Below are 121,499 nucleotides of genomic sequence, written 5' to 3' on the forward strand. Positions count from 1 at the left end.
ACAAAACGATCCGAAATTTGTGTACTTTTCCGCAGAAAATATTCAGGGAACCCGTTTGGACCTGAAGAGTTTGGCGGTTCTCCCTCTTTCCTCCTCAACAGCACAGTACTTCTGTTCTTATATCTTTTCGCTGGCGTCCGGTTAAACTTGCATTTTAAAGTGCTGCTGCAAACACCCTCGAGCCTTAATACATTTCTGATATGCTTAAAGGATATAAAACTCAAACTTGATACTTTTCACTAAATTGCACACCAATTAAATCAGCTTTGTGATAATCTCAAAAGTGCCCAAATGTTTGAAACAATCGGACTGAGATGAAAAACTCTCTCGTTCTCCTGAGCTTTTGAAAAGACCATTTGTGTTCGGTATTACATTTACAGGGCTCCACAGCCGTATTCCCTGTCGTTTCATGTTTAAGTTATTTAACTTTTTTTTATGTTGAGATCATGCACTTTGCCTGAGAGGTAATTTTTTTTTTTTTTTCCCTTGTCCGCAGAGTCCTAAAAATGTGACGAATATATAATATTTCTTGGTTGTTTTAACCATATATTTCCAGTCTTCTGCCTGCCACGCCCACCTCACCAATCTGTTCACCTGCAGCCACTTTGGCCAATCAGCCCACTCAGGAGGCTCAAGTCTGCCTGGTCATAAGTTTTTGTCTTTCTGCATTTAAGCTGTGCGTTTCCTAATATTCAAGTCAGTTTCTAAGCAGGTTTGAACTCTGCTCATGCTTCAGTGTTGGTTTCACCTGCTTGATCTTTGTAATTTCAACTCTTCCGTGCATGTAAAGTTAAGCATATACTTCAGAACCTTTCTCCGTGCTGTGCATTTGGATCCTCCTTTCTTTCGTAGTTTATTTATTTAAGTGGCATTTTTTCTTTCTTTTCTTTTTAAAACGAGTGCTTCACGGGCAGGCGGACACCCAAGACTGGTGTCGCCAATTCACCATATGGTCTCAATCTCCCCTCCTGTTCCTGAGTTGAAACAACGGGACAGACGCGATGTCACGGTGACCGTCTGTGTGAAGCGTCATTGCGGTGCATCCGAACTTTCTTGGGGTATTTTAGTCTTGACTCCCTGACATCATCATGCGAGTGAATAATTTAAAAACTGCAAAAAAAAAAGATGAGAAAATGTTAGAAATACATAATGCCAATGAATGAAGGGTGCAGGATGAAATCATAGCTTCTAACACTGGCCACTCTATCAAAAAAAAAAAAAAGACTTGTGTATGTATGAACGCGTCGGTTTTTACTTTGCATTTCCAGACAGTCTTGTGAGAAAGCTGAAATCTGTTTCACTGCCAAACATCCTCTGCGTGTTTCACTCGGCTGCCTCGCCGCCTCTGGCCTTTGGTCGAGATTACCCTGTGACAGTGAGCGTCTTTGTTGCAGCGAAAACGAGTGACAGCCAGACGGACGGGCGCACTGCTCGTCTGTTGGGCCCTGTTTGTGTCTGTTGCCATAGCGACTGTCAGCCTGTGACGGCAGAGGCACGGCGGAGGCGGAAACTGAGCCCAAAAAGAACCGAAGAGGAAGCATCTGGTGGATCTGCAAATACTCAGGCTGGCCTCAGCTGCTCCAAGGGGCTGAGCTGCTACCCACAATGCATCAGCGGTGCTAATAATACGCATGCCACCGTGAAATGAAACATTACTAAGATTGAAAGCTCATTCCTGACTTTGTAAATGGCAAAAAAAAAAAGGTTCCCCCCATTGCCCATTAAGTGGCTCTTTGGGAGTTTTTAATTGCATCCCATAATCACCCTAATCCATCCCCTATTGGGACAGTGTGTGTTTATATGTAGTGCCTCTGAAACAGGGCGTTGTCGTTTAATAAAGGGAGGGAAGTTATTTATGGACTGCGTTTACAGATTATTAATCAAACTCTTACTTGAGTTGATCATCTTTTTTCTTTTTTTTTACATTTTGATGTATTGTTGTGAATATTTATGTATCCATCAGGCTTTGTTTGCTTTGGTCAAGTTTGGCACATGTTAGAAATATTCACGTTTCTTGGACTAGATCCAGAAACAGACCTTTGTTGCATGTCATCAACCCCTCACCTGTGTTGTGTTTCCTGTCTCTCCAAACTTATGCACATTTTAATATTTATATCCTGTTAAACTGAAATCATTAAAACAGCTGAGAAAAAAAAAATTCGAATTTGTCCGTCTCTTCTATCTGCTGATGTGATGATTGTGTAATAAGATTGAAAGCTCCTGAACACAGATTTTTATGGGCTCATCATGCCAATAATTACTACTGTATGATGTTATCAGGTGGAATGTTATGACTGTTATTGCCTCCTGAAATGTGACAGGCTCTGACAACATTTTCAAAACTTATTATTATATCACTGCAAAAAAATAAAATAAATCATGATAGTCAAGTTTCTCATAATTTTGAAAAGGTTCATTTAGGGCAGAGGTTGTATTGCAGGACAAATGCTGAGTAGATCATTCATTTAAATTATGTAAAAAAAAAAAAAAGATTTGTCTTTGGATTTGTGCAGATTCGATCACACAAAGTCACAAAACACATTCAGCTCAGATCTTCTAATTTTCTCATACAGAGACTTTGCTGGGAAAAAAAATAATAAAAGACAAAAGTTTTACAATGTGTTTAATCGGACTGTCCACTATACAAACAGGACGAGACGAGAGCACAAGCACTTCATTGTATATCATGGCAATACAAAATCAGAATCCAAAACCCACGACATAAAAACACATGCACACAAAATGTTTCCTCTGAATGAGAGCGCAGTTTGTTTGCTGGTTTTTATTGTGACTTCTGAGCATGCTAGTTTCCAGGCAACATTTTTTTTTTTTCTTTTTTTACTGCGGGGCCTGAACCTGTCGAGGAAGCAGAGAAAACCACGTCAGACAATGCAAAGTACGAGAATGGATTTTCTTACAGTCGAGGTCTATGCAAATGAAAATTCTGTGAGAGGAACAAATGTAAGTAAATTAATGACAATACCCGTCTATTTAAATGAGTGGCTTTCGGCTCCGCCGCGTCCAAATCCTGACGGGAAGAAAGACGGACAAAACATTACGGGGATTAGATTGCAAAAGAAAAAAATGTGGATGTGGAATGGAAAAGCATTATGACAGCAATCTGAGACAGAGCTGGTGCTTTCACTTAATCTTAAGAGATTAATGAGATATCTCGATGGTTTACTGAGAGCGTGACCCCATCTAGTGATAGTCTGCTTTGATGGAACCATTTAGAGCCTCAACATGGCTGAGACCAAAGTCGTATCGGAGCAAAAGTAACTGAGCCTCTGACAAGTCTGTCCTCGATGTCTTTTAAAACAGTTAAAAGTTCAGATGTTGTGATTGTGGTGTCAGGATGTCGGTGAGTTCATTCATTGCACAGGATGGATTACTTAAGAGCAATATGCTTACCTTTAGGTCCAAACATTGCAGAGTAGCAGGGGTTGTGACAGTATGGCTTGCCTTCATGCTGCAAGAGACAACATTTTATTATTGAAATGTGAAAATATCTGGGAATATTAAGGTGATATATGCTAAATATTGATAAATATGATCATATATACTATATATCAATATTATTATATTGATATATTGGTAATGTAAAATAAAAATAAAAAAGTGCTATATAAACTTTCTAAAGGCTTTATTTTTGTGGAAAACATCCATAAATTCATATTTAGCCCAAATTACAGATCGTCATGTACATTTACGCTGTATTTAGTTTCGCTGTACATTTAGAGCTGTGTCTCGGCAAAGGGATTTCAACTCGAGATGCAGATACTGGACTCATGCTTATAAAAACCCTGGGTGCATTGTTCAAAATGACAATTATCGTCTTGGCTTTGCAATTCAGACATCTCACCTCTGCATGCGAGCCAGCCGACAGTGTCTTGCTGCACTTCTCACACTTCAGACATGGCCTGTGCCAGTCCTTTCCCAGTGATGTCACCCTCTCGGCTGCCAAACACACCAAAAGACAAAGTTAATAACACAGATCTTGTCGTCTGGAGAGGAGACGGAAGTGTCACGGAGTCACGCAGAGGTCAGGTCAGCTCAACGCGCCGAGAAATCGTATCGCAAAATCCATATTACATCTGCAAGATGTACGCTTTGCAGATAAGTTCGAGAACATTGATGGGTGTGGCGCTTGAGGGCTGAGTGTCCCTGAGGAATGTGTCTTCCTCCTGCCTCATAAACTCTGATAAAGACAGGCTTCATCCGCGAGGGCTGATCTGCACAAACGGCAGTAAAAAAAAAAGTGGGGAGGAACCACAGTCTTCAGTCTTCATTGGAGGAGATGGACACGAATGTAAACGACTTCTGAGGCTCGTCAGATCATTAAGAGGGAAAGCGTGGCCGAAAGAAGAGAAGTAAAAGCTGCTCAGGTTCAGAGAGGCCGAGCGCAGGAAATGCTTAAAAATGGAGAAGTGTTGTCATGAAACATACTGTATGTAGTAACTGAGGAGCGCATAGCCTGATTAACATCTGGTGATTTTATGAAAAGAAAAAAAAAAAAAAGAAACGTCAGGGAGGACGGCAGATGGATGAAAGAATGAAGTGAGTGGCCTCCAATTCTGCCCCAAAATACCAGGAAATGACATTTCCTCCCTAAAAAAAAAAAAAAAAAAAGCCTGATGTTGATTTGAGATCACGCTACGAGCAGAGGAAAGAGAAAAAGTGCCGCGGGGTGGGGTCAAGCCTCTCAGGCCAGCTCCGCGAAAACACTTCGGCTGAACGTGGCGGGCTTTGGAAGAAAAGTCAGACCTGAAATAATTACTGTACTTAACTTTAAATAACAAACCACCGGACTGAGCAAAACAGGGGACTCTGGTCTGGCAGTAATCAAGGAGAGGCCAACCTGATCAGCTGTAATTACGCACACATTTTTCTTTTTCTTTTTTTTTGTATTGTGTATGTGGATCTGATAAAGGTTATTGCGGGAGCTGTTTATTTTACCTGTGGATATGAGAAGGAATGGGGTGGGACGGACGGAAGAAACAATCCAATCTGTTCTCTGCGTTAGCTCTGGCTCACCGCAGTGTTATGGGAGCGGTCCAGTATACACAAACACACAAATCTGAATGGAAAAACACACCGCGAGGGCAGACGGTTCAGCTATGCGCTTCATTCCATCCCGAAAAAAAAAGATTCACAGCGAGGCTGTATAACACTTCGACACGCCAAAAAAATGGAATGGGAACAAAAGCGCCATCAGAACCTTTAAACCTCACCAGCTAGGTGGAATTTGTTCTCTTCGAACTTTTTCCAGCTGTTTCGAGGCTTCGCGCCAAGCGAAGCTGACTGGCAGCTGTCTGAACCTTTCGGTTACAACGGGACGGGCCAAAGCGGATTTGGGAATGAGCTTTGTTCGTTTCTTACATTCTCTGCATCTGGACAAGAAAGCAAACAGTCATATTTCCCAAAGAACATGTCAAAGTAAATTTTTTTTGGGGGGGTGGAGGGTGGTGGTGGTGGTGGGGGGGGGGGGTTATGAACTTGAGGTTTTGAGATTTTAAAGGTATTTTTCAAGGTAAACGCTTCGACTGGGAACGCATGGAAGTGCCCGTTTGTGGCTTCGCTATCGTTTTACAAGCTATTGCTGACGCTTTTATGTACGCATTGAGCCAACACCCTTCTATGCTACCAACTGCAGCATAGTTTCCAGCGGGAGCAAAGTATTCCCCTTTTTGTTTTTTTTGGGACTTGGAGCGCCATCATTCAGGCAGGCAGCGGTAGCCTGATTGTTTCCATCTGAGAGCTCAGTAACATCAAGACAGATGGTCAGCAAAGGAGACGGAGAAAAGATGGGAGGACTTGTGGAGTGAAGCTGTGAGGTGTGATGGAGACGATCGCAGACTGCAGAGTGAAGGTGGAAGTTTATGGAAAGGTTTTGGCGGGAAATTGATGCAGACAGTTCCAGACCGTGCAGCCACAAAAAAGAATGCACAGCTTTGTTTGAGGCTACTTTTTCCCCTCGACTATATTTTGGAAATGAACTTCCTTTTTTTTTCCTGCATGGAAAAAGAAAAATACTGCTTGGCTTGTTCTGGTCCAAACAAATTGGTTTGCTCGTCTTGGCCAGGAAGGGGGAGTTTCTCCATGAAAAGGGAAAATGGAAAAGATGGCTCCCCTGTCTCACAGTCCATTCATCTGACTGACAGTCCAAAAGGCTTGGCTTTATATTTGACTCTGGCCTCGGCCTCTGAGCATATCCCCTGAGAAGATTTATCTGTTGCACAATTGAGCTGAACACAATGTGGTAAATGGATTAAGACACAAATAAAAATGGAGCTGAACCATTTCAGTCCGGATGCTGTAATTGGTCGCTGCTTTCATGGCATGGTCCCGAGGCCAACCTACAAGATCGCAGTGGGATGACGGAGGTGCATTTCAGCAGAGAGGAAACCTACTTCCTCCGCTCTGTCGAGTTATTAGTCATAGAGCTCATCAAGGAGGAAATTTCGACTCCTACTGAGAGCAAAGATTTGAGACTCTACAGTAACCTGATAACAAGAGAGCTAACAGAGTGACCTGCTGAGGCTGCCAGGCTGCAGACGTGCATACATATGTTAGCAAGTCAGCAAATTAAATAATGTCCAAAATAAAGAGTATAACAATCCAGAGATAGAAAAGTAGCTAAGTAGAGTTACTCACTATACTTTAAGTAAGTATTTCCTATTTTACTCCTCTCTCCTTTAATTGCAAAATGTGAGATAGTACATGTTTTTCTCCATTACATTAAATATTAAGATTGTACATGCAAAACCTGAGTGCATTCAATATAGAATATGTATTACAGAAGATACTAGTCCCCAAAGGTACACAAAGTGGACTAAAATGAGCTCCACTTTAACACACTATTGAAACACTGCTCACATGCGTCAATAATAATCAGCAGTAGCAGAAGCTGCCAGATTATTTACTCGAGTAAAAAGTACTACTATGTGAAAAATACTCCATTACAAGTAAATGTGTTGTAATCAGTAAAAGTAGTATCAGCAAAATGTACTCATTGTGCAGAGTGGCTAGTCAGTGTCATATTATTATATTTCTATTTACTCTTTTCAGCGATAGAAGGCAAGTTAACTTCAAGCACTGTATTTAAATACTATTTTGAGGCAACTTTCAATGGAAAATATTTGATGGTTTTTACTCCACGACTCGAATGCACGACTGTAGTGATGAATTTCTTTGCGAACTATGATTTTATATCTAAAATATTATAATATAATACATGATAGATTTAACAACCTAAACGTGCATAAAGCAGCTGAAGCTCCAGTACGACTAACCACAACGTTAAAGTACTGTACTATAAACGCATCAATAATAATGATTCAGTAATGCATCATTCATTATTTTCTAAACTTTAAAAAAAAAAGTTATTTCATATTTTGTACTATATAGCCTCACATAAAGTCATGTGCCCGCCAGTCTATCACGCCGTTGGTTACGTCCAGCTTCCTGTTTCCTCATTTGCACAGAAAAGCGCTCGTTTTTATTAACCAGGAAATGTCCTCATGCAAAAAGCACGACACTCCCCGCGTGTACAAATCCAAAAGAAACTGCAGGAAAGTCAACACGAAGAGAAGAAATCTTACCGAAGTAAACTTCCTTCTGGCACTTCGGGCACTTTGGCATCTTGTTGCAGCTGTATGTAAATACTTCGGAGGAGAGAAAAGGGATGAAGTATCCTGCGGGATGAAATGCTTGCAGCTGTGCTGACTGAATGGTCCACCTGTTCGCTCTGACTAACCACGCCTCACTCTGAAGTGCAGATGTGCGCTGCGTCCTGTATTTATAGCAGCGAAGAAACAGTTCATGCGAAACGTTTCTGTTTTTTTCGAACAGTGGGAGAGGCTTCAGCCACGCCGTGTTGAATCTGTGTGGCCGTGCAGAAAACATTACAATGCACCGAAGTCAAAGAATGAGACGACACGCTTTTCTCCTTCTGTAGCATGTATTGCCCCCCCTCATCACTCCCCCCCACCAAAAAAAAGTGGTAAATAATCTCTATACATTACATAATGTGGGCTAATACAAAAATATTAATATATTGTCGTCATAAAAGTGTCTATTTTGTTTACAATTTTTCTTATTTTCATCATTTTATTTCGTTTGACTCTTTACAGCTTTTTGTATTCGAGCAGGTATGGTACTGTGGTTCCTAAACTCACCATCCAAGCGTGATTACCATTTTAGAAGATTTTCAAAAAATATTTAATCAAGTGTTTTGTCTATTTTCTCATGAAATACCGGCTAAGCTTTAACTCAGGCTTCCTCTCTGCAGGGTCATAAAATGTATCAAAGTAAATAATTACGTCATACTTACAAATACAACCATTGATGAAGGGTCATCATGAGTTATTTTGCTCTGTTTTAAAGGGTCACAAGTGAAAAATTATTGGATCCACACTGCAAGATGACGTGACCATTAAACATCATAAAACCTTGTATATAAAAATTACTGTTTTAAAAACTGGCAAAATATGGCATTTCAAATCATATTTGATCTGTGTGGCTAAAGTGCAGAGTTTGCATGCCAACGCCTGAATCTGATTAGTAATCAGATAATTACCGGGATGTGTTTCATGCTGTGGTTTACTAATTAAAATGCCTTTGTGGAACAAACACTGAATTATTAATTGTCTGTATGGTCTTTGTTTTGGTTTTCCATTCAGGTTTAAATCCCTGTTGCATCTCAATGTCTCACCTCCTCAGAGTTCATTGCTGCTGCAGAGCTGTGTGAGTGATGACTGTGATTTCTTATAAGCAGCACTGATATAAGGAATGAATACCGATAAAATAAAATTTACATATAATCAAATTGTGATTATCATCCTGCAGATGAGTTCTGACTTTTTATTATTTACCTCTAGGTGTGGCGTGTATGATGAGAGGGGCCTCCCCTGGTGATATGTCATAATCTACTCGATATATGACTCCACCAATCTATTCATTGCTGAATGTCAAGATAACCCACCTGATGAATAATACAAGTCAAGGTGAAACAACAGAGCAGTTGTAACTACGATGTAAAGAAAAACTTAACTTTGCGTAACGTGATCTGATCTTCATCTCCGTCAGAAGTAAAGAGAAACACAATGTTCTTAAGCTGGTAACACACAAACAATCTGAATATGTTAATAGTGCTGGTAGGAAAAGGAAGTAAATACTTGGATTCACGATGAATGACTTGTCAAACCTCTTTTGACAGCAATAACAAAACAAGCATTTCCAGTACCTGCAGATCAAGACATGCTCAATGTTCAGGAGGAATTGTGAACTGTTACAGCCAGCTGGTGTGAGTGACTCGCTTGAGGTCAATCCACAGCATCTCTATACGGCTAAAGTCTGGGCTCTGCTGTGGTGTTTCGGGTCATTGTTCTGCCACATCACTCAACTTTTAAGGAGTTTAAGCCACCTTGAAATTATCCTGTAAAATACCTCAATAAAACCTCTTCGTGTTCCCCTCAATAATAGTAAATCATGAACTCCACCGTACCTCACCATTGGGATGACGTTTTCATGATGTGTTTTCAACTCACATTACTGCGTGTTCAACCCAAACAAGTCAACTTTAATGTCTTCAGTCTACGAAACAGTTCACAGCAGCATTTGCAAACCTCAAACCTGCAGTGATGCAGAGCTCAAATGTGGAACAGAAAGTTAAGGATCAATTGCGAAAAGCCAAACGGTTGAAAAAGACAGTAACAAGTAACAAATTAATCGTGCAAATTTACCTCAAAGTATCGTTAATTTGAATAGTTAGCTATCTTAAAAGGTTAAAGCTAAGCTAAGTGGTTGAAATAGAAAAGTTAGCTAAATGTATTGGATAAATGGTTGAAATTTGAAATGATTGCCCAAACAGCGACAGTTCGATTGCATGAACAAAATTATGCAACAATATTCACTTTTAAAGTGAATAGTTAAATTCATGGGTTGCAAACAAAAAGTTGTGTGGACTAAATCAGCAGACTAATAGCTGCAGAGCTGCTGGTTTGTTGTTTTTTCGGTTGCAGGTTGTGATTGCATCATCATGGTGAAGATCTCTGGCTTGAACTCTGTTTTGACGACATGAAGGTCCCTTGTGTAATCATTACCGCATGAGCGGATCACACCCAAACCCAAACCCAGGGCGACTTTTGACCTGAAGTTTGAAAAGCCGTTACTCACTAATCTGCGTGTGTATGTGCATGTAGGTGTGTGAATGGGTGTTTTTAATGTTCACTTTCACGAGGTGTCTTTGCACACACAGACACACCTGCAGAGTGAAGCGTTTTTTTTTTCCCATACGCTTCCCACCACAGTTGAGTAACTTCTAAGAAATAGCGAACACCGAGGATCCGAGCAATGAAATCGCCATGGCAACCAAACATAAATCTGTTGTTGTCAGATCGACTGTACTCGATAGAAATTTGGTAGGCTCCTTTTTTTTTTTTTTGCTTTGTTTTGCACCCTGAGGATCCCCGATCTATTTGAGAGGACACTTTCAGAGAGATTGTTTTAAATCACAATAAACCGCACGATTTGAGCTGTATCGTGGAACACCAGCTGTCGGACAGGAAACATGGAGGGATTAAATATTGACTTTGCAGAACTCCGCCAATAGTGTCGTATCGGGAGGAAGAAATGTTGGTTAACGTTAAAAAAAAAAAAAAAAAAAAAAAAGTAGCAGCCAACAGAAAAAAAGAAGAGAGAAACAAATTTCAAGCCTGCACATTGAAGAAGAATGTCACGACAATGACCGACTAAAATAATAAAGATTTAACATTGAGATGTAAACCAAAATACGTTTTAAATTCTAGTTCCCAGTGACAGATTTACCTGCAGGTTTTTTGCTGACTCTCCAAAGTCCTTGAGATGAAAAGATCACCATGTAATTTTCTTCATGGGATGGTTTCCATTAAACCTCAGATCCCAGGCAAGAAGCTCTGAACCTCCGCAGATTAATCAGTGAACTAATCTCTCCCAGCCACCCAGGTAGCCGGCGGTCAGGTCTCAGCGGCCCGCACTGGGCTTCGGTCCAGTCAGTGAGGTTGACGTGTCGTTGCCTTGTAATTACGTCTCGCAGTGATCAGATCCTTTAAATTAGACAGGATTAACAACGTAGAGTGAATACACACAAACGGCTACCACATGAAGGCATCGTGGTACACAGAGTACATAGTCTACACTCACTTGTTGAAACATCAAGGCTGATGTAGCTTCCATTTCAAGTTTAGCACGCCTAGAGCTGCTTATGGTGGCGGAATTTATTCGCCAAAATATTGTTTTAGCTCCACTGAGGTCGTAGCCTTGGTATTATTCTGTGGATATGGGGTTTTCCATGCGGAGTGATGAGGGGTTTAAAACAGCATTTACTCCTTTACAGGAAATATAATTAAATCAAAGTGGGTACAAACATGTAAGAAACATGTGACACCTTGGCTCGAACTCTCCAAAAATGGAGAAGCTACTTTAAGAGCAGCTGCAAGGTAGAGATGCAGTAAATTTGGGCATTTAAACTTAATTTGCATTAATCAGAAAGTCAAGACACAGTTGGGCTCATGGAAAGAGTCATTACATGCAAAGCAGCAAAAATAACGGCAACAGATTACCTGTCATGGGTCTAAAAATAACCACTGCTCTGCTTGTGTGATTATTTTCCTGGGTTTTGTTGATACTATATGAGCAGCGCTGTAATTACACACAGCGACGGATAAACATGATCTGTTTTTTAGGTGGAACAGGGAGTGAAGGAAAACAGCCGTGGAAGGGTGTCAGCCATCAAGGCTGTCAGATGGACACCCAGAGGAGGTGAGACGGAGCTGGGAAAGAGATGAAGCTCAGGAGGCGAAGTCGCCTGTTGGAGGAGGACACTGCGTTCATTTAGAGAAGCACGTGGATTATGAGCAGCTGACTCATGGAGGGGGAAGTGCTGCAGTTTCACACACTTTGAAAAATTTCTGGCATGCTCGGAGAAACTGAGAAAATACAGCATATAACCAGTTGCATTTGAAGTCGCCATAGTCTGTATTTTCATACCTCACATGTGCTTGTGAGACTAATCACCCAACACTGCCGTTCCCTCAACTTTATGGAGTGTTTTAGCATCTTTCTTTCATTGTTTTGGTTTTATGGACCCCAACTTTGTTGTTTTAATTCTCTCTCGTTGATTCATCAACGTCATTTCCAATATGTAGAAACTAACTAGACAGAGTAGCAAGTGAGCTCGGTGGAGCCAAGTAGCAACCCGTCATGACCTCACCCGCTGGGTCGAGAACTGCCGTTTTGAAGCCTTCAGGCAGGAATGTTGGCCGTCGCCATCTTGTTCTTTTTTTTTTTTATGAGCCAGAAGTGATCATATTTGGAGGAGCTGACTTAGAACCTGGGAAAGGTACGCCCGCCCGTCAACCGGCAACCTGACTGCACCCTAGTCATGTCAGTCAAACCAGACATGCCCCCAAACACAGCTCTCTTTGAGGCCTAATATCTAATTTATTATGGAAGTATTTTTAGAGGGACCACCAGAACACCATAATGACCTCAATAAGTTATTGAGTTTGTATTTTTTTTTTTTGAGCCAGCCCCTGGTGGACCTCGGTGGTACTGCACTTTTGCATTGGTTTCACTTTTCAGACCAGGAGACAGCATCCATTTTTATATGCAATCTATGGGTGGAGCATTTAGCGGCAACAGTTGGCGGAGAGTTACAGAAACAGTGAATGGACTTCAGGTAACCAGAAACAAGACTCCAAATGAATGTTGATATTGTGTCATATCTGTTGTTGGAGTGTTTCCACTGTATACTACACTTTATTGCAGACATGTGTGGAGGCTTAAGTGCACATTTGAGCGACTGTTTTACTTGAGTTTTCCATTGTCTGGAGAATTTCCCTCTTTTTTCATTAATGTTCATATTAATAATACATTTTTACTGTGCTGTATTTCTACTTCTACAGACATGAAGTCGTGTTAAGAATGTGAAGTCACGCCAACCTCGACGAGAAGCTCATCCTCTTTTCTGTCCTCTCTTCTTTCCTCTCCTTTTTAATCTCTTTCCTCTTAACCTCTTTCTTCAACATACTGGAAAACATGAAAGACTCCTAAACTCTACTTTTCTTTACAATAATTCGTTTTTTTCTCACAGACAGATTTGCAGGTTTTTCCAAGGCCGATGTCTCTGCTCTTTATCTCTGCTCTGCCTTTGATGCTCCCATTACCTCACTCTCTGCATCAATTTCCTGTAATCTAACCTGAGTTGGGAACCACTTGGACCATCTGCACTTTGTTGTGACTGCTGGGCTGATTAAAGGTCTCTGGTTTTATGCCCACAACAGAGGTATAGCCCTTGATTGGTTCTATACTTTAGGCAAACTGTGTTGTCAATCCCGACTGCAACGATACCGTGGTGATCCGTGCCAGGACGATGACTGCATTTAGTGTTTTGACCAAAAATGAGATTCTGCACATTTACCATAATTAAGTGTAATAAGGGGGATGACATATGCATCACCTCGATGATTTCATACCCCAACATAATACGCCTTCATAAAGATTTTCCTCAAATGCCCCGAAGCTCGGCATCACTCAGCTCACTGACATGTTTGTGGAGTCATTTATCTTCTATCGCATTGTCATTGAGGCATTCTTTCTCTTTCATCAGACTGAGTTGTTTGAACATGCAGACCTACCGCTAAGGTGATGTGCAAACCGATCGCTTCTTGTAGAGCAGAGAGCAGACAGACTGAGCGAAGGCTGGCGTAAACAGGAGTGAATCCAGGTGCCACGATGACAGCAGAAGTACTGATGTGCAGCTACTATCTCCAGTTGATCAGCCCTCTACGAGTATAAGTTGTGCTAGTTAAACTACTGGGATGGTCTTTTCAAAGCTCTGAACCAAAAGTCAATAAAAGAGTTGTAGCTTATTCAGAATGCTGTTTAATGATAGATAACCACATCACTCAGTCGTCAAAATTTTTGCACTTAATTTAATAATATCAGTGATTTTTTAAACCACTGCAGGATTAAAACTAGGAGAACAGACTTTAGCTTTTTCCACCTTATATCACTCCCAGAAAATGTTAGATCTGCTCCAGCTATGAGTTCTTCAAAACAATCTTGTGTTTGTCACTTCCCTTATTCAAACAAAATTCGGGACTTTTAATTTCTTGCACTTCATGGGAACAAGCATTATTCATTAATTGTATTTATTTCCTCCCGTAGATCAATTCAATTTGTTAATTTATATTCCCTTCCATGTCTATTTTTGTACTTTCAGATGTTGTTAAAAGGCGTTATACAAATAAAGTTCCAGACTTGAACCACCCATCCTTCACACATTGAGTTTTGTGTACTTTGACTGTGAAAGACAGCAGACAAGTTCAAACCATATTTGTCTTGGGTATCTTTCAGTTGTGGCCTCTCAATCAAAACACATATTCTTATTCACATGCATGCACACAGTTACACGGATGCATGTACAAACATTGTTGGTCCGGGAAAGTCCAGGTCGGGCATTTGAGTCTTCATGGGAACTGTCAAGAGTGGAAGGATCAAACTGGGCATCATCAAGATGCAAATAAAGCTGCAGACGTTTTTGGTAAAAACAATCCAATGCAAACCAGAAAGAAAACAGCCATTAAAACCTGCTGTGCTATGGTAAGCCAGTGCCATTAGGGCTCATTTAACACTGGGACCTGGCACGAGCTCAACTATTTAGTAGGAAAAGAAATGTCAAACAAATAAACAGTGGTAAGCTGCAATTTCCTTGGCAACCGGTAATTGTTTGTCAGTTTGGTGGTGTTTGCTGCCTGGCAACCACGGGTTCCTCAATAACAGGAAATGAAGAGGCTGCATATTTCTGTGCATGTGATCATTTCCTTTTAAAGACGTGAAAGAAAATTCACTCTCAAATCACTTTAAGTCAAATGTACTGGTCGATTGTAAAGACACAGATAGAGATAAAAATCCAAAAAGCCCAAATCAATCATAATTTTTAAAAAGTTTTTAACATATCCATCTATCCATTTATTTTTTTTATTAGTGGGAGAAAAATGAGAAATTAATGTTCTAAATTTCAAGAATGACGACTGTTACAATATTTAATATATGTAGCCCCAATGGGAAAAGAAAGGAATTAAATTAATTCAGTCTCTAATGAAGATGGGCAAAACACACAAGACACAAAAATTTTACTTTATTTTTATCATTTCAAAACAAAAACGATTAACTTATTAAAGTTGTTATTGAGGAAAAATAGTTGAACGCTACTAGAGTACGCGGCATGTTCCTTTAGATTTATCTCTGCGGTTTGATTGGTCGGTAGGCTACAGACGATCTTTGTTCACCTGTTGTAATTGGCTAAGAAGCGGAAGTGAAGGCGGAAGTCAAAGGAAGCTGCCGCGGAGTGTTTTTTAAAAAAAAATTTTTTAGCTAACCACAAACAAAGTAGTTACAAACTTCAATGAATGTTGTTTTTTTTTACTTAAACTTTTATACATAATAATGAAGAATGTGTGCATGCGTGCGGTGAAGTGAACTTTCACGTCAAAGGAATTTGTGTGTTTTCTAGCAAGAGTTGACTGCTGCTGCTGCACTGTTTACTAATTGAGACGTCCGCCAAGATTTTTGTACATTTATTTATTTATTTTTCCTCGGTTTGTTTTAAATATGGACGCTGAACTATGAATTGGATTTTCCGAGTTTTTGTTTTGTTTTGTTCTGGAGTTCACCCGGGATGTCTTCGGTGCCGACGCCGGACCGCGCTGTTGGGACTTTTCCGTGGGGGGGGGGGGGGGGGGTTTCTTCAGGACAGGTGCTGAACTGTAAGTAAAACTTTCTGTGTCTGCGGGGAGACGGTTTTCTTCAGCTGCACTGCTTCCGAGCAATTTACAGGCCTGCGACTATTATTATTTTTTTTAATTCAGTGTGCTGTCTGAGTGAGCTTGTGTAAAAGCGGGTGTAGAAAGTGAAGCCAATGCTGAATGAAATGCATTAATGTAAAAAACAAAACAAAACTGGAGGCTGCCTCCAAAAAGCTTCTCCCGCCATAGACTCTCATTCAGCTTCTCTCATAAAATACAAAGTCAATATAATGTTTTTTTTCCGCAAGTCATAACGGTGTCATTCGCTAATGTTTTTCCTTATTAGTTTTCTGTTTGAAAATAATCCCATATTTACTTAGATATTAGGCGTTTAGAGAGAGGTATGACTGTGTGTGTGTGTGTGGGGGGGGTCTGTTTGATTGACAGGTCTGTGGTGCAGTCAGGTGTCAGTCATACTGCGTAGATGGCAACAGTGAACCGAAGGAAGTTGAAACTTTTTTCCAAACTTCTTCTTGAAACCAGCTGGTTTGAATAATAACGTAGTTATAAACACCAAAATCAAGCCGTTAGACTTCAGAAATATTATCTATCATGAATCTGTGAAGTCTAAAACGGGACGTGCAAGTAGCCTGCTGCTTAGACGCGTCAGATCAAATATTTTGGCCACAGGTGCCCGTGCATCATCAACATCTGGCTCTGAAACGACAGTTATGTCACTTCCTGTTTCCCCCTGAGCCTGAAGATTTGTTGAACATACTTGCCCGGTTCGTTGCACTGTAACCCGCTTCACATAATTTGTTTCCTGACTGAGAGAGAAACGTCATATTTCAATGTGGAATATGCCTTCTGGTATGTACAGGCAGCTCACGCGCACACACACACACACACGCACGCACGCACACACACGCACACACACGCACATGGCCTGATAATTTGCTGGTTTCCAGAAAGGACCTTGTCAACCCCCCCCCTCCCACAGGAAGAGTTTGTGATGCCATGGTTGTGATGACATCAGTATCTTAGAAATGACTCCAAACCAGTTTCTGTTCCCTCCTTAAAACCTCAGTTGAACTTCACCTTAAACTTGCTGTTGAAAGTCACTTTGCTGGAACTCATTAGCTGAACGTTAACCAGCAGAATCGAATTAAGGGTGGTTTTGTTCTAAAAAAAAAAAAAAAAGAAAAAAGTATGACTCCAATTTTCCACAATTGCTTAAAATGAAATAGCTGATGGTGGGATATTACATTGAATGAAAGCACAGCGGAATACGAGTGCGGAACAGCACACACGGGTTTGTTAATGGCCTTTCGTGGTGCTCTCGTCTCTGCAGCGCTGATTTGAAATGCTTCCTGCTGAAGTCTGAAAGCGGCCTTTTTATCAGGCGCCTCCCTGTTCTTGGGCCATGTTGTTTTTTTTTTGTTATTTTTTCATTGATTGTGCATTTCATCCTCGTGAGGTATTTGGTTGAGTAATGGGAAGAAACAACAAAACCGTTTTTGACTGCCTGATCAAATTACATGGATTATATAAGGTGTTGTCAGAAGATCAAATGCAGCAATTTGGAAAGCGCTCCTGCCTGATGTTGGATTGAGGAATGTTTGTTTCTGTAACTTTTCCAAACCGACACTCGGACATTTACACTGAGCAGCACGGCAATCCATCCAATAGTTGCTGAGATATTAAGTGATGGATGATCAACCGACCGAAATCGCCACCCACGTGGTTCAAGTGAAATAATATCACGAAGAAAAGAAAGTCTTTATTTACATCTTCCACCACTTGAACACCAGTTTCTTACTCTTTATGATTTTAAATTCAGTGCCGTGGTTTTCCCACTTACATCAGCTGATTAGAAATTAGACAGTAGAAACATGTTAGTTGAATATTTACACTCTGTTTGGCTCGGAATGGGCTTCCTCCTTCATCTCAATAGGCGATTAAAAAAAACAAAAAAACAAAAACCAACACAATATCCTCTCTTTGTTTAACGGCCTCCACAACTTTTACCGCCCACAGTCAGTAAATCAAGTCTCCCCTCTTCTGCGGTCCCGGAGGCGTCTCCCATTCACTGGAAGCAGCAGAGCAGCATCCATCGTCACTGTACATCAAACCACTTTTCACTGAAAGGTGTCAAATAACCCTTGACCACGGCCCTACAATTTACCACCTTTTGACGAGCCCCCTCGCTCGTTCACGGCTGCGACTGGGAGAAAAGACGGCTCCTGCATCTGTCTCGTGTGCAAACACTTTGGCAGCAACGGCCGAGATCTGTCTTGGTGCCAAATTGGCCCCTCCGGGTCAGAGAACACGCCAATATTTGTCAGGCCTCTTGCCACGGTGACCGAAGCCTCTGAATAGTAAGACGACGTCAGGCTTACGATCGAATACCTGCCGCCTTTTTGATTTATTTTTTTTTTTTGTAGGTTTGAGCAAAAAAAAACCAACACATTGTTTTTGGTCAACTTTGAAACAGCTGGCTCGCTGCTTTAATAGGAAATTATTTGCAAAGTTAATTGCTGTCATCATGAGAAAAATAACACCGTCGTGTCCGTGATCAGCCGCCGTTTGCCAAAAAGTAGATGACTGATTCTGTTCATGCGCAGGTGTAGGAATGGCATCAATCTCTACATTATAACTGCTGTGTCAATTATTTATACTATATTTATATATATATATATATATATATATATATATATATATATATATATAAATATAGTATAAAGGGTTTGTGCATGACTGCTGAGCAGATCAAATTGGACTTCAATTTACTTCAGTTGATGTTGTCAGTCTGCAGATAAAACCTTGACAAGTTTGATACGTTAAAGATTCTAATCCTAAATCTTCAAATACAGTTGCTGCGGTAAAGATTTAAAAAAAAAAAAAAAAAAAAAAACCTGTTGAATAGTTTTGATTGACAAGGTTCCTGAAATTAGCTCGCTCACCCCTAACTCCCCCGGTGGCCGTATACCGCCCACGCTGTTCAAGATCTCACCAGGTTCCGCTCTACTGTTGCTTCACCTAAACACGGCGGGCCTGCCCGTCGGTTGTGGCGGTTCTGGTACGAGAAGTGTCCTTCACTAGATCTGCAGCGGCCATTTACCACCAGAAATCCAGCCGTCGACCATTGTGAGGTTCGCGGCCCTCTCCGACTGTCAAAGCTTCCAGAAACCTGCGCTCAGTTCGAGGAAACGTTGCTCAACTTGTGATTTATCCAGGTTGGATTTAGCCCTTACTCTTAAGAACCCAAACCTCAATTCCAAAAAAAAAAAAAAAAAAAAGCAATTAATGTGTTTTTTTTCTTCAAAATGTCTATAAACTACTTGAGTTATTCAGGAGCAAGTGGCTTCCGGGGAAAGTAATCAAAAAGAATCAAAGTCGCCTCATGACTGTTTAACCGTCACGAGGAATTAACCCCCCCCGACTCGCTTCACGCTCGATCGATAACCGAGGCCGGTTTGGACTATAAAACTGTCGGCGTTTTGCTCTTTTATTAAGCTCGCAGCGGATCCGAAATGTCGACCTGAGTTGGATGGAAGTATTTCTAACCGTCTAGAGCTCATTCATCTTTTTAGTTTTGATTCCGGTAAATCAAAATTGCAGCGGCGTGAATGTACTCGCAACCGGCTGTGTACGCCCATCGTGGTGCTTCAAAATTTGACCCCGAGATGTTGTTCAATGTCTACTGAATGTTCCTCTAAATTCGCTTGTTCAACGTGTCTGACGGGCCCTCGGACTTTCCCGCGTGCCGTTTTTAGAACGTCAGTTTAGGCCGACATGACTGAATGCCGGTCTTAACAAACACCCCCGCACGGTAACGCTCTGTGCAACTGGAGAAGTTTATCAATGAGTCAATGGAAAACTGAAAAAGAGAAACAAAACCGTACGATGTTTATGCCTCGGCGCTGCCGGGGAACCAATCAGCCTTTCCGTCGGACAGAATCTACGAGCGCCGGCTGAACCGTCGGATCGCGGTCGGGGAGCCATTAATCAGCCGGTGTCCGTGTCTTGCTTGCCCGCATTTCCACAGACTCTCCAAAAAAAAAAAAAGCCGGTTCGACAGCGGCGAAATACAATACGGTGGAGAGCCGGCGAGAGCTGATGTGCGACTTGAGTGCGAGGCGGAAGGTTGGGTTACATAAGGAAAACAGATGGCCTGGCAATAAACGAAAACACCGTTATAATTTTATTTTGACAGTTTGCCCCCCCCCCCCCCCCCCTCTCCCTCGCGCGCCGTCTAATTTTCTGATCCATAAACAACGATGGCGGATTTTTGGGGGGAACGGACCGTCGCGACCCGATGCTGTAATCCTCATACACTGTGCATAAGGACCGTTAGTTTTGCGTTCAAAGCTCCCGTCCCGGAGAGCGTTTACTCTTGTCGCCGAGGCTCAGATTTGCAGCTTCTTTTGTTTTGTTTTGTTTTGTTTAGCCAGACCTGTAACACGGACCCGTTTCCAGTTCGCTGCTGTAGATTTCTGTATTTGCCCCTTGTGTGATGTGGTCCGGTTCAGGCAGCTCGGCGACGTCCCTCCGCCGCGAGCCGCGTCTCGGCGAGGGATCTGGACGCCGCATCGAACGGGACCGCCAGATCCCGAGCTGTGTTTTTTTTATTTTTTTTTTTTGAAGTGGGTGTAGATGTAAATGGATTCTGACGTGAGCTTTACATGCAAATGGGTCCGTCGTTGTCCAGGAAAGTTTGACTGTGTGCTCATTTTCATTGATGACAGTCATACACGTTTACATCTGGGAACGCTTTTGAACCACTGCTTTCTATTTCAGCTGCTGCGCCTGAGGAACTGGGGGTACAGTGAGTTGTTTGAGGTCACGTTGCACGCTGCATGTGTAGAGAAATCTCAAAGCTAGCTTTTATACGTTTTTTTTTTGTTTTTTTTGTTTGCCACGTTCTACGACATAGTAAAACAGCTCATAAACACACAACAGGACAATTATAGGGGAACTGATCAAGCCACGCTCGTCGCACGCCCTCTAAAAAAGCATTTTCCTATAACGCTGCGGAGTTCAATCTTTAAGGCAAACCACTTTCTTTCCTGTTGGAGGGAAAACCTAAAAGATCGTGTGGTTTTCCTTGATCAATTTCCTCTTTGGCCAAATCAAATAAAGGTTCTTGCGGTGGGGGATTTCTGAGCCACATTTCTGGCGGAGCGGCCGAGGCAGTCCAGCCACAGACCAGTGGACAATCAAGCACTAATAACATGTTATTCCCATGAAGTATGAATATTCAGACGTGTTTGCATCTGGAGCGTGATAGATCTGTGTCCGATCTCTCGGTCCCCCCCCCCCCTCCCCCTCTCCCCGCCCCGAACGTCCTCCGCCGCCGAGGACGAAAAAGAGGTTGTCCAAGTCATACAAAAGTGCGAGATGTTCAAAATAACTTGGAATGTCGCTCGTCTGAGAAACGCGGGTCTCCTTGGCAACCGCCTCTCGATAACACAAACAGGCCTCGATTCCCTCACCAGGCAAATAAAAGGCGCAAGCGGAGAGAATGTTTTCCCAAGCGATGGCCTCGAGAGGGTCCCTGCGGTGGGCTTTCGTTATGTGGGAACACTTTGTGACCACTGAATTAGTCTGTGAAATATTATCACAGCAACAGCTGAGGTCTTTGCAGGCTAAGTGTGCAGAATTGAGATCCGGTCAGTGCTCTGGCTTTTGTTTCATCTGGCAAAAAAGTGCAGATGTAAATCTTCTACAATTGAAATTCAGAACCACCGTACACTGTACAGTGATTTCTTTCGGTCTTTGATTTATGTTTGGCTTCAAGAAGATTTTGTGTTAAGAGGCATGAGTCTGGTTCCAGAGCCGGTCGCTGTTTTTTTTGTGTTTTTTTTTTTCCCTTGTCCTCTCGGCCACTTGTCTTTCTGCCTCTCATCTCCACTCATTGACATTCCAGTCATCTCTCCTGCACAAAAACGACTACAAACCGCTTGCGGGGCTTCAGCTCAGCGCCCCTCCTCGCTTGTTTTCCATCTCGGCCTGGCAGCGTGCACACTGGGTCCATTGTACACAGAGAGGCTTTACCCATTTAACCAGATACTCGACAATGAGGGAAGCTGCGGTGACGTCAGCGGGCGTGGTCGTCACGGACACCCTCGCTGTGTGACATGTACTGTGTTTAAGAAGGGCATGTGGGTTGAAAATGTAAAGACGGACTAAGGGCTAATCCAGAAAATAATGCAGTATGTTTGTAACGGCTATACGTTTGCTTTCTGTCTCATTCCCCTGGTGCAATTGATTCTCTCGGCATGCTTGTGTGCACAGTGGCTCCGGGCTCGGCATTACGTCATTGTTTTTATGTCTGACCTCAATTGAAGATTAGATTTCGGTGGAGTTACTTGTGACTGCTCCTGCATTCACACGCTCAATCAGGCATATTTCAGGAACTACTAATGGACCGCTGTCTCGCTCAGTGGGCCGATTTCATCCGTATTTGATGATTCATAAAACGTCTCGCAGGAGGTATCTTGTTGATCGAGGCTCACACAGTTTATTGCAAACGCATCGTGGTCATACCAAGTCAGAGTTAGGAGTGGCTCCCTGTCTCCTGGATACGGCCTTATAAATTAGGCAGCATTGTTTTGTATTATATTTACATACATTTTAAGTTGCAAACTAGCAGCAGACATTAGCATTCATTTAAATTGTTTTTTGCACCAGAAATGTCAGATTTCAGTGTTTAGTTTCGGCAACCGAAGACCAAACAAAACAAAAATTAAAGCTGCACCAATGAAACCAAAACAATGGGCTAAAGGACGCTAAAATCTCAATAGACAACTGAGGGAAACTAAATCGGAGATCATTTTGATTGATCACGAAACCGCAAAGTCATTTTTCAATATTAAAGTGTTGATTAGCACAGCTTTAATGGTTATTCACCCCAGATGAGAAATTAGCACCTTATTTGTTATTAATTAATGAATGCATTTTTTATATATAGAATCTGGTTTGATTGTACTTTCAAAGTTTATCTGATAAAATGCTTGTCTGCTAAAATGTCACTAGATTAAGACCCAGACAAATTAGACAAAATTTGCTCTACTCATTTCTTTTCAATGAACATATCATGTAAGCTCCTGAGTGCCGCAGCCCACTCACAATGGTTCAATCCCACCAGAACCTTCTGTCCTGTGTCTCCTGTGCTTCCACGCCCGCTCATTTTTCTAACGGGCGACGCGGATTCGAAAAAAAAAGTAATGAAAGCTGAATGGGCTGCCAACTTTCCTTTTAAAATACATAGTAACCGAGGCTATTAGACTTTCCGCATTAATTCTGAGATCTCTTTTCTTCTTGCCATCATTCAGCCGGCCCTGTGAATAACCCTCCTGCAGATCATGTAGGTATGCAAAATGAATTAAATATGCACGGTGGAAACGTGCAATAAAGAGCAGAAAAACAGGAAAAGGTGACAAAAGAGGGAAAAGACTCGGAACAGACGTGATGATGAGGAGTCGGACCGTTCCATTGGATCGGTTTAACAGCTGCTTCCCGCCCATCTGAAGGGTGTGGCTGAAACATTATGTAACCGATCTGACATCGGCAAACACACAAAAGCGCGTTTTGACTCGGCTTCTATTTGCCTCAGATATTGCTGAGACGACAGACGGAAAGGTCGAAAGGTTCGTGGCCTTCAGACAAAGGCATGGGAGTTGAGCCGGAGCTTCCAAAGCAGCCCTCCAAAATCAGCATCAACTCCTCCAAGCTCACTTTCACGTTTATCTGTTTTTGGATTTGCAACCGAAGAGACCGTCTTTGTATTCCGGTCGAACTCATCTGTGTTATGTTTTGGCAGCCTCAACAAAGGGTTAGCCAAAATAAAGCTCATCCCTATTCGCTTTTGCCACCAGCCCCCAATCCCTCCCCCCCCTCCCCCACCCCCCACCCCCTCCTCCACCCACCGCCACGTACAGTAAGTGTGCGATAACCTGGACCGGGCACCTGGCCTCTTTCGGGTGACCGATATCTGGTGTAAAGTCGAGCTCCTTTTACCGAAAGCATGTTAAAAACAATCCCTTCATCGCGGGCTGGGCGGGCCCCGAGGGACCAGTGGGAGAGAGGGATGCAGAGGATTCGGAGCGTAGGAGACGAGAGGGGAGGGAAGGTCTTGGCTTCGGGCCCGGACGGTGGCAGCTTGCCATTGGTTTCATGTCTCCCCCGCCGCCGCTGCTGCCGCCGCCGCCGCCGCCGCCGCACTCATCAATAAGAAACAGCCGACAGCCCACCTGCACCGTGTGATTGTTCATGTGTGGTAGCCGGGAGGTGCAGTAACGGAGAGACGGCGTCTCGGTTTTGGGCCGTCGGGGTAGCAAGGAGGTTCTGGGGTTTATTTTCTTTTTTTCTTTTTTCTGCTACACTATCGTTATCACACTCTAAATGCGGGTCCATCTGGCTGTGTTCAGGCGAGCCAGAGCTGTGGCAGCCACAGGGAGGATGTTATGAGCAGAAGGAGGGCGAGGCCGACTAGATCTGCTGTGATTAAACTCTCACATCTGTTTCTCTACAATACGAGCACAGACTCTCGATGCAGATAACCGCCACAAAGGATAAGTAAAAAAAAAGAAAGAAGAAGAAGAAGAAGAAGAAGAAAAAAAAAAAAGAACACGCTGGAATTTCTTTCTCGGTGAGACGGCATCTGTAGTATTTGGAAAACCATCAGGGACAGTGGAAGGATGTGGATGCAGATGGCACTGTCACTGTGATGAGGAGGACAATGCTTATAAAGCCTCTGACGCCTTTTATTAATCCACAGGGTCTGATGTAACTGTACTGTTAAACCACATCGAGTCATTGAAAACCCCGGCTTGCGGCGGCACACGTGCGATTTATGTCATCAGGCGTTCGCCATCCTTCAGATGCTTTTGCTGAATTAGATTCTTGGCCAGAGCGCGGGCTGTTGGTAAAGTCATAACCATAACTGCAATATAAATTTCTTATCATTAGCTAGTCCCTATAATCACAGCAGATCAGCAGGCGTTTTGAAATGCGGAATGTAATTACCAAAAGGCGCCTCAATAATTAAATTCGGCCGGCCTAACTGATCTGTGTCACCCACCTGACTGGGACTGAAGTTAATCTAACTTGCGGGAGGTTCCAGAGTCCTGAAAGATCTGGCCAGCTGTTTCACAGCATCAGAGTCAGACTGACACATGACTTTGAGGGTAAGTCCTGTATAAGTTTACCTTACTTACTGAACTCAAGTTTAGCTTATTTCAATCAAATGTATCTTACTTACTCAACTCAGGTTTACTTCAAACTCAAAGTTTCCCTTACTCAGTTAATTCAAGTGTACTTTACTTCTAAAACTCAAATTTCCCTTCATTACTTAACTCAAGATTTCCTTACTTTTTTTTTTTTTTTTAAACTCAAAGTTTCAAACTGCAGTTCCTCTGTTGTTGAAAATGAATCTCAGAATTGCATGTCTTTGGATCAAAAATTGCTCATTTAAATGCAAACTTGTGGTCACGGGAAGTGACTGCTTTATGTCAGAGAGATCGGCCTGCTGGGAAAAAGCGACTGAAGAGATCCCCAGAGATTCGTCTCGGTTCCATTAAAATGACCTCTACTCCTCTGCAGTACGGCTGCTTTGGTCACTTTACCGAAGCTTCGCAACATCTGGTAGATGGGTTGAAGTCTATGGAAGTATGCAGGCTCTATTTAGGGAATAACTGTAGATGGTGGAAATATTGTTTTATGATGTGATACAAAGTCTAGCTCCCTCCAATGAAGAGGAAACGATCTCTCGTGATAAAATGACTAGGTGATCAAATTGTCTATGCATTACATGATGCAGCCAGAAACTGGCTGAGTTTAAGCTAAAGGTTAGCAAGGAGTCGTTTTTTTTTTTTTTTTGGGCAAATATCTTAGTCCGTCTCGGTTCATGATTTATAGAGTAATATACTGGAAAGACACAGGGCTTTCGGTTATTAAACAAAGAGGTCTTTCATCGTACGTTCTGGAGAATCAAACTGAACCCGACAAAAGACTCGTTATTTCTGAGGCCAACACATCTCGAAGGTGTCGACAACTGTATTCTCTCTTAAGTCCTGCGCGTCTAATTTTGCCTGCAACAGATGGTTCCATTTGGCCGCCTTCATCTTAAAGCCAGCGCCCGTCAAAGGTGCGTGTGAGTCTGTCGTCGCTGATGCAAAAACAAGGAAAGAGTTCACATGCAGGCGGGCTCGGTGACTCCGTATATCCCGATATCTGTTTGGTATCCAGGCAACCATACAGTTTTTACAGGGTGCGGTCCGGCTCGGCTCACAAAGATGTTTCCACGCTGGAAAATGGAAGTGACTGAATGTGTGGGAAAAATGGCAGTTTATTTTGATTTGTGTGACTAAAGTGATGACATGAGCTGCAACCGTGCTGCAGTGTGTGTGTGCGTGTGCGTGTGTGTGTGTGTGTGTGTGTGTGCGCGCATACAGAAGCAATGCAACCACACCTGTAGTACATTGAAACTTTTTTTAAAGTGATGTCAGACTGAAACCAAACTGCAGAGTGAAGCCATTCTTGCTGCTGTCAGTCATTATGTTTTGTGTGTGTGTGTGTGTGTGTGTGTGTGTGCGTACGCGTGCATGCGTGTGCGTGTGTGTGTGTGTGTGTGAAACAGTGAGCTAAGTGTTGCCTCGCTAACAATCTTGCAGACACCTTCCAGTCATTTCAGAAATGCAGTTATTCTTCTGTTAGATTTGTAGATGCTGACAGAGTATTGCTTTCAGCCTCCAGCAGGGCCAGTTAACCTCATTCTTCTCAGCGGGATGTTTCTGTGGTTTTACCCTCTCTCGTGTCTGGAGCTGTGGACAAAAAGAAGAACATCCATACAGAGGTCATTTGTTCTCTGACAGACAAACAAAGGCTGTATTTTAAACTAAACATGACGGGAATAGGGCCGAGCTTTGTTTTAGAATATGTGCCCCTGTAGTTTGCTAATTGGTCTCCGTATATCTTTAAATTCACAGGAATGTTTCTGGAGTACTATGTAAGCTGGACAAGCTAAATGTTTAATGCTTCTTTTTTTGAGTAGATGGCTATGGGCGTGCACGCAATCAACTGATATGAATTTAAATGTTGTAAATCCATATTTGTAAAGGAGCAGTGTGTAGGATGTAGTTGCAGAGATCGACCAGCTGAACACCTTTTTCCAAGTATGTGCGACTGTAACAGGCCGTGTCTGGAGCTAGTGTTTGGTTTGGCCCTTCTGGGCTACCGTAGAAACGTGGTGGCGCAACATAGCGGTGAAAAGATACACAATCCTTACCCTGCCTTCCAAATCGCATACTATTTATTTTCATTTTTAGTACGGACTGCAGCTACTCTTAAAAAGTATGTACTGTTGCATGTAGTATGTCTATAACTGGGACATACTACTTCATCATTAAAATGAGTCTTGAACTTCTTCTTCCTCTGGACACTGGAACGCAGTTAGATCTGTTAGCGCTCATCATCGAGAACAAATTAGACAAAATACATACCACAAACTGACCACGTGCCGTGTTTTATTCCAATTCACGACCAGATAAAAGGAGTTGAGAATCCATCAAACAATAATAGCCGTAACACGGATGAGGAGTTTCTGAAATATTTATTGAAGGGATTAAAAAGACAAACGCAGCAGGACCGAAGTGCAGCTCTTCAACTCTGCAAACGACGAGCCCCGCAGTGTCTATCAAACCCTACGATGTACAACAGTAATAAACAAACACAGTAACAGTCGTACAATACTAGAATGCACATTCTTACAGAATGACTTGTCTTTATCTCTACAAACTAAACTACTGTATCGGCTAATGGCAAAAAAAAAAAAATGCTTCAAATAGCGCGTCATCTCTCGGAAAATAACAGCAGGGTTACTTCTTTGAAAATAATAATAATTAAAAAAAAAAAAATCTTGATTGTAGAGATTTATACAGCTTCCATTGCCTCAATTTACCTCCTTCATAATCTGGGGTAGTAGTAGTAGTAGTAGTAGTACAATGGCAGATGACATTTAAAAGGACTTGAATTAAAGCAATAAATACAAGTTTGTCCACAGCCCGGTGACCCCAAAACTTCCCCCACATTCGGCCTTTTAGAAAGACTTTAAAAATAGTATAACAATCGGGACAAAATGTTTGTTATTTACTAGCACATCATATCTTATTAGTCAGATTCGGATACGAAACTGGTTATTTGCATTATTCTCAAAAGAACAAATGTTTGAATACAGCCTCATGATGTGTTGGAAATCCTGTAACCCTCCCACCTTTTTGCAATATGTTTGAATACAAATTTCTTTTTTTTCTTCTTTCTTTTTTTCTTTCTTTTTTTTTTACCTTTTAAGGAATGTTATCAGGCAGCCAAACTGTAAATATGGCATTCGTGAGATACAGATTTATTGGCAACTTGCTCCTGAGCACCACCTGTGCGTGCAGCAGCCTTCGAGGGGAAATTCCTCAGGCTATCACGGTCAACTAACTGCCCCTCTCACGACCCACAATGCATCTTTCCACACCCTAAGAATCACTATAATCATGATCGAAAAACCGTCCAGACATCCGCCATTTCGTGGGTGAAAGATTTTGAATTTTAAGATGCTTTTATTTATCACTTGGAGTGACATTTGTGTTCACATACATTTATAAATGTGTAAACATGGCAAAAAAAAAAATGTTGTCGGTGTGTAAGAAAGAACAGCACTAATGTGGGAATGCTGGATGTGTTTGTGCTATATATATATAAAACACACGTCTAGGCAACAATCGATGAATCATTCCCCGCGGTGCTAAATCTGATCCGGGGCAGAGTGAAGGAGAAAGAGCGCAGACTTTTAGGAGAGGATCTGGAGCAGAAAGGCTGGTTGTCTCGGGTGTGACGGTGGGAAGAGAAAAAAAAAAAAGCCACAGAGGCGACGAATAATAACAATAATACTGCGGTTGATGGTCAGTGTTGTGTCGAGAAGAGGGGGGTGAGGCTGAGGGGACACAGGTTCAAGGCTGGGTCACTGCACTGGGTTCCTTCTCATAGATGTAGCTGCCCACACCACCAGTGTTCACGCCTGGAAAAACCACAGGGACAGCGGTGGGTGTCAGGGGGATTAGAACAGAGGGAGGGGGGGGGGGCAAGAGAAGAAGGTACAACATGAAGCCGGACGAGGCTGCCGAACATCCGCTCGTACGGTTAAACTTTCGGGCTTGAAGGAGCTGCTGTGATGCACGCGCGGTTTAATGATGAAATGCCTCTCGTAAAAAAAGAAAAACAAACAAAACAAAAAAAAGGACAACAGAAAACACATATTGTATTGTGTATTGTGCAGTCTTGTGTCAAGTGCTCAGACATTCAGTTTCAAGTGTAGCGGATAATTGGTGGGTTGACAGCACCCCCTAGCGGTTACCTTTGGGCCCGAAGAGGACGGCGTAGCACGGTTTGTGGCAGTAGGGCCGGCCGTCATGCTGCAGTGAGGAAATACCACCATTAGCCAAGCAGGGAGGATGGAAGTTTCAGGTCAAACACACAGACAGGCTTTTTAGACTCGTTATTTTACCCCTTTTGAAATGATTGCCATCAAACCGACTTGTTTGTTTAAATCCTTGCACTAGTGTTTAGTTAGTTTTAATTGAATTAGCGAAATAAGCGAAAAAAATGTCCACTTGTGGGATTAATAAAGTAACTTTCTTTCTTTCTTTCTTTCTTTCTTGAGGCGTCTCGCAACCAGGTTATACCGAAAACAACCTTCTGTAGCAGGCAAGAGAAAATGTTATGGAAATTCAAATTTAAGACTTTGAAGTACAAGGTGTTTTTTGGGGCGAGGGAGTCGGGGGGGGCGGGGGGGGATTCAATTCGAGACCTGTGGACACTCTTTGGTTGCTGATGTAATGAGGAACATGCCAGATATGGCTGAGGGAATGTGTAGAGTTGAAGTTTGAGAAATAACTGGATGTGTTCGCCCGCGCGCTGGTCTTCGTTCTGGACATTGTTCCTTGACAGATTTGCTTGAGCTCGCGGCATCGCGCACGTCTAAACGTGGTCAGGTTGTCAGCGCAGCCGTATCTCAACCTTTCGTGCTGTCCGGCCACTGGACTGTGTGTGTCGGGCCGGTGCTGCTGTGGTCTAGCTTCATGTCACAATAGAGGCCGTGTGGTTTTTGATGACGCTCCGTTTGCTCTCCCGTCGTCTCGGCAGACCAGCTGATCGAAGTGCTTCGTTCAACTTTCGGTAACTTTAAGGAAGCCTTGTTATTTTCACCCACTTTTTAATTTTTTTTAATTTTTTTTTATGTCAGACCATTTTCAAAGTCCACATGTTCACAGCTGTTCTATATATAACATATAATTGTTGTGGGTCCAATAATACGAGTGCATACGCAGTTATACCGCAGCTACTGTTTTTCTGCTGACTTGAACTTCCGCATTTTCGTGGATGAAACTTGCTTGTGAGCCGAACTAATAACCTCGTGTGACAGTTTTAGGGGAGATTATCAGGCAGGAACGGGCAGTCGATGACAATGTTCGCGTAGGTGTAACAATTTAGTGAATCCGGTTTGAAACGCGTGTATGAACAAAACTCTGCAAAATACAAGTTTTAGGATTTGGAAGACCAGATTGGCGTTAGATCCAAGAAGTAAAATCTCATTTGTTTTTTTTACTCCAACGTTAGTTGTCTGTCTGCACTCTTTCCTTTCATTCCTACCTAATTATTTTTCCCTGCACATTTTTTTTTTTTTTTTTTTTTTTTTTTTTGTGTGTATTTCCTCCCGGATTTTCCACCTCATTTCTTTCACCTCCTCTGTCCTTTATTCCTTCCCTCTTTTTCTCACCTCTGCATGGCTGCCGGCAGACAGAGTCTTGCTGCACCTCTCGCAGCGCAGACAGGGTCGATGCCAGTCCTTGCCCAGTGATGTCACCTTCTCGGCTGGTGTCGTAAACGTGCACCAACACACACACACACACACACACACACACACACACACACACACACACACACACGTGAGACACCTTGGAAACCACTTTGCAGGTTCACGCCTTTCTCCTTGCCCCTTATGGGTGTGGAAGTACTTACCAAAATACACCTTCTTGTTGCACCGAGGACACAGGTTGGCCTCCCCGGAAAAGGTGGTGATGCTGCCAGCTGCCGACACGCAACAGAGACGTTACAACGGTGGCGGAGGAAGCGGCTCGATAAATGACCGCTAGTCTTTCCAGTGAGGTGTAAAACCGAATGTAGGGGTGCAAAAAGAAAACTGAGCCAAGTACTGAAAACGGCTTTTATATAATTCAAAAGGGAATTATTAAGCAAAAAAAAAGGGGCTAATCTTGCCAATTTAGATACTCTGGTTGCCAAGTTAAAACACTTCTCTCACTTCCTCCCACAGGAGGTGGTGTCAAAAGACAAAGACATTAGTTTGGTTTTGTCAAACTACACATTACACATTTTTCCATTATGTTAACACAAGCCAGCTGTGACATGCAGATTTAATTAGATCGGACATTACACAATATTTGCATAGTGCTCAAATAAATTCACCAATCTCTCCGTTACATTTCAATAAAAAGCTTCGTATCGTTCAGCCTTCGGCTGATCTGCAGTTTACACACAGAAAGAAAAGAAAACACTGAATCGTTGTTGGCCACCAACTAAAAAGTGAACCGTGGGAATCTAAATGATTTCGTTGCTGCTGTTTATGGTCTTTCAGTCAGGACACACAGTTTCTAACGCGTCAGAGAAAATCCCCTCTCAAGTCTCAGGAGACTTTGTGTACCAATTTGTCTCATCACTGAGTCACCAGCTTTCATTCTGACCAACAGCTCCATGAAATCACCTAAATCTCCAGAGAACAGCTCATTCAGATTAATAAAAGCTATTAGAGACATCATTTATAGTACATACAGCATGAATACAGTTCTTTACCTTTTGATGGTACCTTGGGAGCGAAGACTCGCTTCTCTTCAGCTTTGGGGGCTGAATCCACACTAGTGGCAGAAGGGTTGTTGTTGGCCGGAGTATCATACACATAAGAACCTGCTCCGCCAATGTTCACACCTTAAAATACACAAGAGAGGATGATCATTATAATCATAGAGGGGAAAAACATTCATCTGATATATGACATTAAAATCTGGACTGAGATATGCCATTATCCTCAATAGTCAAATTTCACCAAGGACTACAAATACATGAATCATTTTTCATAATTAATGACAACAACATATCCATGTAAGATGCAATAACACAGTATAAACAGAACGTATTCTAAGGTGCATAAACAGGTATTGATACTGCAGGAGTAAAATGACCTGCACTTCACCTTTTGGCCCGAAGAGGGCAGCATAGCACGGCTTGTGGCAGTAGGGCCTTCCATCGTGCTGTGGAGGAGGCAGAAAAACATCATGACGCACAGATACAACAAACTGAGTCAACAGGCCTATAAGGACAAAAAATAAATACCGACGCAGAGGAGAAAATTAAGCGTTACCTGAATGAGAGGTCATATTTTTTTTTTTGCACATTTTTGTGACATCATATATTTTGGTTTTGGTCGGGGGTTTTTTGCAGGGAAAAAGAAGAGATGGAGTGACTGTGTCCAAAATTAGAGACAAGTCTCTCTTTCTTCTTTTTTTTTTTTTCCATTTCATGGCTGCTTAATGATGATGTCACTGTCACAGGTTGCTTCAACACACAATAAGGACGGCGGCTGTATCCAGGAAACGGGTCTCTGTTGGTGAATTCAACGCCACACTTCAATGCGAGCTATGTGTCTCGCACACGCGTGAACGCCTTCGTTTCCACTCGAAGAGGAGGAAAAAAAAAAAAAAGGAAAAGTGTTAAGACATAGATGGGCTCGTTGCTGATGCACGCCGAGAACGCGGTGGTCACTGCAGGACCATGTGATCGGCTCGGAGAGGGGATCAGGGCCGGGAGCCAGCGTGGCCACTGGTCCACAGCCCAATGCCCATAGATGAGAAGAATGAAGCCAATGCAGTGGGCGAGGTGCCAGGCCCTGGGTGGTAAGGGGGAGAAAAGAAAAAAAAAGTAGCATCGACCTAGGCACATACTACTACCCACAATCCTCTCTGCTTTGGCCACTTGAGCTCCTCTTCCCCAGAAGACGATGTGGCAAAAAAAAAAGAAAAAAAAAAAAAAAGGGATTGTTCTCTCGCTTTAAATAATGCATTAACCGGGACAGGATCAGCTACTGTTAAAGCAGCCACGCGCTCCAATTCACGCTTCCTGTTTGACATTTATGAGACGCGTGAAGGTTTGGCCGCCGATGCCGGGCTGTGACTAAGCACTGATGACTTTCTCAGGGCAGGACACACGAGGCTTCACTGTAAAAGAGTTTTATTATGTTTTTTTCTGTTAACAGTCTGCAGCACAGCAATTGTCGAGAGGCAACGGGACCCTAAAAATGGATTATCCATCGCGGTGCAGCCCACTCTCTTCCCAGCAGTTAGCCTCCCACATCCTGAAACTTAAATCTGTCCTCTTCTTTTTCTTTTCATTCCTCATCCGTCTCTTTAAGCCGGATTTTACAGGTGCTGGCTCTAGCAACAGAATGAAAGAGGATCATCTCCGTTTCTGCGCTGCATTTTTCTCTTCACTATATGTTGTCAGCCACTTCCAGGACACACTATTAAGAGATGTCCTCATTTAGGATGTGTGTGGTGTTGTAAATATTTTAGTTGCTTCAGTGGTTCCCTTTCTTTTTGGCTTGTGTACCCTTAAACTTCTAGTGACCTCTCCACACAGGCAAGGAAACAAGACCGTTTTTCTTAGTGAAAGTGTTTAATATTTCACAAGACAGAAACACGATTTCTTAAATGACACTGGTTTTACACATCTAAAACTGTTTTCGAGGTGTCGAGTCGTGCCACTGCGTCGGGGAGAAAGCTCTACGAAGCCGGGTAAATGGCTTCAAACGATGTCGTTTTGAGCCGGTGTCGGTCTGAGCTAAACGCCACAAGTTTTGGAAATGAAAAAAAAAAAAGTCTGGAGGTGTGGAGCGAGAAAGAAGCAATTTTCCAGCCCTTTCGCTGCTCCTCATCCCAACATTAGATGCTACAATTAGGTGCATTGTGGGTATCGTAAGCAGCAGGCGGAGGCGGGGTGGGGTGGGTTAGGAAAGAGAATAAAGGGATAAGCGTGGAATACAGAAAGATGACATGTCTCACCCTGCTGCATCTATTTAAATCTTTTTTTTTTTTTTAAACTGTCCAACAGACTTTATTCATCATTTGTGACCCCTCAGACTTGACTGGCTGAAAACTGCAGTTCTTAGACACAACAAACAATAACAACACGTGGATGGACATGTATGGTTCCATGTACCCTTTTGTGTTTTATTTTTGTCTTATATTTATGTCTTGCTGCAAAACCTAACAGCCCCCTGGGGTCAAACAGATTTGAAGTTGACTGCGTGGTGTTGTTTTAGTTGTTTTTAGTTTTATTAGTAAGTTACCATTTGGTGTGTGGTGTTGCTATGGAGACAGGGTCCTGAGTCCTGTTTTTTTATGTTTTTTTTTTGTTTACTTTCTGATAAGTCTGCCCCAGTAGAAGTCACTCTGCATTACCCACTGGCAGTTTCTGTTTCCATTATAAATCATTGAAGCACTGCACATGAACGGGTTTATTTCTGACACTAAGAAATAGTGAAAATTAGATTCTTCGGAGGCAAGAAGGAGCCCGACTTATGTGACTTCTTATCGGATTTAAAGATCGAACTTCTTGGAGTTGAACAACCTGAAGTTCATTCTTGACCTTTGGAAGCTGCAGATGGAGAGTGACCAGTTATTAAGAACAATTTAAATTTGAACATTTACGGGTTCACGGCCTTTAGTATTTACAGGATGTTTGTGCTGCGAGATGACTCTCGAGTGTTGTGAGGATAAGCGTGCTTTGATAAATCTAACCGTGATCTTTTTGGGGTCAACAATGAAGACTTGTCACCTTGTCTCCTCCGGTCTGGCTCTCTGCCACCAGCCTCAGGGAACTGCTGCCCTCCTTCAGCCCCGCTGACATCGAGCCATGCTGGGCTTCAACCCCCCCCCCCCCCCCGACTCCTTTTAAAGAAGCAGACAGTGTTGCTCTGAGGTTTCGTGACCTTCTGCATACCGGGCCTGAGACGACATCAAACGCCCTCCCCGACGATCCCACAGTCCCTTTTCAATCCGCCCTGTATAAAATGTCTCTCAGCCTCATTCGGTTTCCATGACGATGATCAAGCATTGAGTTTTTTTTTTTTTTCCGCCTACTAAAGTCAGGCTCGTGGCGCGGCGCGGCGCTGTAGCCCGGGGCGGGATTTGGATGCATTCCATGGAGAGAGAGAGAGAGAGAGAGAGAGAGGACGGTGGGCCTCGGAGAGATTGTGCGACTACAATGTTGTAATCATGCAGAGATTAAACAGCACAGCAGCATCATTTGGGGTCTGCAGGGAAATTGTTTTTTGTGTACAAAGAGGCTGAGATCACATCCTCCTCGAACAGAGAAAAGAGCGGGAGTCTCAGCGAAGTGTGTGTGTGTGTGTGTGTGTGTGTGTGTGTGTGTGTGTGTGTGTGTGTGTGTGTGTGAATCCTTCACCCATGTACAGAGATGGAAATTTAATTGTCGGCCCGGGTCATGAAAGGCAAAATAAAAAGGGCAAGATAAGAAAATCCCCAGGGCGACGGTGCCAGATAGCGAGCAGTGCACAGTCGGGGGAACCTGTGCTGAGACGTGATACAGCAGTCTGATGATGTAAGACGGAGAGGAAGGATCTGAAGGCGTCTCTTCCTGCAGGGGCAAAAGGGGTTAAAAGTCCCGGGAGGATGAAACTCACCGACAGACACAAAAAAATTAAGTGCACTGAGCAATTTCCTGAACAAAACACACGAGGTCTGTGAAACGAAACGACCCCCCCAGGAAAAAAAAAACAAAAACAAAAAAAAAAGCTCCGATCTAAAAAGATCCTGATCCACATACGATTTTTACAGACTATTTCCCGTATGTTACAACCTTGAAACTGGAGTCAAAGCTCCAGAGGCCAAAACATCTGCCTGTATGTAAAAATCTGCTGATAAGTCAATACGTAAACCGAGCAGCGCTGGCGTTCCTCTTGTTGGATTTCGCAATAACAATCGATGAGCTGCAGAGATACTACAGCAACGGAGGCCTTTAACCTTTGTGGGAGCGACACTGCTTGTGCATTAACAGAGAAACACCCCTTCAAGTCAGTTCAGAAGAGCAACAGAAGCCATCAGGTGGATGTTTTCAGCTGCAGTGCGTCTCGGGAACACTGAGTGCATTTAACGGCCTCCATCTCGCTGCGCTGCCTGCAGGAAGAACACGCACATTCTATCGTTGCAGCTAATACTGAACAAAAGAGTGGACTCGTTACGCGTTTTTGTTTTTTTTTTGCTCGGCAGACTAAGACTCAACTTTGTCATTCCTTCCAAAACTAGTAGTTTTGTTAACTTTATGCAATCTGGCCATTCAGTCAAACGTTTAAATTGTTGAATCTTGATACCGCGCAGGGCCCCCGAAGATGTATAATGACATAGTAAAAGCAAACATTACAAAAAGTTGGAAAGTTATACATAATTATGTGGAGCAGGAATGTGTTTTTCATTTTAATTTTCAGTTCAAGTTTCCAGATTTATCTCGTAACCCCTTTGGGTTTTGTTTTTCAGAGCAAAAAAAAACAAAACGATTTCGGATTTCAACTTCTCTGATGCAAAAAAAAAAAAAAAAAAAAAAAAAAATGGACCATTTTACTGCGTTATATCACAAAATTCTTTGTTTTTTTTTTAACAAAACACTAAATCGGTAAACCGAAAACAAACCGGACGGCTTGCAGAACCCCCGAGTGGATAAGAATTGTAATCGCCGTTTCACCGCGCTGTTCCCCGTGTCGCGTCCCACTGACCTCAGCGTGGCCTCCGGCGTTCAGCAGCTTGTTGCAGCGGTCACACTTCAGACACAGTTTGTGCCAGTCCTTCCCCAGCGATGACACCTTCTCAGCTGCGACGTGAAAAGACAAAAAGACAGAAAGAAGAACGGTTGGATGAATGCAAAACGACTCCGAACAACAGCCTTTATTTCCTGCATCGGTTGCGTGCGTCACGGTGTGCCGTTCGACCGGTCGCCGATGGAGAGCGGAGCGACGTCGCCTCGTTGCCTCGCTCGCCGCGATAATGTTCAACTTGTGCCGTGTCTTTGCGCCCTGATGGAAACCCTGTCGCCGTGCAAAGCAGGGCGATTGTTTTCTGGGGAGGGGAGGGGAGGGGGGAGGGCAGCGGGGATGCCTGCGTAACCACACAGGATGCAGTGATGATGTCATCGCGGGACAGGCAAACAGTGGCGTTGAGTTCCCGGTCCAGCTGGAGCAGCGGGGGGTGCCCACATCTAACCCAGATCCTTTGTGTTAGCCCTCCAGACACACACACACACACACACACACACACACACACACGCACGCACGCACGCACACACCCACACCCATCCCCCAGTTTACAGCGTACCCACCCCGCTACAGACGGCCCCCCTCGACCCCATTTCCGTCCCCTATTTTCTCCGGTCGCCCAGAACCGCCGGCCCCTCCAGACAAGCGAGGGGACCCTTATTATACACTTTCCAATAATAAATTCACCACCGCTTGCACACAATGGGCCCCAAGGAGGCGTGCAGGCACCAGAGGAAACACCTTCTCTTATCAAGGCAGGGCACAAATGGCCGGATACGGGAGTCTGCTTCCTACATACCTTCACTCCTCGCAAAAAAACACACGCAAACGTGCGCGTACCCACGCGTGCACGTACGCAGACATAAAGGCGATTTGTTTCCTCTCGTTCTCCCGCTCCTCAAACGCGTTCCCGCACGTACCATAAGCGGTAAAAGTGCGGTCACATTCCTGTGCGGGGAAAGCTAAATTCCAGAGATTTTAGATTTTGAGAAAAAAAAAAAAATACCAAAAATCAAATCAAAATTTCGATAAAAGATATTAAATATGGATGTCACGAAAATGAGAACGTAAATGACGTGATCCTATAGGAAAGTGACGTTTCTGTTTCTGCAGTACATGAACGCGTCGGACGAGAAGACTTTTTTTTAAAATGCACGAGTTCCCGGCGCATTATAACACTACTCGATAAAAAAAACAAAAACAAAAAAAAGCCCTTTCTCTGTTGTTTCTTTCTTCTTTCTGCACATCTGATCAAATAAATCGTCTTCTTTGAATAATCGAGTTACATCTGATTCGATGCGAATGACGAGAATCATGCCGCGAGCAGTCGGGGCGGATAATTCTTCCCAGGATTGCTCTGGGAGATCCGACTGCTCCCTGCTGAGGTCTCCGTTTACTCTCCAATCACTTTTATTGTCAATTTCTTCCTGTCAATTAACACTTAGACAAATGGGCAACAACAAGGCCCTGGAGAATAGCAGAGGACGGGGTGGAGGGGAGGGGATGGGAGGGGGGGGGGGGGGGGGGGGAGCGCTGACTGGGACGAAGCGGGCCGCCGGAAACGTTAAATCATTCTTAAAGATACTGTCGTTCGGAGTAAAAAGCCGACGACGAACCGGCGCGAATCGACACGCCGCTGCCGAGACAGCGCTGCGGTTAAATGAAGACGGAGTCGGTGGGTTGCGTTTGTCTGTGAGTGACACATCTGAAGCGACAACTTTCCGTTTCATGTAACCTGCCGTCCGTGCACGCAGCTGGACAGTCTCCGGCACTTCAGTTACTTTCACTCAACAGTTGAAGTGCTTTCGCGGCGTGGACATCTGCTGCTCTTCCCCCCCCCGATTTCACCTTCAACTGACATCTCAAGTGTTTTCGCCTCTTACTGTCTCGAAAGGGCAGTTCAGCTGCTTTCAGTTGTCGCCTTTACGTGCGGTTCAAATGCTTTCAGTGCGGTCACATCTGACATTTCGCTCTCAAGCTTGACAGTTCACCTGAACTACTGCAACTATAATGCCCACGGGACGAAAAAAAAAACAAAACAAGACACTTCAAACCCTTTCAGTGCCTCAATTTCAACAGACACTTCGGTGTACGCAGTTTAACCGTCTCTTGCTCTCAGTTTTTACTCTTTATAATGACAGGCGAACGTCTTCCACCCTCGTCTTCCACCTCCGGGTGACAGTTCAGCTGCTTTCGTGGGTTGGAGGTTTACCTCCACTTTATCTGCTTTTAGTTCGGACTCTTTGAGTTTTAGAGTAAACTGGCTTGGTGAAGCAGCCGGCAGAGCTCGAGACTTGAACAGCATTGTTTGTAACAATTCACCCGACTTCAAATGCTTTCAGCTCCCACGTTTGAACTGACAGTTCAGTTGCTTTCAGCGCTTCAGCTTCAACAACTCCGACGATATTTCACCGGCAAAACATTTTAAAGGTCTGTTAACGTGTTTTGCAATGCCGGCACGTGCATTTTTCTGAGTACGGGTGCAGATTTAAAGCACATTTTCTTCTTCTTCTTCTTCTTCTTCAAAAAAAATAAAGCCTTTTCAAGTTTCTTAAAATTTTGAGAATTGCCACGATTCTTTCCAACAACCTGTAACGATTACGTTGAAATAGAGAACAAGTAGAAGCAGTAGAGGAAACTAAACCTGAGGGTTCACGTATACCGCTTTGACACCTATACAGTGTTAAAAATAGACTGCATACTAGAGGAACCCTGCCAGTCAATGCTGTGCACTTTGCGCGTGTGTGTGTGTGTGTGTGTGTGTGTGTGTGCGCGCGCGCATGTGCGCCGTTGTTATTGTAAGAGGGGTGAGTCTGTCTGTCTGTCTGTATTATGTGTTGGGGGAGGAAGAGGGGATCTGCATCTGGCCCAGATGTTTCTACCCCCAGCCAACAGCCAGCATCTATCTTTATTATCTTTCACGTCGTTCCAACCACAGAAATGACGCCAGAAAAGAATGCAAAATTCGCAATAATGAAAAAAAAAACAAAAAACTAAAATGGCGTGATGACTGCACCACTGGGCCGACAAGACGGTCCCCGTATCCCAAAATAGCAAACGTGGCGGGCACACGTGAAGCGAATGAAGCGCCACCGCATCTTCCCCCATACCTGATCAGGACAACGACGCGAGGGCAAACGCAGCCACGCAGCGTAAACAAACAAGCGGGTGGGGGGGCGGGGAGGGGGGGGGCGCTTGTTTGTTTTGCCTCTCCGGAGGCTTCGCGTTTACATTGTCAACATCGATGAGGATGTGCCAAATCCTTTGAGCCAATCCCTTTATCTCGCCCGTTAACATGCGATTTGCCCCGCTCAAAACAAATAATATGGAGGAAAAAAAAAAAATACAAAAAAATAAAAGGGATTTCCCTGAGATTTGATGTAAACAGTGGAACCGCTTAACAAAAGAATCGCAGCTGGACAGGAGAAGTACATCTAACCTGACATTCCTGATTTATCATGATGGAATTTCATTAATTCTGGGTTTCTTGTTTTGTTAAAAAAAAAAAAAAAAAAAAAAAAAAAAAAAAAAAAAAAAAAAAAAGCTGTTTTTACCCAGTAAATTACATAACTTACCTGTGACATGAAATATGTCAGAATCTGTGTGGCTTACCCCCCCCCCCCCCCACGTACACTATTATTACCTTCAGCGTGCACCTTGTAATCGCAGTCTGGTTCTAGTCGATTATAAAACGACTACCAATACAGTAAACGGAGCGGTTAAAGACAGCAGGACGGCAGGAAGAGGCGGACTCCGGCGGGACGTTTCCATTTCGCGGGACGGATCGCGTGTCAACGGCGAACCGTTTGAAAGCGGTAGACTTCTGCGACCTGGACGGAAGGGCGGCGGACGTGGACCTTCGGGAATAGATTTAAGCAGTCCCAAGCGTTCGGAGGATGTTTGCACAAAGGCTGGAGACGCGACAGCTTCATGCAGCCGTGTTGGTTTAATTTGTGGTGGCTTCCGCTCGGGAAGGTTTCCCCCGAGCGTTTCATGTTCAAATATTCCCGCCCGCGAGGGACGATTCGGGTTTGCTCGTTGCTGCCGTGCCCGGAGAGCCGTCGAAGTGAAACGACATAACGCACGTCACGATTCGCGCGAAATCCTGAGTGACGGGACGATTCTGCCGCGGGGGCGCGAAGCTTAAAAGCGAGTAAGAGAGTGGACAGAGGTCATCACAATAACCATACGATACCTGCGCTTCGCTAAGCTGCTTAACTTCATTTGTAAATTCCTGTTTTAAGCTCTTCGGTGTGCGGTCGGACGCTCCGATTGCATTGTGGTTTTAAATCACCGAGACAGTCTGCTGCTGGTTCCTCCGCTCACTGATTTAGTCATTAAGCAAAGAAGGCAAAACTCGACGTAGTTGGGGAAAAACAACAACAACAACAAAAAAACTAGAAAATGGCCGCGCCGGCTCAACCTCGGCTGTGCCGCTCCGCCCAGTTCGGCACATTCAGGTCGATTTGAGTGTCAGGAAATTGCCAGACCAGAGAATTGACTTGATGCTGACACACTTAGGACTGAGGGTGGTGTTGCACTAGTGTGAAACTAAAGGCCAAAAGTGTCTAAACACAGTAAGAATAATAAAAAACAAAAAACAAAGCGTTAATGAGATGAATGGCTCCTCCAAAAGGAATGCAGCCCTTACAGTAATTACTCGGTCACGTTTTATTTAGAAAAACGTTTCCAACGATATCGGCGCATGGGATTTACCGGGGAGCTCAAGCGTCGTCATTCTTTAATCGGGTCTAACCCTTTTCCTGAGGAAATTGGAGTCATGCGACGACCTAATGCGAAGAGTAGAACCATCAATTCGGCATCCGATAGATTTAGCATTTTTCAAAAACGAATCACCCGTGGGAGATTTGAGTTTCGACGGGCGAAGTTCTGCTCGCAACACCGGAGAACTTGGAGCTGGTTGTAATTTGATTTATCTGTTTGTTCGGCAGCGAGATTGCCCTTGTGCTTCAGATTGTGTTAGGAGGGAAAGGAGTCATTACTCAGCCTTTATAAAAGGGAGCGGCGTGGGAGCACGGCCTGCAGCAAACGGTCCACAAACGCACTGTAATTGGACAGAGCAATAAGCAGCAGAACTTTAACCGGGGGGGGGGTCCCCGAGAGAGAAAACATTAAGGGCCCCCCCCCCCCCATTTCTCCAAATGACTTAATTACTGGCTTTAGCTCGAGCGGGAACGGTGGCGGAGCAGCCGCCGACGGACCGACGTCCACCCCGGAGTCAGGTGGAGACCAAACACGACAAACAAGCACGACCGCATTTACGCGGCCGATTCGCCCGGGCGTGCGACGCGGCAGGAATGTCTCTGAAATCTCACATGGGTGCTCTCTTTTATCACTCCCAATAATTCGATCAGGGTGCAACTGGAGGGCGTTTTTGGTGGAGGGGGAGGAGGGGGAGGAGGGGAATCTAATGCGCTTGACAAACAGGAGGGCGACACGGCCGCCGGAGCTCGCCCCAACCGCCGAATGTTTTTACGAGAAACACATAAACGTGTCACGTGTTTTCCGTCTCAATTAGTCGGTCTACAGATGAGGCCGGGCTATTTTAAAACGGACGTCGAGTCTCCGTCCCCTTTCCATTTTTGCACCGAAATTGAGCTGGAGTCTGTCGTGATGTTCATGACGCAACCGCTGTTATTGTAAATATATGTGAATCACGGCTGGCTGGCTGGCTGGCTGGCTGACTTCGGTTCTGTTGCGCCCTGTGGTAATGTGGACCCATCTGTTCAGCTTTTCCTACAATAAACCCGCCCAAAACACACTCATAAACCAAAACGCGCGCGCACACACACACACACACACACACACACACACACACACAACATAGACACCGCCCTCTCTCCATCCTCTTTCTCGTTCCCCTTCATCCGTCAGTGACAGCTGAGTCCATGCGGGTGTTTTTTTTTTTCCTCCTCTCTGGCCTTTGTCACAGCAGTGTGATAACTGCATGTCCTAATAAACAACACACACCTGAAGGACGGACGGACTGACTGACTGACTGACTGACTGACTGACTGACTGCAGGACCCAAACATGGAAATTAGACCAAAAAAAAACAACTCAACGTGAGAGAGGAAAAACTAAGCAGCCTGCGTTTCCTTCTCTGCATCCTCTTGCTATTCTGTTCTCAGGAGTACAAACACCCTCAAGGACTACGTGACCTTTTAGTTGACTTAAAGACAATGGCCATTCATTCGGACACACGGGGCCACTCGACCTCACCGAGGGAAGTGACTGCGAAGGAGTTTTAATCAAAGGCTGTGCATTCGATATAGTCGTTCGTCTGGTTTTAAAAAAAAAAAAAAAATTCATTATTATTGTCTAGTGAGGTAGAGTTCAATCGTACTAAATTCAATGCAAACTCCAGATTCAAATCACAGGGATTGTTCCAGTTTTAATTCACCATCTCGATGTTTTCTTGCCTTGTCTGAAATTTGCCTCGTCAGGAATGCATGAAAGGGAGCAAATTGTCACATCGGAGAAACCTACAGTCCGAATTTGACCAGTTTTACTTGACAAACAACCTTAAATTTTCATCTGCTGCTTATTTTCCCGATTCATGAGGTAGTTTGTCAGAATATTGTAACACTGTGAAGAATGTCCATTATAATTTCCACAAGTCCAAGCAGTCCGATTCAGACGTCTTCTTTTGTCTGACCAACAGTCCAAAACCCAGATACTCACTTTACCAACAAACAAAACCAAACAAAAGACCGACCAGTGATTTCAGCTCTATCGTCTATAAATTGCAAACCCCCCCCCCCCTCCTCCCCTCCCAAAAAAAGACACTCGATCAATAATCCATTCATACTTGATGGATTGCAGAAAGATTTCATAATGGCAACGAAGAAGGAGTCAGAAAAAGAGATCTGCTCTCTCTGCTGAATGTGTGTAAACTAAAAGTAATCTGACCCCGACCGGCGGCGGTGCGCTGAATGTTGGAATCGATTCGTCCGCGGTCGGTATGTGCGTGTGCAGCTCACAGCGACCGAGCAGGGAAGGGTAGCCACGAGGAAACTCATCTGGATCTCTCTCTCTCTCTCTCCCCGTGGCTGACGCAACCCCGTAGCAAAAACTCAGCTCTGGAGGTCGTCCGTCGCCCGAGTCGAGGCGAGGCGAGGCGAGGATTCCCTCCCCGGGCGTCCTCTCCTTTTAAACCGTGTCCCAGGCCGGGCTACAGAGGCTTCAAAAACAGTCCGGTCTGCGTGACTAGGTCACAGAGTGGTGGACCATCTCTTCAAAAGAGGAAGCGGGCCCGGATCACCACGACTGTACCTGCACATCCAGCCCCCCCCCCCCCCCCCTGCGGTAACTGGATAACGAGCCCCGGAGGGAAAGACATCGCATGACGGAGGCATAAATGAAGCGCTACTTAAGTCTCCTTTGAGTGAAATCATCGGAGTCTTGTAAAACGGCGTGACAGGATCGAGTGTCTCTGCATGGGAGCGAGATGCTCTCTTTGAGAAAAAGAAACTTCAAAGTCAAAGAGTTAAAAGTAGAGCTCTTCGGATTTCAGTCGCGTTGACTTGTCTGCACCTGGTGGGGTTGACAAGTGCTATTTAACAACACAGGAGCCAGAGTCACGTTCAGAATAACACCCGTGTTTGACCTCTTCTTCTTCTTCTTCTTCTTCTGTTTAATGGCAGATTTAACGCCACCTGCTACGCTGGAGTTTGGACCGGAGGTCTTTTTGTTTCCCCGAGGACTGAAAAATGAAGCCCAGTACATTTTTTTTTTTTTAAACTCTCACAAGGCTATATATATATATATATATATATATTTCTTATCCTCAAGTCTCAATCCAGACTTCCTCGGTTCCTTCAGTAGCTTTTCTCGCCGTGCTCTGCGCGTTTGAACACAAACGCGGCGGCCTTCAGCAGCCGCTCGGTCCGAAACGCAGCAGAAGAAGAGAAACTTGTGCGTCTGTATTTAGGGGTTTCTAAATTGGTCTGTGTCTGACCTGTTGTATACTCTGTTTTCGTATCAGTAAAACTAGGCTGCAGTTCCTCTTTTCACTAACGGGGAAACGGAGACTCTCCAGCCGCCGACAAAACGCACCGCTGGCCACGTGACGCGCAAATGAAGCCTCCGCATTAAGCCTGGAGTGAGTATCTTTCTGCCTGAAGTCTAAGCCTTCTAGAAATTATGGAGAGGATGGACCGTCACATAAAATGCACGAACGCAGTGCTTTTAGAAACATCGGCCTGAGTTGCCGGCTATTTCCGCCTCTAATTCTCCTCCCGGGTGCCATTAAAACTCCTGCAACGTAGAAAAGGGCGGATAGAAGAGGTCTGAACTCGAGACTGCGGAGAACAACGTGGGAAATGTGATGGAGGCGCGACAGTTCCGTTCCACTTACGCTTCAGCGACGAGGTCACGAGCTTCGGACGTCACGGCGACTCGTCCGCTGAACTTGTTTCTTTTGCACTTTGTCACATTTTGCTTCTATAGATGCGTAAATTTGTACACGAAAGCAAAATGTTTCTAAACATTTCCAATCCATCTATCCGGTACGCTTAGGGTAAAAACTCCACTGCTCTCACAGCGAGGTCGGAGGACTACAAAATGAAAATACACTGCAAAATCTAACTCGTATCAAAAAAAAAAAAAAAAATGACGTTTAAATAATGCAAACACCTAAAAAAAAAAAAAAACTGGTAGCTTGTAACATCAATTATTTGGATGAACAGCCTATTTTTGTTCCTCTGTTATGTAACAGGTCGTACCGCCGGGGAGGTTTCACCTGTGATGGGGAGGTAGGTGGGAGGGAGGGGGTGACGGGGGGGGGTGGGGGGGGGGGCAGCTTGACTTTCAGCACCTCGCTTAATGCCATCTCCATTAAGGGGATCATATTTGTGGCTCGAAAAAAGGCAGAGGAAAAAATAAATAAATTTAAAAAAAAAGGAGCCTCATCGACTGGCACAGGGGAGCGTCCGGGTTACGCAACGGAAGCGAGCAGGAGGCAACAACTCAAGAAATGATGTTGCGTAACCGACGAGGCACATTCACACAGCACCACACGGGCAGCCAAGTGGAAAACAGGGTACTCTGGCATTGACAGAGGGGAGGCGGAGGGGGGAGGGGGAGGGGAGGGATTGGGGAGGGGGAGGGGAAGAGAGAGGGGTGTTATTATGCGGATGTTCGGGGTAAAATGCGGGATTTAAAAAAAAAAAAAAAAAAAAAAAAAGCGAGAAAGAGGGTGTGTGGGAATCAGTGCGCCGGTCCGTACCGCCGGGACGAAGGGACGAAGGGACGAAGGTATTCTGTCACGCCAGGAGAAGAAACGTGTGCGGAGACAGAGAGAGCCTTGTGTTGAATAGAGATGTCTTTTCTCATTATAATGCGCGAGGCGGTTCGAGAGTCTCCGTTCAAATAAAGGCGAGCCATCTCACCCCATTCCCCCCCCCAAAAAAAAAAAAGAGAGAGAGAAGTAAGAGGAATTCAGGGCCCGGGGCATCACCAAGTGATTGAAGAGCAGGACACAGACAAAGAGAGCCGAAGTGAGAAAGAATTGGTGAATGAAAGAGAGAGAGAGAGAGAGAGAGAGAGAGAATTTAAAAAAAAAAAAAAACAACAACGGCAGAGCACCATTAGTTCCCATTAAGTTCTCGTTTATTCAGCTAGCCGCACAAAGATGCTCCGCTCCCGTCCGTCGTGCACTCCGGAGCTGAATCACCGGGCTGAATTTGGGTCCGGAGCCGGGAGATTTACTGAGCCGTGCTGTGCCGCGTTCTGCATGGACTCCCTCGCGCGCTTAACAATGTAGTCCCCGCCGGGCCCGGTCACATGTCAGCCAACAGTCCGCGGTGCATCACAAGCGTCTCTGTGACACAGATGCGAGGCCGCAGCGCGCACAGCGGGAGTTTTGAATTCAGCTCCACCCCACAATTAAAAAGTATCCACGCTTGAGATGTTTCACATTCTTCTAATACCAACATCGAGCAAAGATCTCCTTCTTTTCTTTTTTTTTTACTTCCGTTTATTTGGGTTTCTGAAAAGAAAGTTGCATTTTTAGGTTGCCGCGACTTCAAAAAGCAACAGTTGACGTTCACCTTCAGTGGCGATGGAACTGAGCTGTCACCGCTTTGAGACATCTGTCCTTTTTAAAGTCGCGAACGGAAAAATAATAAAACATTTCCCCAAAACCAAAAGAATTTCCATCCCAGACTGTGGCTCACCACCGCCACTTGCAGTAACGGGATTTATTTTGCACGAGTAAAGAGGAGAGTCAAGTGCCCCGCCCCGCTACACTGTAACTCCGGTGCTGGGCGACCAGCTGGAGGACCAGGTGGGTGACTGCAGGGTGGGCCGCTCTATATAACACACCGAACCAACACCGCAGGGGGGGAAATGGGGAGCGAAACGGGACGGGAAATGGACTATTTTCTCCATTAATCCCACATGTCCTGGTGAAGATCTGAAGCAGGGGAGGTTTCTTTCTCTCTCCCCCCCCCCCCCCCCCACATCCCCTCTTTCAGGCCTGTTTTAATACTTTTAAAAAAGGTGCAATATGCAAGATTCAAGTCCCGTCTTGTAATACCGCTTTGTACCCTCGAGAGGCGATAGTGAGTCACGGTAGCATCCGGTCTTTCCTCAATCTAGCTTATAACTGCTGTTTCAGCAGTTTGCTGTCAGTTCGAGGTGACGATTGATGACTATATAGAGCCAGTAGCGGAGTTTACGTTGTAGCGTAGGGTTATTTCGGGATTTTTAGCAAAACAACGTTGGCGACCGGAAAAAAAAAACAACAACATTTGGGAGTTTTGTTCGGCATTAGTTTGTTTAGCTCCACTAAAGAGCCGTAGTGAAAACACCTGGTTTGTCTGACACCTGAAATTGTCTCAGTTTGTCAGATCGCTGGATGACGAGCTAATCCAGCCGGTTTCACGTTGCTATTCTAACTGGTCTGAACCTACACGTCAACACGAAGCCACGTTATATTAACACGGCCTGCGACGTCACGCAGCCAGCCCCCTTCATGAGCCGTCGCTGCGCACCGACCGAACTGAGCACTAACAGCTGTTCATTCACCAGCCTTCCTTTTTAAAAACTCCCTTTACTGTCTCCTGCAGTAGAAACCGGCGCCAACGTTCAACTCTTGTTTTGATTTGATTTTTTTTTTTTCAAAAAGTTTCAGCCATTTCTGCGTTCACCGTTTAATTCAATTTCTATCCGGAGGTTCGAGTATTCTTCTTCCTCTCATGTTGGATTGAGGGCCCCGACTGGACGCCGCAGCGACCTCTTCAGGTGCCGGGTGGCGTTACAAGCCGGGCCTCGTAGACGCCTTCGACATCAAAACTGTCATTTCTTCACGTCCGGTTGACGATTTTCGTTATTTCTTTTGAAAGTTTTAAACTACAACCCTCCCAAGTGGCCGAGAGGAGAGGAGGATGTATGTAGGTGGGACCGCTGAGCTCATTCTACAGTATCTGAAAATCATCGCTGACATCCTGTTGACGCTTCGGGGCTGCGGGCGGGCCGAACTCTCCCCTCCCTGACCTCTCCCGTGCCTCGTCGTAGCTTTCACAGCCTCCCCGTCAGGCAATTACTGCAACTTAAATATTGCCATTGCCGCCTCTCCCTCGCATTCTCCCATCCTCCTGTTCGACACATGTAGGCTTCCAGTCTTTCAACGTCCTCGTCATCCACCGTACAAGACGCACCCCGACCAAAAATAACCCCACTGGGCTGGATCTCGGCACGCTGCATGAAATAATAACGCACGTCGCCGAGGAGCCGTGACTCGGTCGCCGCAGCGAATGAATGCAAAAATAAATACCCGGACGTGCATCAAATCTGTATTTGGAGGCAAATAATTCTTCTTTGAACCGATCGTTTTGAATGCCAGAGGCTCTCGGGAGCCGTAGGATGAGCAAGCAGCTGCGATGATCGCCGCCACTCCTGTTACGCAAGAGGACTTCCATCCACTTCTCATAATTGGTTTTGACCCCCGTGACGGCTCTGACGTGCGCCGCGAAGTGGAGAAAAAGATCAGAAACCGAAGACTGACATTTTCTTTTTCTGTTCCCGGCGCGCGGCGAAAACACGAACACAGGATTACTGTGGGGTTCGACAGGACAGCAGCAGAAAAAGAAGAAGAAGCAGCAGCAGCAGCAGCATGTACCTTAAAAACCAAACCGTGCATATCCAACAAGTGCAGCCCTCAGATTAAAATTTGTGTTTATCTTCCTGATCTGTGCTCCTTTAATCCTCCTCTTTGCACTTCGCCGTGTACGTTTCTGCGTAAACATCTGTTAGGGCAATCTTCCTGGCTGTGACTGACTTTGAGTCGAAGCTCTCTGCCCAAGTGGGTGCCTTTGTTTTTCCCATCTTTGTTTACAAGAATGAAAAAAGAAAAAGGGAAAAAAATAAAAATAAAAAAAGTGCGTGTTTACAGGTTCCTCATCCCACCGACTGCAGCATGATGGTTGCTGTGCTCCTCTTGTGAGTGGGCAACTCAGCATATGGCATTTCTAGCTCTCTTGGCAAGGGTCCTCCACCAACCAGCAACCCTCCACAGCCAACTGCCACGCTTGGATGTTTACCAAACACAACAAATTAAAAATGGCACAGATCAGTCACAAAACAAGATAAAACACTCATCCAGTCTTGTGAAGACGGCGCAAACAGGTCGTGTTTTTTTCTCTCTCGTAAAAGTTAGAAGCATTTCATTTTATAAAAAGCACAAATTCTCTGAAATATTTGCCCTCGGATCTTTTGTTTACATGAACCTCTTTGCCTCTCCAGCTTTTGGGTTTCCCAAAGACTTGTCTGTGTGAATCATTGACCTGACAGCAACACTTAGCTGAAATAAAGGGCTGATCTAAAGAATGCTGGGAGCTTTTTTTTTTTTTTACTTATGTGAGAGAGTCCTCTGGGAAATGTAGGAAGGCTTTACATTTTTTTCCCACCAATGGGCAAAAATCCTGAAGGAAAATTTAGATGTAGGCTACAAACAGATTAAATCAAAAATATTATAGATATTTACCTGTCTGTGCCGAAATATTTACTCCAAACGTATTTAGTTTTGACTGAATGGGCATCTCCTTTATAAATCAAGAGTGTTGCATTAAAAAAAAAATGTAGCCTTAAACCAGCTGAAAAATAATCGATCCCCTGTCAGGACAATGTTTTGGAAAACGAGCGGGATCACACCACCACAAAGTAATTTCATCAGCCAGGACCCCATAAAAACGGGGCATCACTTACCGAAATACACCGTCTTGTCACACTTGGGGCACTTTGAAGCCATGTTGGGAAGATTGCGGGTCGAGTGAAAGTGGTCTGCTGTTGTCGGTCCGGAGCTGCTTCCACTTCTCTCTTCGTCTCTCTTGTCTCTCTTTCTCTCCACAGCAAGTGTCCCGCTCCGCTCACACGAGCTGGAGCATCTATTCAGCACAAACGCTCCCTCATTTGCATAGCCCCGCCCCCTCCCCCTTTCGCCATGGTGCCCGTCCTGGTGCCGCCTTCAAGTGTCGTGGGAAATATGGCGACTTGTCAACAAAAGGCTGATAATAGTCTGTGAAATACTGGGATGGGGACAACGCAGAGGCCCTGTAAAAATGTTATTCTTCAGACACTGTCTGACCTCAGATGATTTAAATATAACCGTTTTATCTACTGAGGATTGAAACTTCAGTTCAATTCCTGTTTCCTCCTCATTATGCCTCTAAAGCACATATTCACTGTAACATTATGCCTCAAGCACCTGGCAACTAGTCAAGATACATCCTCTTAGCAAAGTAAATGTTCAGCAGCTTTCTCCTTTTTATCTGTGAGAAAAAGGCCATAACTTACAAACTGAATTTATTTTTTCTGAATCTTTGGATCAGCTTTTTTCAGGAAAAATTGTCTTCATGCCCAACAAACTTTCGATGTACAACTTGTTGTGATTGAACAGCATCTGAAACTTTGCCCCTTCACATTTTACTGACATCAGGAGTGGGACCGGTGTTTCTGTTCATTTGTTGTTATTTTCTGGAACTGAAAATCTTACTGTACTTGAAAGCCCCGTTCACCTGAGCCAAATAAATACAAGAGGTGGCTGTGCTTTTGCTGTTAGGACGCCGAAGCTCTGGAACAACCTGCCTGAGGAAATCAGGCTCACTGAGTGGCTTTCCTCTTTCTCCATAAAGCACCATTTTGTGGGTTTTAGCTAGAACCTCGACCATGAAGACCACAATATAAACACTCTATCTTTAGATATTGTCTGAAATGACATGTCGAACGGTGTAATCTAATTTGTTTCATGCGCGGCCCGGCCTTCAGTCTACAGATGAATCTAGAGGTGCAAGTCTTACGAGCAGCACTTGAAGGCAGCGCGTCTTTCTCTATGGGCCAGTCTGTGGTCTGTCACAGACGGGCAAAGCCAGGCGGGAAAAGCCTTTCGGCAAGTGGCGAGGCAGTCCACTGGGGCGAGGCAGTCCACTGGGGCGAGTGCACTCCCACTTCCTTTTTTTTTACCCTTTTTTTTTTTTTCCAAAAGGAGAAGCAGGCAGTGTTTGGTTGAATCACAAAGCTCCCTTTCAGACTGAGTGAATCGTAGGAATTTTGTTAGGCAAAGGAAGACGCTGAAACGTGGCTCGGGTGGATCAGCTTCCCCTCGAGAAGGCCGCCTGGCTTCATGACAAGAGTAGGCCTACTGAGAGGGACAGGCAGAGCTGGTAAAAACAAACAAGAAAAAAAAAAAACAGCTTCTGAATTTCTCACAGTCCAGGATGACATTCACTTGTGATGACTAATTAAAACCCTCATTGACAAGAGTTTATCAGTGTCTGGCTCTTTCCACCGGGCTTCTTGAGAGTGACTGAGATCATCTCTTTCACACATTCGTGCCGTCTGGACTGTGTTCCCGGTGACACAGATCCCGGTCCAGGAACAGACACTTCTGATATTTCCCACATCTGTGTCGCAGCTGATTAGCAGCCGTCAGCGTGCCTGCAACCGGTCCGCTCTTATCTCTCGAGTTTAAAAAAAAAGAAAAGAAAAAGAAAGATCTCAGACTAACGGTTTGCGCTGGGCAGTTGGAGTTGGAGTAGATAGTGCTGTGTGTTTCACAGAGGACACGCGAGTTCATTAGCGTTCACCTCCACTTGCCTGCTGTGTTTGCAGGTTTGTTGCCGGTTCAGCTGCAGTGCACAAATCAGACTCAAACCTGCTGAGAGGAGAGGAGGTCATATATACTACGGAGTGAACTGGAGCGGAGAGGAGGAAGAGATTGAAGCTTGAAGGTCCTCAGAGCACGCTGAGCCCATGTGATAAAGATAAAGGAAGGCCAGGAATTATTCCCCATATCTGCAGTCAGATAAAACAGGCTCCCTTGAAAAATACAAGTTTAAAAACTTGATTTCAAGGTTGAAAATACGCAGAGTAAATATGAATGAAATTGGAGGGAATACTGTAGAGGCCAGGTCTGACAGGCTTCCAGTGCGATTTGATGCTTTTGAGGAGTGCGGGAAAAGCCAGGGAGACTTAAGTGGACGTATCCAGGCCACCAGTTTTTACTTTTTTGATCTGGTGTTTGGTTCTCAGTTCCTCCAGAGCAGATCGAGCATCCAGCCCCACAGGGGACGGACAGGAATAGACAGAAAACATCTGGGAGGGAAGGGGGAGGTGGTCCTCGGGCCTTTAAAGCATGTTAGCACTTTACTGTGAAATGATTAAAAAAAAAAAAAAAAAAAAAAAAATTTAAAACACTCAACAATGTGACACATCCTAATTTTTTTCTTTATCAAAAAGCATCTCCAAGAGGAATAGCTTCAATTTTCATACATGGGGTTCAGTGTACTGAACATGACCAGTACTACTTGGCTCATGAAAACAGTTGAGTGATGTCTGCTGCGGCTCTGGGAAATCTCAAGTTTGAGAATTTGTCTTGCATGTGGCTTCAAATTTGTAACTGAAAGCCTGCGTAACGAACTCCTGGGGATGGAGCTTGAAAGCTGACGGCAGACAGATCTAATAACGGATGCTGTCTGAGATGCATTGTGGGAATTGTGGGAGTTTGTGTTTCTTATAAGGCACATGCACACTAAAGATTAAAACTCAGGATATAAATACAAAGTCAGGCATCAAGTCAAACCATATTTTATAAATCTGTCTGGGGGAGGAAAAAAAGAGAATCAATCAAAGATATAGCGAAAGAAAAAAATGACTCAAAATCCCAACCAGTCGGCTTCATGAACACAGTGTGGGTGCGTGTTCATCAGATGAGACGGACAGCACCGACAACGTAAGCAAAAAAAAACACTCCACCGATGTCATCACGTTTTGGATTGAAATACTTTATATGTGCGACAAAGGACAACGTCAATGTCAATTCAGTGACAAAGGAAGGGCAGAAATCGCGTAAAATCACCAAAGCAGTATTGAATTTGGTGGGAAATAGTGCGTCATCATCTGTGACCCATTAGCAGGCGTGGTTTCAGTGGGAAATAAACTCTCCGAGCCGTGTTTGGCCTTTTACCCTGCACAGAACTCCCAGGCCCGGAGCGTCTGTGACCCGGGCCCCCGCAGCAGAAGGGTGTTTATGAATTCCAGCAGAACACCTGTCCTCAATACGGCTCACGCCGAGACACATTATACAAGCCCTTCCCCACCCCCACCCTCCAATCCCCCTCCCCCCCTCAAGGCCAAACAGGTGCCGCCTTTGGCCCGCAGACAGTAAAAATCCAGTCTTTCGACCGGCGGTTCCTTCTTTTTTTCCTTCCTGTGTATCCCCCCCCCCCTCCTCACACACACACACACACGCACACACACACACTCACTCACACTCACTCACACATTCAGGCTCCGCAGATGAAAATGCACGCTTAATCCACACCAGCCACGTGACAAGTCGTTTTTTTTTTTTTTGCACATAACTGCCAGCCCGAGCAGCAGCACAATCGAAGACCACAGCGAGACGCAACCAGATGATTTAGGCTGGATTGAGGCGTTCTCAGGCCTCTATTTAAAATGTACACGCACATTATTTAAAAGACCTCATGAGAGAGCTGTGGAATTTTTGGTAAATTTTTTTTTTATTTATTTTTTTTTTATAAATGTGAGCACATACCGATTGTATGTACAACACGTGACGTGCCGGGTGAGCATGTGCATGTCTTTGAGTAAGAGACAGAGAGAGAGAGAGAGAGAGTCTGAATTAATTATTGAAATGTTCCCACAGCACACACTCTGGAGGAGCGATTATTTTAGAAACAGTAGCCCGTGTTTAGCTCTGCCAGGAGACGGGGTTGAGACTAAACTTTCTCAGCACATGATAAGATATACGTCGGGGCGAGGAGACGGAGTGGTCAGTGGGATTTTAACACCGAGATACTTTATCTTCTGGATAAGACCGAGAGGACGAGTGGGACGGTTTTATCTGCCCTCTTTGTCTGGGCCTGAAAATGTGATGAGCGATGTCTCTGTGGGGGGGGGGGGTGGGGGGAGGGGGGGGGGGGGGGAGGAGTGTGTGTTAAGGGACACCGGTATACTTTCTGTATGTAAACTTAAAAATAATACACTTTCCTAGTTGTCAACAAAGTGGTTTTGGTTAGAAAATAACATAGAAAGATGTCACAATAAATCTCATTCATTTATGTTGTGTTGCTAAAGAAACAAAACCAATCGTGTGTGAATTGACAACATTTTTAAAATTAGGAAAAAATATACTCACCATGAAAACGGCACAATATTTCCACAATGGGAGGCTTTTTCTTTTTGAAACAAGAAGTCCATTATAAAAGATTTTAAGGCCCCACATCTGCCATGAAGACACTGGTCGTTTAAGAGACTCAGACTGTAGATAATGCTTCCGCTGTAGATGCTGCTGCAAAGACTACAAATTCTAAAATGTGGATGCTTCACACACATCTTCAAAATGTGAAATTATCTCTGCTGCTGAGTTATAGTGTTGAATACTGACAGGAGATTATAATGTCACAATGAAGTTGACCCTTTGATCTTTTGGATGTAAAATGTCATCCCTTCACCATTTTACCTTAATAGACATGTGGGCAAAGTGATGTTGTAATTAGCGTATGATTTGTCGAGTTTGTGGCCAAAATCTAATCAGTTCGTCGTTGGGGGTGAGTGAATATGTGTACCCAGTTGGAAGAGATCCCCTCAAGGTGTTCATGAAATGTCGTGTTTAAAAGAAGGGAATGAACATATGCACAAACAACCCAATAACATGTTGTCGCCACGGAGGCAAACAAAGCGATCTAAAAGTAGACTTTGATGATCAGATATTAAGGAATGACTCATCTTCTTGATATTGCGTGTTAGTGGTGTGGATTTCCAACTTATTGGCAATTATTTCAATTTACGTTGAGCCTTTTGGATCCTCTTTTGATAAAAGGGACTGGTCATCCGGCCTTAAATAAGAATTTGTGATGTGCTCGATCAACTCCAAAAATAATTACATGAAATAAAATATTTAAAGTTGTCTTTCAGCCACACCATTTGGAAACCATTAATAAACTATTTCCCAATGGTTTACACTCATTTTCATTAGCCGTCTGACTAATTGGGTGCTTCTTAATTCCCCCTCAGGTCTAAACATCACGTCCAGTCGAATCTTACTCACATTCTCAGTGACCTCTTTACCTCTGACCCGTCACATGTACGCTCACTGAGACTTATGACCCAGCCCTGGGGGGGGGGGGGGGGCTTTCACGGACAAAACAACAGTTTGTTTGTGGCTCCATCACAGTGTTTTTAAGTGCAGAAAAAAAGAGAGTGCTCCGTGGACGGTCAATTTTTCCGTATTTCACTCCCACTGGGACTGTGACGGGTTTACACTCCACTGAATGCCATTTTTAGCAATGTGGGCGTATTGTTTTATCTGGCAAACATCTTTACTGTCCACTGTTGGTCAAGGCTCCGCTGCACTTTCACTACTCCCCTGTCTGATCTAAAAGTCTATCTTTAGCCCTGTATATATATATATATATATATATATATATATATATATATTTGATAAATCTGTCATTGCATTTGCTGCCCTGTGTGTTTGTTTACAGTGTAAATAAAAGGTTTGAGAGAGGGGAACATGGGCCGTCTCAGAGGTCGTAATAGAGGCGTGGCTCCCTCGCTGGATCCCAGCGCGGGCCCCCGCGGAGGGAGGGTGTGGTGGTGGCAGCTGGCAGAAGTTTTCAGAGGTTTTGATCTCTCTATTTCCACCTTCTCTGATCCTCCCTCTCACAGAGCTCCCTATCATTTCCAAGGAAATCACTCAAGTGACGTACACGGGAGTGAAAATACTGCGCCCGCTGATGTTATCAGAAGCAGATTAATTAACAGATAAGATACCCTCTTTTAAAAGCATTACATGCTTTGCCTTCTGTCCCTTCCACACTCTTTGATCACTCTGAAGTCCCCGTATGTCTGACTAATCAAGGCTTTTCTGCCTGCTGTTGAAGTGGAACAGACGAGTGATCAATACAGTCTGATCTGTGATTCATGTGTCCTGAAGACTCCTCCTCCACTCAGCAGATATATCCGCTGTGATTGTGCTGCGTGAGCTTCGTTCATCAAGCATCAGTCAGCAGAGGAGTCATTTAGATCAGCCGCAGACCGACATCTTCAACCGGCGTATTCATCATGTTCATCATTGCATGTGTAAACATATCGATGCAGACATTACAGCAATCGTTTTGACATTTGGGTGAGTTTAAGTGCTTTCTTGCAGACGGTTGAATGAGAAGATCAATAGCACTCTGACGAGATGAGATTAATCTAAAGATGGGAAGCAATGGGGAGGTTAAAAAAACAAAAAAAAAAACATGCATTTTGTTTAAAAAAAAAAAAAAAGATATAATATGTAACCAAACTTTGGTCGAGGTTGTATGCAGAGTTTATAGCTTTGGGCTTCATATTTAGCGCGCTGATTTATTTCATCCACAACATATTCATGTACATTTCCCAAAACTTCAAACTGTTATTTTAATATTACTCTGTGTTTCGTAAGTTTCTACCAGAGAACAGCATTTAGCGCACAACATGCTATGGTACTTAGATTTAGATTCTTGGTAATAACGACAGTTTAGGGGTCATTATGTTTCCAACATCAGCTCTTCAAATTTACTATGAACACAAAGTCAGAAGTCTTTTAAAATGATGCCTGTTTGAAATCCCTTTGAGAAAGTGTCTATTCCACGTCTTTCATCCGACAGCCGCTCTAATGCCAGGTCTGCCCACAAACAATGTCAGTCACTGTGTCAAGGTCTCTCCTGAGCTTCATAATAAAAAATGTCAGCAACTGGAACATTTTCTTTACCTCAGCGTTTAACAAAGCCTGTGTGTTTCTCCGTTTCAGATGTTGCTGCCATGCGCAGCTTTCGTCCAAAACCAACTTGACTGGTCACATTCAGTACATGTGAAGTTTTGTTCCACTCGATGTAAAGAAACCTGTTGTGTTCTCTTGAGTTGAGGTTTTGCGATGTATAATTAGACCCCTTTCAACACGGGTGGTGTTGCAATGGAAAACAAAGCAGGCTCTACGAGGTTCCACCCTGGTTTAGGTGCTTGTTTGGGGCCTTTAAGAGGCAAGCATTTATATTTTTCTCACCAGGTGTAATTATTACATGCAATTTATATTACATGTAATTTATATTTAATAGATTACCACACCAATCAATCATACTCCATTACAGGATGTGCTGATCTAGTAGGCATTTGCGCTCACATCATAAAGGCTGGATGCGTTTTAGGGTTATGGATTTCTCTGAAGAGGCTTTCCAGGTGTTTCACAAATCTTGTCAGTGCTTAAGAAATGTCCGTATACAGAAATACCATCAAGCGACCCCTTAAATACTCAGGTATTGTGATAAGAGTTTGTTTTTAGTGAAATTATTATGATAAATCTAATTTAGTAAAGCATTAGTACCAATTAGATACGTTGTATATTACTAGTCCATTTTAAGGAAAATAGATGTCTCAAAAAACAATTATTATAGAATAAACAAGCCAAAAACTATGGGTGAAGTACCAAGTTATTACCTTGAATGTATCAAGCACTGCTCAAACGGACAAGATCAATGTGTCTTCAATATAAGTGTCTTAAAAGGTTTCATAGATTCCAAAAAGTGCCGCGGAAACTCAAGCAAGTTTCCGTTCAACCGAACAAGCTGAAGTATCTCACTACAGAGGCACACTAGCAAGTGAAACCAGCAATTTTTGTGCTCAGGTGGACAACAAATTATTCTCATGGAAGGCTTTATAACTTTTAAATCATTTAAAACCCCAGTGAGAGATCACTTGAGAGCCTTCTTCACTGTTTTTCAGGTTAATGTGTCCACCTGTGTTTGTCTGTAGCTTCACTTGGCTTTTCCTGTCAGTTTGTCTGAGGCTTTATGTGAAATGTTTTTTGGTTTATTTGAACAACACATTTTAAATCAAGAGAATGTTTCACCAAGTTGTGGCTCGAGTTGTCCATTACACACAAAGTTGCACAATATCCAGCGATTAAACTGGTGTAGAAATGTGCATGTGTGTATTTTCTGTATCACAAGTTGCTGAACAAGTGTCTCGACATCAGCTGGTGCTGCTCCAGCTTGATGGTGTTGGCCAATAAAATGACAAGCATTTTTGCTGGAAACAGATTGAAGTCCAGCCCGTGACATTTGGATGCCATTTGCCATTCCAGTAATTCCTTTTTTTTCATGTCCAACTGTTGTGGGTTTTCCCCAAATAGCACCGTCCTCTCATCAACTGCCAGTGCTTCTGCAGACGGAGACACATTTGGCGGCTCACCAGCTGTTTTTGCTAAATATGTGTCCCTCTTGTCCGGCGGCTTCCGGCATTTTGGGATGTGGTCTTGTGGTCGAGGGTGGACACTCAGGGACAGGATTCCCATGCAAGGTGGGGCCTGGGACTCCTGAAGGGCATCTTGGCGGGTGCCACATACTCCACTGTCTGCATCCATGTCTGACACACTGTTTCTTCTCGGCCTCATTCTCACTCCTCTAATTCTGTGAAGGTCACGGTATCAATAACCCACAAGTGCAATAATCCCTTTGGAATCGGGCCAAGGTTTCTTCTGAGGCTGGATGTTTCAATCAAAGCCATGCTACAGAAGACAGACCGGGACCCAGTTTGCACTAGCAACACACAGTAAACCAGAGGAGATAATGACAAAGCTTGATTTATGTTACCCCTTAAGATCTTCATCACTGTGGGACAGTCTTGATGCTAAAGGATGACATCATCCCAGAATTCATAACAACTCATTGAAGTGTCATTTCCGCCTAGAGAGATGGCCCTTTTCATTTTCTTTTCCCACTGCGTGACTCTTTTTCAGGGAGCAACTGAGGACAATAGAAAGAGCCGTGTGGATGATGACCCCTGGTGGTAGACTAAAGTCAGTGCAACTTGGAGCATTTGTTTTTCATCAAAATGTTACCAACACCAATGGGTTCATCAAAGATTTGGGAGTTCAGATTTGGTTTTTCTTTTTGCATGAGGTTAAGATTATGGATTGCAGCATATCAAAGTGTGCATGATGTAAAATCAGCTGTTCCTTTGTCTGACCTGCTAATTTTGGCAAAAGTAAGACAATAGCTCCCCCTGTTGTTGTATATTTATAGTTACAAACTGATATTTTTTGCTGTGAAAATTGTCTGTCAGAGGCCTGACACCAGAGATTCCCAATTAAAAGAGTCACTGCTGCTCTCAGAGGACTTGAAAACATGGCCAATCATCCCTGAAGTCTGCAACAGAGAAGTGTCATGTGTAGGATGTGTAAACCATCAAATGCAACAAAACTTAAATGCATGTGGCCTCACAGACGACACTATTTATGAGCATTTTCTTCAGCTGCAAAAGGAGTGATTTGAAGTAGGCATTAGTTGTTTTATGTATGGGCTCAAAAATGTAGGCATTTGTAATGGTTACATATACATGGTATTAACTAATATTATTTGAACAAGTAATGTTTATTTCAGCCAATGTGCTTCATGTAGATAGTATGACCTGGAGCAGAAGGTGTGTCGCTTGTTGTTACTGTGGTGAAGCCTTAAAATCACTGTCACTAATTTGCCTATGTTATTAGACACCTACGTGGGTTTAGGCATCACCCCTTTACAATGTTCAGGCATCATCTAGAGACCAGTGTCATTGGTTGTTCCTTTATAAAAGTACGTGAGTTTTTTCACTGTTAATAGTAATGTGTGGAGGAAAGATAACAATAGTCCCTTTATTGCTTTACCTCCCATAGTGTCTGGATGCATGCACAGACCCTAATGAGAGAACCAACAGAAGCACAATTAAAGATATGGAATGCTTTCTGCCTGGAAACAGGCCTAATTGATTTCCTCTGTGTCTTTGTCTCTCCTGTGCATTTATCTGCAACATGGAGGGGAAAAAAAGAAGACAAGAGAGGAGGAGAAAGTGAAGGAGAAAGAAGAAAAAAAAAAAAGGGGCCATCAGAGGTCATCCTGCAGGACTGCAAACCAAACCGAGGGGAGTTTCTGCAGACGCTCCGTGTCTCGAGCCAATCCATCTCCACAGACGGAGATTCATCTGGGAGAACACCTGCACCGCTCTGCTCCGTATGGAGTTCTTGCCTGCATGCTCACCCGCTTGTCTTCCTGACTACAGCAACATCTGGCAGAGGAGCGAGTTGATTCAAAAAGAACATCTGCACAGCAGCACGCAGCCAAGTAAACAAACAGTCCTAATGAACGCAGTAACGGTTCCCAAAATACAAGGCTACATTGTTGACCACCCATTTTCCTTTAATTGAGACCATATTAAGCGTTGGCACTGTTTTCCTCCCAGATTATTGGGGAACATTACAGCAGCTTAAACGACAGCTCAGTGTATGCATGACGAATAACACAAATCGCTCAAGGATTTCCTGCAATACTGCACACCTTCATTCTTTCACAGTGCATTCAATTAGCAAAGGAAGCTATATATATATATATATATATATATATATATATATATACATATGTATAGTATACTACAGTGATAAATGTTTTAAACAATTAGCAGCAATATTCAGTTGGATAATGGCTGTTTTTTTATGCTGTGATGCACTGTATGTTGCACATAGCATTGTGTGCAATAAAAAGGCATTATGTAAAGATAATCATTGGATAATAAAGCTCTCACGTTGTTTAACACATCCAAATACTGTGTAGTTTCGACGATGCAGTGACACTAAAAACACATTCTCAAATTCAACATAATTGAATCTGAATGACACCGTGTGCATGTAAATGGTTGTACACACACATCTTACATAAACACATTGTATGCCTCTCGTTCTTTTTCATAAAAGAGCCCCGGCATACAATACAGGATCCCTTCATTGCAGCTCAGTTCCAACACTGAGACTGCACACTTGAGTAGGAGTGCGTACTGTAAGTACACGCGATTGGCCTGTAGCAGTCATGTGACTGCAGGCTGTAGTCCCCTGTGTTAGGCCACAGTAATTGAGGCTTCCATATGGTATAGATCAGACGAAGCCTTCACCACAGCATTCCTCCTGCAGAGAACCTCTGCGCTTGTATCCACAATGAAAACTGAGCTAATCAAACAACTATCTGTGGAAGACTGCGCTATATATTCTGCCAGTATCCCACGTATTATACACCTTTCACAAAAGACTGATTTCCATGAGAACAAAAGCTCTTAAGGGTTTTATGTTTTGATTATGGTAAACTGCCAATATGCAGTGAGAACAACAGTGTTTGTGGCTGGTTTTAAAGAATGAAACAAGTGCTGTCAGTCTATGTTACGGAACCAATGTGCAATTTTTAACCAAGTAGGTGGTGTTAATAAGCTCAATAGTCCCGGATCTTGTTGCAGAAGGCGTAACATGAATAACATGAATTTATTGGAGGAAAATAGGCAACTAAAGTTTGATAAATGTTTAACATTCATACACCAATAAAAAAAAAAAAAAAAAGATTGTACTTAAAGAACACTATACAAAATATTATGTCTTACATACCCTAAAAGCAAATACCATGAAGTATCCCACACATGCCAGCATTGTAATTCGTGCCAACCAACGATTGAACTGGAGAGATGAACCTCTGCCATTCTTACATACATTAATTAAATTTAACGGAAGAGCCTCTTCATCTTTGCAACAATCCCCATGGGGTCCTCCCCTGCTGCTCCACGGGCCTCCCTTTACATCACTGAGCTGAGGGATTTGGGATTGCAGCACAGGCTTATTTTAGGGATGATGAATTTTCAGGTACACTTCAGTTCCGAGCAAATGGCTTATTTTAATACCAACTCTGTCCCCTTTGTACGACTCTGCCTCATCCAACCAACCGATTCTGGACGTTTCAAACACTGATGAGTACTTACCTCACAAGTGTTCCCAGGAGTTTCCCTGTAAAATATTATGATAGTTTATTGTTGAAACCACAATTGATTGAAGACAGGAGGATAGTTGCCGGCGCTTAAGAGAAAATGGGGGTATTTGCTCTTGAAAACTGGGATTTTTCCAACGTTTATCATCTAAACTGGCAGTTGCGTCAGAAAATAAATACTGAAATAGCATTAACTAATAAAATAAAGAGCACAATGGTTGGTTTTGAACAGCAGTGGAATGTAACTAAGAATAGGCCTATTTACTCCAGTACTGTACTGAAGTAGCTACAGTTTACTCAAGTATTTCCATATTTTGCTGTTTAATAACCTACTTTTACTCTACTACATTTCAGAGGGAAATATTGTACTTTCTGCTCCTCTGTATTTATTTCACAGCAACAGTTACTAGTTACTTTTCAGATCAATATTTTATATGTAAAATCAGATTGTTATATAGGTTGTGCAGACTGCTCGCATGAAGCTACATGTGAACGAGGCAAAAGTGCAATAATTCATAGGCTGTATGATAAATAACTGAAAATAGGGCCCTTTTGTATCATGAGTAGTTTTACTTTTGATACTTTATTGCCTTTTAGCTTGGAGTACTAAGCCTATTATGTACTTTTACTTTTGAATGCAAGACTTCTACTTGTAATTGACATTTTTTTTTTTTTTTTCCCATCTTAGTAAGTAGGCCTCTGCCATTGGTTTTGGACGAGCCAGTGACGTCACTTCCACGTTTCTTTTAAGGGACGTTTACAAATAATGGTTACGTTTTTTTTGACGGTTAAATGCACGTAATTAGCAGAATTATAGCGATACCGCGTCACACCAGCCCACTCGTCAACATCTACTGCCGCCAAAGTTGGGTTTGAAAAAAAAAAAAAGAAGTGCACTGTCTCTTTAAGGTCTCGCGGCCACTCTGCTTCGTATTGATCAATCCACCATTTTCCAACACACAGCGGCGGCAGTGCTAACACAGCTCCGGCAGCGCGAGAGAGAGAAGAGAGCCACCCCTCTACCTGGAGAGGAAGCCAGGGACCGGGGGCAGTCATGGCAGCGAACATGTACCGGGTTGGAGGTAAGGTCGAGCGGGGAGAACATTTAAAAAAAAAAAAAAAACCTTCCCGTGAATGTTTTACGGCGGTCTCGCCACGATTCACCGCCGCTCTTTTACGTATTTACAGAGCGCGGTCCGTCTTTCCTTCCCTTCTTTTTTTTATTTCCCTAAAGCTAAAGAGCCTTGTGCTTCACAGATGATGATGATGGTGACTGTGTGAAGAGGAGGATGGTGATGAAGAGTAGTGGTTCTCTCACAAAACTGCTCCCCGGGTTTTCCTCGCTTCTTTTGTGTTTTTTGTTTTTTCTCGGAACTTAGCACGAACCCGACGCAACTACTCCAGTGTAAAGATGCACCTAAACTAGCGTTGCATTGTGTTTATGTATATTTTAAGGTGGCGTGGCGAACGAATTGTAAAAGTTTGGCGTGCCATTCAACTATTGCCCGGGTCTGCTCGTTCATAACAATAAGTAAGCACCGGAGATACTTCGGTGACCTGCAGAAACCGCTTAAGACTCACGGTAAAGCAAAGCAAGCAGTTCATGCTTTTTTTTTTTTTTTTTTTTTTTTAAAGTGCAGGGAAAGGAGCTGAGACCAAAAGTTAAAGGCTCCACTTATTTACAAAAAAATAAAATGTGAAAATTTGCATAAAAAAAATAATCTCATAATGTAGCTAAAAAAAAAAAAGAAAAGTAGTCTATTTTACACATTTATAGCCGGAGTATGTTTTGCTTCTTTCTTTTTTTTTTTTTCTTCTTTTTGTACAGGCAACTTAAGTTAACACCGAAATAAGATTCCTGATTTCCCCTCCCACTCCTTTTGTGCTTGTGTTCCTCTTGTTTCCCATTCTGTAGGTGCTATGTGCATGAAAGTTACTGTAATTGTAGTGTAAACACAGTAGTGGCTGCATTTTGATGGGGAGGGGGTTGTCTTCCTGCATCACCGGCTGTGAGGAAGGATTGGAGCAGTTGGATGTGATGCAAATGCAATTCGGGGAAAGAAAGAAAAACAAACAAACAAACAAACAAAAAAAGTCACTTCAAATTAGCACCACATAAAAGTGTGTGTAATGCAGGACGCAGGTGAAAGAATTCACAGATTCGCAGGACATTTCCTTTGATCCTTTTAGAGCTGGAGACTTGTTTGGATGTGATTGTGATGTGTTGTTGTTCTGTTGTTCTGGTTGAGTAGTCGTCTCTCTGTACTTCTGTTTACAAGTGTGTGTGATAGTATTTACATGCAACGACGGACGGTTTAGTGAAACGAGAATGCGGGATTGTTTTCTCTCCTCGGCTCGCTACGCGCATCTAAAATAGCCTGTAGTGAACGTCATGGCCTTCGTGTTTAGTCAAATGAAACGAGGCCTACCTGAGTGAGGACAGGATTATGTCCAGGGCACAGACCCAGTTAAGTTCACCAGCCATAATGTTGCTTAATTTGTCTCTTCACTCTTGTCAGCCACTTGGATGGAGATATTGCCCAGTTATCCTTGCATGCGTTGTCCCCCAGCAAAATAATTTGCAGTAAAATGGATTGGTTTAGGCTATTTAGTTCCTTACCTTGTAGTTGTTAGATGGTATATTTTGCCCCCCCCCCCCTCCCCTCCCCCTCCCCTCATGTTGGAGCACTCGAACGAAATTCGATGAATCAAAATGGATTAAACTATTCACACTAAAAACATAAAAGTTGTTCTTCGTGACGACCGCAATTTCGATGATTGCTTGCCCTTCTGTAGGAAAACAATACGCACTACAAGTAGGTCTAATTGGCCGATTTGACCCAAATTGAGCTGAAATCACAAAGCGTAAAAATCACATTGATGAACAAACATTATTATAACCATTCTTTCCCAGTTACAGTACCGATTTAAATCAAAAACGATCACAATTTCGGCCAAAAATGGGCCTCGTAATTGACTGAAGCTTCTCCTGAGACCAATTCAGCCCCACAAACAAAGCAGAACCCTTGAAAAGATGGCTGCCACTTTGCAAGACAATGCAGGATCATCTTGGAAAAGCAATGACTTCCCTTGAATGAACAGTGGACAAAAGCTGCCTCTGTGGGCCTTGATGTCTTTGTTTTTTTTGTTGTGTTTTTTTTTTTTTTACCGTGCAGGCCACAAGCCCCGCTTCCGCCGCCTGCAGCGCTTCTTCCTAGTACCCCCCCCACCCCCCACACACACACCTCCACCACGCAGCAAAAATGCTGATGACAAAGTATAGCCCGTACCATAAGTTCTATCATCCTGATGGTGGGACGGGAGGAGACGCGAGTCCAGAGTTGGGGTGGAGAAAGAAAAAAAACCCCGACGCGCTGCAGATTTGTCGCTCGGATGAAAACGTCTCTCGGTCTCGGAAGCGGTCGCGACGTGTTCGTTTGGGTATTGAAATGGGTTTTTGCTTGGTTACTCCTCGTGGCTTGCATCGGTCCGAGCGGGTATTCAGATTTAAGCTCAGCCCGGCGTGAAAACAGAAATACGGGATTTTTTTTTTTTTTTTTTTTTTTTTTTACAGACATTGAACTGTGATTGTGAGGTAAAGTGCTACAATGGTGTTCACAGTATTGTAAGTAATTCAACAGGAATGTGTGCTTGCTTGAATGTGATTGGCAGCTCCTCGCTAGATAATCTTGTGTTGCAGCAGAAGTTGAGCCAAGTGCAGCGTTTTTTTTTTGGACGACCCTGTGTGCATGTGTGTTTTTTGTGTGTGTGTGTGTGTGTGTGTGTGTGTGTGTGTTGAGCCACCGCACTGCCTTCATTCAAATAAATGAGGAGGCTGCTTTTATATATATATATATATATATATATATATATATATATATATGTATATTTGTTATATCCTAAAGTCGATCTGAACGTGGTCTTAGTTTGACATATCTTCCAAAGTTTCACACTTTTTTTTTTTTTTTGTGTGTGTGTGTGTGTGTAAATCACCCCTTTTGGTGTTTCCACTAAGAGTGTCTGGAGGGGACGGTAACACAAAGAGATACTCGCTTGATGTGAGACTAAGCCTGCTAAAGCCCGATATTGGCTCCAGATAAGCTTTCTCATGTACTTTTGCACAGAATGACGGCTGTGGGGTTGTTTGTTTTTTTTTTTTTTGCACTCCCATCGTCCGCATCGGAGATGCACTAGTACGGACATAAGGAACGATTACAGCACGCAAAAGCTGTTACAATCTTCATGCGGGAAGTGGAGTGCTATTTTAAGACGATCTTGAACCTATTCCTTCGAATAAGTGCTCGTACTGAATGCGCCAGATGCGCTGTCGTGTTTACTAACTTTAAAAAGTGACAAACTCGGGTGTCGGTGCCCACCTCTTTCTTTTTTGGCCGGCGAGGACGTGCTCTCCGTCCTGCCAGCGATGATTCAGACCCGCGCTCCGAGGTGTCGTACTGTTTACTAATCTCCAAACTTACCAACTCGCAAACTTCGAGAGCGGCCCACACTTTGTTTGGCCGACGGCTGGCGTTTAATTTCCCACGCTGGCAGTTGTCTCTCTCGCGGGCGGACTCGCCGGGGCGAAGATCTGAGGCTTCTTTCGTCGCACCCGTCCTGCCAAGTTCAGGACAGCCAGTTGGACAGATGCGCGACGGCTATTACATCCGTTCAAAACAAAGTGCCCCCATTTTTTTATTTATTTATTTTTTTTATTTTTTTTTTTCTTTCTCCCCCGTAAGAGGCCCGAGCGGCGCGTACGTCCGTCGTAATAAACGGTGTCGGAGCGGCGTGATTGGAGTTGCTATTACTTTTTATAAGATCATATTACATCGAAACACCGCCGCTGACATTTATGGGAAATTAAATGTTTTCATATTTTGGTCTTGAATGCAGAATATTCTCAGCTCAGATGAGACATATTTCGATGCTCTTTTTTTTTTTTTTTTTCCTGCTTGAGCCAGGAACCCTGCGAGTTATTGGTAGATGCCGTAGACGGATGCAGATGTGTGCAGCTGTTGATCGGTGCTGCCCGGAGGGAACGTGGGTGTTCTCGAAGTGTGAAAAAATAAGGTGTTAGTTTGATTTTGGAATATTAAAATTACCTGCCCATTACCATAGAAACGTCCGTCCATAGTGTGACAGCCCGAGCGGTGATATCTTTCATGGCTGCTGCTGCTGAACGACGACGACGTCGACGCGTGCGTGTGTGTGTGTGTGTGTGTGTGTGTGTGTGTGTGTGTGAGCGCTGGATGGGGTGTAGGCTGTGGTGGTGGTGGTGTGTGTGTGTGTGTGGGGGGGGGGGGGGTCTGTGTGCATGGGCAAGCGTGGGCAGATGTTTCACGCTCTTCGTTTCCTGCTTCTCTCGTCTCCCTTCCCAGCTCGAGCCCAGCCCTGTTCATCATGGTCACAGCGTACTGTACATCTATACAGACTCCGCTTCCTCGTGAGGTGTGTGTGTGTGTGTGTGTGTGTGTGTGTGTGTGTGTGTGTGGAGCTCGAGTCGTTTCTTTTGAATCCCAAATGACTAGAAATTCATTTGAATAAAAATCCCTTCATCAAACTGGAAATTTTCAAACCCTCCCCACTGTTGTTGAATATTTACCCGGTTTGTCTGACTGCGCTGAGGTTCAGCGGCACACAAAATGAACGGTTCGGTATGTTTTCGGTACCACAGAGAAAACAACAACAACAAATGCATAACTTCTTTCATTTTCAATAAAAAATGAAGTCTTTAATTGGCCATAATTATTACTGTTTTTAACAGGCACTCAAAGACTGCATCCTGCTCAATAAGAGAGTTGTATGCTCTTGTGTATAAAAAATTTTTTTTTAAAAATGCTGCAATATCATGTTTACAAATTGCACAAAATAGTGCTGCTTTTCTCTCTTTCTGACAACCTTGAGAACATCTTGTTTAAAAATAAAAACAACAACAACATTAATGGAGTTGCTGCTGGACAAAAATGACCCAAACCATGAGGGCTGGAAAGTCACAGGTTCCGCCCACAGGAAGTTGCGCTGTTGAATAACGCTGCAACACCGTCGCCGCCAGACTCACAAAGAGTTCACCGAGAACCCCGAGAGAGAGAGAGTGTGTGTGTGTGTGTGTGTGTGTGTGTGTGTGTGTGTGTGTGTGTGCGTGTGTGACGACCGATCAGTTAAGTTCGTTATCTTCTCGGTCCATCATTCGGTCTGAAGAAGGTAAAAAAAAAGAAGAAGCAGAGCCCAATAATAATCCCCCGCACACGTCCGGAGAGGCCGCGATCAGATTTGTAGCATGTCCTTCGAACCCTAAAGACAAATCGACTCCTCGTGTGATTTCCCGACCGCTTGGCTGCCGGACGGCTGCGTTATTAAGCTGTAGCAGAAAAATGGAAATATCAGCGTCGGATATGACCGAATACCGTTAACACACCGAGTACGTCTGGACAACTTCGCCCAGATGTGTGCGAGCGTGTCTCAGCGGCCTCCGCCGTCGCTCTCACTTCAGGTATTTTGGCGCAGGTGTCGCGAGCCGTGTTGCGCGTTGAACAGAAACACCGTGGAAACGGCCGTGTTTGGGTTGTTAATTGTTCGGTGGGCTGTTTGGCGTCTGGGATTATCCTGGTCAACACAGATAACGCGCGGACGCTGTTTGGATGAGCTTGGCGTGTACCACGTCGGTGGGATTTTTTTTTTTTTTCCTAAGTAGCCCTCCGCTCTCGTGTTCATCACCGGGCCTTTTTCCTCCTTCGTTTCCCATTTTGCCTTTTATTTTAATTGTCCGACCGACTCGTTCACCCGTCAGAATCCCTTTTCTGGCCGAGTACTTATCCATTATCTCATGTTTTTCCCTCTCTCATCATCGCGTCTCTCTGCCTGTCTGTCTCTCGCTGGCCTGGTTTGAATCAGCCCAGCAGACTCTCTCTTTTGGGGCTCGGTAACGTGCCTTCATTGGCTGGCGCAAAATTTGACTGCACTGTGACATCACGGCCGGCGGAAGCCTGCCGATTGGCTGGCGCTGGGAGTGGGGGATGGAGAGTGGGGCGGCTGTACGCGGGCTGAGGTGGCGGGAGGGCTGATGGGAAAACGGAGAGACTGAGTGACGCTGCTCGGTGCCTACAGGCCCTCTCTCTCTCTCTCTCTCTCACTCACTCTCCCCCTGTTGCTCTCTCTCTCTCTCTCTCTCTCTCTCTCTCTCTCTCTCTCGCTCTCATTTTGAGTTCCTCTCCAGCTCTCTCTCGACCAGCCTTCAGCTCCTCACATGGTGGAAACTCCAACACTCCCACCAGCCCACCCTTGACAGTCCCTTCACCATTTTTCTTCCCGTTTTTGTTTTTTTTTCCTCGCTGGAAGGCGGCAGGAAGGGACACGGGGTTGAACTTAAAAAGCGATTCCATTCTCTGTAACTTTTAAGTTCCCGAGCCAGGAAAAAAAAAAAAAAAAAAAAAAAAAAGGAAGGCGGCGAGCCGTGCCCAACGTCCCACCTTCTCTAAATGCAGCGGGAGACGTGCTGTCACCGACCAAGAGAACGTGGTAGTGTGGGGCGGCGGTTCACACCCTCCACCACATCAAAACTCAATGTCGGACATGCGGTTGTGCTTCATTTTGAAATGGTCGTGACGTATTTTGGCTCCCGATTAATGGGTCCCTCAGAGCCGGTGAACATTTTGAAGGCCCGAGTTGAATGTCACCGTTTGTCACGGGACCCATCCCCGGTTTTGAAACTTTTTAATGAGAGTGCTCTTTGAACAAGGGCATTTTTTGTTTGAACTTCGGGGCAAATTTGGGCATTTTCGCTTGAAATTCGACACGAGATTGGTAGTCTGTTAAAACGGTTCTAGAAGGATGTAATCAGTTCCTTGTTTGTGTTGGCGCTAAACAAGTTCGTTGCTCAAAGACCGATCACTTTCCCGCAGCTTCGTGGGCCAGCTTCTCCCGTCCCGGACCTCCAGGCGTTTCTCTCCCCCCCCCCCCTCGCCTGTCTGAAAACGAGCCCGTCAGGATGTGTCGTCTTCATTTTCTGTCTCAATTTTGAAACCAGGCCCGTTTGATATTCAGCCGCGGGACGAAGTTGTCACCGTGGCAGCGGAGTCGAGCAGCAAGCTGCTACGGGTCGGAGGGAAGCCGGGCGCGATGTGACGATCTCCCCTCCGTCTCGTTCGCGATGTTCGGCGGCGAAGGGGCGCCCGCAGTTCGCTCGGCGGAAACCGTCACGGAAATTACCCTCGTCGTGTCTCCTGCTGCCTTTGGTTCGCCCCCCCACCCCCCACCCCACCCACCCGCGAGGAGGTGTTAGATTCTTTATGTCTTCAAGCAGATGAGGATCATTCACCGGTTTAATGCAGAGGAACATATTTAGGATTTATTTTGGTTCGGGTTCATACCGCACGTTTACCCGCTGTCGGCGCCGAGAGATCTTCCACTCCCGATTTCTGTTGGAAAGCTCCCGAGATTGGGCGTGAGCCTCTTTTATTCCGTTTGTGTATGTGTGGGTGGAGAGAGGAATACCAATTGGGATAGCGGAGCGAAAGGTTTTCCAGTCGGAGAAGTGGAGGTGTGCCCCTTGCTGGGATGCAGTGGCTGCTTCGCGGTTTAGTCTGCTAAAGATCGGCGTGGGCGGAGAGATTGTATCTGCCGCCTCCGTCTCCGAGATAGCAGATTTCTCACACTTCCACCGTTGACTGTTGAAAATGCTGAGGTCAGCAGACATAATATTTGCAGGTCGAATGTGAAGATAATATTGCTTTAAAACTTTTTTTTTTTTTTTTTTTTTTTTTTTTTTAACTTTCGATATCGTCTGTATTTGAAGTTTTTTATTTATTTATTTTTTTAAATCAGTTGTCGAATCTACATTTTCAGGAAGTAGTTGACATGTTGAAACGGCACATACATGTTCTCGGGGCCAACGACGGGGTCCTCAAATACTTGTTGTCTCTGAACACAGTCCAAAACCGGAGGAACGACTAAGCCGAGTCAGAGCAGGGCTGCACTCGAGTCATGACAGAGTTAAAACCGAGACCACAAAAAAAAAAAAAAATGCCATTTAACTTTCTCCATATGATAATACTGCTATTTGTCATCATGAGAATCACTCAGCATGTTCCTCTGGTAACCCACAGAAATCTAATTCTGCCCAATTTTTTTTTTAATTCGCTCAAATCCAGAGTTTTTTTGTTTTGTATCTTTTAAATAAAAATATCTCTAAATAGTTGCCTTGGGCTGTGAATATAATGAGTATTTTATTTTTCTTTTTTTCACTGTTTTATGACCCGTGACATTCAAAAGGATTTGTTATTATTGTTATTAACCATGAATTTGCTATAGCTCTGTCCAAAACCCAAATACACTTGATTTACGAGGATATAAAATGATGAAATCAGCATATTTTTTTTTTTTTTTTGACATTTTAGGGAGGGAGAGGGGTGAGGAGGGGGGAGGGGGCAGATCCAGGGTAAGGGGAGGATAGCGCCAACTCCAGGCAACCTACCAAGTGTGGGGTATAATCTGACAGCACTCAGCCAAGACACATGCAGGGCTAAGACCAGGCACCCTACCAAGACTGAGGCCTGCGGGGACATCCTGGTGAGAGCTAAGCCTCCAATGGGCCTGGAGTGGCGCCAGGAGGCGCACGCACACACACACACACAAACGCGCACACACACAAAATAATGCATAGTAAAGTCACACGCATTGGTAAAGCTTGTGCGGTGTCTCATACACACCCACACAAACACACACACACACACGCACACGGAGAATGAATGGAGCAATAAGACAAGGAAGGGGGGGGGGGAAAGAAAAAGCGATGGCCGAGGAAATACGAGGTTTCCCGTCTGAATGGAGGGTTTGGAGAGCCCAATTTGTCGTGAGTGTGCATCGGCGCGTCAACATCTCATTCAAGTCAGACCTCCCAACTACAAGAGGATCTGTGTATGAAATCAGCCTAATCGAGTTAAATCAACATTTTGTGGACGTCTCCGCTGCACTTTCCTGGTGACTAATTGAGCTGTCATGGTGCGGTCCAACTGGAAATCACCTTGAATATTTGAATGACCTCGAGTTGCTGACTGACATGTCTTTTTTTTTTTTTTTTTTTTTTTCTTTCGTTTTCTCTCTCTCTCTGTCTCTCTCTCTCTCTCTCTCTCTCTCTCTCTCTCTCTCTCTTTCTTTCTTTCTTTCTTTCTTTCTTTCTTTCTTTCTTTCTTTCTTTCTTTCTTTCTTTCCATTCTCCACTCTCTCTTTCTCCTTCTGTTCCTCCTCCTTCTCGCTGTTCCTCTGCAGATTATGTTTATTTTGAGAACTCGTCCAGTAACCCACTGCTGATCAGGAGGATAGAGGAGTTGAACAAGGTGAGTGAGTGGGTGTCCGACGTTGCATTGGTACCCTTGAACGCAGCACATATCTCACCGCTGTACATCAGCTGCTCACGCTGACGTCTCAACCCTACTAATGCACTCTTATTAAGGCGAGGCTGTTCTGCCTTTGTGTCTTTCATGCACCTCTAATGCAAAAAAAAAAAAATCTAAAATGTAGAATAGCTCCCTCCGTTATGTGTTTGATAAATGTTTTTTTGGGGCTTTATTTGTGATAAATGGAAGCTACTTTATATTCTTACACCCTGGGGTGTTCAGTAAAAATACTCACATCCTATTAGGTGAGAGAGGAAAATACTAAAACTGTAACACTCTTATTTTTGTCCAATTTATGGCTTTATAATACACTAAAACAAACATTTTGTCAAGTGCAAATTCTAGTTTCTGACTGTTTAAAAGATTCCAGATGTAATCCAGTTTAAACAGAAAATGATTAGCTGATTTGTTTATTGTCAGAAACAACATCTTCAACTATTTTCATTAATTTATTTACAAAAATTCAATATTCCACTGTTTCTGCTTCTGACATGAGTGCATTGGCAGATTTTAATATCATACGTGACCATAAATGAGATATCATCAAGCTGGTCTGACAAAAATAAACACTTTGAAGATGTGACTTTGGTCTATATGAAGTTTTAACGGTTATTTTTGGACCATTTTCTGACATTTTATAAAAACCAAATGAATATTGATTAATGGAAGAAAATCATCAACACAAGTAAAAAATAATTAGTTAGTTGCTGCTCCAATCCGGGAACAGATTTTTTTTTATATATGGTTAAAATGAAAACTCTAGTTATCAATAGATGCCGGCATCATATTTTATAACTTAGAGATTTTGTTTATTTGCCTGAGATACAAATGTCTTTTTTGTATCTTGTACCTCATGATTGATGCCCAGTCAGAGCTGAAAGTAATTACTATGCAATAACTTATTAATAACAATCGTTATTCCAGACTACCCTTTTTGAAATGTAGATAATATGCGTTTCCAATACTGTTCCTGTTTATTGCACCAGAAGCCGTAAAAACAATGGAATAGATATGTCACGAGGATGATGATGATGATGATGATGATGTCGCCGCGGAAGGTGACGGGTGAATCCCGGCCCGCTAGCTCTCACACGTTTCAGTCAGAAGAAGAGCGGTGTCCCTGCAGACTAGTTACAGGTGCCCCGCCGTCCGTCCCCCTGTTCCCGGCCCGGCCCGGATAATATAGAGGCTGTTTAATGTGACTGACACAGAGCTCCGACTCGGCCCTCCATTCTGCCCGTCACTGTCAGTCTCTCTGCTCCTCGGGGATCTGCGGGCTTTCTCCTCCAACAGGGTCTGCGATGCAGGTTTAGAAAATAAAGCCGTGAGGGAGAGGGAAAAAAAAGAAGAAGAAATGAAGAAAACCTTCCCAGCTCTAAAAACCAAAAACGGAAAAATTCACAATCCAGTCTGAAAGCCTTGATGTGAGGCTTCAGCTCAAAGTTACATCGCGGTGAAAATGTTAATCTAAACAAAAAGGTTTTATTTAAAGGGAGCAAATAATAGTTGCGCATCACAGTGTCACAAAAGGACGATACGACATAGCTGGTTTTGTCCGACCAATCAAAACCAGATGTTAAGTTGAATTTATGGAATATTGGGCATTATATACTAAAACCAAACCAAACTGAATAAATAATGTATAATATTACAATCTATATGAGAAACTGTGACAGTAACTTACTCAAAGTGGGGAAAAAAAAATGGCTTAGAAATAATTCTGCCGTATGCTGAAACTATACATTAATGTTGTCTTTGTTTCCCACGAGCACATCCTCTTTCTATTTGGTCTCGCCACTTCCTCTCGTCGTCATCTCCACGTATTATTTTATTTATAGATTTCTAAAGGGAATACCACGGGGAATCACCCTCCTAATGTTGCTGTGTTTTGTTCGATTTCTTTATAATTTTACTGACGTGTAAAAGAATGACTTCAGCTCGCTTAAATAGGTTCTGCTGCTGAGCTGCCAAATGTTTCCATTAAGATTATAGCCAGGCCTGATGTTTGTTTTTCTTACACACACACACACACGTGCTCATCATTCAAATGTGATAGTGGAAAATTGGATTTGAATTCTTTGCTAATTGCCAAAGTCACTGCAGAATGTAAAGATATAAAATGTGTTCGCTCCGGCTGAATATTATTTGTCATCATTCAGATTTGACCTCACTGGTCAGACTCAAGAGTTCATATCCAATAAGCATGGCTTGTAACGGCGCACAAATGTGATTGTCAATTATAAGTAACCCTTAAAACAACTTTATCCAAATTTCTGTTTATATTTATTATATGTTTAAGGAGTTTAAAAAGAGGCAAAAGCTACAAACCAAAAATTCAAAATGATGCTAATTGCTAATCGATTTTAGTGGTCATTTTTCTTTTTCAGGTGCTATCCAAAAAAAACAAAAAACATTATCATGCTGCATGTAATTTTAAAACTGTGTTGCATCAACATATCACTGCAGTGTTACGAGGTTGAAACAGATCTTCGGACTTCACTAAAAAGCCCCCAGCACACCTCACCATCCTGCTGCACATCATCCTGGAGGGTTTCTGCAGCCTCACACTTTGTTTTCAGGCAAAGTTAAAAAACTAACCTCAGCTATGTTTTTGTTTTTGTTTTTTTTTAATATATATATATGTGTGTGTGTGTGTGTGTGTGTGTCCGTCCGTCTGTCTGTGTGCGTGTGCGCATGTGTCGGTGCTCTGTGCGCACACCACCTGTTGCCGTGGTAACGCCGATTGTCTCTGGTTCGCAGACAGCCAATGGGAACGTGGAGGCCAAAGTGGTGTGTTTTTACCGGCGCAGGGACATCTCCAGCACACTCATCGCTCTGGCAGACAAACATGCAAGTGAGTGACCGACCGTAACCCACCCAGCAAACATCAGGCATCCAAAAACATGCCAGCCAGGCCATAAAACTGTTCTTGTTGGCAACCCTCTGCAGTTATTTTCCACAACAAAGTTGTAGAGCCTTCGCATCCAATAAAACGAGATTTGCCTGAACTGAAAAAAAAACAAACCCACATCTCTGCCAGTTATGTGGCTCGATCGTGAGGCTCGTTTGCATCTGGGAGTTTTTATCGAGGGCTGATGCAAAACTGCAGTTTGTGTGCTTTTACTGAGCCTGTCCAGATTGCAGCAGCTCCTCCGACTGACTTGATTGCAGACAGCATTTAATCTGCTGTGTATATCAATATTGTGACACCTGTGTGCGCGCGCGCATGTGCGCTCTTCCTATGAAAGTGTGTGTGTAGCGGTGTACTTCAATGTGATGCTGTCCTCCTTAATATGTGGAACCTTTTGTGGCAGTCGTTGAAGGAGCTCAATCTCGATCAGACTCGTGGGGCCCTTTCAATATTCGCTTTTCAGAGAGCAGGGCTGTCAAACAGTGATTTTAAAAAAGAAACGGCGAAGGAGGTGAATACAGAAGCGCCGACGGGCCGATATGGCGAGTCTAAGATGGTTAGTAGTAAAAGAAAGATCTGTGGGGAAAAAAAAAAAAAAAAAAAACTTGAGTCACGGGTAACAGCCGGTGCCATTCAAAACGTTGAGTCATCTCCTTACTGGTCAGTTAGAAATGGTGCCTTCAGGGACACTTTTCCAGAGTGTCTGAATTCAAAGAGTAAAGAAGCAGGAGAAGGACACGGGATTTGTTCGTTCCTCAGGATATTGCTTTTTCACGGCGCGGCCCACCTGTCTCGTATCGCCTCCATTCACCGTGTGAAAATGGTCAATTTTGCCACACTGCCGCCGACTACCGGGGTCTCGTCATGTCATATTTGTATGCTCGCATAAAACCACAGTTTGGTTTGTTAGGTTTGTAAATTTAGTCTGCGTCCTGGAAGATGACATTTATTTGAAATGAGTTGGTACGGACCTCTCGTTTGATTTTTTTTAAAAAGACCCGACTGTGCAGCAGTCGTTTTCATTGTCATTGTTGGTTATCTCTATCTATCCTGGTGGGAAAATACCAACACCCACTACACACATGCCGGAGGATTTTTATTCTTTTTTTGCAGTAGTTGTTAAATTCGTCATCCTCACCACCAGTCACATTTTTTTTTAAATTTTATTTTATTTTTTTTAACATTTTTGTTTGAATCTTCTTTTTTTTAAAATTATTTATTTATTTTTTACATTTTTGTTTGAATCTTCTTTTTTTTTTTAATCTAAATTGTGCATGTAGAGCTGATAATCATGAGTGACGGTTGTCTCCGTGTCCCACCAGTATTTGGCCGTATTGGTGCGTTGATTTCCCTGCTTTACAAAGACATATAACGGCTACATTTTGAATATTTCAGCAGGTCGAGATATCTTTCAGCCATCGCAACTTCTGTGAGCTGCGTTTAGCTCCTCCACAGTCGTTCCAGGTACTTCCTGGTGAAGTTCCCCCGGTTGGGAATCACAAGATTTTTTTTTTTACCATGCACGAGCCACGGAGGTGTTCGAATGCAACATACTCTGCTAATTTCTGCTATGTCTGTTTAAAAAAAAAAAAACAGTATGGTTGAGTAGAAACACATTAATATGGAGACATGATCAAAGGCCCCGGTGGACTGCGAGGTGGCCCGCTTGGCTCCGTCTCTGCGTGGCGTGGCGCTGCTTGAGAAATATCAACCCCGCTGACAGACGCAGGTTGTGGTTTTGAGGATGTAGGCTTTACACACTGTTTGGTGTCCGGTGCCGTCTGGCCATCTGCTTGTTTACACGCTCGCGTCGAGAAAACACCCACTCTGGCTTAAGATTTACATTAAACATGCCGATCGGGCCAATCAAATCATTTTAAAGTAGTCTTAATTTAATCTACCGTGCAGAGCTGCAGGGCTGCAGGAGAAACGCTGCCATCCTGTAGTCGAGGCGAGCAGAACCAACCACTAGTCTTTGACTGGGTGTGGCAGGCTAAGTGTTGGCTCTTGGGGTGTGAAAGTCCATGTGTGTCTTTGTGTGTCTTTGTCTTTGTCTTTGTGTGTGTGTCTCCTAACCGCAGGGTCCACACAGGAGGCCTGGGGGGGTTGTCTCCATGGCAGAACAGGATTGTTTGTTCTGCTGGACCACACAGCATCAACTCGTCTGTGTGTGTGTGTGTGTGTGTGTGTGTGTGCGTGCGCATGCGTGTGTGTGTGCGCGGGTGCATGTGTGTGTGTGTGTCTGTCTGTGTGTGTGTTTCTTTAAGACAGTCTGTGATTATTTTTGAGCTGCGTTTGTGTGCACGCATTCAAACGTGCTACTTTATCAGCATGGTAGTTTCTTGCAGGATTTCTGGTTTACTTTGCTTTCGACCGAGGAAGAAGTGTGGGTATTCTGGTGTGTCTGAGAGAGAGAGATGAAGCATTATGACTCTGTGGAACCAAGACATTTGGATATTTTATTGATTTGGTGTCTCCTCTTTCTTGTTGCTTGGTAAGGAAACATGAATGTCATTTATAATCAAGGTTGCATTATTGGTGAAACAAAAAGCAGGTACAACAAATCTGATGATGGCATCATCTGATAGATGTTGCCGGGTGCTGTATCTCAGAGTGGACTGACGGCTGCTCCCATACAGGCCTCCCGGTTTCTGCTGAGCTCTGCCAGCTGCAGTTCAGGGAGGGGGGGCTTCCAGACATTTGCAGTATGTAAAAAAAAAAAAAAAAAAAAAAAAAATGCATGGCAGGAATGGCTGTGCACCGCATGGGTGTGGGCTGCATCCTGTCTGCATTTCTGTAGCTGCAGCCTCACTTTCTCTGAGTGTGTGTGTGTGTGTGTGTGTGTGTGTGACGACCGATCAGTTAAGTTCGTTATCTTCTGCATGTTTGTGTGTGTTTATGCATCATGGATTTGAGTTCTTAGCTCTGGGCCCTCTCAGAGGAATTGCTGGAGGGGTACTTTTAATTCAGCTTCACTATGGATCAGCGGAGAATGGTGTGTGTGTGTGTGTGTGTGCATGCGTGTGTGCGCGCGTGCGCGCATATGAGCCTGTGTGTCTGCTGTGAGTCACTGATCAAATATTTTGCTTGCAAAGATTCTGAGCACTCCCTCAATGGGGCCTCCAACCCCCGAGCATTAAGCCCCTCCCCTGTGAGCGAAGCAGGCTCCTGAGTGGTCAGCTTCTGCGGCGGACTTGGCATCTTACCTCCCCGGCCCTTCCTTGTCAGACATTTGAATTTGCCATGACTCAAACTTGTTTTTTTGTTTTTTTTTCTACATTTTGAGATTGTGGCTCTTCGCTCCCATAAAACAATAGACAACAACGTTGCCAGTGAATCGACGCGTTAAAGTCGACCCAGTTTGGCTGAAGTTGGAGCCGGTTGTGTGTTTTAGCTACCGGTGTCTTTGAGGCTTACAGGGAGGGTCGTAAACGTCTCGTCACATCTCTCTTGTGCTCCGTTGGATGCTGTTCTACTATAAAGTGAATACGTTCGCAGCAGCGTCCCCACGTGGAAACGACCCACTCAACCTGCCGGTACCGGCTCGCCGTTTTGACAAAGGCATGATGTGTTTTTTATGTGCTACGTTTTATGTGCCACAGCGACAGGATACATTTGTCTCTTTGCATCCCAGACTGTGGAGCATCAGGAAACCTTATCGGCTGCGATGGAGGGAGTGAAGGCAGCGTCCTCGCCTTGTTTTGACACATCGTCGTCCCCCGTTATGAAGCATAAATTTTCACGTTGTAGTAGACAAGAACATGACACAAGAATTGTATTCATTCTTGTTTTATAAATATATGATTAGGTGTACTGTTTGTCAGGGGGAGGAAGGGTAAATTGATGCCAACAGTATCTCTGCGAGCTGTAAGAGAAAATTATGCTAAGTGCTGCAGTTTTTTTATATATTTTTTTTTTAATATATATATAATATTTATTTTTGTAAATGTAACTTGAATTGTTTTTGAATGACCTTGTCTGTGTTTAAACACACTGAAGAAACTAGATCAGTAGGAGAAATCAGATGATGTCAAGTTCACAACTTCACATGCGTATGTAAACATGTGAACATGCACTGTTGTAATGTGTGCACATGACCTGGACGTGTCTTTGTTTCTTGTTAACGTGACATAGAAGACACATGACTTACAAACATCAGGTGCTTCCCTGACGGTTTCGAGTGAAGGATCTGAATTGAATCATATAAAAGGCCTATAACTTTTATGTGACTCCAATAATTCACCTGTGTGGAGCAAAGCTCACTCGGATGTCACATCCTCTGCTCACACGAACGTGTAGCTTGTATATTATGGGATGGAAGTGTACTCATTTCAGTCACGGAATCTTTTAGTCAACCGTGATGATTTATTTTGAGACTATAGAGGCTTTTCTGATTAATTGCACAAACTTAAAGAGCAAAATAAAAGCTACGAACTCAGTCAAACCACACAGCGCGATTCTGCTAACACAGAAATACACGAGGCGGCTGCTTCTCCCACCTCTCATTAGTTCCATGGACTTGAATTCCCAGATATGTCCGCTCGATACAGGGGACTTATTTTACCGTGGGACTACTTGTTGCACTTCCCGTCGTACACTTTCCTCACGGAGCTGTGCATCCAGGCATGAAACGTTGTCTTCTCCAACAACTGAGCACCCTGCAGGGTGACTCTGTGGCTGCACAACCAAAAAAAAAAAAAAAGAAAAAGAAAGAAAGAAAAGAAACTCCAGCGACTGCAGACCGGAGCTGGAGTCCCATTGTACCCATAATGCAACTGACACAAAAAAAAAAAAAGATCAGCACTCCGGCACCACGGTGTCTTGTTTTGTTTTCTACTGACTGCTTTTCTTGTTCTTACTCCTGTTTGGAATGTGTTGCGAATGAAACAAACAAAAACCCCAAAATATGTTGACAATCGAATGAGGTGGAAAGACTTTTCAAATGGATTTTTTTTGTTTTTGTTTTTTTGTTGTTGAACTCTTTCACGACTGGCTGCCAGATCTGAAGATTTATTTCGCATTTTAGTTAAAAAGCGGGTTGCGCTTATAAAGTCGCCGAGCGGTGGGGGCGAGTTCAGAAAATCCCCTCGCTTCACTGTAATGTAGAGTTTCACTTCGCAGTATTGATTTTCCATCGACAGGTTTAGTAGTCGTGAGTAAACTGTCCTTTATCCTTCAGACGGCTGATATTTGAGAAGAAGCGCGACGCTCTCTGTCTGCTTCCGTCTACGCCTCCCGCCACCGCGGAAACACGCGCCGCATCACAGAGGTGTAGTCAGTTTGTTAAGGTAACAACAGTCTGCTGCGCTCTCCTCACCTCCTCCCCTCGCCCTCGGGCCTGCTCCCTCCTCTCTCCCTTACCCTCCCCCACCCCACCCACCCGCTCGCCGTCTCTCAACCCAGTAAGGCGACCCATTCATCAATAATTGATAATTGGCCGGGACAGGTGAGATGGAGAGGCAATTTGTCGAGAGTATGGTGCGGGTGCGCTGCCAGGAGATTGGCTCGGAGGAGGAGAGGAGAAGGACTGAGGTGGAGGAGGAGGGGGCAGGAGGAGGAGGAGGGAGGGGGGTTAAGTTGCTGCTCAAGGACTCACAGCCAGGGGGCAGCTGGAAGGGCCAGCCCGCTGATGGACCACTACATAATCCTGCCAAGGTGCATGTGTGCGGACTCTCTGTGTGTGTGTGTGTGTGTGTGTGTGTGTGTGTGTGTGTGTGTGTGTGTGTGTGTGTGTGTGTGTGTGTGTGAGAGAGAGTTGTTCAAGCGCTCACAACCAGCATACTGAGACTCGGCTCTGAAGTCAAGTCGATATTATTTATAATGTAGAATAATAAATAATGATGCCACATTATGGCACAAAATCCCGAATCATTCTCGGGCCTCAGAGAGTTTTGCAATCTGTGCAACATGAGGAAAAAAAAATTTCTCCAAAAAAAACCCCTTTTGAGGGGCCAAAAAGCGTCATCAAAAAAACAAAACATAAAGCAGTGAATCCTGTTTTCACAATATACAGTTGCGCAATAGATACGAACATTGTTCACAAAAAAAAAAAAACGTGTGTAACTCAGGAACTGATCGTGATCAAGTTACTCTCTGTGCACCGGCAGCGGTCCCGGAACGTATTGATCCACCCTGATGTGTTAAAAAAAACAACTCATTTAGGTTTTTTAGCTTCTAACGGAACCGTTCTTCTTTCTTTTTCTTTTTTTGTGAGTTGACAAAAGAGCGACTGAATCTTATCTACATCTTGATTGCATCTTTTCGTCTCCTTGATGATGGCGTTAAAATAACACCCTGTTAACTTCCATTTATGCTTCAATTGAAGAACACCTCCCTTATATGGTCATTCAGAGGTCCAAGTTATATATATATATATATATATATATATATATATTTAGCTTATTGAGTCTTTTGTGTGGATCTCGGTTCATATTTTGCTCCTTTCACATGGAAGAAGATGGAGTGAGGTCCATGGTGTGTGTGTGTGTGTGTGTGTGTGTGTGTCTTTGTGCTGGTCGGCCCGGGCATCGATAGTGTGTCTGCTGGGGTGCTGAGCGTTGGGCAGAGTGAGCGAGTGAAGGAGTACTTATTGATTTTGGCCACACATCTCTTCTCCTGAAAATCCCTTGATTGCTTTTGTTCTGCTCCCCGTCTCCCTCGTTCTCTCTCGCTTCCTCTAATGAAACTCCAAATGAATTGGAGCACGTACTGACTGTGCTCTCTCTCTCGCTCTCGCTCTGCGTTTTCACTTCTGCTCTCTTGCCGGCCTCCTTCCTCTCTCTCGCTCTCGCTCTGCGTTTTCACGTCTGCTCTCTCGCCGGCCTCCTTCCTCATTCTCTTTCTCTTGCCCTCTCTCTCTCTCTCTCTCTCTCTCTCTCTCTCGCCCTCTCCTCCTGTCTTTGTCTCTCTCTCTCTCTCTCTCTCTCCCCCGCTCTCCCTGCTGATTTCTCCATCACTCCCCTTCTCCCTCACCTTCTCGTCGTCTTCACGTCTCTCTTGTCTCTCTTGTCTCACTTCTTGTCACGCTGTCCTTGTTCCTTCTTCTTCCCGGCCGTTTCATCTTTTCTCTTTTCCCCCGTCCGTCTCGCCTTCTCCTCCTTCCTCGTCGTCCCCCGACTCTCCGACGTTCGGCTTCCTCCGCTCATCCGCGGATGAGGAGAGGACTTTGCGGTGGAGACGTTGCAGCTAAATCTATTCTTAAACAATGACTCAGTCACATGACCCGCTACAGACAGACAGACAGACATCCCCTTCAACAGTCGCTCTGTCCGCTTCATCCTCGGACCTTTTTCTCCTGCGCCGTTTTCCACCTGATGCCTTTTTCTAGACGTAAACTCTGTGTGTGTGTGTGTGTGTGTGTGTGTGTGTGTCCGGTGCAGTGATTCTTCATATCTAAAGTAGCAGGCAGAATCTCAGCCTCCGACTGGAGAGAAATTAGCTCAATCCCAACACGCGACTAAATCCAAACTCCCCAAGTTTTGCACACAAAGGTCAGTTTACCAGCCGATCGATGTCCGACTCAGCCCGGGAAGACGGTTGTATAACGTCCGCTGCGGTGCCGGAGGAGTTTTGTCAAGTCTGAGAAAATAAGACTGGTGGTGTGTTATCGTTACAGCACGAGTAGTATTCAGCCTGACAAATGAAACGATCTCGCTGGTTGTGTAATTGGAAACGGAGACTCGAGCACCTTATCCATACTAGGACTTAAAAATGAGGACATAAGCTGACTGCTTATTTTTGACCTTTTTCTTTTCAAACGTGACTTTCTTGAATCCCCCATCTCTATGAACATGCAGTCCCAAATCACAGCAACCCACATATTCTTTTTTTATTTTTTTTATTTTTTTTATGACATGTCCTCTGCATTTTTCCCTGTTTTCCATCCCCAATCTTTTAATCCTAAACACGAGGTTCATCACCTTTTTAATGTGATCTTTGTACACTTTTCACAAGTATTTAGGAGACCGTCTCTGAGATTTCTGCCACCAACGCGTGTCGATGAAGGTGAATATAGTTTTGTTGTCCTCAGTTTAAAAAAAAAAAAACGTGTAAAGAAAATTAAAAAAAAAAAGCCCAACCTGTCTTTCTAAAAGCTGCGTCACTCCTGCTTTTTTGATAATACGCTGAACAGTTAGAAGAAAGTAGCTCAAACTTTTGACAGCCAGGTTTGTTATTTAGAAGTTCTCCGCATGACGACGGTTGTCGAGACTTCGCAAGGAATAAACTCTGCTGTGAGAAGTTGTTACATTTTTGTATATTTTTCATTTACGAATGAAATTTGAAACCAGTGAGTTTTCCAAAACCTTTATCGTGGAGTCGCCTACTGGGTGTTTTTCTTTTTATGTGTGTGTGTGTGTGTAATAACATCAAATAATAAACTCTCCGCTGATGTTTTTTTTTATTTTTTTACCTCCCATTAAGCTTCTTATTGTTGTTTTTATGCTTAAGATACGACAGATAACGCAGAAATGAAAACACAGTGGGAGGACTTTAAAAGGATGGAAAATCCTAATTAAACAAAGAGGAATGTGAAACAGGGTTTGTCTGGGTAGAAGTGAAAACCTTTTACATCTCTCGGGTAGAGAAAATCGGTGAGATTTGTTTTTTTATTTTCTTTCATTTTCGAATATACAATACTCTTGTATGCATGTACACAACTCGCTCTCTCCCTCGGGACTTCATTGTTCCGCCTCATCAAGTGTGCATCCTTGTGTTGTATGTCCCGCTTAGTGTGTGTGTGTGTGTGTGTGTGCGTGCGTGTGTGTGTGTGCGCGCGCACGCGAGGCTGCAGCACATACATTTACGGTGTCTCCCCCCCCCCCCCTCCCCCCCTGTGGACGCCATTGTTCCGCCTCATCTGATGAGCATGTGGTTGACCTTTGACCCCCGGCCCCCTCTCTCTACCTAGGAGAGCTGGAGGAAGAGATGGAGAATCCGGAGATGGCGGATCTCCCCGAGAAACAGAAACACCAGCTGCGGCACAGAGAGCTGTTCCTGTCCCGCCAGCTGGAGTCCTTACCAGCCACACACATCAGGTACACCGCAGCGCCACGTCATCTCTTTCCACTCCGTCAAGTCTCACTTTTGATTTGAAGCTTTCTCTTTCTTTTTTGCGGGACTTTCCCTTTTGTAACTTTTTAAGGAACCGTTTGGATTTCAAACACCCGTATCGAGCTGGGAATGAAGCCGCCTTCGCCGACTGTTTTCACCTTAACGAGTCTTTTGGGGTCTCAGTTGGGTCCCCCCCCCAAAAAAAAAAAATCCCAATTTTCTCAAAACAAAAAGAATATTTCTGATGGAGTTTTCGAGGGAAGTCAAAAGAAGACCGATTGTATTGTAGCGGCGCTCGTTTTAAAAAGAAGTTCGAATTTCTGTCTTTTAAGATGAAATATAAACTTATGATTTCAGATCTGCTGATTAACAAAAATTAATAAATAAATAAAATGGCAAAAATTTACTGCACGTCATGTTTAGTCGACTTGTTTTGGGTTCATATTTGCAGCCAACCAAAGGGACAAATCCATTGTGTTTCCTGCGAAGACTTTCAGAATAAAACGCTTTCCCCAAGTTTTGCTTTGAATAGGATTTGGTGATGGCTGGAAATGTTGGGTTTGGATCATCAGTCAGTAAATAATATGACCTTCTGTGTACGTGGCCGTAAAAAAAAAAAAAAAGAAAAGAATCATTTGGTGAGCGACGACGACGTGACCGTTTTATTGATTGCCGCGATGACTGCGAGATGTTAAGACGGTTGAATCTAAATAACGCAGGCACAAAATAATCCACTCGTATGCAGCGTGCACGCTGAGCACTAAATGTCACCTGAAAGCCGTCTCTACGTATAGACCTGCCCTTCGCTCATCAGTAAGCTCCAGGCAAACCCACCTAATCATTACCACATTATTACTTGACATTTCTGAAGAGTCGCGGGAAGAGCGAAGCGACATCTGCTTCGATTAAAGAAAGAAAAAAAACAACAACAACAACAACAACAAAAAAAAGCACTCTGATGAGCGGTTTGTTTAGAGCGACTTCGAGCTTGATTAAGTTTTCCAACTTTAACACCGGCGTGCGGGCGAGGTTACGGGGGGCGTCCGCGTTTATCGCCCGCGCCAAAACCGCGTTCGCTTCAAGCAGGAGAGGTATGACTAATTAGCCGGTAAATAATCTGAATTTCAGACAGCGGAGACGAGCTGCGTCCGTGTCGATACACCGGACGGGGATTCGTCGAAGTAACAAGCAACTGGAACTAAATCAATATCATCACCGGAGATTCTGAGCTGCATCGCGCAGAAAATATCTCCTTGTTTCTCCTGCAGAGGAGTTCGGGCCAGGCGAGCTGCTTTCATCTCACACTTATGTAACCAGTTATCCCCTGGACTTTTAAGTCCCGTCTGCCTTTTCTGTGTTTCACATGTTAAACATCCGCTCTTTCTCGCCTCTCCGTCTTCTCCCTCTTTACCCGTCTTCGGTCCTCCCTTCCTTCGGCCCTCTCCTTCCTCGCCTCCTCTCCTTCCTCGCCTCCTCCTCTCGCATCCTGTGATCCCGGCTCCAGAGGAAAATGCTGCGTGACGCTGCTGAATGAGACAGAAGCCCTGAAGTCCTACTTGGAGAGAGAGGTACGTGTACAAACCAGGTACTTGGGGCCCAGTCGCATGATGGGGTCTCTTAAACTGTGTGTGTTTGTGTGTGTGAGAGGAGTCTTATGAGTTTAAAGATTCCTGTTTCCAGATGAATTATTCAACGTGTTGACCCAGAATGTTCTTTTCACGTACAGTAATGAGGAGACAAGAGACTTGTAGAGGGGAAACGCACACACACACGTACAGATACACTCGCCTCTCCGCTTGCCCATCTCGCTTCCTGTTCCTTTCATTTCCATCCTCACACCTTCCTGCCATTTATATTTCCCAGGATGCCTTCTTCTACTCGCTGGTGTACGACCCTCAGCAAAAGACCCTGCTGGCCGATAAGGGGGAGATCCGCGTTGGGAACAAGTACCAGGCCGACATCACCGACCTCCTGAACGAAGGTACGTTGTACTTAAATCTCGGCCGGTTTTAATTGACACCGTTTTTCTCGAAGAACTTATTCGCAGAGAGACACATTACTGTTTTCCTGCAGGGGACTTTTCTTCTTCTTCTTTTTTTTTTTACACTGCTGTGTGCTGATTATTTCTGAGCAATATTTCTGCATTCGCGAGGCAGCGTGAACCATACTGTTCAATATTTCATGTTTTCGTAACTGCTCAAATCTCAGAGACATTTCATGAACTTTCCAGACTTTCCTGCCCCAAAGCAACCATTTAACCCATTTTTATTTTTTTGTATTTTTTTTGTATTTTTTAACAAATTAAAAGACAACAACTAAGGTTTCCATAGCAACCTCAGTGGGGCAGCATGATTATACATAATCAGAGCATTTAAGATAACAGATTATTCTTTGCGTGCTGCAGAAGTGATGATATTCCAGTCACCTGCAGAGAAGATGACTGCTTTACAGTCATGTTCATAACACATTTCACTTTCATTTCCTATCTATTTCCTAACAGAAATGTCATTTTATTTCACACCGTGTCAACATTTTTTGACTTTTGCAATTGTTTATAATATTGAAATCCATACATTTTTGTTTTTTTTAACAGTCTGAAGTATATTTTCTAGACATTTTGTGCCAGAAGTTTGTGCAGACAATTGTTTTCAAATGCGACTTCTTTTCTGCCAGATTGAGGTTTCTGTGTTTTGCCATAGTTTTATTCTTAACAGGTGGGAAAACCTCTGGAATTGCAATTAACGCACCATGGGACACTAAGCTCTCTAATTAAACCCATGTTAATGAAATTCTTCTACATGTGTTCGAAGCTCAGGCGGGTTGGCTGGTTGGTAACCGGGCTGGCAGCGTCTCCGACTCTGGGATTCATTAAAGCTTCACACAAAGCACTAATTTTAAAAAAGGAAAATCGGGACAAGAATCCTCATTCGATTGTGGTTTTTAGAAACTCTCGTTGTACGCGAGGGAGCCGTGGCGGTCCCGGACAGCATCGGAGAGTTATCTGTATCTGTGTGTCTTCAGGAGAGGAAGACGGCAGAGACCTGGAGAAACTAGAGGAGAAGATCTGGGACCCCAACAGCTCGTTGACGGAGAAACAGATCGACCAGTTTTTAGTTGTAGCTCGGTAAGTTAACATGGACCAGCAAAAAAAATAATTCAAAAGTAAAACAAAAAAAAAATCTGCATCGAATGAATCATTCCACCTTTTGGGAAATGCACTTTTAAAGAGTTAGTTGGGAAGATTGAACCTTTTAGCTAAAACGCAGTTAGCTTAGCTGAGCAATAAGATTGAAAACAGGGAAACCACAAGCTTGGCTTGGTTCGTGGTTAACAAATAAATCCCAGATGAACAAAGTGCATCATTTAAGTTTGATCTAATCAGAGACTTCCTCGAGTTATGATCTCATGTTTAACCTCACGGTGAAGGACGAGACTTGGTTTAGTTTGTTTGAACACAGTCAATTGTGGCAAAAGATGCATGCACTTAAAAGGAGTACAGATATAGTCAGATGTACATGAAGGCACAGTGAGCAGGAGTTTGTACAGTCGCAACAGGAAGTATAAAGTTTCTGAAAACTCATTTAGAGGCAATATGAACACAATTACACCCATTATGCTAAGCTAGGTTAAATGGCTTCATATTTAATAAAGATTAATTACAGCGGTATCGATCTTCTCAGCGGGAGAGCGAATATGTGGCTTCAGCGGAAGTCTTCCTGTTAAAGTGCATCAAACTTCTTGTAACGCCTGCTGTTTTTGGAGCCAGATGTGGTTGCTTAGCAGTTTTAGCCTGTTCAGTGCTAATTTGCCTGAGGTTTATTATTTGCTTGGCCTCTCAACCTAATTGAATATTCAATCAGGAAACACCGAAGTGACGACTTTTGCTGATTTAGCTTTCAGTTTTTATTCGGCATAAAATAACCTCCGGTGGAACGACCGCGTGTCAAACACCAAACTCCCCGAGTTTGTTTTCTGTCTCTTTGTGTGTGTATTTTTTTTTTTTTTTTTTTTTTTTTTTCACACATCCCTCACGTCGTGTCCTTGTCCCGTAGGTCCGTAGGGACGTTCGCCAGAGCTTTGGACTGCAGCAGTTCTGTCCGGCAGCCCAGCCTCCATATGAGCGCCGCCGCAGCCTCCAGAGACATCACCTTGGTGAGATATTATGTGTGTGTGTGTGTGGGGGGGGGTTTATGTGTGTATGTTTGTGAGTCTGTTAATGATTGTTCGGGCCTCCGTCTGGTTATCCTCAACAAGCACTTGGCCCCCAGAAGCCTGGAGCGGGTCTATTCTGCCCTAGATCTTATCCTCATATATAAAACATAGATGAGAAAGGCCTTCTAGCAGCACACACACACACACACACACACACACACACACACAAACACAGCTTAAAGCCTCGCGCAAAAGGCTGCGTCTAAACACCAAAAAAAAAAAAAAAAAAAGAAAGAAAATAATCTTCATTCTCGTCCGAACTCGTCCGCTGAATATCGCTTAAATTAACAGCATAATTGGTTCCAACTAATACGGTTTTCTTTCTGGTGCTCAGTTTCACGCGATGGACACCCTCCACGCTACAGGCTACGACATGACTCGAGCCATCGCAGCGCTGGTGCCTCAGGGCGGGCCCGTCCTCTGCAGGGACGAGATGGAGGAGTGGAGCGCCTCCGAGGCCAACCTGTTCGAGGAGGCGCTGGAGAAATACGGCAAAGACTTCACCGACATCCAGCAGGATTTTGTGAGTGGCGGAACAATGAGGAGGTTCAACGTTTTCAGAAAGATGCCTGTTTTGCTTTCTTGCCAGAAGAATAGATGAGAAGTAAATGACGCTCTCCGTATCTGTTTGTTCGGTTCGGTTGCCTGGTAACCTCGTGATGAGGATTTTACAAAGTTGCAAGGAATGGGTGTTTTTTTTTGTTGTTTTTTTTTTACACATTAGAGGTGCTGATAGGTGTGTTTCTAAAAGAGTACACATTACACCGGGGGGGCTAATTCAAGGAATTTGCTTCATAATATCTTAGAAGCCATTAAAAAAAAAATCTAATTTGAGAACTGGCTATTAATTATTTAGTTGTGACTTAAGGTGATCATGATCATCAGGCCAGATGAGTTGAGAAAAATATGGAGAAACAGAACTCTGGGTTTCTTCGCACCAGGGGTCATCGATGTCATTACGAAGGTGAATATTTCCTGACGTTGAACTGTTCCTTTAACTTGATAGATGTTGGCGCTCTATTTTGCGCACCATATCCCTGTTTCCGGTGGGTCTCACAAAATATATTTTCAAAGGCGTTTTGGCTTAATCCAACAGTGTCCTGTTATGAAAGGAAGACACAATGAGAACGTCGGATGCACAAAATGGAATTTAGAGATGTGTTCGGTCTGTTTTCGCTCCTTCTGAGCGCGGAAACCGAAGAAACGGAGCCGAACGTCTGCGCCGGACATTTGGATTTCACTCCACCGATTGAGCTTTTCACACGACTTCGGAAGCGCGGTCTCGTAAAAACCGGAAGCCGGCTTCATTTCATGGTGAAGAGGGAAACCGTCGTCTGCAACGCTCCGTGGCCGTTCGGCCCTCCGAGCGGTTCAGAGAAGTACCGAGTGTTGGTTAAAAGCCGGGAGAACGCCGCCTCTCTCTCTCTTTCTCTCTCACTCACTCACTCTCTCTCTCTCTCACTCACCCACTCTCTCTCCCCCTGTTGCTCTCTCTCTTTCTCTCTCACTCCCCCCACCCCTCCCTGTGTGCTTTCAGCCTGAGAAGAATGGACTTCACATCATGAGCTCTCGCCGTGAGCATCACTCCACCACCTGGTGGCCGGTTGCCGTCAGTGCCGCTCGGTCTCGTTTCCACTCAGGCCTTCTCTCTTTTTTTTTTTTTTTTCCCTTCCCTCAAACAAACGACTCCACCACCATTATGGGTGGGGCCTCTGCTTGACAGCTCATTTTCCTTTCTGACTTCTCACAGGGAGCTTAAGTCAATATATTTACGTTTTCTGTTCGGAGTGATGCGTCCTGCTCGGGTCGTGGAAAAAGTCCTCCGTAGCTGCTGCGCTGAAAGTGTTCCTGCTGAAACGCAACGCTACAAGGCGGGAAGAATGTGTGAAAACATTTCATGTAGAGCCGCGACTCAACAATTATTTTCACTATCGATTACTCTGTGTAAATTATGTCCCGCACAACAGAGAGAAGCAGCAAATCGCTCCGTGTGAGATCGTGGAACCTTTTTTTTTTTTCACCACTGATTAAAACCATCAATCAAATATTAAAATTGGCTGCAAATACTTGTTCTTTTGAATCTAAATTTATCTCCTCTTTCTTCATCAAGATTTTCTTCGCCAGTCTGGTGATCGAGACCGACAGTCTGTCAGTCAAAAACCTTTTAATAACCCTTATACTAAAATGATAATGATTCTATTTTTTCTCTTCCTCTGCAGCTGCCCTGGAAGTCCCTGACGAGTATTATTGAGTATTACTACATGTGGAAGACCACAGATAGATATGTACAGCAGGTAACAACTTCCTGTTTTATCCTCATTAATTTACTTCTTTTGTCGCCCAATTACAGTCACAAATTGATTTATTTGTTATTTGCATGTGATTTTTTTTTTTTTAAATCTAATAAATAAGGAGTATTATTTATCTTCATTGATTTACAATTTACTGTCGAGTGTCTCGAGCTTTTCTGCTCCGTGATGACCCCATTTCAGGCCTCTCGTTTGGCTTTCTTCCCCTTTTCATAGAATTTTGTTGATGTCAGTTTGAAGAACTTTTTTGTCAAAACATTCGAAATAATTAATCTTAAAAAAACCATATTTAACTACGATCCTGAACCGAGATCCGTGTGGGCTTCTGAACTGAAACCCGTTGAACTTCGCATTCGTACCGTTTCACACTGAGCTCGTTTGAGGGTCGGGAAGGAACCGAGTCCAATCACATCCCCGTCTCTCTGTCTCTGCTCCAGAAACGATTAAAAGCAGCCGAGGCAGAAAGCAAGTTGAAGCAGGTCTACATCCCAAACTAGTGAGTACAGACGTGTTTTTTTTTTTTTTTTTTAATGTGAAGTAATTGTGTTAAATTCATTGGCTTTTATGTACTTCTTCTGAAATATCAAACGATTGCATGTTGCTGAGAAGGTCGCGGCCACGTCGCCGATATCGTAAATTGAGACATTTACTGCTGTTTATGAAGAAAAAGCTCTCGCGTCACTGTTTTAGTATTCGTGATAGCTCTCCCAGTATCAGTATAACTGCTGTCTCTGGCAGCCTGATGAATGTTATCTATTCTCTTAGCGAGCGCACACTGAGTGAGCCTGTCTTATCTTTCCTGGTCTGACCCCGTCTCTGTTCGTGTGCCCTTCCAGTAACAAACCAAACCCCAACCAGCTGAGTAACAATGTAAAGCCAGCTCTGGTGAATGGAGCAGCGGGCCCAGTGGGAGCTGTGGGATCAGTGGGAGCAGCAGGAGCAGGGGTCCAAGGGGTCCCAGGGGTCCCAGGGGTTCCAGGGGTCCCAGGAGTTCCAGGAGTTCCAGGGGTCGCAGGGATCCCAGGGATCCCAGGGGTCCCAGGGCCAGGGGTCCCAGGGGTTCCTGGGGTTCCTGGGGTCCCAGGGATTCCAGGGGTCCCAGGGGTCCCAGGGGTGCCCGGTGTCCCCGGGGCTCCAGGCTCGGTGCCGACCCCCGGCCTGGGCAGAGCCTGTGAAAGCTGCTACAGTAAGTCATTCACTCGTGTAACACTGCTCTGTGACTTTGTTTTCCTGAAAGTAGAATTCATAAGTGAAGATTTCACTAAATCCTGTTAAACTGCTCGTGATGGATTTAGAATAATGAAAGCTGAACCTTAAGAGAACCGATTTACACGTCCGTCTGTTAATATACGAGCCTCGTCTTGCTGACGGGTGCAACGTAAGATCCTATAGATTCACTAGACGGAACAACTAACATAGATACGGCCTAATGAGTCAGGCTGGGTTTTAAAATTTAAAAAAAAAAAAAAATTCTGATTCAAATTGATCTTCACTCGAGTAATTCATAAATCCAGAGACCGATCTTTTAGCCACATAACGTACCAGAGTCAGAAGTCACGTGGGCTATGATTGACGCCCTTTTATAGCCAATAATAGGAGTACGTGTGTTATATCAGTGGGCGGGGTTTATACCAGAAAGGAAGAGTTGTTGCTGTTGAAAAAAAAAAAAAAAGGTGCATGAATGTAACTGCTTTGAGGTCCATTCTTAATGTTGATATGTTTTTTTTATTATGCGCCATGTTCGAGAGTTCCCTGAGATTCTGTTTCACGTCAAAACTAAAGTGGTATCGTAACTTGAATGTCCCGACACACTATCCCGAACTGATATCGAATTGAGAGCTCGCGAATCGGAATTGAATCGATTTGGGAAATCGGCGGCAATACCGGCCGCGATTAATGACAACAGTCGTGCTGTATTATGGGCTGTAATAACATTTAACATGTCAGAGAAAAGTACAGACGACGAGGCGTTCCTTTGATTTTGGAAACTTTTGGTGGATTTTGAGAAGAAAATCGAAGGTTTCGAGTGTTTATTTACTTTCGCCAGCTCAATGTGGACGACTAACAGCTGGTTTACATCATCAGTTACAAACACAAGAATAAAACCATCGCAGTAGATCGATACAGCTTGTGATTCAGTGTGCATGATTACAGCATCATTTTGCACCAGTTTCACTGATCTAATATCAAGCTAACATTCAACTGAATTTTCCAACTGCCGAACAAAATCTTCGGAGCGGCATCTTCCTTATCTGTTTGCACATTTTCGTTCGAACACAGATTATTTAAGGGGCACAGATGCCCTCCATACTCTCTTTATTTGGCACGCATTTGATTTTGTATTTACCTAATGGGGAGAAGAGAAGACGGCTTCACGTGCCAGAGGATTGTTTGAATCATTTTAGTGGCTCCACTGAATTCACTGATGGAGGATTTTCTCGGATGCATTCATGTCCTTAATATTATGCGTGTTTATTACTCTGCCACACGACACTCACTTTCTCTCCCTCTCTCTCCCTCACCCCCCGTGTGTATGTGTGTGTGTGTGTGTGTGTGTATGTAGCCAGCAGCTCCTACCAGTGGTACTCGTGGGGACCTCCCAACATGCAGTGTCGCCTGTGCGCTTCGTGCTGGACCTACTGGAAGAAGTACGGAGGGCTGAAGATGCCCACAAGACTGGACGGCGAGAGGCCTGGACCCAACCGCAACAACATGGTGGGAGCTCTCACACACACACACACACTTCACTGAACATTGAGTTTACTTATTCTGGAATCCCCAAACAACAGCCTTCCTGTCCGCCTATAGCTTGACCCTAGCCTTAAAGGAATAGCTCATGTTTTTACTCGTCGTCCATCCCCCCCCTTCTCCCCCCCCCCTCTCCCCCCAGAGCCCCCACGGTCTGCCCATGCGGCACAGCGGCAGCCCCAAGTTCGCCGTGAAGACCCGACAGGCTTTCTACCTGCAGACCACCGGCCTGACGCGGATGGCCCGCCGCATCTGCCAGGACATCATCCGGCCTCGGTATCTGGCCCGGCACCCCTACCTCCCCGTCAACACAGCAGCCATCAAAGCAGAATGTAAGGACTACATTGAACTTGTACATATATTGGATTTTTGACATTTTGTGTTTAAAAGAAAAACAAAAACAAAAAACTTTTTTTTTTTTTTTCTTTCCCCACCCATTACATCATTCGTGACTGTATTCGGTCACCGAATTTCTTCAGGCGCCCTGCGGTTACCAGATGGGCCAAACAAGCCTTCGCCATTGAAGCCTGTGGAACGTAAACCTCTGGAGTCTGTGGTTCGGTATTTAGGTAAGAAGAAGACCGTCCCCCAGCGTCAGGAACCGAGCTCACGTCTGCAGTCACTCGGTCGCTTCTGCCGTGACTCTCGTTGCTTAAAATGGACACGCGTTAGTTTTGAGGGGAAATAGTCTACTTTTTGTTTTGCAGAGAGGGTGAAACCTTACTGAAATATGTACGGTAGTGTAAAAAGACCTGCGGACAGTTTTCCAAAAACAGCTTGAAGAGGGAATCTTTTTCCAGTTTTGTTTATTGCTTGTAATTTGCAGACACATTTGTGGGTCCAGACCATCCAAGAGAATCTTGAAAAAAATGGCGTTCGTTTTCATAAAGTAAAATCATTGTGAAAGGAAATTATCTCGAAGTCACACATTTGGTCAATGTGCTACGGCGGTGGCATTAATCTGACCTCTTGTTCCATCTCGGTAGTTTTAAGTAACGCGTCGCTTATGAAGACTTAATAAAGACGCCTTTTTTTTTTTGTCTCTCTCTCTACTTTGCCTCTCTCTCTCGCTTTTTTTCCGTCCGTCTCCGTTCACGTTTCAGAAGCACATCCCCGTCCATCCAAGCCCGACCCCCCGATTCGCGGAGCGTCCATCTCGACGGGCAGCCTGACGCCCATAAAGTCCTCTCCCATCCTCAACAATGGCTCCCCCACCATCCTGGGCAAACGCACCTATGAACAGCACAACGGACTGGATGGTGAGCGAGACCGACTTGGACACGTTTCCAGTCCCCGTGTCTTCCTTTCTGAGCTTCTACTCCACTTTCACTGAACTTCTTCTCCGGAGCTTTTTTTGCATCATTATTATTCAGCTTTCTGGGAGTCAATATCTTATATCGTTATTCTAATTAATGTGAAAATGAACATAACAGATGTAAAAAATTTTATTTATTTATTTATTTATTTATTTTTAAATACACTGAACAATGCAAATGATGATCACCTCGTCGATTTACTGATTATTTTTTTAACGAGAGATGTGATTTCCCCTCGTGGTAGTTTGTTTGTGTGCACCTTGGACCAATAAGATCCTCCTTCTCGTGTTTTTGAAATATTCAAGTTGAACAGTACTTATTTCATGAGCTATTTTCTATTACCTTTTTGAAATGGTTGCCGCACGACTTTAACGATTTTTGAAATGTATGAACCCACACTGAGGTGCGCTACATTATGCATAGATGTTGAAACTTTAATATCTCTGCTAAACATTATTTAGCAGAGATTTCTTGAATATTTAAGGGGAATATAAAGGCACATCTGAGCTCCACTCGATGGCTACGGCGCGCGGTTAAGATCCACTGCCGACGGGGTTAGGAGTTGGTGCGGGGCTCTTATTTTTTTGGGTTATGTCCCACTTTCCCTCTCCCCTGTGAAACGAGAGAGGGGTAGAGACAGACTGGGAGATCAAGAGAGCGCGAGTATGCCAGAGAGAGAAGAGAGAGAGATTGCGAGGGGGATCGGATCGGCCTTGCTGCTCTAGCTGGAGGCTACGGTCTATGTTGTCATGGTAACAGCAGAGAGGAGGAGGAGGAGGAGGAGGAGGAGGAATAGGAGGGCTCGGTAAGTGTATCCTGAGGGAGAGCATCTCCACTGGTCTGTGAGCCCACCTCAGGCCCCGGCTGGGATAACACCACCAGGAGGAGATTTGGGTTGGAAATCGGCCAGGCTCAAGGATTAGGGATTAGTTTCTTATTTTTTTATTTAAAAAAAAAAAAATTTATTTATTATTTTCACCACCAATTTACTGACTTAGTAACTTGTCTCCTGGTAATTATCGGATAGGAAAAGGGTTCCTGTGGGCATCATTATTTCGTTCTGACATCATCTTTATCAATACCAGCCTCCTCCATATTTTATACCAACTCTGCAGACGGGCGCTGAAAGTAAAAGCAGCTTTAATGAATTTTTTTTTTTTTTTTTCCAACATGAAAAGGGTTTGTATCGCTCACAGCTTCGTAGCGAGTTTCCGCGAATTGTGCAGGTGTCCCGCTCGTGTTGGTTCACTCTCTCACTCTCGGAGCGACACGTCTGGCTGCGAACAGACGGTCAGCGACGAGCTGGTGAACACAGTTGGAGCACGTAGCCGTTGAAGAGGCAGATATTTGCCTCACATGTTGTTTAGAGACCCAAAAAAAAAAAAAAAAAAGCTGAGATGTTGGACTGAATATTGGACTCGCATGAAACAAATGAAGGATGAATAATCCCGCTCTGTATCTGCTGGCTGTTTACGCGTTAACAAGTCCGCCATATCGCCGGCGATAATGATATGTCGGTGGTGTGTTTGTTGCCCCCCCCCGGTGGTGAAAGAAAGTTCTCGACTCGTTGCGAACTGCACGTTTGAGTTTCTCTCAAAATGTGCTGCGTTTTGTCGTGTTTGTTTAAATTCACAAAAACTACTACTCGTAAATATAAAAAGAGTGATTTGAGGTTTTTAAGGTGCATTTTTGTGCTGCGACTGTTGTTTTAATAACAAACAAACAAAAAATAAATCACTTTTTGGCTGTGGATGGGTTTGTAGTGTGTCTGTGGAGCATTTGAATTTCATTTTGCACCCCGTGTTTGGATCGATGTCAGTTTTTTTTCTGAATTAGTGTTTTTTTTGTTATTTGTCAAGGTCACAGGTGAAGCAAAGCACGCTGGGGTTGTTACCAACAGACCTCATCGAACTTCCTCTGTGTATTCGAAAAATATGTCTTTGAATCAGGTCGCGTTTCGACTGAGAAAATTGAGTGAAAGATTCAAAACTAAATTCTGCATTCATTTCTGTTCGTCGCATATCGCTTGAATAATGAGATCTCACGGGCTCGGATGAAATAAAAAAAAAAATGAAGGAAAGTCTGATGGCATTTGTTTTGTGGAAAAAGTGTGGGAAGATCAAAGTAATCAAAGAATGAGACGAAACACATGAATGAATGAGGTTTGTACATGCGTGTCTTTGTTTTCTGTAGATTTATTAAAGAAATGAGTACTTTATGAAGCCACCAGGGGGCAGAAGAAAGTTATCCTTTAGTTTGGTGGCAGTGAACTGACTGCAGACTAGAGTGTCTGTGTGATTTCTGCTTCAGTATCTCTCATGCTTTTTTTTCTTTTTCTTTTTTGATCTGTAGGTACCAAATCAAAAATCCTGGCTCCTCAGTGGGACATCATGGCCAAGCGGATGAGTGACACCGGGCGGCCCTCGGTCTCCATGCAGGATGAGGTACACGAACTGGACTGAACGCTCTGCGGGAACGACCTCTACTGCGAACCCCAGTGAGGTGAGACATGCAGCACGGCGGGCTTTCTCTCAAGATGATCTTTGTTTTTTTTGTTTTTTTTTAATTTATTTGTCTCTTCCGTCACTTAGTGGTCATTTATCCAAACATCGAACCTCTTATCAAAACGTCAAATGGCCACTGATGCATCATGGGAATGTGGTGTATCCATTACACCCATGTAACCGGATGGACCCGTGGCGTCATCCAATTTTCTCAAAGTCTAAATAAAATAGAGTAAATAGTTAATAAATGAAATCTCGGCAAACCTCAAATTGTTGAGATAAAACACGCAAACTAATAAAGAGCTCATCTATTAGCTGTTATTTAAGTGTTATCGACAGTGATGTCACCCGTTGGTCTGTGAACGGCCGTCATGAAGATCGAGTTCGGATTTTGGCCGGCGCCATCGGAGCGGTTTGGAGCCGGAAGTGACCATATTTGGACGAGCAGCGGATCTGACTCGATCTGAGTGGAACCCCGGCGATATTTACGTCCCGCCCCGCCGATAGCTGAAACCAGACTGCACCACAGGCCTGTCAATCAAACGGACACCCCCCCCCCCCCGCTTTTTGAAGCTTATTTTCTAATAAATGATGGATTATAACTCGTGGAAAAAGTGTATTGACTTTAAATTTCACGAGAGACGTTGAATGGGAGTCTACGGAGCTGGAGGGCTTTTTGAAGCCAGCCCCTAGTGGCGCTCGGTGGTATCGCAGCTCAAGGCACTTCCGCATCGGCCTCATTTTTCAGACCCCGAAGCTCCGTCCACTTTTATATACAGTCAATGTCTCGTTGATGATAGCTTTTTTTTCTTGTGTTTTTTTTTTTAACAGCAGAGGGGGACATGAAATGGAAAAGGCTTTTTCCACTAAACCATAGCTGAGGGCAGCTGAGGGGAAGTTGAAGCTGAAAGGAGACGACAGCATTGGCCACCTTTCTTCAGTCAGCGCGGGACTGTCAGGCTGCTGAAGACCGATCCATAATCCATGAGTTTGGCTGTGGTCAATCAAAAAGATGAGCCTGACTGTACAGGACTGTGTTTATTACTTACATTTCTCGTTATTACTGTCTTTGTAATTATTGTTATTGTTATTATAATTTTTTTTTTTTTTTTTTTTTTTTTTTTTTGTACCAACTATAACTCGGCTTATTGTTTGTCGATCAAACGATGGAACTTGAGAAGTTTCACGAAAAATGCTTGCAGAGCCCTGTGGAAAAGGGTGGAAGGAACATAAACGTAAGCCACTTTGCATCTTCTGTGTTTTGCGTTTTGTTTTTCTTTTATAAACAAGTTAAAAGTCGTAAAAGGAGGCGCACTTTTATTTTCAGCGACACGAGTTCAGCTTGTCTTTCGTTTCATTTGAATCCGATTGCTTTGCAGGAAACTTTCTGTTGTGTGAGCCGGCCCGCGCTCTTCGGCCAGAGAGGTTTAACTTATTGAGAAAGACTTGGTGTTTTTTCTACCTTTTTCACAAGTAATGCATCTATGCTTCGAAGATGTAATTAAAAAAAGATAATTGATTCCCCCCCCCCCCCCCCTCTTCTTTTGGTGTCTGTGCACGGAGGTGAAGGGCGTCAACACTTCCACTGAATGTCCCGGTTTCTACGCTGGTGTTTACCTGTTGTTGTTGTTGTTGTTTTTTTTTGTTTTTTTTTGTTTTTTTTAAACTTTCACAGGTATGCAAACAGGGTATATGCAAAAACAACGGAAACTTTTCATTCCCACTTGCTTTACATGTTGTGTTATCGGTATTTGAAAAGAATTTAACGCGCGAACGGAAACGCGTTTTGTAAGCGAACACCTGAAACCAACTAAAAAGCAGGAATGCGCTCTGCTTTCATGTGCAGTCGTTTGTCAGTGTGTTTCTTTTACGTTCATTCGTGGCTTTGTCTTCGCAGGAGAAAAAAAACAAAAAACGTCTCTACGGCCGCGCGACGGATATAAACGCCGGTCACGGCGGTTAGATCGGCTGACAAAGAACATTCTGTGTAACACGGGCGTCGGCAGACGTCATGTCCATTCACGCGTGGGTCCGTCATACCTGTACCGACGAAGCGTAAACGTTGTTTTGGGGGTTTTTTTTTTTTAGGTTGCAAAATGAATGTGCTTTTCTTTAGATAAAGGACTGCGGGGGTATCTTCCACCTCCGTGCGGCCTGGAGTCGGTTTTTCAATCCTCGACTTTTTTTTTTTTTTTTTTTTTTTTTGGGGGGGGGGGGGGGTTTGAAAGTAGCCGTTTCCACGAGATGAACAGCCTTTGCATGTCTTGTAAAAAAAAAAAAAAAAAAAAGCAGAAAGTTAATGTCAGCGCGTTGAATCGGATGTCGTCGCGCAGCTTCGGCGGAAGGCTGATTTGAACTGAAATCCCTGCGAGGCGCCGCTGACCTCGGGGAGGCGGGGAGGGGGGGGGGGGGGGGAAGCCGGTCGGCAACGCGTTCTCAGTCCCCCCCCCCCCCCCCCCCCCCCCCCCCCCTCCGAGCGGTCAGCTTTCTCGACGCGTTGCAACCATTTCTGCCGTTTTCCGTGCCTCTTAAAACGTAACGCCACGTTTGGTTGCGGCTTTAACTCGACGAGACCGTTATGGAGACCGAAAACGTGCGCAACCCCTATTGTTCACCGGAGTGGTACCGACAACCGACGCGGACTTAATTAAGCGCAGCGATCGGTTTCTTTTGTCGTCGTGTCGGCATTCGGTGGTTCCGCGATCAAACGCACGGCCGCAGAAATCTCCGAATCCCAAACTGGACAATAATCCCAGCGAAGTTGTATGCGGCGAGATATATTTTTTTGGGGGGGAAAATTTGAGAAACAGAAATCCCCGGTATCAATTTAATTCTTGGTATCAAAAGTTACCCTGAGCTGATGTATTTGACATGTTTCAAAACTGAAATGATGGGGCGGGGGGGGGGGTTGGTTGTTTTATTTTTTATTTTTTTTTTGCAGAAAACAGAAATAAAAGCTGAGAAGAACATGTTATTTGCTAGAACATCAAGTCCTGACACATTTTATTTAGCGCTTTGCAGATGTATCACTGGCAGCTGTGCAGCTTCATATCGTGTCGGATTTGCCGACTTCACGTGTGTATTTTGGGCAGTTTCTTCCAGTTTTCCTCGCAGGATCCCTTCAAGCTGTCGAGCGAGGAACGTGGACCGCTTGCGAACTTCGATCCACAACCCCCTCCGCAGGTTTCCGCGGAGGTCCCGGGGCCACTTCTGTCTGCTAGGAGCTCTTGTTTTGGAGCCTTTCAGCTCGTCTCGATGGGTCACCGCGCTCCCTCGCGTCTCTTGAGGTAGCCCGTGCGTTAGAGAAACTCGATATTTACTTGTACCTGCAGGTATAACTCCTGCTTATCACAGAGGAACGGTCAGTCGCGGTCATCCGGAGGACGAGGTCCATGCCGAGAAAGCTTTCCTCCAGTCTTTACGAGGCCTCCTGGGAAAATTTGCCATTAATGTCCAGTTGAAATCGTATTTGTTTGCTGATGTACCCGAGCGTGCAGATAACATTTCTAGAATATGTTTTCCAAATCACTGATTGACCCATTGGGAGTCTTGTTATAAGGGACTTTAAAAAGACCATTTAGAGTGGGATGTCAGTTTGGATTTCAGTGAAATCCCAGATTACATTACAGGGTATCATCTGGTGTAATGATTTTACACGGTGCGCCTCGTGTTCTTGCGTCAATCAGGCTGGACGGGGTGCAACTGAAACCGTAAACCCTCCACGGAGTCGACCGTGCCGTAGTGCCCACGGCAGGTTTGCAGACTTCGCCCCCCCCCCCCGGTGCACCACGTCGCTACCAGTCCGGCTAACGACACCTGCAGTCTGGAAGGTTTTCTGCTCTGCCGCACTGAGCTGCGGCCAACAAATGGTTAACCAAAGATGCAAGAACTGCGTGAGTCTGTCTGAGCATGTGCTGCCGGTGCCGCCGCCGCCGCTGCTGCAGTGAAGTAAAATGTGTCAATTTCCACCGGACAGCAGAGACGGCCGTGGAAGGGGGGAAGCCGCGGGGACAGCAGACGAGCTCCAGACGAAGCGCCGACACCTCCAGCACACCCTGACCGGGGATGCGCTTGATCCGCCGTCCTGTGTGCTGAGGGAGACACCGCAGTCTGGAGGTACAAAAAAAAAAACAAAAAAAAAACATGATGATATAATCACTGCACTGAGGATGATTCATGTCGGTCTGTTGTAGCCTGCGGACAGCGAGACGTAGCCAACATGTTGGGACTTGAGAGGATGTTTTGGGAAGAACGCGTGTGCGTGACGCTTTTTAGTAATGCATGCTGCGGGGTTTTCTTTATTTAACCTTATCGGGGAATTTCATCACGTTATCCGAGTGCTTTGTTGCAAGTTGGCAGTTGTGCAAAGTGTGTTTCTTTTTCTTTAAACTGTGTCCCAAAATCCAGTAAACTGTAATTAACGCAGAGGAAACGGAAGAAGAAAAAAGATTTAGTTTGAAAAGAAGCTGCACGTCCTCTTCATTCGGCGTGTTTTGCGCACAGTTGAGCTCTTACACCTGTTAAAATATGGATAACTGGCGACGGAAGGTGAGATGAGGTCATTATAGCAGCAGCTTCTTGGTCTAAATGTGTCTTGTTGGCTACATTGACTCCTCGGTTGTATTTATATATATATATATATAAGTATATATATATATATAATTAAAAAAAGTGCTTTCAAGCCTCCCCGTGTTGTATTTTGAGGTGAGATTTAGGACTGTTACTCGTGAAGGATAAGCGTACCGCACTGCTCTGCTCGGTAGGAAGGAGGCGTGATGCTGCAGCGGAGTCCCAGCAAGCAGCAGCCGGTCTGGGCCTGCGCACTGGCGCCGTAGTTTCCGAGGGACAAAATACGATGACTTTGGCCACTCTAGCGTAATTACAACCCGGGAAGTTTGTCTACAGAGACGATTCAAACCCCGTCGTGATTTCACTTCCGCAGCATGGCCACATTTATTGGAAGCGTTTTGCAGGAGGGGGGAAAAAAAAAATATGGTGAGCTGGAGGTTTCCAAAAAAAAAAAAAAAAAAAAAAATCCCTCGTCGATTTGATCCCATATAAGGCCTGCAGTTCACTATCATTCGAGGTGAGATAATCCCTGCTGCTGCTGCCTCTGTAGCCTGTAACCCCCCCCACCCCCACCCTCCCCCCAAAAGCCTTTGACTGACTGTATTGACATTTTGGACCTATTTATAACCCACTTCAGCTGCCCCTGACTGCAGGAATCCCAAAATGAACCCAGAATAGGAAAACACTGCTAAAAAAAAAAGGATAATATTCCTCAGCTGTGTGGACAGTAGCTCAGAGTTTTTGTAATCTTACAAATGAACCTGTTACCTGTTCTTCTTCTTATCATTTCGCCCCAACGGACATCGAAAACCTGACGTTTTCTGGCCTCACAGCACTGAGTCAGTGTAGATTTAACCTTCAGAGGGACACGTCTTCGACCTCGGCTGACGTGCACTTCCAGAGGCTGCCGTGGTTCGTTTTACACCTTCGAGTGGAAATACTGGTATCGTATGGAAACTAGAGGCATCCATTGGTACCAACCGGGTCATGCCGGCTCGTTGGAGGAGCCAAATAACTTGTTACATACTGTAGGGCTGAGCTGCGTCTCAAAATAATCTTTCAAGATCCCAGCTTTCAAGGTTGATATACACTTCTGTTTTGGTATATACTGTAAACATCTCCCCTTTAAAGATCCTCGGTCACCCCTGAAATAGTAAGATGGAAAAAAAAGAAAGCCTCGAAGAAATTTGTATTAGTCTTTGGAGGTTTTTTTTTTAGTTTTTTTTTTTTTTAGTTAATGTGGCCTTTTTTTTTTTTCTTTTTTTTTTTTTGGACAATTAGTTCAAGTTAAAAACTCGTCTCTAAATGAGAAAAGATGTTATTTTTTTTCCAGATTAAAAGATTTGCGATATCAATCTTGGTCACAACAATGATAAAACTTTATTCCTGAACTGTTTTTCCAACTGTTAAATGTTCTGATAGTACATGTCTCGGGGGGGGGGGGGGGTCACGTTTCTTTCAAAATCAAACATGTCGGACATTTATTCTTGCAAGAAGGAGCAAATGCATGCACCCTCAAAGAGAGGTGTCCAGCGGTGCTCCCAAGATCCTCCAGCAGCTTTTATACAGTGTGACAAATAGTTGACAAGTCCCCCCCCCCCCCCCCCATTCCTTTGTATCTGCTTTGGTACGGTAATACTGAGTTGGTTGTAGGTCACAAGATAAGGACACAAGGGGAGTCGTCAATTAGATGCGGAAAGTAAAACAAAAAGGAATCACTTGCAAATAAGACAGACAACAGAATAGACTTTCCGGAGCCCCAGTGCAAACAAGAGGAAGAGACGAATCTTTTTTTTTTTTCCCATCAGTAACCAGATATAAGGCATTCTTCTTGGAACTCATTTGAATTTATGTTAATTGTATTATAATTGTAATTATAGTTGATTGTTGTTGATATTTCATTATGTTCAAAAGAATCTTTTGCTCTCCAACCTTCCGCCCCGCCACCCGCATCAATTATGCATTGACAAGGATTGGTTATAAAGCTTCTTTGTCTTTGGCAGATTAAACATGCATGCATTTCCCCCCCCCCCTTCCCCCCCTCCCCCCCCCATTAGAGGCATTACTCTCCGCTGCACCCTGATGACCATGTCGGTAAATCTCCTGCTTTCTCTGTGGCCGATCCCAAGATTTCTAATCTAGCGGGGGGGGGCCGGAGGGAGGGAGGGGAGGGCATGACCCACATGCTATTCAGGACAGAGGGTTTAGCTCCCCCCCATGTCCGAGGGTCATATTAAAACACAGAAGATCATCCTTCCCCCCCCTCCCCCGTGCAGCTTATACAGAAAAGATTAAAAGTCAAGAGTATGCTGCAGCGCAGCGTGATAACTGACCACGCTCCTCATTTGTAACATCGGCCTGTGCAATCTTAAGAAGTTGAAGGGGACCGAGGAGATGTTTCGTTTTTGGTGGAAAAGCTTTGGAAATCCCACGTCACGCCCCGATTGGTCCGAGGTGAGAAAGGGAGCTCGGGGTTTTGAACCCGAGCTCTCCGATTTCATTCTTGACCGCTCCTCAGCTATTTCTGTCACTTTTCCTGAGCACCGGGAGGGTTTTTCCAGGAGAGAGGCTGTGCACCGTTTCCCCGCTTTTTGTGTTTTGCGTTTGTCTTTTCGGAGTAACTGACACTCGCTTTGATGTTCTCCTAAAGGAACACATTTGCCAAGAACGTGTACTGCAGCAATAATGGCCAGACAAGTAGAACGAGTCGGCGTCCATTTAATTGAGTTGGAAAGTTCAGAAAATGATTTGATTTAAATGCGACGGAGCCTCGGGTAGGAGACGGGAAGAAACGAGATTTGAGACGCTTCAAACGCAACAGCGACCGGATTTCAGGTGAGTTTAAAAAAAGAAAAAAAGAAAATTCAAATTTTGAACAACGGTGAATAGTGAATAAAGAAGGCAGATCTCAATCTGTTTCATAAAGTCAAATCCAAATCCAACCCACTGCTTGGGACGGCGTGTTATCAGGTGATATATATAAAGGTTTTCTAAATCGCATTCAAAGCAAGAGTTTGGAAACCTCCTCTGACCTCCGACTTAAATGCAGTCGGTCTTTTGGATGCGAACCCTTCAGAGTGCAGCGCCCACCACCGTGTTACACTGAGCCCTTCCTCCCTCACCACTCTGCTTGTTTTGTTCAGGCTTTCACCTCGCCGATATAGAAAGGATGCCTATCCTGTAAAGTTATATGAGCCTCCGCTGTGTCCGGGCTTTTAGCCTCAGCCCTCATGGCGTCTCTCCAGCTCTATCAGGAGCTCCACTTGTTTATGAATACTTTACATGCCTCTGGGGCGATTGAGGGGGGGGGGAGTGTTGCTGCTGTGGAGGGAGGAGGGAAGAGTGTGCTGAGAAGGCAGTCAGGGAATTGTCTTCTCCAGCGTCAATGTGTCAGTAGATGCAGCCTTTATTGCATCCTCCTTCGTCTATTAAACAAATGTTAAATTACTGTCGACTCTACAAGTTTTTTTTTTGTTGTTGTTTTTTTTTGTCCAACCAGAAACCAGAGGCCGGAAGATAACTGGCTGGTCACAGCCCTCCGGCGAAGGTGCTTTTTCCTCGCAACTGTAGCTGAAATGATTAGTCGCTTAATTGATTTGTCAATCAACACAAAAATTATCTAAAAAAAAAAAATTAATGTTCAAACATGTTTTTTAATTATTATTATTATAGCTTCTATGTTTTGAGAATTTTCAGGTTTTTTTTTATTTTTTTTTAAGTCAAGACATTTTATAGACCAAACAAAAAAAAACAACAACACGTGTAAGTAATCGCTGGTCGAAGCCCTGAAGGGGCAAAACAACAACCGCAATGTCGACATTTTAGAGTAACACTTTTCTGCGACACGGTTTTCCCACCCGAAGTTTGGACGTTCTTCCGGCGCCGAACATGATGCCGTGCGTCGTCGTGGCTCGACTGCTGCGGATGCGCGATGGAAACAAATACGGCGACGCGTTCCCCGCCCCGCACGCCACGCAGCTGCCGTACCGGGCCGGTGGACTGGACGGCACGCTCCGTGATCGTCTTTTGTGCGCGTAGCGCGGTGGGGACTGCGTTGTGTCTCGCGCTACAGACGTGTTTAAGGACCGGTAACAATCTGCCCGACTGGAAAGTGACGAAAGGTTAAAGTGTTGTTTAACGCGAGATCGACCTCCTTAAAAAAAAAAAAAAAGAAGTAACAATTCAAACTGCGAGCGGTGGTGAGGAGATGAATCGGGGGATACAGGATGAAAACTTGGGGGAGGGGGGGGGGGGGATAGAATATAACACCCCTTTCGAGTTCACACTGCTTTTAAGACTGTGAAGCAAAGTCTCACATTTAAAATGTTTTATCACCTCTTTCCCTGCCTCCCAAGTGCAGCTCCTGAATAGTTATGTCCACCCAGATGTGTCCTGATCGTTCACTTCGAGCACATTCTGGCGTTTTAGCTCCTTTTATTTATTTATTTATTTATTTATTTATTTATTTATTACCCTCCAAAGACTCGCTCTAAGTGGAAAAAGTGATGACCTTAAAGGCCGATTCCCAGCCTGCCGTTTCATGGGGTAGTCGACCGTTCTTTGCAATTGATCAGGATCAGTTTATTTTGTGCCGCCTCGGAAGGTTTTCTCGCTCCTCCCTCCATCGCCCCCTCCCCCCACCACCCTCACCCCTTGTCCGTCTTTCTTCCACACCTCTCATCGCAAACTCAATCATTCGCTCGTCACGCGCGGCGAGAAGCAAATGTGATCGATCGGCGACGACTTACGAAGGCCTCGGCAACCCGAGAGCTTTCAGGCCGGCGGAGCCGGCGCCGGCCTGAATTGTTGCAAAGTGTCCGTCTCGTCAGTGCGCCGTTCGGTTGCTTTTGTCCCGCCAGTAAGTGAAATCTAAAGACACGCAATTTACTAGGATGTAAAACGGAGACATTTTTTTTTGCTTTCTAACTTTATAAATGATTTTTTTTTTTTTTTTTGGGGGGGGTAATATTTGATAGAATATAATCTTGTGTATTTCTGGACATCAACAGAAATAACAAACCGTAAATCCAAAAGCGCTTTCACTACGAGGGGCATCTTTGTTGCTGACGCTGCGACGGCGAGGTCACCTTGGTCACCGGCACTTTAGCTGCGTCGGATGCTGCTGGTTTCTGTTCGCTGCGCCGCCGCCTCCCAAAGTGACCTTCTGAAAAGTCTGCGCGGCCCTCTGGATCGGAGCCGCGTCACCTACGTCGTGCCGAGGTGGGTTCCCCCCCCCCCCCCCCTGATATCATGTCGGTGTCGGAGTTCACAGCTGTCGGCAGCACGGTGTGAAGTCACCTTCTTTTTGTCTTTTTTTTTTTTTTTTTATTCGACCTTCTCCTTTCCTGTTTCTTTAAAAGCAAACAGAGAGCTGGTGTCTCCCCGCTGTGTCCTCAGACAACCCCCCCCCCCCCCCCCCCCCCCATTTCCCCTCCACCGCGTCTCCCCGTGGTCATCCCGTTTTAACAAAGCAGGGACGGCTCTATCGCAATCAGCCGGTCCGGGGGGGCGGAGAGAGAGAGGGGGGGGGGGTGGGTGTTTCCAATAGACTGCGCCGGCGAAGCGGGTCGCCGCAGGAGAACCTCGCCGATCGATCCGCCGGGCCGATGAGCGACCTGGCGCGATATCCCACAGCAGCGGGATCACGTAACCGCCCGGTGTGCGAACTGTGTCACGCTGAGGCAATAAGCCAATAGATATGCCCTAATAATAATAATAATAATAATAAAAATAATAATAATAATAATAAGCGCGTCCAAAGGTTAAGCAGAGGTGTCCTGTCAGCGAAGGGCTTTTCAGATGCTGACTGTGTAAACACGGCGAAACCCGTCCGAGTCCAAAGCCGGGGGACCTTTGCACGCGTCATCACCAATATCGCAAATCTGACTTCCTGTCGGCTCCCCGCGGGCGGACAAAAAGGGACAAATGTGCAACAACAACAAAAAAAAGGACACGAAGCAGCAAATAAAGGTCGGATAGGAGTTTCCAACGTTAATGTACAACTTAATAACACAGCGGCCTCCTTGTTGCAAGTCAGAGATTTTAGGAATTTGTGACTTGATCTCTCCCACGTGGTGAAAACAGAAATGTCAACAAAAGCAGGCGAGTTGGAAAAAAAAAAAAAAAATGGCTGCAAAATGATCACCGCTGACAGTTTTGCAATAGAAGTCTGATTCAGCCGATTTGACTCGTCGAGGAGCTTTCGAGATGTCACACTTTGAGGTTTTAGGAAATCGGGACGCGAATCGTTCACTATTTTGCCGTTTTAAAAGTCCGAAGGACAAACTTATTAATCAAGAAATGAATTGGCAGACTAGTGGAAAATGAAAATAATTGTTGGTGACTGTCACAATGGGTCGGTAACTACGGCGTAGCAACCGCTGTGATGAGCAATGAGCAGCTTCAGCCTGCCACAGCAGAGCAGCATAAAAGCTGTTAATGTTTAATGTTGGCTTCGTGTCGTCAAGTTTTACATTGACCGAAGTAAATCTTCAGTCACATAAACGTTGGACAAAAGTGTGTTCATTCCCAGAACAATTTCTAAATACCCATTTTCAGTGTTTGTTCCTGTGCTTTGATGGCAAATTTCAAAACCTCACTTATTTCCGTAGAAAAGAGGGTGTCACCTTTTGGTTTTAAATCCTCCCCTGTGTTCACTTTATCGAACGATAATTATTATATTACATTACATTTAGCTGACGCTTTCATCCAAAGCGACTTACAACACTGACGGTTCACCATCGGGAGCATTTTTATTTATTTTTTTTAGGGTTGAGCGTCTTGCTCGGGGACGCGGACGGGAGGCGCTGGGGATCGAACCGCCAACCTTCCGATTGGCGCGCAACCCGCTCTGCCGTCTGAGCCACAGCCTCCCCTACTTCCCTCTTTCCGTCTGTTTTTGATAGAATCTCATTTATCACTTTTCTCTCTCGCGACGGCTCTGGAAACACGCCTGACACTTTACGCGCCAAGTCACTTAGATTAAAGTCAATAAAAAGGGATTTTCTAAGTGTGCGTCGACAATGTAAAACACATTGTAAAGATCAGGCTGTCAAACTTCTCAGGGAGGGGGGGGGGGGGGTGATGTGGTTTCTGATGTACGCTCCGAAAATACCACAAAAAAAAAAAAAAAACGGAAGATGCATATTGAGCGTAGTAAAAACGGAAATCTATACAATATGGAAATAGTGAAAGAAAAAAAAAAGAAAAAAGAGGTGTGGGGAGAGAAGGGAAGGCATGTGACCCTCGGGCGAGAGGGGAAAAAAAAATACAAACCAAAATATTCTTTTGCGGTCCATTTAAAGGAACAGTTCGATGTTTTGGGAGAACCGTTTCATCGTGCGGAGAGTCAGATGAGAAGATCGCCCGCACTCTCACGTTGGTACGCAGGCTGTTAAGCTTCAGCCGCGAGGAGGAACCCAAGATTTTCCACGTTCTTTCATTTTCTCATGAATGTTATTACTTTTTTTTTTTTTTTACAATCATAAATGTCACCGGGGAGAGTCGGTTGAGCTCGCTCTCTCGTAACGGCCATCTTTTTCTTAACGGGCCCGGTTCTGTCGAAGGTTTCTTCCCGTTAAAGGGGAGGTTTTTTTTGTTTGTTTTGTTTTGTTTCCCCTTCCAGCTGTCGCTCACGCGGGGATCGTCGGGTTCTCCTGCACGATGTTGTAAAGCTCCGCTGTCGGGACCGCGTCGAGGGCCCTGAACTAACCCGTCGTGTTGCGATTCGGCCCCACAGAAATCGTCCGATGTTCCGACTGAACGTTGAAGCATTTCCTCTCGCAGTATTCAAAGAAAAAAAAAAAGCGTTTGACCCAGTCCTGCTTGGATACGCGAGAAGGAGAGTTTCCCCGAGGCGACGGTGAAGAGTTGGTATAAGGGGGTTTGAGGGAGGTCAGCTGGTCCATCGCTGTGGCCCAGTTCCTCGCATGAAACCCTTGTTCCTTGTTTTGGGAGAAATGCGCTAATCCCCGTGGACCCACTCTGGGCCCCCAGCCAGCCTTTTGAAGACAAAAAAGAGCCCCCCCTCACCCCCTCCCCCCCCCCAAAAAAATCGGCTTTTGTTCTTCGAACGAGCTTTTGTACTCCTAACCTCTCTCCGCGCTGGTGTTTTTACACGGCGGTTACGATCCATTGTGTAAATCGTTGCCGGTCCGACACGGTTTCCTCCCGGGGCGTCGTACAGCAGAAGATATGTACGCACCGGCCTTATCGGCTACGCGGTCTTTGAACTCGGCGGCGCGGCGCTGTTTGCCGTCAGTGTTTTTCGTTGGACGCGCGGCGCGTGACGAATAGAGCAAGGGGGGGGTGGGGGGTGGGGGGTAGGATCCGACCCCGCTTGGGCCTTCTGAAACCCGACACCGCCAGCCTGTGTGTGTGTGTGTGTGTGTGTGTGTGTTTTGTCAAGCTGCAGGATTTGGAAAAAAGAAAGCACACGATGTAGGCAGTCGGATGATAAAGCTATACCTTACATAAGAAACCCCCCCCCCCCCCCCCCCGGTCGGTCGGTAAACGGCACCGACCGGAGGAGGGAAGGCCTTCGAGCCTGAAGCGCTCCGCGTTCCCAATTTAATCTTTCCGATGCCATTCGAGCGGTTCGCCGCCCCGTCCTCAATCCAACTACGGCTCCGGCGCCGTATTTGCAATTAAAGTTGGTAATGCTTCCGAGATTTTCGGTCCCGGTGGATTTTGGCCGAACGAACGTGCCGGTCGTCTTCTTTTTTTTTTTTTTCTTCTTCTTTTTTTAACCTCGTTGCGTGCTCGGGAGGATGCGCGAGCGTGTTGACGTTGCACCTCTTCAACTGCCATCTCGCTCTGGGTCTAAATGATTTCGCTTGAAGCCGGCGCGCCGCCGAGGTTCGGGGGGGAAAAAAAAAAAAACGACCCTCGCGCGTTCTCCCCGTGCCGGCTTCCTCCCGCCATCCAAAACAAAAACAACAACAACAACAACAACAACAACAAAAAACACGCGCGTTAGGTTGATTGGCGATTCTAAATCGCCCGAAGTCAGCTGGGACGGGCTCCAACCCTCCCCCCCCCTCTCACCCCACCCGCTTCGACCCCGTTCGGGATAAAGCCGGTATAGATAATGGATGAATGGACGGCTGTTTGAAAACGGATCTGCTGACAAAGACGCAGAGACCGACTGACCGGCGGCTGCGGTTAGCGCTAACGGTGACAAAACACGCTTCCCACTGGCTTCTTCTTCTTCTTCTTCTTCTTCTGCAATGAAAGCGCCACCAGGCGCTTCGTTCAGCCCCGGACGCTTTAAAGGTGAAGCGGGGTTGGGGGGGTGGAGAGGGGGTGGGGGGGGGGGACGTTCAGCTCGCATTAGCTGTTAAGTTAGAGGTCCGTTTGGGGGGGGGAGGCCGGTGTCAACGCAGCCGAGTTGTCGGGGGGTCTCGTAACAAAAATTGCCGACACTTCACGAAACGGCGTTCGATCGATCCTTCAGTAGCCGACGAGCTGCTAAACGTGTCCCTGTCCCGTCCCCCCCCGCCCCCCCCCCCCCGCACGTTCCTTTCTCTGTGTCTCACCGCAGATCCGCATCTTGCTCCTTCGGACGTCAAATCGGCGAGCGGGATGGTCAGCTCGGGATCCCCGGAGGAGGGGCCCCCCTCCCCCCCTCCTCCCCCTCCGCCTCCCCCCGCCCCCGCCCCTCCCGCTGACGGCGCTGTCGCGCTGGTACCTCTACGCCATCCACGGCTACTTCTGCGAGGTGATGTTCACCGCCGCCTGGGAGTTCGCGGTCCACCGCAACTGGAAGTTCCCCGGCGTGACCAGCGTGTGGGCGCTCTTCATCTACGGCACCTGCATCCTCACCGTGGAGCGCATGTACCTGGCGCTGCGCGGCCGCTGCCCCGTGCTGCTGCGCTGCACCATCTACACGCTGTGGACGTACCTGTGGGAGCTGGGCACGGGGCTGCTGCTGCGGCAGTTCGACGCCTGCCCCTGGGACTACTCCGAGTTCCGCTACAACTTCATGGGGCTGATCACGGCCGAGTACGCCGTGCCCTGGTTCTGCGCCTCCTTCATCGTGGAGCGCCTGGTCATCCGCAAGACGCTGCGGCTGCGCTTCCACGAGGGGGCCCGAGGACGGCCGGACCAGCCGTCGGTCGGGCGCCGGCGGCGGCGGCGGCGGCGGCGGTGGCGGCGCCTCCTCCTCCTCCTCTTCCTCTTCCGCCGGGGGGACTTTGGGTGGCGCGAGGAGGCGGGAGAGGAGCACGGGGGCGGGAAACGACGCCAACGGCTACCTTTGAAGGAAGGAGCGGGTCCGGGCGCGGGCGGCGGGGGCCGCGATCTGGAACCGGCCCGATCGCGCCCCCGCTTCGCGCCCTCTCCGACCCTCCCCCGAGCCGACTCGTCACACCGCGCCGGTCCCTCCCGTTGTCGACCGGGTCGGCGCGCGGAGGTTGTAACGGGTGTCAGAACGGCCGGAAAAAAAAAAGCAAAACGCCCGACTTTTGGGCTTCAAATCGCTCGCCGTGCCCTCCGCCGTTAACACCGGGGGGAGGGGTCGGGGGGGGGGGGCGCGGTAACTCCACGCCGCTGCTGTTTTACCGCACCTCATAACGCACTCACCCATTTCCTCGTGGGACAGGACCTTAAAGGAGGTCTCGAATGACCAGGATTAGACTTTCCGTCTCTCCTGTCCCACAGACTTCAAACAACTGGGGATTTAAAAAAAAAAAATAAAAAAAATAAATAAATAATTGCAACGACCAGTGTTATTGTCTTATGATTGAACATTCAGAGCAGCGTCTCTGTTCAAGGGCACATCAGTCAATAGGAAAGCAGAACGCTTGCTGCATAGAAGTCATAATAAAAAAAATAAAAATTTAAAAAAAAAAGTAGCTGCGGTTATGAAATTTTAAACTGTACATAGTGTCCTTTAATATTATTCCAAGTACTGTAGTAAGGTAGCTACAAAAGGCTCTTTCAGATCAAACCGTCCACCCAGAAGCGAAGCGCCGCGTGTCCGCTCGCGTCACGAAGAATGTTTCTTCTCTGCGGTTAGTGAATACCCACAATGCCTGAAAAAAAAAAAAAAATAATAATAATAATAATGCATGATTAAAATAAAATCGTCTTCCAGTATACTGTAGATTGTTACCAAGCTCGTCCGGCGGCCACGCCGTGGGGCGTCTCCTGAATCGGTCGGCTGGATTTCAGGGTCGATGGCCGGTTTTTTTTTTTTTTTTTTTTTTTTTTTTTGTCTCCTCCTTGAAAAAGCACGTCGAAGTGTCCTTTTGAGCAAAGACGTGGGAACCCGAGCTGCTCCCGGTGAGCAGGTCGTGGCCTTGCATGGTTAAGCTTCTCCGCCATCGGTGTGGTGAGCGCGTGTGTGTGTGCGTGTGTGTGTGTGTTTATGGGGCGCTAAATAAATGCAGTCCATTTACCATGATAGCAGGGACACCTTTGTGTTGACGGTCATGATTATTAGTCGTGACCGTCAGCATGGAGTTAATGATGTATAAAAAAAAAAAAATAATAATAATTGTGAATCACTGTCTGCATGTCCATCTGTGTGCTTCGATGTAGTCTCGGATATGCCAAAGGTCACGCAAGCCTCGTTTCTTTAATTCTCACTCGAATGACGTGATTTACCTGCGGGAACACATTTTTGTTGTATTTTCTTTCTGGTTTTTTTTTTTTTTTTTTTCTGCTGTGAAAGTGTTGCCACACAATAATAAAAACAATTTTTAAAAAAGGGTTTTACAGCAGGAGCCATTTTTGAGCGAGAGGTGAATCGGAAGTAACCGGGGCTTGCAAATGTGAGTTGTTGTTGTTGTTTTTTTTTTTACATGAAAATACATTTCCACGAACAAACTTCAAATTCACACGGCACAGTTTGTCCACAAGAGACTATTTTCTCAAGGATTATTCCCGTTTCGGTTTATTTTTCTTCACCCTACTCGCTTGTGTTTTGTTTTGAGAAGTGAAGGAGAGGAAGTGTGCAGCACATTTACACATTTTAGCCAAAATGGAACTTGATGCTGTTTTTTTGTTGTTGTTGTTGTTGTTTTTTTGGGTTTTTTTTTCCTACATTAATGATCTGTGAGTTACAAATGACGATCTCTATGTTGTTATACTGAACTTTTGCCCTGTGAGACAGACAGGGATTGCAAAGCGGTCTAAAATGCTCCAAACCAAAACTTCAGGTATTGTCAGGTCAACATCCGGACACGCGGTTCTCCGAGCAAGGGACAACGCCCAGAATAACCCCGTTGCGACTCTGTATGGATCCTTTGAGTCCTTTTATGTGGCGGCTGAAAGACGAAGGACTATACTGGAACACTTTGCATCAATGAGGCGACAGCAGTGTTTCCAGCCTGACTCGGCAGATGCGGTGCTTTCTGGTTCGACCGCGAAACAGGCCGGACGCGTCCCTTCTTCCACATCGGTGAATGTACCAGAGGATTAGGAAGCACACGTGAAATGCAAACACGGTCGCTGAGAAGTTTCCATTTTTGTGCCGACGATAGATGAATTTTCGCAATTAATATAAAAAAAAAAAAATGTTTTATTTTTAAAAAGCACAAAATTACACACAAATCCGTGTTTCGATGACTTTGCTGGACTGAGTAAAGGTGTGACCTTCACCGGTGTGGCTGCGGGGTGAAATGCGGCGTCGTCCCCCCCCCCCACCCCTGCACGTCCAGAGGCTGTTCAACAATCACAGACGCAGTGCTGCCACCCAGTGGATACTTTGAACAGTGGCGAACACGTCCCAAGTATACAACTGTACACAAACTCACGAAGGTCGAGGAAAAACAACACTGTTGTGTGGGTTTTCCCTCCCAACATTTTTCTTTAATTTGAATTACAATTTCATACATGCACTAACAGGCTTTAAAAGCAATAGAGGCTTTCCGACCCGACAATGACGACCTTTTGCTCTTAAAAAAAAAAAATCCACTAAACTACATGAAACTGGTATGCAGCTAATGTCTTTATCCAATTCTACTGCTTCGATGACACAAAGAACATGCAAAACTAAATGTATTCTACTGCAATATGTGAGCGACCGAGTATTAGGTGAGTGTGTATTGCGTGTTGTACAGAGACGAGGGGCTCTGTATGTGTATGTGCATGTACAGTATGTTAAAACAAGAAATGATTCTCTGGTATTTTTACCTTGAATGTGCATGTTAAAAAAAAAATAAAAAAAACTCTCCTCCAAACTCAGTTTTGTTTTTTTTTTTTCTCCTGATGATTATTATCCCCTCCGTACCGTAGTGTTTTTTTATTTTTATTTATTTTTTTAATAAAAAATGTACAGGTTTTTAGTGAACTGACTGTACTGTATATCACTCACTTTGATTATGTTTGCGTATGACTTATAATTTTTTTTGGATTAAATGTATTTATTTGAAATGTGTATGGAGGTCTTTTTTTTAAAAATTTATTTCTGTCTTCGGATAAAACTCTAAAAAATAATCCCATCCGTTTCCGTTTGTGTGTTTTTGTTAAGTGAAATTATTTTTGTATTGGATTTTTTTTTTAATTTTTTTTTTAAAGTCAGCCACATTAGTTCTTTACTGGGAGCAGTACGTCAGCTTTGACAAACCTGCATTACTTTTGGAAGCAAGAATTTTTTTAAATTTGGTACTCATATATTTTACCCGAAGAAATAATATCACTGAACTGATACTGGTATTTTTCATAGTTATAACTTTCACATTGTGTATCTGTATGATGAAATAGCCCAATTTCCTCACATGTAGGTAATAACTTTCACAAAAAGATCATTTCGAAAATTAAGTTAAAAGACAGTTGAATTTGTTTCCTGGTCTGTCCCTTTAACCTTTTTTTGCTTTCAATCCAGATGATTTAAGAAAGTCTCTGATGATACTAAAATACCATCAGAATAACGTTTGAGTATTTTTAAGCAACCCTCTTGGTTTCTTCAAACGGCTAATCAACAATAACTAACCATAAACACAAATATCAACTTTATAAATCAAATATATCAACCGGTTACGGTAGTGGAAAAAGTCAGGTGATTACCGAAGTCAGTGCAAAAGTTCACGACAATACATCAAGAGTTGTTGAAATATTTCTATCTGAATCGGGAGTGATGAATCAGCAAACATTTCCACCAACGGAACCTCATGACCAAAAACATTTCTACTAATACTAACACTATGAGGACCAACATTATGCTTTGGACCCATTTATATGTGAATGTAATCCTTCTGCTTGTTTAAAAGATTCCCGATAGGCAATGTGGGGGATGTGTTGTTTGTTGGTACACAAAAAGGACGTCATCGGTCTCGGCTCCTCAGCCTGCTGTACACGAATTCAACCACACGATGGCTCCATTTCACCAACAAAGACACAGTTTTGACACGCGGGTCGAACCTGAGACAGCAGTCGGCATTTGAAGATTAGTTTGGTCGAGCACCTTGTTTTTATGACTGAGCTTTCCAGGCAACAGGACAAAGATTGGCTTAAAATATAACTTTGTATGCTGCACAGTTGCAAGATTTTATATGAAATAACATGCCCCCCTTCCCCACCCCCCCCTTCCAGTCAACATAAAGAGTTCGCTCCCTCTTTAGTTTGAACCTGTCACGTACTTAGGTCTGACTGTGAGTTGAGGATTATATAAATTTAGTATAAAATTACATTTTTTTTTTTTTTTTTTTACATTTATATAACTCAAAGGTGAAAGATGTCTATTAGCTTGTAAAAAAAAAAAAAAAAAAAAGGCCTGAAGCCAGAATGTTCCACCTCCTCCTCTCTCGCTGCCACACCTTCAGCAGGTAGTGAGAATCTTGGTCCTCGACGTGTCTCGTCAGATCCCATTAATCAGCTGCGGGTCCCCTGGCGGCCCCCGGGCCAGGCCACTAAGCAGCAACCCATACCTACCTGTGTGCGGGTGTGTCCGCCGGCCCGGCCTCATTTGGCACCCGTCGGCAATGTGGCTTCATCCCGCTTCCTCCAATCAAGTCACTCGCACTCCAAATATGGAGCTTCGCAACCTGCAATCTGTGCACGGCGGATGACGAGTGTCCTCCCCGGGGCAGATTTTGAAGGGGCCTGTTTGGAGAGCGTGTTGCGTCGCTCACATGCGCACGGCCGACTGTTTGTCGAGCTTGAGTTTCACCGGCAATTTCTTGTGTGACTTCATTGTTCTCAGGTTTAGAGTTTGCTTAACAGGAAGTATAAATGGATTAAAGTCCCGGGATTAATGTGGAATATCCTCAGCAGCTTCAAGTGCCTTAACCACACTGGAACTCCATGTGGAGGGGGAAACCAAAACACTTTAAATAGACTGATAATCTTTTTAAAATCAAAAATTGTGACGCAACATTTGGCATAAAAAGGAAGTTTTTGAAGCTGCTTCCTCTTCTTCTGCTCTGTGTGGGCTGATTTCAAGTTTATTTAAAATGTATTGAGATATCGAAATGGCTGGGGGAAAGCTTGTGTATATATATTATTATTATTGTTTATTTGTAATATGCCATAAGGCACGGTATATATAGCTAGATGGGACTTTGAATTACACAAAACTCAAGAAAATATGTACATAACTGTACAAGAAACAAACAGTGATAAAAAAAAAAAATAAAAAAAAAAAAAGACCACAAGGGATTCATCTTGAGATGTAAATGATCCCGGTCATAAATATACTTTTATGTTCTGGGATTAAGATTCCCCTGAAACAGATAAAGATGTCCAAGTGAGGTTTTACAAAAGGGCTTCTTACAATTCACCCTGAGAGGAACCACGAGGTCACCGAGCCCGGCTATATGAGCGTTTATGGGGGAGTTCAATATCATGAAGTGACATTATCAAATATTAACTCGTGTGACTGCTTGAGGTTGTAACGCTGACGTGATTTTATCGGCTTCATGTCCAAGATCCCAAGGGGATTTATTGTTGATTGTGCACGATAAAAATGTGCATAATAATTAGTGTGAAAAGTGAGTCTAGATAAATGAAGGTTGCCACATTTCTCAGATTGCAGCTGCCGATCTAAAGTAGACATCTGTTCGTTAGGTTCTCTTCCATGTGACCCGGCAGTCGTTTGATTTGTGATACTGAATTATGTAACCTGACTGTGTGTGTGTGTGTGTGTGTGTGTGTGTGTGTGTGTGTGTGCGCGCGCGCGCGCATATGTGAGGTGATGATATTGTGTTTTTTGAAGCCGGAGGTAAGGTTGGCACTGGGCGAACGACAGCGTCATGGTGCGTTTACTGAGCGTCAGTGAGGGCGGCGGCGGCGGCGGTGGCGGCGGCGGAGGTGGTGCGGAGGTTTGGTCAGGAGGGCGAGCTGACAAAACGAACAGTTCCATCAAATCACGGCAAGACTTTAACATTTGCATTTCCACTGAGTCCGAGCCAGCGAAGAAAGAGCTCTCCATTGAGGGGAAACTTGTTTGACGTGTGAATGAGCGAATGCGTCAGGCCTTTGCCGAAGCACATTCATGCCTTCACAGCTTTGGACAGAGTCTCCGTCTTTAGCTGAGATCCTGCTGGAAAACCTCGGGCCTTTTTTAGTCACTTTTTCCTCCCGTGTAGGCAGCTTGGCAGTCGGGTCGTCCTGCAGTCAAGCTTAGAGCGGCAGGGGCAGGAAGAACAGCTTGTTGATCACTCACTCTTCTTCTTCTTCTTCTTCTTCTTCTTCTTCTTCTTCTTCTTCTTCTTCTCGACCCGACTGTACTGTCACCAGACAGGTAGTCGAAGACATAGTCTCACTTTAGGCGACTGTTTTTATTTATTTATTTTTTGTCCAGAATGGCCTTTACTCGCCCCAGAAAGCAACCCTTCCTTCTTCCCGGGTATATTCTCTCGAGGTCACTTTTAAAACAGAGCTCCTCGTGATCCGTTTCCTGTCTCACGGCATGTGAAATGAGACACTCCTGAGTCCTCCTGGAGATGCAGCTTCAGAGGAGCTATGAGATGACAGATCCTGAATGAAAACCGTCCATGTTTGGGAGAGACCTCGTTCTCGCCTCTCGGCTTGCCAGTTAGTAAAATTAGATCTGGCAGTGGTCCCGTGTAAAACCACAACAGGCAGCAGGTTTGTGCATATTTGATGTTGACAGTTTGAACCTGTGGCCGTCTGAAAGCGCCCGAGAAACACGCCGTTTTGTTAACCGTCACGGCTTAACTCCTGCCAGGCTTTGCATAACGCGGAGGAACACCGCTTTCCCACGGTGCTTTACATGTATTTTATTTCAGGAGTAATTGTTGGAAGTGTGTTAAAGGTGGAGCTATCGTGGCTGACTCCAAGGCAATATAAATCTGCAGTTTTAACCACCGAAGATAAAGTGTTATTACCGAACCCTTTCGGTGAGGTGTTGCCGAGCATTGTTGCACGCTAAAACTCTGATTCAGAGGAGTTAGGAGGGATATGCAACATAAACAACTTCACGGCTACAAAGCTGCTCCTTGAACCTGTCGCAGGTCGATCCGATTTACGCAACCTATCAGTGGAGCGCTCCGGTGAAAAGTGTTTTCATAACCAGGCAGCATTCAACCACAACGGCTCGAGGCCTCGGGTCAAGGGAGAACCTGCCAAGAAGAACAATTGTTCCGCTGCCCTGCCCAGTTCTCTGCACACTGTTTTTCATATCTAAACCAACTCTTATAAATTCATTTGATAACAGCCTGTATTTCAGTGTATCAGATAATAGTCAAATGTTTGCGTCTGTATTACCATGCTCCTTTATAGTGTTGATAGGATTTTAATTTTTTTTTTTGTATTCATTTACTTAACAATTTGGAATAACTTTGCTTTACTCGAGTGTTTCCATTTTGTGCTACTTCATACCTGTACTCTGGTGTATTTTCCTTTTCACCTACTGCGGTCACTTCGTCAAAGCTCGTTGGTTCGGACAGCAGCTAGATTAAAGTAGGAGGCTGGAGGCAGAGAGGGGATGGGGGGTGTTTATTCACCCACAATGCAACGCTCAGGAAAAACACGGGACTTGATCAACCAACCAACAAACAAACAAACAAACAAAACAATAAAGAAACTAAATAAATCACTCATGATTCCTAACTTTACTTGGCAACTTGTTATAGACTGCTCTTGACTAACAACCCCCCCACACCCCCCCCCCCCAAAAAAAAAAAAAAAAAACAACACCTGCCACTCCACAGGGTAGCCTGAGCCACAAAACTTGATAAAAACGAACAAGCCAATGGCATACATACAAATATTTACATGAACATATTTCTCAATAAATGTACAAGCTTATCAGAGTTTAGTTTCAGACTCCGCATACAACGCCAAACATCTCAAATTTGACCTTTGAATAAACAGCTCACCCCTCCTCACTCAAGCCACTTGGTTCCTCCCAGAACGTTCAATTCGGCGGTCCGACCTCCCCCGCGCGTCCGCGACACCTGTAGCCCGAACACCTTTGAGGAGGAAATACTCAAACAGAGGTACGAAACTGAACATGATACCCGCGCTCGCTTAACACAAACGTGCGCTTCACGACGAGGCTTTCAGTTCATTGACTTCGACAGAAACTTGCGCAGTTGAAAGCGCCACTTTCTATGAGCGCAACCGAACTTTCCGACCCCCACGCGCTTCCACTACGTCAGTGCCAGCGGAGCGGCGGCGCGTCACAACGACACAACGGTAGAAAACAACGAGTCCACAATTAAACGCGTCCGGTCCCCGTACCTTTGCTGTTATTCCCACTCTTCAAAGAAGACTTTCATGACTCTCATATCAAATAGCAATGACAATCTTATAAATAATAAAAAAACAAAAACAAAACTGGATTGTTAGTGATTAAAAGGGGTGGTTTACAATGTCTTAAATTTTTATAATCCTTTTTAAAAAAAGGCAGGATATGAATAATTCATCTTGCATTTATCCCCTGAAGTCAAGTTGAGAACAGAAATGAAAAGGAGCTTAAAAACTCCTCCTCGAGTACTGTGTAAAAGCACAGTTTGCATTATTATGATTTTACGCTTCGTAATTCTTCTACTCCATCACATTTCAGTAACGGATATCGTATTTTTCGGTACTGTGTTTCCATTCATTTGACAAATTTGAGAGTTATTTTTCAGATGAAGGGTTCACGTATAAAACGCAAGTGTTGAAATGTGATGCAGGTGTTTTCTATTGAACAAAAAGCATTACTGCGCAAAGTCTGGAACATTACGACATAAATAATCTGTCTTGCAATGTATTGTTGATAATGTAACAGGAGCTACATAATCTTTCTTGTGCAGTAGTTTGAGTGCTGGACTTTACGGACAGCATTTTTTTTTTTTTTTTAGAGTTGCGTATTTCTACTTCGCGTCAGTTCTTTTAACACCGGTTGGAAACTACCGAACGAGTTCTCCTTCAACCAGTCCAGTAAAATGCTTCTCGCACACTGATGATCAGTGCATTTTGCTGGTGATACTTTAAACATTCACATCAGCAGCAGTTTGAATCTAGGAG

The 121,499-nt window shown here is 44.5% G+C and overlaps 4 protein-coding genes across 6 annotated transcripts; 2 read left to right on the top strand and 2 right to left on the bottom strand.

Moving 5' to 3' along the window:
• Positions 1-2,606: 2,606 nt before the first annotated feature.
• On the bottom strand, positions 2,607-7,781 carry crip1 (cysteine-rich protein 1). The gene is made up of 5 exons (XM_069152722.1): positions 7,602-7,781; positions 3,863-3,957; positions 3,412-3,469; positions 2,984-3,028; positions 2,607-2,856 (listed from the first exon to the last, which is right to left on the bottom strand). Exons 1-4 carry the CDS (start codon positions 7,639-7,641, stop codon positions 2,988-2,990), a joined length of 234 nt encoding a protein of 77 aa, XP_069008823.1. The 5' UTR covers positions 7,642-7,781; the 3' UTR covers positions 2,607-2,856; positions 2,984-2,987.
• A 19,606-nt stretch (positions 7,782-27,387) lies between these two features.
• Positions 27,388-50,122, bottom strand: crip2 (cysteine-rich protein 2). Its single transcript, XM_069152721.1, has 8 exons — positions 49,960-50,122; positions 36,694-36,788; positions 32,101-32,158; positions 31,704-31,835; positions 30,855-30,923; positions 30,613-30,707; positions 29,191-29,248; positions 27,388-28,854 (listed from the first exon to the last, which is right to left on the bottom strand). The coding sequence occupies exons 1-8, from the start codon at positions 50,000-50,002 to the stop codon at positions 28,787-28,789; spliced, it is 618 nt and encodes a 205-aa protein (XP_069008822.1). The 5' UTR covers positions 50,003-50,122; the 3' UTR covers positions 27,388-28,786.
• Positions 50,123-63,032: 12,910 nt separating this feature from the next.
• On the top strand, positions 63,033-99,035 carry mta1 (metastasis associated 1). Of its 3 annotated transcripts, none has more exons than XM_069152718.1 (19): positions 63,033-63,151; positions 72,333-72,400; positions 75,221-75,314; positions 83,325-83,375; positions 84,280-84,406; positions 85,927-85,990; positions 86,286-86,403; positions 87,444-87,546; positions 88,475-88,574; positions 88,969-89,157; positions 90,854-90,928; positions 91,381-91,439; positions 91,780-92,129; positions 93,507-93,658; positions 93,834-94,023; positions 94,171-94,260; positions 94,795-94,950; positions 97,360-97,509; positions 98,343-99,035. In XM_069152718.1, the coding sequence occupies exons 1-18, from the start codon at positions 63,124-63,126 to the stop codon at positions 97,467-97,469; spliced, it is 2,124 nt and encodes a 707-aa protein (XP_069008819.1). In that variant the 5' UTR covers positions 63,033-63,123; the 3' UTR covers positions 97,470-97,509; positions 98,343-99,035. The 3 variants fall into 3 exon arrangements, with proteins under 3 accessions (XP_069008819.1, XP_069008820.1, XP_069008821.1); XM_069152719.1 differs by having other exon boundaries at positions 98,346-99,035; XM_069152720.1 differs by lacking the exon at positions 83,325-83,375.
• Positions 99,036-107,330: 8,295 nt separating this feature from the next.
• tmem229b (transmembrane protein 229B) lies at positions 107,331-112,435 on the top strand. Its single transcript, XM_069152861.1, is given in 3 exon segments — positions 107,331-107,366; positions 111,622-112,164; positions 112,166-112,435. Coding segments are annotated over 3 exon segments (753 nt in total). The 3' UTR covers positions 112,340-112,435.
• Positions 112,436-121,499: the final 9,064 nt, after the last annotated feature.

This window comes from Embiotoca jacksoni, unplaced genomic scaffold (assembly GCF_022577435.1).
Source record: "Embiotoca jacksoni isolate LCO1_2020_lvr unplaced genomic scaffold, fEmbJac1.0.p SCAF_18, whole genome shotgun sequence".
NCBI lineage: Eukaryota > Metazoa > Chordata > Actinopteri > Embiotocidae > Embiotoca > Embiotoca jacksoni.

Coding starts and splice junctions, on each gene's coding strand:
- crip1 (XM_069152722.1), bottom strand. CDS start 7,641: ATGCCAAAGTGCCCGAAGTGCCAGAAGGAAGTTTACTTCG. Junction 3,958..7,601: donor CCAGAAGGAAGTTTACTTCG/GTAAGATTTCTT, acceptor TGTGTTTGGCAG/CCGAGAGGGTGACATCACTG. Junction 3,029..3,411: donor TGCAATGTTTGGACCTAAAG/GTAAGCATATTG, acceptor TCTTCCCGTCAG/GATTTGGACGCGGCGGAGCC.
- crip2 (XM_069152721.1), bottom strand. CDS start 50,002: ATGGCTTCAAAGTGCCCCAAGTGTGACAAGACGGTGTATTTCG. Junction 31,836..32,100: donor TGCCCTCTTCGGGCCAAAAG/GTGAAGTGCAGG, acceptor GTGTATTTTAAG/GTGTGAACATTGGCGGAGCA. Junction 30,708..30,854: donor CAACAAGAAGGTGTATTTTG/GTAAGTACTTCC, acceptor TTACGACACCAG/CCGAGAAGGTGACATCACTG.
- mta1 (XM_069152718.1), top strand. CDS start 63,124: ATGGCAGCGAACATGTACCGGGTTGGAG. Junction 63,152..72,332: donor GAACATGTACCGGGTTGGAG/GTAAGGTCGAGC, acceptor GTTCCTCTGCAG/ATTATGTTTATTTTGAGAAC. Junction 89,158..90,853: donor CCGACATCCAGCAGGATTTT/GTGAGTGGCGGA, acceptor CTTCCTCTGCAG/CTGCCCTGGAAGTCCCTGAC.